The sequence below is a fragment of the Schistocerca americana genome, chromosome 7 (assembly GCF_021461395.2).
Source record: "Schistocerca americana isolate TAMUIC-IGC-003095 chromosome 7, iqSchAmer2.1, whole genome shotgun sequence".
Taxonomy (NCBI): Eukaryota; Metazoa; Arthropoda; class Insecta; order Orthoptera; family Acrididae; genus Schistocerca; species Schistocerca americana.
In genome coordinates, this window is record NC_060125.1 from 119246057 (window position 1) to 119390235 (window position 144179).

The 144179-nt window shown below is 42.6% G+C and overlaps 1 protein-coding gene and 1 non-coding gene across 2 annotated transcripts; both read right to left on the reverse strand.

Annotated features, from left to right (window-relative positions):
- Nucleotides 1–1189: 1189 nt before the first annotated feature.
- Nucleotides 1190–110467, reverse strand: LOC124621922 (UDP-glucosyltransferase 2-like). The gene is made up of 7 exons (XM_047147428.1): nucleotides 110370–110467; nucleotides 67414–67598; nucleotides 53445–53623; nucleotides 40556–41015; nucleotides 35341–35563; nucleotides 14859–15078; nucleotides 1190–2206 (listed from the first exon to the last, which is right to left on the reverse strand). The coding sequence occupies exons 2-7, from the start codon at nucleotides 67591–67593 to the stop codon at nucleotides 1924–1926; spliced, it is 1545 nt and encodes a 514-aa protein (XP_047003384.1). The 5' UTR covers nucleotides 67594–67598; nucleotides 110370–110467; the 3' UTR covers nucleotides 1190–1923.
- Nucleotides 54059–54132, reverse strand: Trnat-ugu. Its single transcript has one exon. It is a non-coding gene; the product is annotated as a tRNA-Thr (tRNA).
- Nucleotides 110468–144179: the final 33712 nt, after the last annotated feature.

Sequence of the window (144179 nt, forward strand, 5' to 3'; positions counted from 1 at the left end):
CTACATTTATTTCATGTTGCATTCTTCCCATCATATTTGCTTAACCTGCTTTTTACATTTCAGTCCGCTGTCTGCAGTTGAATCTATGACACAAAGACAAAATCATGCCACAGTAATGTTCTTACAGTCTCCTAACATAACAATGATAACAATCAAGTATTGATAATACAATATAAATGGATAGCTAAAAAGCTACTCACCAGGCACTGGCAGGGGAGCACACACACAAAATGACTTAACATTTACAAGCTTTCGGAGCCAGTGGCTCCTCCTTCTGGCAGAAGAGTTGAAGGGGAAGGAAGAGGAGTGAAGGAAAAGGACTGGATTCAGAAAAGTCACCCAGAACCCCTGGTCAGGGGAGACTTACTGGATGGGATGAAAAGGAATGTCTTTTCTTCCCATCCCATCTGGTAAGTCTCCCCTGTCCTGGAGTTCTGGGTGACTTTCCTGAACTGTACCCCCTTCCCTAAACCTCTCCACACTCCTTTTCCTTCACCCCTCTTCTTTCCTCTTCAACCTGAAGAAGCCATTGGCTCCAAAAGCTTGCAAAAGTTAAATTCTTTTGCGTGTGCATTTCCTTACCACTGCTTGGTAAGTAGAACTTTTATCTACCCGTTTATATTACATTCTCCAAAATAATTCCTGTTCTTTAATTACATGATGAAGTAAACAGACTCATCAACCATTTTCATAATTCTTAGAACTATCTCAGCTAAATATTCATACAATTATTATTATTAATAATGGTTTCTCTGGTTCCCAAACCTTTGCTGTATGGTACTCTAACTGTACAGAAAATATCTAATACACCTAGTCAGCTAATTTCTGTGAGCATTCAGTCCCATATTGGTTGTTATCCTCTTCTTTTTTCCTTTAATTCCTTGGATACAGTGAATTAATTATTGTCTGTTTCATCCACCACACTCCTAAACTCATAGCTTCCTTGTTTCCCATCTGTAAAACCAGATGCGTTTACTAGCTTTCTGAAAGATTTTAGAATCTTTTATTTGTACTGGGGCAATCTGTTAGAAGCTTCCTCTTACATAAAATCCCAACATTAATGTTTTTGGGATGTTTTATCAATCATGAGCCCACTCAATTTGTATGAATGTTACCAATGTTATTAGTAAAGACAAATGTGTATCTGTTTTCCAGCTTCCAGACTGTACATTCTGAATGCTCTAATTGGTTATGTTGGAAAAACATATCTTTATTGGCCCCAGTCCCACATCAAACTTAAGTCACACCTGGTCCCTCCTATGTTAGCTCAATAACTTTTCATTTGTTGTCAGAAGTGCACTGCAGTGGTCAATGGATTTCATTTTCACCTACAACAAGAGGTATACAGAACATTGTCTAGCTACATCCCAAGTCAAAATGGAAACTATTACAGTATCACAGGAACAACAAATATGCCAAAGATGACAATACAAATGTTGAACGATGTATATATATGTCCTGACTGTCTCCGTTATGAACTATACAAATGAGTAACAAAGACACTGCATAACAAGCAGCAAATTTAAATAATGGAGGTTATGCATATTAAACAGTTTTACCTACAACGGGGTCAGATTTACCACAAGCAGATTATGACAACACACATATGAAACATTGGAGATGTGAAGAGTATTACTGATTATTGATGGAAAAAATAAAAATGTGCTAGAGATCATCTGAAAAATCTATTTGATGAATGAGAACGTTATTTTTAATAGATGAATCTATAACTTATCAGTGCACATATTTGTAGACAGAATACAATGTTCTGTCACATGGATTTGTTTTCACTCACAAAATGTCATTTGTGAAACCATTCAGCATGAAGCTCAGCCTTAAATAATCCACACAGACGTAGCTCAACACCAATGTGCATGGAAATGCAATGCTTCCAGTGAAGGTCACATCATAACTGGAAACAAATTATTGTTTCTTTGTTTTTACATGTTTTTTACTTGTCAATGCCTTGATCAATTTTCGTGTTCCAAAATAAACAACTGCTACTGCAAATCCTACAACAAGCAACAAAAAGCCAATTACATCAAACAGTAGCAGTTGCCACCAGTACAAGTCAACAGCGGCACTGCGAAGGTGTGGAGCTCCATTGTGCCGTATAACGTACTCTAGCCACCAGACAGCTGTTTCCACAGAATGTTGTCGATGTTCACGGAATAGAATGGAGTACTGCTTCATGTTCTCATGGTACCTGTGAGAGAAAACCTTTTGTTAGAAGTCCCAAGACAATGTGAATGTTATTAGAAGCATTCCAAGCTATTGTGCAGTGTTACATCCAAGTATTATCTGCAGATAATGAAAATATTATTTCCTGTAACAGGACACTAAAGGCTCTATGTCACCAGGTAAAACCAATATGTACTTTACAAATGTCATGCAAGATGGTATTGTATACATTTTGCTTTCTCTCCTATTCTTCATGATCCATATGAACTTTAGCCAATATCATAGTAACTTCTTCAATTCTGTGTTGCATATTATGAGAGTGCAATATCATTGCTTCTTTCTGAAATGGATAATTATTCAGAGAGATTCATTTAATCTTAGCTGTAACAGCAACAGTATCATTTAAATTGTCTGTCATCCATTAAGTTTTAGGAACAATGCAGCAGTACTGCAACAACTTTCACCTAGAATAAGCATGTTGGGTTTGATGGCTCTTAATTAAATAATTTCCCTAACCATGATCATTAATTACTCACGACACACTACACTTATGGAATGTGATGTGTTGCAACCACTGCTGCTCAATTTCTATATTTGTGTGATATAGGAGAATTCTTTATAAAATATAAAAAAAGAGGGATTGAAGTAGAACATGTTTAATGGCATGCTCAACAACTGGATGGTCAGCTTTGCTCATGATAACAGTTTGGCAGTGGCTGTTTGTTCTGACGGACAATGAATTCATGATTATTCCCATATAAAATACTGTGCATATGTTCCTGTATTGAGATATAATACGACTGATTTCATGGGGTATCCCTGTCTCTTGATGGGGAAGGATGTGCCTCTGATGGTATAATGATCTTGTTGTTGCTTTTTGTGTGTGGAATAGGTCTTGCACCTGTATCTTTCACAAGGATTCAATGTGTGACACAGGTTTAGGCATAAGCGCAGTATGCAGTGGGGGGATGGACCAGAACAGATGGTCAAGTACTATTCTTGGAAAGGAGGGAAGGGTTTAGGGAAAGCTGTTTCTCATTCCGGGGAACATTGAAAGGTAGTCAACGTCATGGTGGAAGACTATGATATAAAATCCACTTGTTGGCCAACTGAGGCCGAGAACTATAAACAGAAGGTTGTGTCTGTTTGCATGGTGTGTCAGGCAAGGAATGAGTGAGCAAGAATAGCTGTCTCCGACAACTGGAGACCAACAGAGCACATGGACTGCATGAAGCTGTAATGTCAGATGTCGTGAAAAGTTATGAAAAGAAGACTTGCTGACTGCACTGAAATCAATGCCGACTCAAATCATTGCCATTTAGCTGATGATCATACTACAAAGACTAAGAAACTAAGTCAGTACTTACACAAAATACATATAAAATTAACAGCATGTAACTGAAGATATCCACATTCATAACATACAAAACGTCAAACAAAAGCTGAAGGTGTCAGTAGTTAATAGTGATTGTCTTGGATCACAATATCTAAGGACAAACCAATGCTGCATGAGATTTTGTTTGTTATGTTTAGTTATGGAAATCTTACAAACATACGCATAATATAAATACAGCAGTTTGAAACCCTAAGCAGTCCATTTTACCAATGTATTTATTAGCTAATTAAGTTATTAATTTCAGCTGTTAATAAAGATGCTTGTTTTTGAATATTGTGTAACCTATGTTAATTCTGAGAGCAGCATCAAAAGAGCTCAATAAGATGCAAAGTATAAATGGGCAATTTTTACTTATATACAGGGTATAAAGGTTTAAGTGATGAATATGTGTGAGCTAAATATGCATTTTTTATATTACTTATAACCCAGCAGACATAGAATGATACTGAAGTTGGCAAATAACGAATGAGGAAAAGTGTTAGCTATACATTAAAGATATTGTATGTTTGAATGGCGGGCCATTTTCTTGATATTTAGTGATTAATTTTAATCTTGGTACTTTGCAAGCATATATTAGGGGGAACAATAGGTCATTCGAGGACTGTCATAATTTGTTTCATGGTGAAATATTGTCGCAAATGAAGCTGAGTAGCACTGTAGTCTAGTGGTTACAATAGTAAACTGTTGCATGGAAGATCGTCAGTTCAAAACTCACCTGCACTGTACAATTTTAATTTCTATATTTGGTTTGACTACATTCTAGAAGTATCCACAAATGTCAAGAGTCATTGTACTGGAATGTCCTGTAGCTGTATATATACTGTATGTGTTCTGGCCGGAGGCAGTTCGCTCTGTGCTCTTGGTATGTGCAAGTGCTGAATAAACCATCATTACGTGACGTTAATGCTAGTCATTCATCTGATTGCACCTTCTTCTATGTGACATTATTCTGGTGGAGGCGATGCGTATTGGAACTTGTGATAGCGCACATTATCGATGACACAGTGGTTCCCATCATGCCACAACAGAGCAGCCATTTACATGGTGAGAAACCCGAGTTCGAGCCATATTCAACAGATTACAATCTACCAGCGACAGAAGAAGAAGAGGACGTTATGATGACAGCAACTGTGTGCCACCACAAGAGACATTCTTCCGGGTTCTCTGGTGAAGATGGCCAAGATCCAAACAAGTGGCTGAAGGTATATGAGCGTATAGCCAAATTTAACAAATGGGATGACACCGACTGTTTGGCTAACGTATTTTTCGACTTGGATGGCACTGCTAAGCAATGGCATGAGAACAACTAGGAGAAGTTCACAAGCTGGGACGACGAAGATGAACAAGAAGATGTCGGAGCAGGATGACATAGGTCACCATCACCACAAGCTAGCCGCTGGAGAGGATGCTCCCCAACATGCTGGTCAAGGTCTCCATCACCATTTCGAAGCTCCAGCCGATCACCTAGCCGCTGCAACCTCGAAAAGGGTGCGACCTTCCTTGGAGGTGAGGCCACCCAAGAGAAAAATCCTCCACCATTGATCACTACAAAAATGATAGGAAACTACATCGATATCCTAATGGATGGCCAATCAGCCCAAACTCTTGTGGCCTCTGGAGTATCATATTCACTCGTTTCAGAGAAGTACCATCGCCAGTTGCAGAAAACCATATTCTTCGACAACAAAACATCTCTACTGAAGGCGGCTAATGGGAAACATGTAAAACCTACAGGAAGATGTACCATTCATGTGAGAATAAGTGGCCATACACAGCCCTTAGAATTCATCATCTTACAAGAGTGTAGTCATGACATCATTTTTGGATCGGAGTTTTTGAAAGCTTCTCAAGCAATTATAGATTGTGTTCACTCGAAGATTATGCTAGATGAGATGAGATACTGTGGACATGAAGATATGCATCCGAGTGTGTGGAGACTGTGTGCTGGATGAAGTGATCATTCCTGCAGTCAGTGCTAGAAAGGCAGCTGTCACATGTCATGCCATGCATCAACCCATGGATTTTGTAGTGGAATGTAAGAGAAGCACACCACTGAAGAATAACTTGGTCATCCCAGCCTCTGTTGTCTCGTTTAAGAATGGATTCAGTGAGTTGTGGATAGTTAACTGTCATCGAGAAGCACAGATCCTTCCAAGATGCTTGTGCGTAGCAAACGCTGAGCCATTAATTGAAGAATAGCTGAGTGCCATAGAAACCTCCCATGCAGAGTCTGTGGGCGAAATTAGCACTGCCACTACAAGATCTCCTAGCTTGACTATCACCAGATCTCACTAAGGAACAACAGAAGAAGCTACTTGCCTTTCTTCAAGAGTTCCCTGAATGTAGGTAATGCCATGTGGTTTGTGTAAAGCACCAGCAACTTCTGAACAGATGGTGGATAATCTTTTACATCACCTGAAGTGGACGATGTGTCTTTGTTATTTAGATGACAGTTAAGTGTTCTCAGACACATTTGATGAACATATAAAACGACTGAGGGCCCCCTTAAGTGTCTCCAACAAGCCGAACTGAAACTTAATCCAAGAAAGTGTCTCTTTCGAGCAAAAGAAATCAAAATACTTGGACACATTGTGTCAAATGAAGGTGTGCAGCCAGACCCAGAAAGGTGAGACCTATAACAGAATTCCCTATTCCTAAAAGTATTAGACATGTGAGAAGCTTCCTCGGATTATGTTCTTATTACCGTCATTTTATCAAAGACTTTTGTATCAAAGCCAGGCCACTCCAAGAGTTGTTAAAAGCTCATGCTAAATTTGTCTGGGGTGATGCTCAACAAGATTCTTTCAATGTGCTGCAAAAAGCTCCTATGACTGACCCTGTACTTGATCTGTTTGATGAGAGAGCACCTACAGAACTACACACAGATGCCAGTGGGTATGTGATCAGTGCTGTTCTGGTGCAAATTTTGAATGGAAAAGAGAAGGTTATAGCCTATGTTTCTAAGACACTTACAAAAGCTCAGAGAAACTACTCAACTACAGAAAGAGAATGTACTGCTGTGATCTGGGCCATGTGCAAATTTCGACAGTATCTCTATGGAAGGCCATTCATAGATGTTACAGACCATCATTCACTTTCTTGGCTAACTGGTCTTACAGATCCAACAGCACAACTCACCAGGTGGGCGCTACGTCTTCAAGAGTAAGACATTACCATTGTGAACAAAGGTGGAAGAAAACACCAACATGCCAACTGTCTCTCAAGAAACCCTGTGCAAGACCATTAAGACTTTGATGAAGACAGTGGCTGTTTCCCTCCAGGATCTCTCTCCTGAGAAGAAGAAGGATGCCAAGATATCTGAAATTAAGCTTGCCTTAAATCGGTCAGAGGATGTTGCAAGCAAAACTTTGATCCGTTTGGAAAGAGGTGGCTACCAGTGATTCCTAAACACATGTGCTTAGATGTTCTACAGAAATTGCATGACACACCTGAGGCCAGACATTTAGGATTTATTAAGACCTATGATAGAATCCGCAAGAGATTTTTCTGGCCAGGTTTATTTAGGAGTGTCTGTCACTGCAGAGAGTGCCAGAGGAGAAAGGCAGTTCCTCAGAAACCACCTGGCCGACTCATACCAATTCCACCAGCTGAAACGCTTTTCCAGCATGTTGGAATTGGCCTTGTCGAATGACTTCCAATGTCTGCTAGTGGCAATAGATGGATTATAGTTTGCACTGATTATCTGACATGCTATACCATTACAAAAGCTGTGAAAACAGCCGAAGCATCTGAAGTAGCAAAAGTCATCGTGGAAGACATTGTATTAAAAGATGGTGCCCCAAGGTCGTTAATTACAGATCGAGGGAAAGTTTTTCAACTGAATCTTGTGACACACATAAGCTGTTGGTCCAACATTACTCATCACATGACGACTGCCTACCATCTGCAAACTAATGGGCTTACTGAACGCCTCAATAACACCTTGGCCAACATGCTATCAATGTTCATCAATGTTGAGCAGAGCAACTGGGATGAGGTGCCACCTTTCGTGATGTTTGCCTACAACACCGCCAAACAAGACACCACAGGATTTAAGCCAATTTTCCTGGTGCATGGGCGTGAGGTGACTACGGTGATGGACACTGTTTCCGTTACATCCTGATGACTACATTGGCCAGATGTTAACCAGAGCTGAGGAAGCTCGACCAGAGCTGAGGAAGCTCGGCAGTTATCTCGACTCCGTACGCTGCATGCTCAAGAAAACGATCGCTGAAGGTACGATGCGAGCCACCACCCAGTTGTCTACCAGCCTGGTGACCTCGTCTGGATCTTCACTCTTGTTAGGAAGGTTAGTCTATCTGAGAAGCTCCTCGGGCGCTACTTTGGAACTTATAAGGTTGTAAGACAGTTGTGTGATGTTACTTATGAAGTTGAAGATTTCGACCCCAATGCAAGACGATGAAAGATTAGATATACAGTCCACGTCCTTCGAATGAAGCCCTACAAGGATCCTGCCACCCAGGGTAAATTCGAAGCTCCAGTGACAGGCAAAAAGCAGAAAGGTGACAATGAGCATAGTGACAAAAGAAGTTCTAAGAAGATCACCGCCAGGCTGAGCATCGGGAGTCAGAGTATACAGGACCGATGACTCGATCCTGGACTAGGAGTACATTACACCGAGATGCTGTTCTCTGAAGCAAGGAGCAATGTCGCAGAAGAAGCTGAGTAGCAACGTGATCTAGTGGTTATGATACTGAACTGTTTTATGGAGGGTCCTGAGTTTAAAACTCACCTGGACTGTACAATTTTAATTTCTATATTCAGTTCGAGTACATTCTAGAAGTATCCACAATTGTCCAGAATCATTGTACTGGAATGTTCTGTAGCTGTATATATACTGTATGTGTTCTGGCCGGAAGCAGTTCACTCCACGCTCTTATATGTGCAAGTGCTGAATAAACTTCCGTTAAGTGAAGTTATGTTTCGTCAATCATCTAATTACACCTTCGTCTGACAATATGATTTGTGTCAGTTTGCGTAATGGGAGACAGCGGGTTGGTCAAACCAATTTCATACTTGAATGTTTTACAAAAAAGTCTCTTTGAACTTCACCTAGAAATTTAGGGACATTTGCTGTGATTTCAGTGACAGAATTTGGCCACCAGTGTATACACTCTGAGCAGTTATCAGGTCTTAGTGCTGTCTTTGGTGATCAACTGGCAAAGTTTCACTAGTGGACTGTGAGAAAGCTCAGTCTTTTGGAAGATCAGTTTGGGTTCTGGAGAAATGTAGGAGCAATTGAAGCAATATTTAAAAACTTTGAGGTTTCCTGGTGATATTGTAGTTCTGTCATAGTAAGTAAAGGGCTTGGAGGAGCAGTTCAACAGAATTGCTAATTCTCGAAAAGAGAGTATAAGGTGAACATTAACAAAAGTAAAACAAGAGTAATGATGTGTAGTCACATTAAATCAGATGATGCTTGGGGATCAGATTAGGAAATGAGATTATTAATGGCAGTAGATGAGTTTTACAATTTTAGAAGCAAATTAACTGATGACAGTCAAAGTAAAGAGGATATAGGAAGAGAAATTTGTCAACACTGAACATAAATGTAACTGTATATTTGGTGTCTGTAAGGAGGCTAACGAGCAGGGACACTACCAATAGTGTGTGACATAAGCTGACAATTTGGGTTTGACGGGAAGTATGCTAGGGTAGTCTGTGAGGTTATGGTGAACACCATGTCTGGGTAGCATAGTGGTCAGTGCATCTGCTTAGTAAGTAGGAGACCCTGGTCTGACACAAATTGGCAGCTTGCCCCATTGATATTAACTGATGACCACTAGTGGCTAATATCTTTAATTCTTTTGTGTTTAGATAAATTTAATTGTTAGGAAGCCTTTCCTGAAGTCATTTGTTTGGAGTTTAGCTTTTTACAGAACTGAAACAAGAACAAAAACAGTTCAGACAAGAAGAGAGAAGAAGCTTTTGAAATGATGTGTTACAGAATAATGCTATGGATCAGATGTGTACCACAGGTTGAATCGGGGAGGGAGGGGGATGGGGGAATGGAACAACATGACTAAAAGGTGGGGTGGATTGCATACATCCTGATTCATCAATGAATTGGTTATTTAGTAATGGAGGAGAGCATGGGTCATACAAACTGTCAAGAGAGACCAAGGCTTTAAGACAGTAAGCAGGTTCAAATGAATGTAGGTTACAATAGTTATGCAGAGATGAAGAAACTTGCATAGGACAGCATAGTCTGGAGAGCTGCATAAAACTAGTTTTCAGACAGAAGGAAACAACAGCATACAGTGTTCCACATGTATTAACTATTTCTCATTGAACCCCTGTGAGGTCACTATTTGTAAGTTTTAATTCTATGAATGCAAATAAATAATGGTTGATAATCTGTCCACATATTACTGTGTTGGTTACCATCACTGATTCTCCTGGACTATACCAACCACTAACACGTGGTGTACAAGCTACAGTAATTTAGGGTGAAACATTTGCCCATTCGGCCTTACATGACTACTAGTTGCTTTTATCTGCAGGAGATGTCTAAGTAACAGAGCAAGAGGGATAACCTTACAGATTTCAAATGGTATTGTGTTATAAGAGGATATATTGCTTTGAAGGTAGATGGGCAGCTGTGGAGGGCCAGAAAGGGGGGGGGGGGGGGGGGAATAGTAGTTGAAATTGGAGAGCGTGTGTGGATGTGGTACAGGAGATTAGTTTGTCATCTACATTTTATGAGTTAGTACTTGCCTATGATGGCCACAGGGTAACCTTCAGAATTCTTGGCAAGGGATCTCTTGTTACAAGAGTTGCGCTGTCCAAAGAGAGGCATCTTAGTATAGAAGGGATGGCATTTGTTGAAGTAGAGGTATTGTCAGTGGTTCTAGGTTTTGTAGGGATGGGGAAATTTTTGGGGAGCCAATTCCAAATAAGAAATTGTGGTCAGCATTCAGGAATGTGGCATGGCTAACAGAGCAGGTGTTAAAGCTGCGTGGGATTGTGAATCGTTTGTGTTGTCCCAGGGTCAACAAAATGAAGATACAGTCAATGAATCTAAAACAGACAAAGGATTTCTTGACTTTCAGAAGGCATTTGATACATTTTCACACAGTCTCTTACTAAACAAAACATGAGCTTACCAACCACTGGACTAGAATTATAACTGCATTCAGCACTACCTACTACATACAACTCTCCACAGTTACCTTAAATGGCATGAAATCAACATGCGTGAAACTGGCTTTGGGAATATGCCAAGGCAATGTTACAGGGCTGTTACATATACATAATTGTGTAGTAGATAACGCTGGGAGCTCTGTGATGATATTCTCAGATGATGCTGTTTTCTAAAGGAAGGTTGCAACACCAGAAGACATGCAGATGATAAACAATGAATGTAAATAAATTCAATATGCTGCATACAAATAGGTGAACAAGTCTTTTATAAATAGGTTACATTATTGGCAATAAATGACTAGCAACAGTAACAGCTATTGGAGCAATCTCAAGTGGAATGATTACATAAAACAAATTGTAGGAAAAACAAATGCCACAGTGAGATTTATTGGAAGAATCTTAAGAAAACATAATGATTCATGAAAGAAATAGGATTACAAAACACTTGTTGGTCAGATTGTCAAGCATTGCTCATCAGTCTGGGAACCTGAAAAAGTTGTTACTAGAAAATAAACAGAAGATCCACTTGTCATCATGGGATTATTTAATACATGTAAGAGTGTAATGGAAATGCTCATTCCACTTCAGTGCCAGACATTATAAGGTAGATGTCACGCATTATGGAGCAATTAATCATGGAAATGTGAAGAACGCACGTTTCAGGAAAATTTGGACAACATATTAATTACCCTCCCATAGGTTTCATGATGAAACAAATCAGAGAAACTGTAACTCATACAGATGTTTGCCAACAGCCATTAACAAATGGAACAGGGAAGGGGGCAAATAATAGTATTACTAAAAAAATTCCCCGTTTGCACACTGTAAGTGGCTTGGAAAGTACAAATATGTGAGCTTTTGGCCAAAAGGCCTTGTTCTGAATTAGACAACGTACACACACACATTCACACAAATACAACGTACACATGCATGATCACTGTCCCTGGCTGCCGAGGCCAGACTGCAAGCAACAGCACATGATGGGAGAAGCAATCTGAATTGTGCGGGCAGAGAAAGAGGCTGGTGCAGGGAGGGGGAGGAATAGAATGGTAGAGAGTTGGGGGATGGTTAAGTGCTGCTTGTGGGAGCATACAGGGACATGGTGGGTACAGCAACTAGATGCAGTCAGGAGGTTAGATGGGAAGGGGGGAGTGGGCAGGAAGGGAGTGGAAAAGTGGGTTTGTTGGTGGAATACTGCTGGAGTGGGAGTAAAGGGGATAGGTTTGTGAAGGACAGGGACTAACAAAGGTTAGGCAAGTGGGCCTACAGGAACATAGGATAAATTGCAGGGAGAGTTACAACCTGCACAGTACAGAAAAGTTGGTGTTGGTGGGAAGGATTCAGATGAAGCATGGTGTGAAGCAGGCACTAAAGTGCCTAATGTTGTGTTGGGTACCGTAACATGCACAGTAACTGGTTAGTCAAGCTGTCTCTTGGCCACAGTTTGTCAGTGGCCATTCATGTGGACAGGCACCTAGTTGGTTGTCATGCCCACATAGAGCACAACACAGAGGTTGCAGCTTAGATCATACATCACATGACAGCTTTTACATGTAGCCCCTATCTTTGCTGGGATGGGTGATGGTTGTAATTGGACTGGAGTATTTGGTGGGAAGACACAAGAAGACCTGTCCCATATATTCCCCCAACACCACTGCTCCAGTCTGGTCATTTAGCATCACCTATCCCATCAAAGGCAGGGCTACGTGTGGAAGCAGCCATGTGATCTACAAGCTAAACTGCAACCACTGTGCTGCATCCTACATGGGCAAGACATCTAAGAAGCTGTCTGTCAGCATGTAAGACCATATACGAATATATGCATATGAAGATGGCATCTGTTCTTGCGGACATGCCTGGGATCTCCCGCTTACATGGCAGATGCTCTATATGACTGAGCCAATGAGTGGACAGGGGATAGTGTGACTGCACACTCCCCGTGAGACCCACACTCCCAACTTATTGTCCACACACTACAGATGTAGTGCCCTTGCCTTCTATACTCGTTACTCACGGCAGTCAATCTACCAATTACTGTAAGAGTTTGAGCAATGTGAGTGCATACAAACTGAAGAATATCATTGGCCGGTACGCCTTATCTATACGAAGATTGTATCTGTTCTTTTGGACATGTCTGAAAGAACAGATACCATTCGTGATATTGCAGCTCTCGAAGAATGAAATTACAATGTAATTGCACAAACTTTTACAGGAATTGGTAGATTGACTGCCGCGAGTAACAAAACTAGTGGGCAAGGGCACTACATCTGTAGTGTGTGGATAGTAAGTTGGATTTGTGGGTCTCACATTGAGCTTGCCAGGGATAAGTCCCTGTAGTTGCACTATCCTCTGTGTCCTTGGTGGCTCAGTCGGACAGAGCATCTGCCATGTAAGTGGGAGATCCCGGGTTTGAGTCCAGATCAGGGCACACAGTTTCAACTGTCCCCATTGATATTTATCAACGCCTGCAAGCAGCTAATGGTCTCAATTTCACTGTGATTTTATTCACAAAAAACTGTGGCCAAGAGACAGCTGGACCACCCAGTTGCTGAGCATGTTGCCCAACACTATATTCTTCACCTCAGTGACTGCTTCACAGCTTGCACCATCTGGATCCTTCCTACCAACACCTCTTTTTCTGAGCTGTGTAGGTGGGAACCCTCCATGGAATATACCTACTCCCGTAACCCCCTGGCCTCAATCTTCATTAGACCATCTCCTTCACCAACTTATTCCATTTTCTGCTTCCATTCCAGCACCATGCAGCCTTCTATTCCATTAGCAGACCCACAGTCTTTTTCCCCTCCTCTGCTTCTCTCCTGTTCCACTACAGCCCACCATCTCTTCCTGTCTAACCTCTCAACTCTACCAAGCTACCCTCGCATGTCTCTATCATGTCCTTTTGTGTGTGTGTGTGTGTGTGTGTGTGTGTGTGTGCGCGCGCGCGCGCGCGCGCGCATACACGTGCACATGTGCATGCGTGGTTGTCTACTTTAGAAGAAGGCCTTTTGGCTGTAGGTTCATATGTTTGGCACTCTTTTTTTTTTGTGCCTGTCTGTGAGTCAACATTTCCACTATATGGTTAGTAGCAATTTATCCTTTTCATAACATTGCCATTATGCCATCCTGAACTTTCCACTGATTGGCATATGACAAAACCAATGAATGCGCTCAGATATTATTGTGCATATTCTCATTGAAGAAGTAGTTGTTTGTAAGAATACTGCTGGGGAACACGTATAAGAAATGAGACAGTGGGTTTGGAGTAGGCAGAACATTAAGAGAGGGAGTGCTAGATGGTGGCAAGGGCACTGATAGGATGGATATGATGAAGTGTTGAAGTATATAATGAAAAGCAGGTAGCCAGTGGTAATGGGGTAGGGAAATTGAAGAGATGGTGAAGGAAGACACTGATGTCCTCAATATTGTAATTTCAATTGCGAATAAGGGATTAAGAGAGTTGGTCAAAAAGAGAAGACCACAAATTGCTGACCTGAAACTAAATTAGTCTCCAAACTTATTTGGTGAAATTCACGTTACAATAATTCACTTTAACAGCTGAAGTGCCCTCAATGACTCATATTTGTAAATATCATTTGAGGGCTGTAATGATTTTTTTGTCAGTTGTTGAATTTTTTTCTACTTTAACTGAATTTATAGCACAGTCAAGATACAGCTGCCAGGCAGTCTGAAATTGTCTGCAGCTGACACATTCCCAAGTATTTTTATTTAAATTTAAATTAAAGGTAATGGAAAAAGTGTAAAACAGTTGATGATAGCTATGTGCATAATAGCTAAAATAAGCAACAACTTTAAAGTATCACTGTATGTAGGAAGCTTCAGAAGAAACCTTTGGAGGATAAGTGCTTACATATAGCATAAGAACACGGTCACAAAACAGTCCTCAAAAGCAGACACCCACTACTAAATTTTATTTTAAGCTCAGTTTCTTTTCTCCTACCCATGAGCCAAGTTTTGTTTTACAACAATCAGTATCAGTGTGAGTCTCTGCAGATGAAGCTTTAATGAACATTCTAAGATAATGAGTACAGTCTTGAATGGCTTTTATTTTATATCAAAAAAATATTGTTGTATTAGCAAACACAGAAGCACTTACTTAGGGTTGCCCAGTACAGTTTGGACAGACCGCAACACAGATTCTTTGGTGATGTCCTTGAGGCAGAGCCGGAGGCCTATACCAGAAAAGTCTATCTTCTCAGCGTTGTGTGTCTGGTCTGAGAAGAAGGGGATGGCGATGAGTGGGATGGCTCGGTATGCAGCCTCGTTTATGCTCTGCAGTCCACCTTGCATTATGTACAGCTTCACATTTGGGTGTGCTGCAAATGGTGATAAACTGAGATGCAACTCATTCCATTCTATAGTAAAACCTTTACATAAAAACTATTTGGATGTGTTTTGTATAGAAGACAAAGAGGTTTACTTTTAAAGTTAATTTTAACTATGCTTTACTAGTAACTAAAATTATGTCATAGACTTACAAATTCAGTTTTATTAAGTTTAAACTTCACATCTGGTTAATAATTGGTAGGTGGTCAGGGTACATCCACACAGACACACAAATTAAGCATACTCAGCCTGTAAATGATTCATTCTACAAAACTCTATAAAAAATTATACAAATGATATGCAAAAATTGCAGTTATCTAACTAATTAACTCCAATGGCATAGCTCAGCCTTGAGGTGCAATTGTTTATCTCAAGAATGGTTTTGTTTCTTGCATTGTACTTCAGTCTGCTCTAAAATAAATACACTCCTGGAAATTGAAATAAGAACACCGTGAATTCATTGTCCCAGGAAGGGGAAACTTTATTGACACATTCCTGGGGTCAGATACATCACATGATCACACTGACAGAACCACAGGCATATAGACACAGGCAACAGAGCATGCACAATGTCGGCACTAGTACAGTGTATATCCACCTTTCGCAGCAATGCAGGCTGCTATTCTCCCATGGAGACGATCGTAGAGATGCTGGATGTAGTCCTGTGGAACGGCTTGCCATGCCATTTCCACCTGGCGCCTCAGTTGGACCAGCGTTCGTGCTGGACGTGCAGACCGCGTGAGACGACGCTTCATCCAGTCCCAAACATGCTCAATGGGGGACAGATCCGGAGATCTTGCTGGCCAGGGTAGTTGACTTACACCTTCTAGAGCACGTTGGGTGGCACGGGATACATGCGGACGTGCATTGTCCTGTTGGAACAGCAAGTTCCCTTGCCGGTCTAGGAATGGTAGAACGATGGGTTCGATGACGGTTTGGATGTACCGTGCACTATTCAGTGTCCCCTCGACGATCACCAGTGGTGTACGGCCAGTGTAGGAGATCGCTCCCCACACCATGATGCCGGGTGTTGGCCCTGTGTGCCTCGGTCGTATGCAGTCCTGATTGTGGCGCTCACCTGCACGGCGCCAAACATGCATATGACCATCATTGGCACCAAGGCAGAAGCGACTCTCATCGCTGAAGACGACACGTCTCCATTCGTCCCTCCATTCACGCCTGTCGCGACACCACTGGAGGCGGGCTGCACGATGTTGGGGCGTGAGCGGAAGACGGCCTAACGGTGTGCGGGACCGTAGCCCAGCTTCATGGAGACGGTTGCGAATGGTCCTCGCCGATACCCCAGGAGCAACAGTGTCCCTAATTTGCTGGGAAGTGGCGGTGCGGTCCCCTACGGCACTGCGTAGGATCCCACGGTCTTGGCGTGCATCCGTGCGTCGCTGCGGTCCGGTCCCAGGTCGACGGGCACGTGCACCTTCCGCTGACCACTGGCGACAACATCGATGTACTGTGGAGACCTCACGCCCCACGTGTTGACCAATTCGGCGGTACGTCCACCCGGCCTCCCGCATGCCCACTACACGCCCTCGCTCAAAGTCCGTCAACTGCACATACGGTTCACGTCCACGCTGTCGCGGCATGCTACCAGTGTTAAAGACTGCGATGGAGCTCCGTATGCCACGGCAAACTGGCTGACACTGACGGCGGCGGTGCACAAATGCTGCGCAGCTAGCACCATTCGACGGCCAACACCGCGGTTCCTGGTGTGTCCGCTGTGCCGTGCGTGTGATCATTGCTTGTACAGCCCTCTCGCAGTGTCCGGAGCAAGTATGGTGGGTCTGACACACCGGTGTCAATGCGTTCTTTTTTCCATTTCCAGGAGTGTACATTATTCAGTATATTACTACTAACCATCAGTCGAACATCCATTCAGCTAAATGCCATGTGTGTTTAGTAATGACTTCAACAAAAGAGAAAAAATCCTGTAATGTTTGACCAAAGAACTATCAATACATATCTGTATTAGAACAATGTAATGTAATATATGGCCGGCCGGGGTGGCCAAGTGGTTCTAGGCACTACAGTCTGGAACCGCGCGACCGCTACGGTCGCAGGTTCGAATCCTGCCTCGGGCATGGATGTGTGTGATGTCTTTAGGTTAGTTAGGTTTAAGTAGTTCTAAGTTCTAGGGGACTAATGACCTTAGTAGTTAAGTCCCATAGTGCTCAGAGCCATTTGAACCTTTTTTTTTTTTTTTTTTTTTTTTTGTAATATATGTAGAGAATTTTATAATTCTTCCCACTCCACAACGTATCTGCTATGGTCAGTGTTTTGAAAGAAAAAACAGTCTTTGTTGCAGCCAAGACTATTTTCTTTTGAAATTTGTAGAGAATGTTATGAAATGTGTCAAACAGGTCTAACATTTACATCTTGCTGCAGGTTATACAAATGGAGTATTCCAAACAGTTTCATTGGCTCATACAAGATTCCATGCAAACTGTTATTGAGTATGCCTTGCTACTCACCTGTTTGGGATCCTCATATCAGCCTGAAGAAGGACATGGAACTGTATAACAAAAGCCTGAAGAAGGACATGGAACTGTATAACAAATGTTTTATGGGTTGCATCTGGCTAGCTTTGTGGATATGCTATGAAGATTATCAGGTAACTTAAACAAGAATTGGTGGATGAAAGACGAAGTTGTTCTAATTATGAAAATGCTCTTAGAAAATTGCAGACAACTAGTCTTTCACATTCCTTGTGACACAGTACAACTGCTTACACCATTAGTCTTGTGTAATTTTGGAAACATTACAGAATTAGTGGAAGAATGCAGAAAATAATTGTCATCTATTCTGTTTTGCATATTGGGTGGGCATCTGAAGTCTGCAATTTTTAATTGATCGATTGACTGAGGAGGTTATGGGACTAAACGGTAGGGCCACCAGTTTCATGATTCCAGAGTTACTTGCGGAAGAGAGAGGGCCTGCTAAAAGTGGATGGATCCAGTCAGAGGAGTCAAACTATAAAATGAGGAATTTAAAACACACACAAGAAGGAATAAAAGGGTAGACCAACTCTAAAAACTGGAAAAAAGGGATAAAACAGCAGTTTTTGTGTTGGCGAGTGGTCATGGATATCAGACAAAGAAAACATGAAGAGAGGCCCAACCACAACCACCCTTCCCCTGCTCCAAGAGTAAAGCAAAATCTGAAAATAAAAACTAGATCCATGGAGGAAACTGAGAACCAATTCATCTGCTAATATTATAGATAAGGAATCTGGAGGACTATACTTACTATGAAGAACCAAAAGAAGGGGACATTCCACCAATGCCTGTGATACTGTCAGTCTGGACTCACAACAACATTATGGGGGTATCTCATTACACAAGAAAAAACAGTGGGTGAGCCTGTTATGAACAATTCATAGATGGCATAAGACAGTGGACTCCTTCCGAGACAAGTGGAAGGATGAGTGTCAAATGTGGGCATAACCCTCTTAGCCTCTCCTCCCTTGTGGTCTTCTTCCGTTCCCGTGGGCCCACTGATTTCACTGAGTGGAAGACTGCATCAGGGGGTTGAGGGTTTACCAGCTCTCCCTTGAATTATACCCTCTCTAGTTGGGGACAGCAGTCAATATAACAGGGCATTGGCCATCCCACTGGAGTTGGCAACCCAATTATTTGAGCATGTGCCCAGCCAAGTGGCCCAGCTGAGGGTCTTGTAGAAGCCACAGCACACGCCTGCCTGGAGTGCAACTGCACTTTCGCTATGTGTCAGGCCTTGGTGTCCACTGCCGCCGACAACACCAGATGGCCCCAAATGCAGGGATCAACACAGACTCCAAACTGGCGAGATGAACTGAGGAGGACACCCTCTCTCTCTCACGTGGGTGGAGGCCAAACTGTTCCACAAGAGGGACACCCAGTTTGCTTCATCCACCAAGAGCTTCTTCGTACCTTTCCCGACAGGACACTCAATGCCATTAAGGGACAGAGATGTAAGCCTTCCCCCAGACAGCATATGCAGGAGTTTCTGTTCATCCTGAGGGAGAGGGAAAGGAGTGACCGGCATCCAGCCTGGTCACCTAGTGGGGTGGAGAGGTGCTACAGTGGGGAAGGAAGAGGGGGAGAGGAATCCAAGTTGTAGGTGGTACATGCTAGGGAGAAAGTTCTTCCCCAGATGGCTCACAATAAAAACAGAAAATTTTTAAGTGGACGTCAAACCCCAATTGGGGACCTGAACGCCAAAATGGATGAAAGAGAACAGGCAGGTGGAACAAAATTGCAAACAGTCCACAGAACCTGGAGGATAGCCATGTCCACATAAATCAGAGAGGAAGGAGGGGCAGTGGAGAAGGAGTGAGGATAGGGAGTGAGGGGCATGGTGAAGGAAATGCAGCCAGGGAAGGAAGAATGGGCAGCAATATCTCAGAGCTCCATGTGCACCAGGCACAAACTCACAAAAAAAAAACTGCAGGCCCCTTAGGGCGGTGCAATTTTTAGCGACACCTGGACACTCAATGTCTCATCTAGTAATGAATGTAATGTACACATCTGCATTCGATAGACACTTATGATAACAAGCATGTGAGGTGGCACAATGGTTAAGCAACTAGATGTATATTTGAGAGAAATTGAGCTAAATTTCCTGTCTGATGGTAAACATGTAGCTTTTCAATTTTTTCCCTATGCTCTATGTTTACAATGTTAAGTTAAGCCAAAAGTAAAGCTACAAATCCCTTAATCCAAAATAATTTCACAAATCTTTCAGTTTAGATATGTTAGAGGGCCTTAAGGAAAATCTCCTGAAAATTTCATCTATTATACATATAGTCTAGCATCTCTGAATACATTTTTACTGCATTATCTGAAGACCTGATCTATTCCTTGTCCAATAAAGCACAGGTGCTGAAGTTCATAATCCTATGCAGAGCCCCATCTTCTGCAAAACTACGCACTTTGTTATCCTGCCCTGACAACTTTTTGTTGTCTGTTTTATATCACATGGTTAACACATTCATTTGTCTTTTGAGTCTGGCTGTGAATGTATTTCTTTAGTAGATTAATATCTGCAAGGTTCAGAATATCAGTTTTATTTCATCCATTATGGCATGTGGCAAATGATGAGGGTGATTATATTGTTATTTAGTTACCTTGCCTCTACTATACTTGCACCAACTATCTGCTCCTTTTGGGGATAACTCATGTTGGAGATTCTCATTGCTTGAAGCTGTGTCAAAAGACTGTTCTGCTCATTAATTCTGTCTGATTGCTAGACCATAGAACTTCTGAGTAGGATGTACAACAGTGTCTACTAGCCTTGAGCAATCAAAGCCTTGTCCTAATGTTCACACTGTTCCCATAGGACATTAGTTTCTCTGAATGCCTTTGAGTCACCATCTCCAAGATAATTTATGTATGTAATGTTGTACAACTTTTCTGAGTGTTGTTAAATACTTACTACACCAGCAACTTCAATACCCCACTAGAACCATAATATTTTGCTATGCACTCTTCTTTACATTTAGTTTTCATTTTATCCTTGCATATGCAATCCTTGGAAAGTATTGCCATATCTGCTAGCTTGCCAGTGTCCACTTTGTATTTGTTATAGCACCATTCAGAGATGTATGGCCTGTATTCTGTCAGCTCACATAAAAAACTATGGATAAATCCCCATTATTATTTTCAACAACAGCTTCATCAACAGCAGCTTTCACATCTTCAACAGCAGAACCTATTCCAATGATGTGTTTGTAAAATTTTGAGGGTGATGCACAGGGAGTTTCATCACACTACATAACAGCACCTGCAGCCATCCTCTTACCTATAGATCATAATCCATAAATCAGTCTAATATTTACATCATATAGTTTACCTGCATCTGCAGTAATGCATGAGAAACTGAAAAAAAAAATAACACTGTGTTAGCAATAATTGCACATAAACTCCAATTCAAAAGCAAGTTCTACATGTGTGTTTGTTTTCAGTGAAGCACCACATTTTCCACATTGTTTGCAGCACACGTTGTTCTCCAAAACATCTGATGATAAAGACACATTAATTATCTCATACTCTGTAGTTCCAGCATTTAGTTTTTTATATTGTTCTTCAATTCCAGCTAGTTTTCATTCTGTAATGGCAGCAGCATCACTCAATATATCACTACCACTGTAGAATTCACATGCTATGGACATCCAATAAGAAAGCTGACAGTGAATCAGACAAATTCTGAGTGCTGTTTAGTTTCTCATACCAATGTTCAAAGTTTTTAAATACCTTCAGACTAGGTCTTGGCATGCTGAAGGGAAGAAAATTCAGTGACTTCACTAAATATGACTTTCACAACAAGCGCATGGATTTACACACAAAGGAAACAAATCAAATGGCACAAAACTGATTGTCAATAGTCTTGCAGTTTAGCCAACAGAAAAGATAAGTCTCTTGTGCTCAATTATATCTATGGTAAGGCAAGCTATGTCAGGCACGTCCTGTCTCTCATAAACATGGTGTGGGTCATCGTGTATCACAATGTTTAAGAAATAATTTAAAATACTTCTATGCATTCCATGTCAATATTTGATACATAGTTTTAAACATGAGACCCAAAATATTTGAAAAATGCATTTTCCCAAAAATCGATTTTACTCCCTTCAGGGAAATGGCAGGATTATAGCATCATGTGACAGCTGAAAGCTTTGCTGCATCCATGATACCCGTTCTTAGGTACAATTCCTTGTGAAATCCACTTCAGTCAGCAGGTTCTGTACATCAAGTCTCCCCACTGATTTTGCTGTAACTGCAGCACATGATATGCACCTTCTGCATTGCTTTACTTGTCCTTAGTTCTCTGTACACGTGAGTATGTCATGGAAGAAATGCTGCAATGCTGAAGGAAACTTTCCTTTTTTGCTTTTGATGTCTTCTGTCTTTGGAAATCTTGTGTATCTTCCTTCCCATATCCCTAAATCCTTTCACTTCTTCTAATGAACTTTTCCAAAATTCATCAAACTTCTGAGTGGTTTGATGTGGCCTGCTGTGAATTCATCTCATGCTAACCTTTTCATCCCATGGTAGTATTTGCACTGTATGTACTCAGTTACTTGTTGGCTGTATTCCAATGTCTTCCCCACAGTTTTTACCCTTGTCAGTTCCCTCTATGGAAGTTATTCTCTTGTGTCTTAACGTGTCACATTATCCCCTCCTTTTTTTCATGTCAGTGTTTGTCATGCATTCTTCATCCCATTGATTTTGCCGAGAACTACCTCATTTCTTACCAGTCCACCTAATTTTCCACATCCTTCAATGGTGTCACATATCAAATGCTTCAGTTCTCTTCTTTTCCAGTTTTCCCACAATCCATGATTTATTATCATACAGTTCTGTGCTCCAAACATGCAGTCTTAGAAATTTCTTCCTCATATTAAGACCAGTGTTTGGTACTAGACTTCTCTTTGACCAGGAACATCTTCTTTGCATTTGATAGACTGCTTTTATGTCCTCTTGCTTCGTTTGAATCATGTTATTTTGCTTCCAAGGTACCATGATTCCTTCATCTTCTTTCTGGTCTCCAGTTTTGACATTAAGTTTATCACTAATATCATTTCTATTACTCCTCATTACTTTTGTCTTTCTTCTGTTTGCCCTTAGTCCATAATCAGTACTGATTAGGTTGTTTGTTCCCCTCGACAGATCCTGTAATTCTTTACTTCACTGAGGACATCAATGTCATCACCAAATCTCAATGTTGAAATTCATTTATGCTAAACTTAAGTCCCGCTCTTGAAACGTTCTTTTATTTCAATCATTACTTCTTCGATGTGTAGATTGAACAGTAGGGGCAAAAGACTTCCTCCTTGTCTTACACTCTTTTTAATCAGAGTACTTTGTTATTGGTCTTTCTTTGTTCCCTCTTGACACTTGTACATATAGTATGTTACCTGTATTTAACTATAGCTTATATGTATTTTTCTCAGGATTTCCAACATCTTGCACAATTTTACATTGTCAAATACTTTTTTCAGGTCGAGAAATCCTATGAACATGTCTTGATTTTTCTTAAATCTTACTTCCATTATCTTTCAAAATGTCAAAACTGCCTCTCTGTTGTCTTTACCATTGCAATGTGTAGTGCATCGCCAACTGTATATCCCTCTGCCTCAGTTATTAGTTTTCTGTCATTTCATTCATTCACATACGGAGTGCAAGCTGTAATAAATCTACTCTTGTTCTCACAATCCCTATGGGAGCAATACAGAGAACAGTTGCAGTATATTCTACGAGTCATCATTTGAAATCAGTTTTTGAAACTTTGTAAGTAGGCTTTCTAGGGGTAGTTTTTGTCTATCTTCAAGAGTCTGGCACTTAAGGTTTTTAGCATCTCTGTGACACTCTCCTGTGGATCAACCAAAAGTGCGACCATTATTGTTGCCCTTCTCTGTTTATGTTCAATATCCTCTGTTAGTCCTACTTGGTGCAGGTTCCATACACATGAGAAACATTGTAGGGTGGGTTGCCTGAGTGATTTGTAAGCATTTTCCTTTGTAGACTGGGTATAGTATCCTATCAATAAACTAAAGTCTACCACGTACTTTACCCATGACAGCCTCTATGATCATCGCATTTGTTGTCACTCCGAAGTTTATACTCACATATTATGAGTTGACCAATTCCAACTGTGACTCATTGATGCTACAGTCATAGGAAACAACTTTTTTTTCTTTTTTTCTTTTCATTTTGTGAAGTGCAGTTCTACATGTCTGAAAATTCAAAGCAAGTTGTCAATCGTTGCACCATTTTGAAATTTAATCAAGCTCTGACTGACTAATTGACTGACTGACTGACTAACTAACTTCTAACAGATTCTGTTTTCTGCTCCAGTAATTAGTAATCTTATTTTTCACTATTTAGAAGTCAAAATTCTTCTATCAAGAAATTATTATACCGTAACACATTACCTTGCAAGAAACGGAAACTGAGCCAGATTGATATCAAGTCCATGCACCATATTATTTAACATTACAAAGCTGTTGTACCAGCCATCTTGAGTATGTTTTATGCAATTTCCCATGCTCAGTTAGACAAACCACAGATTGATTCCCAATTTATGGTTTAGAAATAAAATTTAATTTACAAAAGGAAAGTAAAAAATGGCTCCAAACTATGGGAATTAACATCTGAGGTCATCAGTCCTGAAACTAACATTCAGAATGATCTGATGCAGCCTGATAAATTTTTCAAAAAAGTGAAAGGAATGTCAATACAACCAAAAAGGCCCTTGTACTTGGCAGGAGTCATGGTAGAGGCATTTCACAATTACTACAAGAACCCCCAGGTAAAAACTATCAAGTTACTGGCTTAATCAAGCCAAATGCTGCTGGACTCAGTTATGTTACAAATGATATATGCTCCTTAGGGAAGGATCTTGATATACAAGACCATGTAATAATAATAATAATAATAATAATAATAATAATAATAATAGTAATAATAGGTGGTGCTGGGAATAGTTCAGGTCCCAACCACAAATAAAGAGTTGAAAGAGATATATCTAACATTGCTTGGAGAAAAACACACACCAATGTGAAGATAGTTTGACTCTTCCAGTGTTTTGATAGGCCAGATATGAAACATTCCATGAAATGTGTCAATGAGGAGCTCAGTGGAACTTTGTGGAAACCAGACCAGTCACACACTGAAATGAAACACGTAATACCGATAAGCCAGCATCATAACACTTACAATGGCTTGCATTTAAATAGAGCAGGGAGAAAGTTTACAGATATTATCACCAATAGTATTACAGACAAGGAAGACAGCATCCACCCAAATCAGATACTTTCTAACATTCACTGTGGATATTTTCTAGGATAAAAGAAAAGGAAAGACACAATGTAAAAGTGGTTCTAGATAATAATCTTGCAGATACTAAAGGTAGCAGCAAAGACTCTGATAATCATTATTGCTTAAAAATATTCCATTAGACCTCCCCCATGAACCATGGACCTTGCTGTTGGTGGGGAGCCTTGTGTGCCTCAGCGATACCAATAGCCATACCGTAAGTACAATTATGGGGAGAAACAAAACTGGCGTTCTACAGATTGGAGCATGGAATGTCAGATCCCTTAATCAGATAGGTAGGTTAGAAAATTTAAAAAGGTAAATGGATAGGTTAAAGTTAGATATAGTGGGAATCAGTGAAGTTCGGTGGCAGGAGGGACAAGACTTCTGGTCATGTGAATACAGGGTTATAAATACAAAATCAAATAGGGGTTATGCAGGAGTAGGTTTAAAAATGAATAAAAAAAATAGGAGCATGGGTAAGCTACTACGAACACAGTGGAATTATTGTAGTCAAGATAGTAATACAAGTTTATATGCAAAATAGCTCTGCAGATGACAAAGATTGAAGAAATGTATGTGAACGCAGATGAAAATTTAATAGTGATGGGGGACTGGAATTCAACAATAGGAAAAGGAAGAGAAGGAGAAGTAGGTGAATATGGAATGGGGGTAAGGAATGAAAAAGGAAGCTGCCCGGTAGAATTTTGCATCAAGCATGCCTTAATCATAGCTAACACTTGGTTTAAAAATCATTGAGGAAGGTTGTATACGTGGAAGAGACCTGGAGTCCATGCAAGGTTTCAGATAGATTCTATAATGGTAAGACAGAGATTTAGGAACAAGGTTTTAAATTGTAAGACATTTCCAGGGGCAGATTTGGACTATGACAACAATCTATTGGCTACAAACTGTAGATTAAAACTGAAGAAACTACAAAAAGGTGGGGCCTGGATAAATTGGAAGTGCCAGAGGTTGTAAAGAGTTTCGGAATGAGCATTAGGGAGCGTTTGACAAGAATGGGAGAAAGAAATACAGTAGAAGAAGAATGGGAAGCTTTGAAAGATGAAACATCGAAGGCAGCAGAAGATCAAGTAGGTAAAAAGACGATGGCTAGTAGAAATCCATGGGTAATGGAAGAGGTATTGAATTTAATTGATGATAAGAGAAAATATAAAAATGCAGCAAATGAAGCAGGCAAAAAGAAGTACGAACGTCTCAAAAATGAGATCGACAGGAAGAGCAAAATGGCTAGGCAGGGATGGCTAGAGGGCAAATGTAAGGATGTAGAGGCAAATATTACTAGGGTAAGTTAGACACTGCCTACAAGAAAATTAAAGACACCTTTGGAGAAAAGAGAACTGCCTGTATGAAAATCAAGAGCTCAGATGGAAAACCATTGCTAAGCAAAGAAGGGAAAGCAGAAAGGTGAGAGTGTATATAGAGTGTGTATACAAGGGCGATGTACTTGAGGGCAATATTACGGAAATGGAAGAGGACGTAGATGAAGATGAAATGGGAGATATGATACTGCATGAAGAATGAGGCAGAGCACTGAAAAACCTGTCAAAACAAGATCCAGGGAGTAGACAACATCCCATTAGAACTACTGATAGCCTTGGAAGAGTCAAACCGGATGAAACTCTACCATCTGGTGAGTAACATGTATGAGACAGGTGAAATAGCCTCAGACTTCAAGAAGAATATAATAATTTCAATCCTAAAGAAAGCAGATGTTGACAGGTGTGAAAATTACCGAAATATCAGTTTAATAAGTCACAGCTGCAAAATACTAACACGATTTCTTTACAGATGAATGGGAAAACTGGTAGAAGCTGACCTTGGGGAAGATCAGTTTGGATTCTATAGAAATGTTGGAACATGTGAGGCAATACTAAACCTACTTATCTTAGAAGATAGATTAAGGAAAGGAAAACCTATGTTTATAGTATTTGGAGTCTTAGAGAAAGCTTTTGACACTGTTGATGGGAATACTCTTTTTCAAATTCTGAAGGTGGCAGGGGTAAAATACAAGGAGCGGAAGGCTATTTACGATTTGTACAGAAACCAGATGGCAGTTATATGAGTCGAGGGGCATGAAAGGGAAGCAGTGGTTGGGAAGGGAGTGAGACAAAGTTGTAACCTATCCCTAATGTTATTCAATATGTATATTGAGCAAGGAATAAAGGAAACAAAAGAACAATTTGGAGTAGGGATTAAAATCCATGGAGAAGGCATAAAAAGTTTGAGGTTTGCCGATGACTTTGTAATTCTATCAGAGACAGTAATGGGCATGGAAGAACAGTTGAACGGAATGAGCAGTGTCTTTAATGGAGGATGTAAGATGAAAATCAACAAAATCAAAATGAAGACAATGGAATGTAGTCGCATTAAATCAGGTGATCCTGAGGGAATTAGATCAGGAAATGAGACATTTAAAGTAGTAGATGAGTTTTGCTATTTGGGGAGCAAAATAACTGATGATGATTAAAGTAGAGAGGATATAAAATGTGAGTTTTTGTATTTGGGGAGCAAAATAACTGATGATGATTAAAGTAGAGAGGATATAAAATGTGAGTTTTTGTATTTGGGGAGCAAAATAACTGATGATGGTCAAAGTAGAGAGGATATAAAATGTGAGTTTTGCTATTTGGGGAGCAAAATAACTGATGATGGTTAAAGTAGAGAGGATATAAAATGTACGCTGGCAATGGCAAGGAAAACATTTCTGAAGAAGAGAAATTTGTTAACATCGAGTATAGTTATGAGTGTCAGAAAGTATTTGTATGGAGTGTAACCATGTATGGAAGTGAAACCTGGTGATAAATAGTTTAGACAAGAAGAGAGCAGCAGCTTTTGAAATGTGGTGCTACAGAAGAATGCTGAAGATTAGATGGGTAGACCACATAACTAATGAGGAGGTACTGAACATAATTAGGGAGAAGAGGAGTTTGTGGCACAACTTGACTAGAAGAAGGATGTAGGTTGCAGTTGTTACTTGGAGATGAAGACGCTTGCACAGGATAGAGTAGTATGAGAGCTCCATCAAACCAGTCTCTGGACTGAAGACCACAGCAACATTCCATAGAGTATAAGAAATATGCTAAACAAAAAGGAAGAGCTGCTGCTTTCAATTCAAGATACAACAAGTTTAGATGAAACAAAGTTGACGTACTGTGCTTATCAGATCATCACCTAAAAGCTGTGAAATTGAGCAAATACACTTAGAAGATTATAAAATTCCATCTAAGTAGTGTAAGATGTGTGGAAATTTTTATTTACAACACTTAGGTCTCAGGTTGTAGATGTAAGTCAGTATTGCATTGAACAAGATTTTGAATGCTGTGCAGTCGAACTAGAATTAGAAAAGCAGTCCATCATAGTTATAACTATCTACAGAGCACCAGTAGATAACATTGCTTTGTTGCTCAGTCAGAAACTATCTTTATAAAACTTTACAAGAGCAACAGTAAAAATATTCCACGTGGTTATTTTAACATTGACTTTCTCTTAACAAATAGTAACCAGAGTCAAATACAAGCATTGATGTCTTGCTTGAACTTACACCCAAAGATCTCATTCCCAACAAGGGTAGATGATTGCAGCAAGAATATGATCGACATTGCTTTCCTGGACTCCACACAGTATTGTGATGTAAAAATACAGGCTGTAGTAAACAGCCTATTTGATTATGATGGTCAAATGGCAATCCTTAAACACAGCAACAGAAAACGGTTAATATACAAATCCAAATTGGGTATGTCAGAATAATAAATGACTCCACCAATATGTTTAGAAATAGTCTACAACAGCAACTATGGGAAGAAGTGTACCATGAAGAGAATAAGGACGAGAAATTTAACTCATTTTATACCTTTCCCCCAACACTTTGAGGCCAGCTTCCCCTGAAGACAAATAAAAACTAAATCAAATGTAAGTAGTTGAAAAAATTGATAACATCTGGGATTAGAATATCATGCGCCAGAAAAAGGAACTTTACCAAGGACAGAGGAATAGAACACAGAAAGCAGTGAAAATATATTAAAGAGATATTGCAAAATATTGAACTGTGTCGTCAGGAAGGGCAAGAAAACATGCATTATGCACAGCAAACTAACAGGTCAAATAACAAAACAAAAAGCAATCACAAAATTGGAAACAAAGAGGGATAAAATATCAGAAGAAGGGACACATGACAACAGTCTGAAACGGGCAGCCTCAGAATTCCTGTTTGACCTACATATAATTTTCCACACAGATTGTGTGCAATTCTATAAATTACACTCTGATTCTCAATCATTGTATGACTATAATCATCACTGAATGCTATTTCTTTAATTATTTTCAATTCATTTTCAAAATTTGGTTGATGAAGAGTCTCCACCAACTTTTTAGACCTCGCCACTGACACCAGTAACCAACAACATTTATTGGAGATGTACAGGAAAGTAACCTCAACAGACACAGTAATACCAGACAGTTCCCAGCATCCAATAACACATAAACATGCAGCATTCCACTCCATGGATGCCGTGCCTGCTATCTCTAGTCCAAACCAAAGCAGATTTTGAAAATGAGTTGAAAATAATTGAAGGAGTAGCACACAGTAATAGTTATGGTCCTACACTGACAGACAATATACTCTTCAAAAGGAAAAGACACAAGGATAACAGCTCTCCTGTATCCACCTTAGACAGCACAAAACCATACTGATAGCAAATGGGCCCCGATGCTATACGTGGGTAGAACTTCACAGGTCTTGCCCACAGGTCTTGACAGGTATCTAAAGTTCAGGAAATGTACTCCAGCATTTTACACTAGGCATACTGTTTCCCACCTTCTGTTCAATAGTAAATCTCAAATTCCTCCTTTAGAACAGAGTGGGATTTATAGATTCCCACAATCTGTGTGGAAAATTATATGTAGATTAATCAGGTAGGGCTATAACCACTAGACTGACTGGGCATGAAAGGAGTTGGAGACTGAGAAAGAAAGATACCATCTTTGCTGAGCATGCTCTGAATGAATGTCATTCATATGATGTGAAATTTGATGTCCTCCATAAATAAACTAAATGGAGAAAACTAACAGTACTTGAAATTCTGGCCATTAATAAACACTGATTACAGAATCCTGACCTAATCCTTAATAACCAAACACAGTTCCACTACTCAACCTTAATAAAGTAGCAGCCAGTTACTATCCCACTCAACATTAGCTAATAAGCATGTTATAAATGCTCCACACCCATATTCCATACAAGTCTTTCTTCCCCTCCCTTTTTTTGGTCGGTTCATCACATTCACAAATTTGTCCATAGTAGCCTGTGCCATTACTCATTTGTAGAACATTTCTTTTTTATACACTGACATAGTTTTAATGTATGAATATACTGTAATGTAAGATTTATTTGTTTATCGATATAGTCATAAAATGTCACATATCTTTGTACAGCATTCCTTTGCACAACTATGCATTATTGCTGAAATTTTGCGGACTATTTGTTCAATATTAAGTTACCTGACAGTGGCCTAAAAAGCAGAAAGCCAGTTCATAATGTACTAATACATATCACTGTGGAACATTAATATGGCATATTCAAGTTATTAATAATTTAATACAGTTTCAGACACCAAATAACAAGCTTCAAGCCTTTGAAATTGATATCCATGGACAGAAAATACATGAAACTTCACATATAAGATTTCTAGGAACAGAAATGGATAACAAATTAATATGGACTGAACATATTGATTACCTGCTCAAGAAACTAAGCTCAGCATTTGTTGCACTAATAGCTATTTTGCCCTGTGTTTACAGGAAAACAATAATTTTGTCACATTTTGTATATTTGCTCTCTCTGATCTCATATGGTATAATATTCTGGGGGAATTCTGCAAAAGTGGAAAAAGTTTTCAAAATACAAACATGAGCTGTGAGGCTGATAGATGGCATTTCAAATCAGGCACCTTGTAGACACCTATTCAAGACAGTTGGGATACTGACACTCACAAGTCAGTGTATCTACTCACTGATGGCATTTGTAAACAAGAACAAAGACTCCAGAATGAGAATGAAGTTTGGAAGGTAGGAGACGAGGTACTGGCAGAAGTAAAGCTGTGAGTACCGGGCGTGAGTCGTGCTTCGGTAGCTCAGTTGGTAGAGCACTTGCCCGCGAAAGGCAAAGGTCCCGAGTTCGAGTCTCAGTCGGGAACACAGTTTTAATCTGCCAGGAAGTTTCAAGAACAAAGATCTTTTCCGAACTAACTGTGATATTCACAATTGTAACAAAGGAGTTCTCCAGTCTCAAATAAGAATTTACAATGAGTTCCCACAGAACATAAAAAGAGGACATTGACAGTCCTCATGTATTCAAGAGAAACCTGGAACAGTTCCTCATAAACAACACTGTATACAATTTAAAATAATTTTTAGGCTTCAAGAATTATATATGATGGACTATATGTAATTAATAATATTGTTTATCTTGCATTTATATTTTTTGCAGTACTGTTTATTTTTCTTCATTTTTGACCATATAATATTGTATTCATTGACTTTTCCTACATTACAATACAATCTAATTTTGCACGACCAGATAAAAATCAATCAATCAATCATAACTCCTTCCCATGGTGTATGTGATGTTCGCAGCAATAGGATGGGTGTCATTCGAACTTAGACTTAAAATACAAATAATTCCTAAATCTTGGGTGGGGTTGCTCAGATAGTGGACCCTGTTACAGCGGGGCAAATGCTGTAGAAAAATACATCTCAATTATCATTGCCATCATCTCTGTTTTCCCTTTATCCAGCATCAGGCCAATTTGGGACATTTATGGTACTTCTCCAGTCACTCCTTTCTTTCCACGATTTTTATTCTATGTTTGTTTTGTTCCATTTCTTTTTCATATGTTGGTGTTGACTGAGTTGATTCATCATGCTCTAGATTCCCACCTTACCTTCAAACTTCATATTTCTCAATTTTTTCATTTAATATGTCCAGCTGTTCTTGTACATCCTTACTGTTAGTTCCACACAATATAATAATGCCAGCAAATAGCAACAACTTAATTTCCCTTCTTCTATAAGCTTATTTTATCTCTTCCTCAGTTTCAGCCATAATTTCTCAGCCATCTAATTTTCATAACCAATCAGTTCTTCCATCTTGGGGATGAACACAATTGATGCTTTGTTGTACATTGCTTGAAGAATTTCTGTTGCTTGTTTTCCACCCCCCTTTCTCTCCAAGGTTTCTCATATCTTTTCTCTGGGACACTATCATATGCCTTTACTAACTCAAGAGGTGTCATCATCAGATATTTCCCATGATATAAATGCCTTTTCATCAACAGTTTCATACTACATATAGGTTCTACTATTCTACATCACTTTCATTTTAGCTTCATTTATTGTTATCATATTCTGTGCTTCATGGACGGGTCATAATATTCAATTTTCAGTAAGAAAGGCTGTGTCATCCAAAGTGGTCTGATCCCCTCTCCAGAAATTTTATTTTACTCCCTACACTGTTTTTCAACATACTAGACAAACATCGATGGTCAAAAGTTGCAACTTATTCCATAATTGTTGTCTTTACATTGATACCGTAGGCAGTGAGGAAGGATATTAACCTGAAACAAGTGAATATTGTTCAGTGTTTTCTGACTTACATCTATTTTCTACATTACTGGCAGCATCAGCATGAAGAATCTATTTGTCCTGTACAAACTGTACACAGAGCAAATATTTTATCTACACCTGTCTGTCTTTCTGCTTTGCCTTTGCACAGAACAGAGTTCTGAAAACTCATACATTTATATTTTACTTCTGGTAACTTGTATATAGCTTTCCTGATATCATCAATTTTTACAAAGACCATTTGTTTGTCTACTACCTAAAATATGTCTGTCAATCACTCTGATTTCGATAATTTACATTTCCAAGAGCCTGACAATAAAAAGAGTAACATCCAGAATACATGGCCAGATGTCAGTGTAACTTGGCATACATACACACCACTGGCGTGAATGGAAATAATTAGAGCTGCAATTCTCTGTGGCTAGTAGAATGGTCACCAGAGTACGTTAGTATTGTTCATGTTTAATATTGTAGTTGGATATATAAGGGGTGTGAACAGTATCAGATGTTGAGTGGTCACTGTGGAGATTATGGAGATGCTGCATACTTCTTGAAATAGTATTATCAGCACCTGTAAGAGTTTGAAAGGATTCTCATTGTAAATCTACAATTGGCTGGCTGGTCAAGTCTCACAGTATCCAGATTCGTGCATCATTGGGATGTGACAGTGGATCAGTATAGAACTGCATGGGAATCTGAGGACAGGTGTACTCATCATCTAGGTTCCGATTGATCACCTTTGAGTACCATAAAGTAGGTCTGCCATCTGAGACCAAGTAATGGACTCCCTGCAACATTCTGCATCATCTCGCACCATTGATAAGACACTAGTACCAACAGGACTAGGCAATTGCCATCTGATTCATAGGCTGCAGTTGGTAATACAGCAATGGTCACATTTGTAGAGGTGCTGGCACTGGGAAGCATGGACTACTGATAGATGGTGTCATACTGTGTTCACGAGAGACTCATAGTTCTGCACTGCTATGGATGACCATCACTGGCAATTGAGGTGGTAAGCTGGGGAGATGTCCCATTCTTCCAGAGTTTTGGAGTGGCACACCAGGATTAACACCTGATTTTGCTGGTACTGACTGAGGGAACTCTGATGGCACAATGTTAAGTCACAGGTATCTTGCATCCTCATGTGTTACCTGTCATGTGACATTAGTGACATTATCATGGTCATTCACATGAGTGCTAAAAGGAATTAATTACACTTCGGTAACATGATAAATCAGTCTAATCTAAAGGCTATAAATTCAACTAAATACATAGGAATTACAATCACGAACAACTTAAATTTGAAGGAACGCATAGAAAGTGTTGCGGGAGAGGTCAGCCAAAGACTGCATTTTATTGGCAGGACACTTAGAAAATGTGACAGATCTATTAAGGAAACTGCCTACACTACACTTGTCCATTCTCTTTTAGAATTCTGCTGCATGGTATAGGATCCTTACCAGATACAATTAACTGAGTACATCGAAAAACTTCGAAGAAGGGCCAGATGTTTTGTATTATCACAAAATAGGGCAGAGAGTTCAAATAGTTTAAATGGATCTAAGCACCATGGGACTTAACATCTGAGGTCATCAGTCCCATAGACTTAGAACTACTGAAACCCAACTAACCTAAGGACATCACACAAATCCATGCCTGAGGCAGGATTCAAACCTGCGACCATAGCAGCAGCGCAGTTCCAGACTGAAGCACCTAGAACCACTCGGCCACAGTGGCGAGCAGGGCAGAGAGTGTCATTGAAATGATACATGATTTGGGGTGGATATCATTAAAACAAAGGCGTTTTTTGTTCAGACAGACTCTTCTCACGAAATTCCAACTTTCTCCTCCGAATGCAAAAATATTTTGTTGACACTGACCTACAATGGGAGAAATGATCAACATGATAAAATTAAGGGGAATCAGAGCTCGTACGGAAAAATATAGGTGTTCATTCTTTCTGCGCGGTATATGAGATTGGAATAACAGAGAATTTTGAAGGTGGTTCAATGAACCCCATCTGCCAGGCACTTAAATGTGACTTGCAGAGTATCCATGTATATGTTTTTTCAACTGGGCACTGGGCAATGCCTGTCCACACATGGCACATGTCTCTATGAACTGCCTGCATGATGCTGATGTATGCCCATGACCATTAAGATAACTCACATCAGTCGCTGATAGAACGTGTTTGGGATCAATTTTGATGTCACATCTGTCCCAGTGCCAGTATCCAAGATAACAAGGTATGTAAGTTGGTGGCCAGCTTATCTCAGGACAGGATGTAATGCTTTGTTACATTGTTTCCAAACAAATTATTGAATGGATCCAGGACAGATGGGATGCAAGTCCAGTCCAAGAAAGTGAGTAGATGCATTAGGTTTGACACTGAGCTCTTAATGGAGAGAAGGAGTTGCATATTACCAACTAGATACCACAATTCAGATTTTCACTGATCTCCATAAATCACTGGAGATAAATGCCACGGCTATTCCATCAACTACCTCTCAGTAGACTTTCCCTTGATCTTTGCCCATGTCTTGTAGCATTCCGTGTCTAACTATCTCTGTATTCACAGGAAGGTGAACTGTAAATTTCCTTTCTTTTAAATTTCAGACTGTTGTTCGTTGCTACTATGACGTTATTACGTGTTAATAATCCTTATCTGCCCCTAGAAATATCTCGGGAGCCCAATGTTTGATTTCTTAGTATCAAATTGTACTGAGCAATGAAGCATGTAAATTGTGGGGCCAAATAGGGAGGACAGGTGAGGCAGAAGAACTGTTGCTTTCAGGCTCTTACCTAAAATGTCCTGCTGGGGAAACCATTTTCCTACAAGCACATTATCTGGTTTCCAGGGAAGGCTTCCATTCTCCCATTTCCAAACAATGCGCTGTGGCAGCTCACGGAAGGCCTCCAGGAAGGCCTGCACTGTGTGCGGAGGCAATGTGCTGCTCCTGACATTGGTACCCAGGCTGAAGTAGATAGCACCATGCTTCGCACCATCCAGAAACTCTTGTAGATCCTGTAAACATACGAAATAAAAGTACGATATTAAATGATTCTGTCTTTGGACCACAGACTGTACTGTTAATGTCAGAACTATTTATAACTAAATGTCTTGCAGGAACCGTGTGATCTGGTGCTCAACACATTGACTGTCATGTGGCCGCCCCCACCAGTAGGAGAACTGCATTCCTGATGGCAGGTGCCTGGCCTGGCCTCGTTGTGCAGTATTCATCTCTAAGTATCCGGCAGTCAACATGTTAAGCAAGTGCCCCATTACTACTGCCTATAGGAACCACACATCAGATTTCAAGGGTTGGATCATGGAGAGAGAGTATTTCTGCACTTTCTGGTTATCAGTCACCCTCTGCTGAGGGGCTATCATTTTGTAACATGCAGCTATGAGGTTTTTAAGTTATAGCTTGCTCAATAAGGCAGCTCAGAAACTAAAATTAATTCGTAGTACTATAGGTACATATAATTTGTACATGTTAGGTTCAAACGTAAACAAGCACCTGCTCAGCACATCCAGGGACTTGTCATCACGTGCAGTGCACCTACACCAGATATTCTGACTGCTGTATCTTGCTATTAGTGCATGTGAGTGTGACAGTGCTGAGTGTAGTGTCGACATGCCCAATCATGTAGTAACCAAGCAGTATACAAAACTGATCCAAATAACACAAATATGGCTTTATTCATAAATCTCTGAACAATGATGGAAATAAGACCTATGTGATTCCACACAAAACAAGACAAAAGAATTGTACAGAAGGGGTAACATAAGTGATATGCAGAACTACTGATATGAGCGACACAAATTAAAGAATGTAGTTAGAGTGAGTCAGCACTGCTTCCTGCAGTCGCTAGTAGACGATGTGGTGAAGACCGTGCCGTGTGCACACTTCCTACAGGTGGCCTCTAGGGGCTGGCCCGTGCTGATACGGTTGGTGATCGATTTAAGTACACACGCATGGTGACACTACAGTCAGCGCTCTCACACTCACACGCACTAGTAGTGGGATGCAGCAGTGATGACACTGAAGTAAGCCTCACCTATGTAGCAGTTATTTTGTCATTATTCTAGCATGAGTGATACAATGAGATGCACTAAAGCACTGAAAGCATTCACTGTTTTTTGCCAATCATTGTGTTAAATGTTTTTGTTTCAAAATTCGTAGGAGAGTCACTATCTCTGTACCAACAGTTATGTTCATGTGGACTTCTAGTCCACATGTGCCATGTGAATGTGTGAAGCTGTTTTGTGTTGTGTAGTGAAACACAGATATTAAAAACTGTTAAAAGTGAGAAACAGGTTGTGCTTAAGGTCTATGAGATGTTCTTGAAAAAAAATCTGTCACTACCAATACAGTTTTGTGCTAAATGGCAACTAAAGCTATACTGCTCGCTAGATGTTAGTGGTTATTGTCCAGCTGACACGGTAAATTAATGCAGCAGCTGTAGGCTATACTGTGGATCACTTGTGTTCCAGTGGTGAAGGTGGCAGCATAGATGCATTTTAAATACTCCACAGCTGATGTGCCAGCTGTGATACAAACAGCGCAAACATACAGTAATAATTATATGTGAATGTAGTCAACGTCGCATGATTTAGATTCCATGGGAAGGAGACTCCAATGAGATAATGACAAACAAGGAGGAACACATAGCATAATGTTTACTTCTGTATTAAACTTACAATGAGCAGAATATAGTAATACCAACAACTCCCTGTGCAAATTATGATATCCACATTTTTTCACACTTCTCATGTACTGTACAGGAGGAGGAGGAGATTAGTGTTTAACGTCCCGTCGACAACGAGGTCATTAGAGACGGAGAGCAAGCTCGGGCGAGGGAAGGATGGGGAAAGAAATCGGCTGTGCCCTTTCAAATGAACCATCCCGGCATTTGCCTGAAGCGATTTAGGGAAATCACGGAAAACCTAAATCAGGATGGCCGGAGACGGGATTGAACCGTCGTCCTCCCGAATGCGAGTCCAGTGTGCTAACCACTGCGCCACCCCGCTCGGTGTACTGTACAGTTGACAGTTACCCATACCACTGGTTCTGGAAAATCCTTTTCCTTCTAGTGTACATTCTCTCACAAAGATGGTGTCTTGATTGCATCTACAACACTACTTCCTTTCACTAAAAGCAGTTACAGACTACAGCAGATTATAAGTCCTAGTTTTTAAGGCCTGTATATTGTAATCATCATACTATCTTTCAGCAACATACAGTTCATTTTAACTTTGGATCTGCTACATTTCTGTTTGTCTCCTGTAGTTATTGTATCTCACAGTTGCTGTGTTTATACAAGTCAGGCATTATATTTTCCTTGGTAAATGTTACACACTCATTATTAAGAGCTGTTACTACAAAAACTGAGTTAAAAGAACTAAAAATTGCATGCTTCCAAGAAAAATAACCAAAATATGGGGTTTGATGATTTGTGGCTTCACGAGCTGCAGCCAAAAGGTGGATCCTGAAACAAATTAACATGTGGGGGCCCAACCACTGAAGATATCAAACATACAACACAACCATTTATCTGCCAAATCAAAATAGCTCCAAACACATAAACTTTTCTGGCATGTTGCCAGTCTTAACCATGTCTCTGAACATATTAATTGTAGTCTTATCAAGAAGCAGTGCTCTCACAAAAGTTAAGTTGTGCCTTGAATAACATCATCTGGAAGCTTACTAGCAGCACCTGGCATAAGTGCCCTGGTGTCATCAGTACACCTGTTCTTTCTCTTCACAGCAATGTATCCAGCATCCACATGGAGAAATTATGCCACACAGTGTAGCACTAATCTGAATGAAGTGTAGCCCATTTTATCAGGATACCTGTGGCCAACTGTAGTCAGCAAAAAAAAAACCATGATGGGCAGAGTACATCAATACATGATGAAAGATAGTATAGAGATTGAAAAGAGGGACTAAAATGGCACAAGACAGGGAGTGCATGGTTATGAAGCCTCACTATGTAAGCTCAAATCAGAACAGCTTTCCTGTTGATATTAGAGCTTTGGCAAAATACGGCAATGAATCTGCATACAGCAAGTGAGAAACTTTCTGCAATGCCCAACATGTTCTGTATGACATGAAACATGCAGAATTGTCTAAGGGTGGAAGTGATGTGATGCAAGGAGAACCTGCAGCAGTGTGAAACAGCACTAGATAGGTCTGTATGACTGCATTAACTAAGGAGAAACAACATCCTCTTGTTTGTATGAACCTTATTATTATGAATGATTTGTTTAAATGAAGTGAAAAGTGGCTGACACAAATTCTGCAACGTTTACCTGCTCAACGTTCAAATTCTGCAAATTGTGCTCAGGACTAGGGTACAAACTACACAACTAGTAGCTGACCTATGCTCCTCTGTTGAACACACTTCCAACACATCAGCAAGCCATACTGTAGAAGTGTAACAGTGCTACAGTACTATTACATTTTTATCATGTAATTTTAAAAAAAGGTAAATCATTATCTTAAGTATCCTAATTGACAGAAGGATGATGAAAAAGTGTTTAAAGGAAAGGAAGTATATAATAATGAGCATCAAATGAAAATACTTTAATTCGGAAGATATTTTTAATTTAAGGATAACTTTATGCTTCGTGGGAAACACACTTAACATAGTCTAAAAACACATCCATTTCACAATTTTGACATTGTGCAGTTTTGTTTGGAATAAATACTTGTCTTTCTTTGGTTCTCTCATCAGTTTTCCAAAGTACAGAGGACATGTCTGTCCAAACACAAGGAAAGAAAAAGTAATTTTCCTCAGCAATATAATTTTCTATGGGTCAGAAAACTGTATGAGTAATGGATTTGTAGCATGATGCTCACTAGAACACAAAAAAACACCTCTTCATCTTCCAAGTAAGTTTGAGAATAATGAAGTCCTTCCCTATTTCACACTATTTTCTTTATTTTTTATTCTGTCTGTTACCAACTTCCTGTCTATCTCTTGTACTGAAGATGTGTCATGGGCATGATCCCCCATAGCCAGCCGGTGTGGCCGAGTGGTTCTAGGTGCTACAGTCTGGAACCACGTGACCACTATGGTTGATTGGGGAAGGAGACCAGACAGCATGGTCATCGGTCTCATCGGATTACGGAAGGATGGAGGAAGTCGGCTGTGCCCTTTCAGAGGAACCATCCCGGCATTTGCCTGGAGAGATTTAGGGAAATCACGGAAAACCTAAATCAGGATGGCCGGACGCGGGATTGAACCGTTGTCCTCCCGAATGCGAGTCCAGTGTCTAACCACTGCGCCACCTCGCTCGATTCCACTATGGTCACAGGTTCGAATCCTGCCTCGGGCCTGGATGTATGTGATGTCCTTAGGTTAGTTAGGTTTAAGTAGTTCTATGCTCTAGGGGACTGATGACCTCAGATGTTACATCCCATAGCTCAGATGTTACGTCACATAGCGCTCAGAGCCATTTCAACCATTTGACCTATTCCACATATTCCATACCACTTTTCAGTCACTTAGTTTCTCAACACTAGTTTAAGCACTAATATGCTTGTTTCTACCACGACCTAGAAGCTACTTGGCCATAAGGTGACACTGCTGGACATTCCTGTTTGGCAGGAAACTCTGTGTAAGCACTCTCCTATTGGAAGGTCAAGTTGTGAAATTTGAGTTGAAAGGTTAGTAGACCATTCCATAATTTTTTCTAAATTGTGAAGTTCGTATCTGCTCATGAAAAACTGTTAAGGCTGCAGAATTTTGGGATATGTGGTCAGTTTCATATCTTCTGTTTGTATTTTACATTTATTTTGATTGTGCAGTCTGTATATCTTTCTGTATAATTTTCAGTCTTTACTTTTTTACTTTGATGTTCTGGAGCTGAAGATAACAATAATGATAATAACAAAGGGTATACAGGGATGAAATATGCTTACAATATAAATAAATGCAAGTATGCACTGAAGTGTTCTAACAACAATCCAAAAATAAAGTTGAAACCACACAGGATAATGTGTGAGACCTGCGGTAGTGGCTTAGTGTCAGTCTCGACGTGCAGTCCCGTGAGCTCGATGACGTTGGGCAGGTTTGGCCTGGGGTAGTGGCTGCTAAAGTGGGCTGTGACGATAAGCAGGCTGAAATTGCGTTCTGTTTCAAAAACAGATGACGGCTCGGGCCCGAAGTACTGCCGCATGACGGCCTCGTGCTCTGGCAGGACAGTGTAGAACCAGTAGTGCATGAAGCGCAGGTAGTGGTACGTATTGTAGAGGCGCTGCCAGAATGTCATGCAGTCAGGCAGCCCGACAAACACGTCCGGCAGGTAGGCGGGGTTGGTGGGGTTGCCGATGGTGTAGTGGCTGGGCATCATGGCAGGCAGCGTAACGATCCCCACTAGTGGTGGACGGCCTGCTCTGTGCACCAGCCCGTAGTAGCACTGGAACGGCAGCCGCTCTGTCACCACCAAGTCGAACTTCTCATCCTTCCTGCAATGACAATAGACAGCCTGTAGTCCCAATACTCGTATGAAGGCTAGGAAAGAGACTGTCAACACTGTGTGACTAGTGGTTTATGATCTCCTCAGCCTGTTGTGTTGATACGCCCCCTCCAGGTGAAATCTTGGAGAGGGAATATCCACAGGCTGAAAAACAGATGTTAATTATGAATATACACTGAAGTACCAAGGAAACTGGTACAGGCATGCACATTCAAATACAGTGATACGTAAACAGGCAGAATATTGTGCTGCTGCCGACAACGCCTATATAAGGCAACAAGTGTGTGGCGCAGTTGTTAGATCAGTTGTTGCTGCTGCAACGGCAGGTTATCAAGATTTAAGTGAGTTTGAACATGGTGTTATAATTGGCACACTAGTAATGGCACACAGCATCTCCAATGTAGCAGTGAAGTGGGGAAATTTCTGTATGACCATTTCACGAGTGTACTGTGAACATCAGGAAACCGGTAAAGCATCAGATCTCTGACATTGTTGTGGCCGGAAAAAGATCCTGCAAGAACAGGAACAACGATGACTAAAGGGAATCGTTCAACGTGACAGAAGTTCAACCCATCCGCAAACTGCTGCAAATTTCAATGCTGGGTCATCAACAAGTGTCAGTGTGTCAACCAATGAAACATCATTGATATAGGCTTTCGGAGCCAGTGGCCCAATTGTGTAACCGTTGTTGGTTGGTTTGCGGAAGGAGACCAGACAGCGTGGTCATCGATCTCATCGGATTAGGGAAGGATGGGGAAGGAAGTCGGCCGTGCCCTTTCAGAGGAACCATCCCGGCATTTGCCTGGACTGATTTAGGGAAATCATGGAAAACCTAAATCAGGATGGCCGGACGCGGGATTGAACCGTCGTCCTTCCGAATGCGAGTCCAGTGTCTAACCACTGCGCCTCCTCGCTCGGTATTGTGTAACCATGATAACTGAATACCACAAAGCTTTCTGCCTTGGCTGGGCCCATCAACACTAACACTGGGCTGTTGACTCGAGACACGTTGCCTGGTCAGGCAAGTCTCATCTCAAGTTGTATTGAGCGCATGGAAGTGTACGGGTATGGAAACAACATCATGAATCTAGCATGTCAGCAGGAGACTGTTCAAGCTGGTGGAGGCTCTGTAATGGTGTGGGGCGTGTGCAGTTGGAGAGATATGCGACCCCTGGTAAGTCTAGATGTGACTTTAACAGGGGACACATACGTGAGCATCCTGTTGGTCATTCATGTCCATTATGCATTCTGATGGACTTGGGCAATTCCAGCAGGACAATGTGACACCCCATACGTCCAGAATTGTTACAGAGCAGCTCCAGGAACACTCTTCTGAGTTGAAACACTTCCGCTGGCCACCAAACTCCTCAGACACGAACCTTATTGAGCATATCTCGGATGCCTTGCTACATGCCGTTCAGAAGAGATCTCCACCCCCTCGAAATACTCTTACAGATTCATGGATAGCTCTGCAGGATTCATGGTGTCAGTTCCCTCCAGCACTACTTGAGACACTAGTCAACTCCAGGCTACATCGTGTTGCGGCACTTCTGCGTGCTCGTGGTGACCCTACACGGTATTACGCAGGTGTACCAGTTTTTTTGGCTCGTCAGTGTAGATACATCTACATTACTGAAACTTTAAACAAACAACATGTCTACAAATGAATTAAACAATGAAGGTATATTAAACACTCCTTCAGTCACACAATGGACTGGAGGAAATTACAAAAAATTAAATAATAAAGATTGTCAGGGCATATATGTGATGTCTGCTAATGTCCTCCCACGTTATTGCTGAACCAAGTCTATGATAATTAATAAGTGGTTCTCTGATGGTGTATTTCCGGAATTTCTGAAACTTGCAATGACCAGATTATGAAAATGGTGAGCCATGTGTGGTTGCAAGCTTCAGACCAATCTCAATAGCTCCAATCTTTGCTCAAGTCATTGACACTGGACCAAATCCCAAATTACTTTGAAATTAATAAACCCTTCTCACATACACAACATGGTTTCTGCAAAGGCAGATCTACAACAGTAGCAGCACTAGATCTGGTTACCAGGATGAAGCACAGTTCTGAAGAAAAAGAATCTTTAGCAGTGACGTTTTGTGACCTTGTGAACTGTTTGGCTGCATTCTCCAGATCCTTCTGAACAAACTCTGTCAGTATAGAGTTGAAGCCACCATTCTGGCAACCCTCAAATCTTACCTGTAAAAGAGGAAGCAGATTGTATGAGTCCAAGAGGAGCTCTATCATGTGAATGGAAACTAGAATACAGTCTATCACAGGGATCGGTAATGTGCCCTTCCTGTTCTTATTTTTTGTAAATGACTTGAGCTCTCATGGACAGTTCTTGCAAATTGCAGATGTCACAAATTTGTGCTCGAAAGGCATCAGCACTAGGAAGGATCAAGAAGAAGCAGATGTTTTGTTTGATGTGACAAAAGAATGATTTGTTATAAATAAAATGAAAATCAATGCAGAAAAAAATGCAAAAACTGGTATGTAGCCTCAGTGACAAAGGATAGCTTAACTGAGTAGAGGTTGTGAAACTTATGGGGTTTATGGTGGACAGCAGACTCATTTGGCAAGACCACAGTGCACATGTGTGTGACGAACTGTCATGAGTCCTGTACGTCCTGAGAAAACTGAAACATGTAATATACTGACTATGGCCTGTTACTACGGGGTTACACTACAGGTTGCAAGAAAGAAGATTACATAAAAAAACCAATAAGGATCATAAAATCAAGCAGCAGACAGGAGCACTGCAAGCCAGTACTCACAAAATTGGGAATAATGACTGTATTATTATGTATTTTTGTGCCTCCTTCACATTAAGAAAGGAATCCTTCAGTAAGAGGCATGACATACATGACCATAACACCCTCAACAAAGAGAGCATAAATGTTCTAACCTGTTGACTGTCCAAAAAAAGAGCTAGCTTTCTGAACATTGCCCTGAGAATGTTCAGATTACTACCCATGGATGTGCTGATCCTGCCACTGGAGAGGTTCAAGAACAAAATTTCAAGAGACTTAAGATTACATCCACTATATTCCATCCTGGAGTTTTTTTACTGTTAAGAAAGTGAATGGATTTACTTAAATTTCACCAAAACTATTGAATCTTTTAGAGGCTCAGTTGCCAGTAAGATTAAATGTCTATACTGTAAAATGCTTAATATCTTAATTTTTTATATTGCACATATTATTTGTATATAGAAAATTTTGTAATATCTGACACTGTCTATCCACCCATGGGTGGCTAATCACACAGACTTGGTAGTAAAGAAACAGTAGTTGTAGGTAGATTCAGGTGCATTCCATTTTGGAAATCATCCACGAATTCAGTATTCTGAGATCCACAGTGTCAACAGTGTGCTGTGATTATCAAATTTCAGGCATTACATATCAGCACGAATAACACAGCAGCTGACGGCCTTCACTTATCGACTGAGAGCAGCGGTGTTTGGATAGCTCTGTCAGTGCTAACAGCAAGAAACTTTCAGTGAAATAACCACAGAAATCAATGTGAGACAAACGGTGAATGTGTCTGTTTGGACAGTGCGGCAAAATTTGGCTTTTATGGGCTACGGTAGCAGATGACCAATGCATGTGCCTTTTCTAACAGCACTCTCTCTCTTAGGCTCGTGACCATATCAGTTGGACTCTAGACAACTGGAAAACCAAGGCCTCATCAGAGGAGTGACGATTTCAGTCAGTAAGAGCTAATGACAGGGTTTCAGTGTGCCGCAGATCCCACAAAGCCGTGGGCGCAAGTTATGAACAACACACTATGCAAGCACATGGTGGCTCCATAATGGTACGGGCTGTGTCTACATGGAATGGACTGGGTACTCTGGTCCAACTGGACCAACCATTGATCACAAGTGGTTACATTAGGCTACTTGGAAACCATTTGCAGCCATTCATCGACTTCTTGTTGCCAAACAAGGATGTCATGTCACCGGGCCACAATTGTTTGTGACTGGTTTAGAATATTCTGGACAATTTGAGCGAAAGATTTGGCGACCTAGACCATCCGACATGAACCCAATCGAACATTTATGGGAATAATCGAGAGGTCAGTACAGACAACACTTTCGCAATTATGGGCGGCTATAGAGGTAGCATGGCTGGATATTTCTGCAGGGGGCCTCCAACGACAGGGGACTTCCATCGACTTACTGAGTCCATGCCACATCGAGTTGCTGCACTGCACAGGACAAAAGGAAGTATGCCACGACTCTTGTCATCTCAGCGTACGTCTCACACAGCATAAACAGAACCATAGCACCTTCTCTTTAACCTCTGCATGTTTGAGCAGTGTTAGTTGCTTGTTGTGACGCTGTTATTGTTTGTGAGTAGGTGTGTACAGGGGTGGATAAACATACAGGAATATCAAAGACACAATACATGATCGCGCCTAATATGTTGTAGGAAAAGCAGCTTCGTCTTGGAATGCTGTGTTTTCAAGGGAATCTTGTAACAATCTCCCTGCAAAATAGTGCCAATTTTAGGTAAAGGCAATGGAGGTGAATAGCGATCGTGCACCCTTCTCTCCAGAGCAGACTACCAAGGCTCAATAATTTCACATCTTGTGACTGTGGTGGCTAGGGGAGACGCGACAGTTCATCCTGGTGCTAAAAAAACCAGTCCTGGACGATGCGAGCTGTGTGAACAGAGGCAGTGTCGTCTTGGAAAACAGCATCACCACTGTAGAGCGAACATCGTTTCATGGGAGTGACCTGATCAGCCCAAGTGGTCACATAACCCTTGGAATAATGAGACGTCGCAGAGTAGTCATGGGGCCCATGGAACATCAAGACATGGTCCCCCGAATCATCACCAAAGATCCCATCATGTTTCACTCTTGGGACATAAACTCGGCCAGAAGTTAGGAACAGTGCGCAACAAGACTCTTCTGACCTAATGGTTCCCTTCCACTGTTCCATAGTCCAGCGTTTAATGGATTCGACACCATGATTTTTTGTTACATTTGTTCGCATTACTGGTGTGCAGTTTTGGAATTCCAGTTCGCCCTGAAATCACCAGATTGTGGAGCTCCATTCGTGCTATTGTGCTGACACAGTTCGCGAGACATTTAGTTCTGCGGTGACTTTTGCAGCTGTCGTCATCTTGGCACAGTCCTCTTCAATGACCGTCTGTTGTGATCACTCAACACATGCTTTCTTGCGCGTTGTGACTTACAAGGGAAGACATTTTTTCGCTCTCGCCGTATGCTGTACTATCTTCGATATGGTGCCTCTTGAAGGGTTTTAAAACACTTCTGGCTAGCCGGCCGAGGAGGCCGAGCGGTTCTAGGCGCTACAGTCTGGAACTGGGCGACCGCTACGGACGCAGGTTCGACTCCTGCCTCGGGCATGGGTGTGTGTGATGTCTTTAGTTAGGTTTAAGTAGTTCTAAGTTCTAGGGGACTGATGACCTCAGAAGTTAAGTCCCATAGTGCTCAGGGCCATTTTTGAACTTCTGGTTACAGAAGCACCACCATACGAGCACCAACAGTTTGTCGTAGTTCAAAGTCACTTAGCTCTGACAACGCGGTTACAACTAGGCCTACGCTGGACACTGTTCTCAACACGACTGACCAGTGCAACTTGCTGAAGACGTTGCTCAAAGAACAGTTAGTGGCCAAATACAACAGCTCAAAGCGCAGGCTTGGCTAGCAACTCCTTTTATGTTCAAGCATGCATTTCTCGCATGGTTTCCGATTTTGTCCAACTCCTATACCCTGTATCATTTCGAAGGAAGTTATGCACACAACATGCTAAGTTGTGAAATGCATAAATGGTGTCCACCATGAATAACATATTTATCTCAAACTGACAGCCGTGCTTGTGAAGCTACGGGATCTCGCCAGTTCGTTTTTATTTTCGATTCAACGAGCCTGTATAAAATTTTGAATTGTTAGCAAGACATGCAAAAATATTCACTGTTCGGTCTATACAAAATCACAGTTCCTTGCAAAGATGGTGAAATTTACCTGTCTTCTTGTGTACTACTTTATCGAAGAGAGAGTAAGTAAAAGCAGCAGTTGGTTGCCTTCGACCAACTGCATGGCTCTAATAAATAAGGCATTGACTACAGTGAGTCGGCTGATATAATATAAATATTTCAAAATATTATTGACGATTTGTACATTCAGATAAAGGGGAGCAAAGCATTTCCTGGTTACGACTATTACAAGTTTTCAACGGCCACATTCCAGCAAACGCGACACTACTAGAACACGAACACAAATTACTTTAGGCCTAACAATGACATAGGTACCCTTGTATCATTTCTCTCCTGATTCGGTTTCGCAGCAAAACCTTCACAGAACTTCTGACTGCTTAATCTTTTCATGGTACTCCTTACGAGATGCGTACAGTATGTCAGGATATTTCTTCATCTCTTCAATAAACAGCTGCACATCCAAACAGGCTGCACTGCCGGCAGGCTGGCGGCAACTGTTGCACGGGTTGTGAACATGTGTGCGCGGCCCAATGCTCCTGTGGCTGCCACTTCGCGGCGATGGGTGTGGTCTCGCTTCCTACGGAGCAAGGAGCAACAGTGGTTGGCGAGCACAACTCTCCCGCCACGTTTTCGCGGGGAGATCGCAGCTTCACTGCCGCAGAGTGCGTGCCTCAGCACGGCTGCGAGCTCGCGATAACAATACACTCTTTTGCATCGAGCCTTTGTCTCAGCCTTTAAGCCGCCCTCACACAGGACGCGTTTCTTACCAAGTACGGCCAGCGTGGTTGGTACAGGCTTGGAAACGAGGTGGTACATCACGCGGAAAGTTCACCACCTACGAATCCGCGACCACAGACGCCAGCTGCAGTTGTCTGCTACATCTGGAGTGCGGACGTGCTTATATTGCTGTGCCACGGATAGTCGAAGATGAGCGACAAGATAAAATTGTGAACATTCTTTGGATTGAACAACAAACTGTTACGCATAATTAAAAATTTGCTTTGGCATTATTTCGGAGTCATACACCCTCGCCTAACTCACTTTACCTTTTTGAAATACAAGGGAAAGCGCCTCCGCTCGGCAGTGTTATTTTCATCACTATAAAACCGCGGTTCTTTTTCACTGCAAATATTAAAATGTATATTTATTCTTTGTTAACATGCTAGCCACGTTGTCCTGTCTGTGGCATATGTTGTACGGAATTGCATTTCGTTGGGACACCCTATTAGGCACGTTCACAAAACTGAATGAACTCGCTCCTGAACAGAATGCTCCCTTATTTGTACAGAGCATCGAATATTCCAGAACATGCTTGAATGAATTAAAATGAAGTCACCGAATTGTTTAGAAAACACGAACGTGAATAAAAAAATACTTGCAGGAAACATGACAGTATCGGCAACCTTAAGTTCGTAGCCCACGCTTCTATCCCCTACACTACAGATGCTAAATGTGACAAATCTCTGATATCACCATTTCCTGAAGTCTATAATCGCCGGTATGTCATTAACTCTGACAAGTAATTATCTTCTTAAGTCTTTATGTAGCATATATGCTACATCCTTTTTTTTAAGCTCAAGGAATAAACTGATCCCCCTGTGCCTGACTGTAGAACGTAGCTTTGATTTAATGCCATGTTTTCACTGCCTCATTTGTTTTCGATTCTGCATATTCCCAGTAGGTGGCAGCATCTGCTTCTTTTTTTTTTTTTTTTTTTTTTAAATGCTGTTTATCGGAGCGTCATCATGTCTTCGAGGGATAAAGGTAATTTCCGTTTGTTTTTAGAAATTTGAAATAGAATGTGTTTACAGCATGCTGTAATATGCTGATATACCCTGCACTATCGAATAAGTGATCGTTTATTTCATCACAACAACATAGCAATATATTTTTTCTCGGTGTAGTACTGAATCTATTTTCGGCAACAACATATACTTTCAGTCGAGTGGCAGTGTTTTTGTAATTTACAGGAGTTCAATATTCAGTTTCACATATTTCAGTACTTTTTAACGTAAATATCGTGAACACGTTCTAAAATATTGGCGAATCATACCGTTTTTTAAGATTTGGTATTATAATCTTATTTTGTCCCAGAACTACGCATCAGTCACCAATATAAACTTTTCATTCATAAAATCTAAGCTCAGAACTGAGGAGATTATAACAAATAGTACTACAAACGACACATTTATGACAAATCAATGCGCCATACAATCTACAGAGGTACCATACAAATTATAACAGGAAAAGCACCAAATATGGAAAGCCATCAATATGTCGTTTCGTAGGCCTACCACTTTGTTGTAACAAAGCGACCATCAATGTGTCGGTGTTTTGAAACACCATATATTAACAGAACGTGAATGATATAAAATCCATCAAATATGGGCTTTAACTGCGGGCAACATGATCCGATATAATGCCTCAAATAATAGGTTCTGCTTGCGACGTGCAAAGCGATCTTGCATATCACTAGCCACGTTCCTTTCCACGAAACAATAATTCGACGTGTCTGATTTGCCTTTCTCGCTTGGGAATGATCCGAAACGTGGAACTCCATGTTGTGACGTTACAAAACTCGACCAGCTCCAAACAGCTCCACACCCAAGTTCGGTTTCACGTCGCGTGTTGAGACGGATTTTAGGACTGAAACGCTTGCATAAGAAAAAGTAACTCTATTTACACATTTAGGCAACGGCCTTGCCGCACTGGATACAGCGGTTGACGTGAGATCACCGAAGTTAAGCGCTGTCGGGCGTGGTCGGCACTTGGATGGGTGACTATCCAGTCGCCATACGCTGTTGCCATTTTTCGGGGTGCACTCAGCCTCGTGATGCCAATTGACGAGCTACTCGGCCGAATAGTAGCGGCTCCGGTCCAAGAAAACCATCATAACGTCCGGGAGAGCGGTGTGCTGACCACACACCCCTCCTATCTGCATACTCAACTGAGGATGATACGGCGGTCGGATGGTCTCGATGGGCCACTTGTGACCTGAAGACGGAGTGCTTCTTTTTTATTATATATATATTTGGTTACAGAATATAAAGCATACCTATCCGAATTATCACGTAATAGGGGAGAGAGTGTGGCAGATACGATACGCGAGTTGGGATGGAAGTCATTAAAGCAAAGACGTTTTTCGTCGCCGCGAGATCTATTTACGAAATTTCAGTCACCAACTTTCTCTTCCGAATGCGAAAATATTTTGTTGAGCCCAACCTACATAGGCAGGAATGATCATCAAAATAAAATATGAGAAATCAGAGCTCGAACAGAAACGTTTAGGTGTTCGTTTTTCCCGCGCGCTGTTCGGGAGTGGAATGATAGAGAGATAGTATGATTGTGGTTCGATGAAATCTCTGCCAAGTACTTAAATGTGAATTGCAGAGTAATCATGTAGATGTAGATGATAGTGCATTTAAATCGAATAGGAGCGTGGGATGGGTGCGACCTAGATACTAGCGCGCGGTCACAGCAGTACCGACAATCAACAGATTCCGCCGACTAACATCGGCCGGAGACGGACTTAAGACGACGGTCGGTGGACCTCAACTCTCGTTGTTTTCTCCGGTCGAATCACGTTCCCACAGGCAAAACATGGACTGTGGGAGACTTGCAAGTTTAGTACATGAAACAAAGAGTCTGTGCATCCTGAGGATCAGAAATATCATTAGCAAGGATACATTTCGGAGTCTACTTTAGCCACAGCAATATTTTTGACGCTGATGTCCGCAAAAATTAAAAAAAAAGAGCGGTACTTGCGATATATGAAGACAAAATACTGGCTGACACGAAATAATACATTTCTTTAATTTCGCCGAATCATTTATGAAATGTAATTCAATATTTTTGGAACAGAGCTGTTTCCTTTAAATGACGCGTTTCGAAAGTTTAAGCCTCCATCATCAGGTGGACTTACATGTGTTAGTATGACATATATGTAAATTGTCACATTTTGAAAACTTTGACACTCTCTCCAGAGGTGGCAGACTCCTTCCTCTATCGAAACACGTCACATTTAAACTGTCATGTCTTGCAAATTTTGTTTACAAAACATTACAGCTTACAGGTGGTGTGTTACTATAGAGAAAGGAGACTGTGACCACTGGAGAGGGGACCACAAGTTACCCCAAAATCGTAACACAACACAACACACACACACACACACACACAAGCGCGCGTGTCATACTAACACATGCAAATCCACCTGATGGTGGAGGTTTAAACCTTCAAAACGTGTTGTGGATATAAACAAACAGTGACTAGTAGCAGTAAGCTTGTTGTATCATCCGAGTTTTATTTCCATTACATTGCAAGCTGTAACATTATTTCCTTACTATGAAATATGTTTTAACGATAATTACAATTATTCGATAACTATTAACTGATTGCATCAGTGGTGCAAATACCCGGAACAGGTACACGTTGTGGCGAAGCCATAACGCCTGGACTACGGAGCAAAGGAAGAAAGTCATTTGACTGGATTAATCTTGTTGCACATTGCTACCAACTTGTGGCCGAGTTTACGTCGCAAGAGTGAGACATGACGGGGGTTCGGTAATGAATTCGGATGCCATATCGAAGGGTTGCTATCAAGATCGTGACCATTTTGGCTTTCAGGTTCATCCCGTGATATAATGTGTGTTCCCAGTGTTGATGCTATATTCCAAAATGACACGGCCCTTGTTCACGAATCTCGCACAGTCCAGTGGGTACGTAAATGTCCCTGTGAATGGTGTTCCATGCAGGAAGATACGATGCACAGTGGTTCAGATGTCCTTATTTGTGTCTTTCGTGGTTTCTGTAAGTCAGCTAAACAGAACGCAGCGATGGTTGCTCTGAAAGCACACGGCTGATTTCGTTTGCGAGCCTGTGCTCTCTCTCTAAGGAACTCGTTGTCGACGGGGCAGTAAATTACAACCGCTATCATTTGCTGATAAATGATATTTCAAAATAAGAGTGGAAAACAGTAACTTGGATCCGAAAAGGGATATGGAAGCTATTAGAGAATAGTCACCTGGATAGTCCTGAGGCAAAGAAACTTCTGTGGCCTAGTTGAAGAAACCACCACAACATTCAGCGAAAGTGACTTGCGGGACTCTAGGGACATGTGAATGAGAACAGTTAATTTTTTAACAATAAGCCTAGCTTTTCGTTCATTACCCGGTACAGTACATAATTTTGTTGCAGACGTGCAATAACAGACTTATTAAGACTTTACATTACACAATTTCTGTAGTTTTTCCAGTGTGACTGATAGAAGATACATTTTCGTGTGTGTGACTGGGTTGATAACTCCATTTTTATGGGGAACATTTCGACGAGTGGCCGAGTCGTTTATGTCATCGGTTGCGAAAGAATGGTTTCCAGTGTGCTTGATGGCTGGACTGTAACCTCTCTGCAACTTACAAAACAAAAGATTTAGAGCTTCTTATTTAGCAGCATATGCTCTGTGCGCCATTAAAGTACCATTAATATGGCTTAATACAAAAAAAAGAAACGTTACTGAATAGATCGTAGAACCTAACCTTGAAACCATAAGCAATGTACAAAAATCTTCCAGTCGTGGTGGACGAGACATAACTTTCCTCCCAGAGTTACCTGCCATTTTACCACATTTATGGTATCGTGGTCACCGAACTAGTGTAATCGTTCTGAAAACAGCGGGTAGTTCTCTGTTGCTTCAAAAGAGACTCCTCGTCGACAATCCGTCAGGAGCGATGGTAAAAGTGATTTAATTAACACATACTCAATAATATGGTCAACAGCGGATTACAGTGAATAACTTGACTTAAAAACAGCCTTGTCCTTGAGCTTCACTTCTGAGGCAGACGATTATTATTACTAACGGCCAAGATGTAGATACCATACAAAAGGTTTGGTTCCAGCGAACCAAAGAACCGCAGGAAGAATAAACCATGCTATCACTGAACTTAGATGGTTACGTCAAGAAACAGACATTATAATAATTCGTTGTTGACACTTTTTATTTGAACATCTCATGGTTAATGACATGACCTTTTATTGTGTAGACGAGGTACTGTGCGATGACTGAAGAGCTAGGTATGGAGCCGTGATGGGTGGAACATACGAAGGATAATTTCGTTATTTGTGTGTTAACAATATTGTTATTTTGATTAGGTGAAATATACGTTATGGTATCTCCGAAAATCTATACGATAAACATACACTCAAGAAATAATGTTTGAAAAAGAATTATATTCCGTCACCATGGATCAGTATTGACTTCTTCTTTTCTGTTTTCACTGTCACAATTACAAGAACATTTAACAATGAAACCGGTTACATTGCCTTACCGGTATGTTCTCATGGCTGTGTCAATAACAGAAGAAAATAGCGCAAGAAGTACCCTGCAAGCATATAATTACTGCCAACGGCATTGCCGCCTGACAAGTGTGTTAGCTCTTCTTACTTGAGCCACTCCTTCATCTGCGGGAGGTTGAACTGGAGATGACACATGGTGATGCCCTCCTCGTGATAAGCTTCGGCCAGCAGCATCGGCCACGTGTCCGCCATCGTGGATATGTTGAAGTCCTCAACGAACTTGTAAGACTCGCGCGTGCTGACGGTCGAGTAGTTTGCATGATTTGTCTGTAACACCAATAAAAAATTTAAATCTTGCGCTAAATGAGTACCATAAAAGAAAGCAGAGCTTGAAACAACACCAACGGAGCAGTCAGATTATATGCGAGTCACCCAGAAAGTAATGCAACACATGTTTTCTTCAACAATTATTTATTGAACACAATGGAACGTACACACAAAAAAGTCTGGTGTTTCTTCTACACTCCCACTCTTTCCACGTAATCTCCTTCCTGTACTATGCCGTTCCTCCAAGGAGACACACGGACTTGTTATGTCCTATCGTTACCAACCCTTGTTCTGGCCACAAAGTCATTTCTTCACTGTGAGAGTCACGTCTTTCTCATTCTCAAAATGTCTTCAATGAGTGAAATTATAATGAAATGAACGCCCTTACCTGCTTACAGGCGTTGACATACGTCAATGGGGATAGATGAAAATGTATGCCCCGACCGGGACTCGAACCCGGGATCTCCTGCTTACATGGCAGACGCTCTATCCATCTAAGCCACCGAGGACACAGAGGACAGCGCGACTGCAGGGATTTATCTCTGGCACGCCTCCCGCGAAACCCACATTCTCAACGTATTGTCCCGCACTACATTCGTAGTGCCCCTGCCCATTATACTCATTACTCGCGAAGCGTTGCCAATTCCCGTAAGAGTTCGGGCACTGTTTGTGCATTCGCACAAAAGAAGAAGATGGTCAAGTGGCCGGTGAGCCATAACTATATTTACACTGAGATGGTATCTGTTCTTTCGGACATGTCCGAAAGAACAGATACCATCTTAGTATATATAACTTCAATGAGCGACATTTTTTAGTGGCCCAAACAAATGGAAGTCTGACGGGCTGTAGAGTGTTTAGGGATGTATTCCGGAGTCCTGGCTGGCTGAGCTTAAGAATTACTGGGCTGTCTCTTGGCATTACGAATGAGCACATCTGCAAGCTGCATCTTGTCTGATGTGCCAGCGGTGTAGGGCATTCTCAGGCGCTGCAAATCTTGGAAGTCTGCGAACAACTTTCTCGTAGTGGTCTCACCCTCCTTTCCCAGCGACTATGCCCACTTCTGTCGACTGCAAATGCTCCATAAATTGCACACAAACGTCTGCGTAGGTTCCCAACAGTTTCTTTTTCCGCAATGAGAAATTCAGTGTTGATACACTGCTTGTAACATACGTCACCATTTTGAAACACTGCTCTCGGAGGGAATGGAAAATTGCGCCCTCCGTAAACTCACGCATACCTGAAGTTTGACATTCGTGCCACTGTTGTTGGCTGACAAAAAATGTGGTGCGTTACTTTCTGGACGACCCTCGTAACGATGAAGCACTGATTTCAATCTTCATAGTTAATGGCAGTGATAAGATGTTGTATCATCTAACATACGGTTCAGCAACGAACTGTTGTTATGGTCATCAGTCCGGGAGACTGGTTTGCTTCAACTCTCCATTCTACTCTATCCGGTGCTAGCCTCTTCATGTCCGAATAACTACTTCAGGCTATATCTTTCTGAATCTGCTTACTGTATTCATCTTCTGGTCTCCCACTACGATTTTTGCCTCCGCGCTTTCCTCCGATACTAAATTGCTGATCCTCTGATGTCTCAGAATGTATCCTATCAACAGATCACTTTTCGTCAAGCTGTGCTACAAATTTCTTGTCTCGCCAATTCTATTCACTACTTCCTAAATAGTTACGTGATCAACCCACATTACCTTCAGCATTCTTCTGTAGCTCCACATTTCGAAAGCTTCTAGTCTCTTCTTGTCTAAACTGTTTATCGTCCATGTTTCCCTTCCATACACGGCTGCACTCCAGACAAGTACTTTCAGGAAAGACATCCTAACGCCTAACTTTGCATTCGATGTTAATAAATTTCTCTTCTTCAGAAATACTTTTCATTCCATTGCCAGTCTACATTGCATATCAGTTACTTTGTTGTCCAAACAGCAAATCTCATCTACTGATTTAAGTGTATCGTTCCCTAATCTGATTCCTTTTACTCGACTACATTCTATTATCTTTGTTTTGCTTTTGCTGATGTTCATCTTACATCCTCTTTTCAAGACACTGTCCATTCAGTTCAAATGCTCTTCCAAGTCCTTTAGCAACTAACTATAATTACTTACTTTAGGTAAACAGAGACGTTAGCACTTTCGACCTTCACAGATTAATTCTCTGATGACAGAACATGTTTTACACATATTTTATGGTCAGTCAGAGGGTCGAAGCAGAGAGGATATAAAATGTAGACTGGCAATGGCAAGGAAAGCGTTTCTGAAGAAGAGAAATTTGTTAACATCGAGTATAGATTTAAGTGTCAGGAAGTCGTTTCTGAAAGTATTCGTATGAAGTGTAGCCATGTATCGAAGTGAAACATGGACGATAAATAGTTTGGACAGGAAGAGAATAGAAGCTTTCGAAATGTGGTGCTACAGAAGAATGCTGAAGATTAGATGGGTAGATCACATAACTAATGAGGAGGTATTGAATAGAATTGAATTGGGGAGAAGAGGAGTTTGTGGCACAACTTGACAAGAATAAAGGATCGGTTGGTAGGACATGTTCTGAGGCATCAAGGGATCACCAATTTAGTATTGGAGGGTAGCGTGGAGGGTAAAAATCGTAGAGGGAGACCAAGGGATGAATACACTAAGCAGATTCAGAAGGATAGAGTAGCATGGAGAGCTGCATCAAACCAGTCTCAAGACTGAAGGCCACAACAACAACATTATGGTCAGTTATTTGAAGTGAGATCCTAATTCATATCCAAATTTAGTGATTGGCCTTTGAGTTACAAAAATTAACGGATGTGTGTGCCTGTAATTAAGAGGGTTATTAACTGAAAAGTTACCACGCTAAGGAGCAAAGCGCCATTTCTGGATAAATTTCGTATTCTACTTTGCTACGTGGTATGTGAACAGGGCTTTTACGTACTAAAAAAGCTATCTCAATTATGGCTGATGTAGGTGTTACGATGCCCAGAAGATCGCATCTTCTTGCTCCTTCCGTTTTGTAGCCTGTCAGTTGTATGTCATCGCTGGCTGTACAATGCACAGTAAAAACATTATGAACAATTCAGCACAGGTAGTACCAGAACAACTGGCAACTCTTAAAGAAAGCGTGAGCAAAAGTGACGAAGAATTTTGTTCCTGATGATGTAATGAGCACCTTAGCAACAGTTCGCGATAAGCAACCATTTAAAGTTGTTCAGGCGAAATGTGGTTATTTTACGGAGTTTCAGTAAGCAGCTGACATGATCATTAACAAAACTAAGTTAAAATAAGTTCTGTGTCTTGGATCAAATTCATGCGCCTCTGGTAATTCCATGCTGGTCGCGATTCGACACAAAACGCCGGTCGATTTGGGAGGCCTGCCTCTTTCATGACGCCAATTGAAATGGGAGACATTCGAGGACCCGTATCTGTGGTCCTGATCTTTCGCCATGTAATTATCACGCCGTCGGTTCCTTAAACGTGGCATTGAAAGGTCGACGACTACTGTCGGACGAGGATGTGGCAGTTGCGGACTACTTCACGCAGGAAGACTCGGTGTTTTACAAAACGGGTATCTTCAACCTGATACGTCGGTGGGATTATTGCCTCAATGCTCACGGCGATTTTGCCTGATTGGCATATCGATTCTGGACTCTACGGCCTTCGAACGGAACTTTTGGACCATCGCTTATACAACCAGTGGAAAGAGTACCACAATAATATGATTACATCTTTAGCTCGGCACGCCATATTGAACATAGGGGAACGAGTAAAACCATTGGCAACGCTATTAACTGCTCCATCAGGAGTTAGGCGTCTGAAACGACCGCAAACGACACCTTCCAAGTGTCCTACGTTTTGTGACGAAGAGTTAAGTTTGCAAACGCATGAAGGAATTAGGAAGGGAATGTGTAAGCAGTCTACCTCTAAGGTATACTCTTAATTCGATAAGTGTTAACGAGTTCAACTGTCGTCACTGCGGGAGTCCTCAGACAAGTCAGTGGCTGAAGTAGCAACCCAAAGTTTTGGATGGAAGACCTGCCGAATGCGCATGTGAAGGAAATGGCCCAAAATGACGGCCAACCGAGAACTGTTCGACCATTCAATAGGAGAAGAGGAGGGTTATAGTTTCATGTCTTGTTGACAATGATGTATTGGAGAAGGAACAAATTCTCGGCGTCACACACAATAGGGAGCAAGTCGGATATGTCATTTTCAGCGGAACCATCCCAAGTGATTTAGGTAAACCAAGGAAAAACTAAATCTGGATGTCCAGATGGGGATTTGAATTCTGCTCCTCTGAACTGTTTGACCATCAGTATCACGTGCAGTCACACATTGCTACTGGTACAGAGCCACAGGGTGACCCGAGGATGTCGAAGCAGTGTGATGCAACAGATTCTCGTTGCAGTACAAGGGATGTAAGCCAGATACAACTTGGATTGGCGTGTTCGGGTGATATGACAAGGAATGATGTATGACTGAGGCCTGTTAGCTTTAGTCACTAATGGAATTCGCTGAAGAATACGAAGACACTTAATTTTCCCAATATTCGAACCTGATGATCTAGTGATAAAGCCCTAGAGACCGCCACACGGCAAGGCCAGTGTCTAGTGTGGCGCAACTAACTTACGGTCTGACGCCATGAAGGGCGCACAAAACACGGGACTATCTCATGCTTTCGCCTGACGTTACGCAAATAGTTCTCAACTGCATATTCATCTGCCAACTGCAGACGTTAAGATGACTCCCAGCTGCTCTCAGGCAGTGTTGTGTTGTCATATCTGCCGTTTTCCCGGGAAATTTCCCACTTTCTAAACAATGCCTTGCTCTACTATAAAAAATCAAATAAAATGCCAAACATGCTGTTTTTTTATCACATTCGTGTCTATTCCTTGAAGTCATTTTCATTTTGGCGAATGTTGGTACGACTCTTGATTAACTCTTTGTTTCTGAAGATATTACTTCAGTTTTTGATATCCCTTATGTGAATTCCTCACCCCAGAGACTTTTCTCGTATCAGCTCCAACTGTTAGAGTCAAGCTGCTCCAAGTTTATTCCTTGCATGGATGTTGTTTAAAAGATGGTAACGTGTGTCACTTAGTGGTGGTGGTGGTGGTTAGTGTTTAACGTCCCGTCGACAACGAGGTCATTAGAGACGGAGCGGAAGCTCGGGTTAGGGAAGGATTGGGAAGGAAATCGGCCGTGCCCTTTCAAAGGAACCATCCCGGCACTTGCCTGAAACGATTTTATGGAAATCACGGAAAACTTAAATCAGGATGGCTGGAGACGGGATTGAACCGTCGTCCTCTCGAATGCGAGTCCAGTGTGCTAACTACTGCGCCACCTCGCTCGGTGTGTCACTTAGTGTCAACTGTCTTGAGTTATTGGAATAGTATGAGTGAATGGTTTGGAAACGTAAATAATGTAATCTATTACTGTGGTGCATACTTCTAACAATTACTGACTTCTTGCGTTTCAATTTAAGATGTCTGAGTTCGCTGTTAGTTCCGCATGATGTACTCCTAGTCCTACTAGTACGCAAAGGTTTAAAATAGCCTGTGTTACTCGCAAATTTGTTTGGTGCTTGCCAAGTATTGTCCGCTCTTCAGAAAGAGTATCTTCTCCAACTGGTCTAATGAAGATGAAAGAGCAGAGATAAGTTATCTACCAAAAAGTTATGTGGGCTATTCCGTATTCAAAGAGCGCTGAAAAATTTCAAGTGTTTGCCCTTTGAAATTAGGAAGTCACAGTTAATGATTGAAGCTGACGGGACTCGAACCCGGGTCTCCTTGCTTATTAGGGAGAAATGCTGACAATTCCACCATCGCAGCACTATGATCAACATGGTTGCACGGACTACCTAAGTGGAGTGCCCTTCCCGACAGAAACTTCAGTTCGAATCTTCAGCTTATTTTTCCCGTAAATCGTCACTATCGCTAGGGCTCTCCGGCATTGGATTAGCACCCTAGTGTTGGACGTAATGGGAACGTCCTGTACTTCGTGAGATCGTATAGATCTTAAAGTTAAATTTTCCCCGTGACATTTTAGCAACGAGGCCCGGGTACGATACCCGGCCGTGGCACAAATTGTAATTCATTTCTTCGGCTTCAATCATTATCGTAGGTAAACACGAGACTTAAATGTCTCGGAGAAAATTATAACACCAATGATAAAGAGACATAACTGTGCTGTGTATGCTGACAGATAGGAACAATAAACATAGTTTTCAATCTTCGGCGGGAAAATCTGATGAGGCATGTAAATGGTGGAACTTAACTGTTAATACTGATGTTTAATTATATGAATAATTAAATAGTGACTGTCAAAATAATTTCGATAAGTTATGTCTCAAAGTAAAACAACGAAAATCATGCACAATGGCACGAGGGCACTTATAACGCCGAGTCATTACATCGTATTGCTTTTGTGTGAACTTATATTATATTGTATGAATAATAATAATAAACAATAATCGCATAGGAGAGGTACGCAGACATTGTTTGTGAAATCATTGCAGCAGTTATTTCCTAACTTAGTGAGATTTTTGAACATATATTTATCGATGAATAGTTGTGGAGTATTAACACGAAGAACAGGGTGTCTTGTACCTACTGCTATCTCTTGCTTTTTCGAGTTTCTGTCCTGATTTAGAGACTGTTGCATCTGACAACACTGCCAACGCCGCAGCATCTGACGAGCATTGTAGCGAGCGTGCATCAGGAATCAAGACACCGTCGCCGTCAGCAGAGCCCGACTGGAAATTCCGCTGGATGAGTTAGTTACCGTTCGCTGGAGGCAGGAATGGACCAGTGTTGATAGTGAACTTAAACAACATTGTGGCGCAGCACCATCATACTAAAGTTAAGTATCTGCGAAGAAATCTGGTATAATAAACTCAGTTGTCACAATGCAGGTTTTCGTAAAAATCCCTGTATTTTGGCTCCGTATATTTCGTCATGTCCAATAGATGATTTTTCTTCTCATGAATTTGCAGTGCTCCACAGTAGAGCAACCGAAAACCAGAAGGCAACGAAAATATTTTTGCTTCACGTTCATAACCATGTTTCACAATAATTCGTCCCACAGACGAAGCACGTTGTGATTATGGTACACGCTTATGCATCGAGCATCGTCATTACATAACTTCAACCAGAGCACAGTAGTAATTTTCAAAGTTGGTGCCGTTTGGAAAACCAACTCAGTGGATCCTCTGCCCTTGAAATCTTCCATAATCATCTCCTAAATGGACAGTTTTGAAGCTTCGACAACGGCCTAAGCAATGACATGCTTCCATTCCAAAGGAACCAAAGCTTTTGACACTTTCTTTCCGTTCTCGATCATTGCAAAGTTGCTGTCACGTGGTAGGAAACTATGACTCGAACATAAAAACTTTTGATGTATTTCTGCAAAGTACTTACAGCTGGCCAGATAGAAATAACGTGCTAAAACTTTCTATTTATCGTCCGGCCCGACACAGTGGTCAGACCATACCACCAATTTGCGTTCCGTACCTTCTTCAAACATCACAAATTTAAGCAGACAGGAAACTATTTTAGCTGAACCCCTCCTTGCGGCGAATCCATATCATAAATTTATTGTGTTGCTTCCACTACCAACGTCACGATCCGTGAAATTATACGACGACAACTGTCTCCGGCAGAATACCTGTTGAACGTCAACACATACAACTCGTATATTGTTGTTCCTTTAAGTCACGTCCTTATCGTTTTTTGACACTTTGTATGTCTGGTCTGCTTTTGCGTGACTCTCAAGTTCGATGTCGTGCATTTATATTTCGACTGAAGCTGCGATCACAAAAAAAGCAGAGTACAGACATTCATTTGAGGGTGTAATCCTGCTGTAATGGCTCGTGTGCTTCGGGAAACTCGAAATGTGTTCCCGGGTCAGAGCCCTGTCGCCATTTGATATGGTATGTGGACTACTGAAATATTTTCCTCGACCTTCATTAGGAGTGGTCATTCCATCCTTTAGTTTACGCTGAAGACTCTGTAGTCGTGTTGGGTGATGCAGTATATGCAATCAATGGTTTCTGACATGCTCTTATTTTGACTGGACACAATATTTGAAAGTAGCTTGCTTCCGTGAAATATCGTCTGTCTTGTCACCTTTCTTCTAGCTGGCACGCCTATTTCCATGGAGTTTATTAAGTAAATGGACTACTCGTCGTTCGTCAAGGCATGATTTCTTCATACAGCTTTTAACTTAATTTCCAGGCTTATGTCCTTGCATCCTCCTTTCGAACATATTTCTGCAATGCAGACATGATCCTGAATCATGCAGTCAATATTCAGCAGTGCGCAAGGTGTGTATTCTGGTTTTTCGTCGATGATAACGACAGAACTTCAGTTAATTTTATTTATGTTACGTATTTTTACTCTAATGTTTTCTGAAGATGCACATAACGCGCGTCGTTAGAGCCATGAGCTGTACAGGGCACATAGGCCGCTATTCGGGACTCATACGCTATAGACACACGCCTTTTTAGAAAACGGAATCATATTCCACTCATCTGCGTTGGAGGCTGCTTTGTAGGAATTAGCTTTCCATTTCGTGATTTATGATCCAATCCAGCATAACGAAGACTTTTCCTCTTAATATCCTGTCAATTTACCTTTTCCGCGCATTATTTGCACGTCTCAAACTACTTGCGGTAAGCGTCACCTTGCTACATTCCACCATTCTTGTAACATACAGCATTGTTCGCGCAGAGGCGCGAAAACTGCGTCTCTCTCCTCCCTGTCTGTGCTTCGTTCATCGTAAAGAATAAACCTGACGTGAACAAACACAAACGTTATGATTGGTCAGCAGCCGTAGCTCTCGTACACTGGCGCAGTTCCGCTCTCGGGAGTAGGTCAAACTTTTGTATGAGATATCTTATTACTATGTCACTGTAAATGTAACTTTTAAGACGTTCTGATGTATTAACAGCCATCAACGTTTTTCTTAATCATTCTTTAGCTAAGTGATTTGTATTTCAAAAATTATATACACTCACAGTCTCTGTAAATGCTACTTGTCCTCTGATTGTTTCGCTGTTCGTACGTACCGTGAAAATGAATCACACTGCTTCCTGCTTCGTAGTGAAACAGGTGCGCGGAACACCGTTACTGGCGAGAAACGGATTACACAGATCAGCTTTGACGTTTTTCGAGAAACTTGTTTTTATTGCAAATACCACATTGTTAATCATCGATTGTTAAAGGCTGATGAAGTTAAGTGAAACATTACACAAGTTTTTCAGAGAAAAATGAAAAATCAAACACTCATTGTTTGAATGTGCCCATTGTTGTGTAGGGCAGATACAATTTTCACGACGTCGAGCACACTGAACAAACGCTGGATTTTTACAGTTGTCACATTAGCACTGCAATCTGCACGCAACAAAATTCAGATGGTTCAAATGGCTCTGAGCACTATGGAACTTAACATCTGTGGTCATCAGTCCCCTAGAACTTAGAACTACTTAAACCTAACTAACCTAAGGACATCACACAACACCCAGCCAGCACGAGACAGAGAAAATCCCTTACCCCGCCGGGAATCGAACCCGGGAACCCGGGCGTGGGAAGCGAGAACGCTACCGCACGACCACGAGATGCGGGCGCGCAACAAAATTGATCTGGAGCCAAGTTAAGGGTTTTGTCGAGAGAAATAAGACATTTAAGCTGCCAAACGTACTGTAACTAATGCATGAAGCCTTGTGACGCGTCACTGCCTAAGTGCCTACCAATAGCAAAATACGGAACAGCACGTCATAAAAGAGGAGGAAGAAACGCGGTTTTCTTGGTGGTTTGGGATTCTGTTGCTGATCGCCTCAGGAAATTTCATCACTCATGTTTTTAAGTATAATACTATGTTAGCTAAGATCGAGAGCATGTGATTTTTTCCGTCCGAGCGCCTGAGAACCGTATCACCTGAGGTTTACTATATGTTATTCTCTTTCGCTTAAAAATTATATTACATTCAAAGCTATATTGTTCTCTGCTCGTCTCTTTTACATCTTTACTGCAACTATTCACATCACTGCACAGTAGTTGTATCACTCGCCTGTCCAGTGCTCCCAATAGTTAAATGTGCCGGTAAAGCTGTTGCCACGTATTATCATTGAGCACAGCGTACATTATCAAATGGTTCAAATGGCTCTGAGCACTATGGGACTCAACTGCTGAGGTCATTAGTCCCCTAGAACTTAGAACTAGTTAAACCTAACTAACCTAAGGACATCACAAACATCCATGCCCGAGGCAGGATTCGAACCTGCGACCGTAGCGGTCTTGCGGTTCCAGACTGCAGCGCCTTTAACCGCACGGCCACTTCGGCCGGCGTACATTATCGAACATGACTATTACACGAGACAGCTTGGCAACGAAACCCAATGACGTTCCAGTAAACACGGAAAAGTACATAGGGTAATGTTTACATGAGGTTTATTCTCGTGATGCACGGAGTATAGTGCTGCCCTCGGACGGTGAACAGGTCAACTGTTACAGCAGGTGATGCAGACTGCCAGATAGAATATAACTCCACGCGATTATACAAAATGTCAAAATGTGCCATACATTGTTATTCGTGTGCACGATTCAATTATTGTTAAGTGTCACTAATTTGTTTGTTGCCTGTGCAAACTTAGTTGTTCCGGTGACGACTACATTTAGTTGTTTGCTGTCTATCAAACCATTTCAGTAACATCACAGCAACAACCTTCTGTGGTATGGGGTTCTCTACCTGCCGCCTACGTGGGGCGCCAAGCGTCTTGGGTGAATACCACACCTGGAAACAGAAAAGTCGCAGAATCGAAACCGGTTAGACCATGGAAATTTCAGCATACCTATCGTTCACCTCTCAGTGGTCTGAAGATTCGCCAGGAAAGACAGGGGGTTCTGATTCCAGGTTAACTTGCAGATCCCACTTGCCTGATAGTGCTACTGTGTGACGAAAGTCGCCTACTTGGCTTCCAGTTGAAAGAACCGCACCAGACACATTAGCTTAGCCACACGAAGTTATCACTGTTCGCATCGTTGTTACTATCATTGTTATAATCATCACTGTTGTTATTATATTCGCCACTAAAGATGTTTCGTTTCTCAAAGTACGTTAGTTAGTTTCTGAAAGTTCCCCATTGCAGCAGATGGTAATGTGCCCGGAAATATGCTGATGGACTACATATGTGAAAACATAAGCAACGATGTTCATGCACGTACGATCCACAATACCCACATGCACACACGAAGTCAGCGTGGCGTTTCGCTGACGGGATTTTGAATTATCATGCCGTGAAATGATTTTCTCGTTTTTAAAGATTCGGACACCCATAAATTTGTCGATAATGGATGAGATTAGCTGCACGCAAGAAACCAGAGACGATGACAGATACTTACTTGGTGCTCGTAACAAACAGTCTGCTACGACATCAAGCATTCGCAAACCCTACATGTGCTGCCGCAAAGAATTCAGAATAGAATTCGTCATTTCCCGTTTTAAGTGTCGCACTCTACATATTTCCTAATTAGACTGAGAACTATTTCAAGTTTGTCAATGATTACGTATGCAGCAAAGCATGATATCATGTGGAGGATCATGATTACATCCGCTAGGAAGGGATTGGGCAATCAGAGAATAGGTAAATATGCGATGAGGAAATAAGGCACGTGCACCGAATTACATTTGTCAGCCTTGAGTATACTTTCTCAGACCTACGGTGATAAATGATTCACAAATATACGTGACACTGATGAGCCAAAACATTATGTCTACCTGCTTAATAGCTTGTTTGTCCGTCCTTGGAACGAAATACGTCACTGAATCTGCGTATCAGGAATCCGACAGTTTGCTGGTATGTTTGTCGAAGTATATGGCATTAGACGTCTACGCATAGGTCACGTAATTCGCGTAAATAAAGGGCCGGTCATTTAATTGCGCGTGGGTGGTGCCAGATAGCGAAACAGGTGGGGTCCATAGGATTCACATCAGGTGAGTTTGGTCGCAGAGACATTAACGTGAGTTCACTATAGTGATAGTGAAACAACTGGAGCACGGTTCCGGCTCCGATACACGGACAATTATACTGCTGACAGATGGCACGATAGATGACATCGCATCAAGCATGAAGAGATGCAGGTGGTTCGCAGCTGTCAACGTGGCTTCGATTGCTACCACAGGCCCCATGCAAGGGCAGGAGAATGTCGCCCACAGCGTAATACTGCTCCCACCAGCTTTCGTCCGTGGCGTGCTACACGTTTCGGCCCATCGTTCACCTCGATGACGGAGTTTGTGGAGACGACCATCGACCTAGTGTAATAAAAATGTGACTACCCGAAGACTAGACACTTTTCCATTGATCGACGGCGAATCCCGATGGTCCCGTGGACACTGCAGTCGTAACCGACGATGTTGGGTTAACGTGTGAACACGTTAGGGTGGTCTACTGCGGAGCTCCATGTTCTGCATGAACGGTGTGCTCCGTAACACTTGTGCGCACGCCAACATTGCGCTCTTTCAGCAGAAATTCCACAGATCACCATCTGTCTTATTTTACAGAGCAGGCAAGCCTCCGAACCCCACGCTCTGTGAAGAGTTGTGAACGTCCAACCGTTTAGCGCCTAGTGGTAGTTTCACTGTCCTACCTCTTTTCGTAGATGCTTGAGGCAGTAACGCTTTAACACTCGACCAGCTTCTTCGTTTTTCAGATATTCGTTCACAGGGGTCTGCGTAATAATGATTTAGCCTTTGTTAAAGTCGTTCTTCTCCATGGTTTCCCCACTTGTAGCCCATGTCTTCGCTAGGGTTGTCCCCCGTCCGTGTCTGCTCCGCCTACATACTTTTGTTACCACGTCACGTGCCCGTAACACCACCAGGGGACATTAAACGTCGCGGTGGGCAGTTGTCATTATGATCTGGCTCCATAGTACATGTGTATCACAATATTAGTACAGAGTGACACATACCAGCAGTGCAAATGTGTGATTTATTTACTACATCATGTAAGCATATTTTGAAACGTGGGTCAAGCGTCAGTTATGAGTATTCGAATGCTTCCCAAGCATTGAGCATATAACATAGTATATTAATTATTATTACGTTCAGTCACATATCAATACACGCTAATATTCTAAAAGAGGTGTAGGATTGTTTTCAGGTTTTGTTGTGCCATGACATACAGAAGTTCAACTATTTTTGAATCGACGGCAGTATCAGTGGCATTTATGTAAGGGAAACAATGTTTGGTATGTGATCGGCAGTTGGCTTTCGTTAGTAAACAAAGCTCTGTGAGATCGTTAAGCGCCACCGGTAATTATGAACGTTATACCACGATATGCGTGTTGGAGAGTCTTACACATTTACTGCTTGCATTATATTATTGACTGTGTCTAATGATATATTAATAATAAGGTATGTCATACTAAATATAAATATAGACGGATTTCTGTTACATACATATTTCAACTAGTATGTGTAATAATGCGATGTAACAATTTGTGTTTCCCTTGTTTTATAGATCCTGGTAATGGGATCATGTCGTCCCGAAACATGTTGCGTTGGATACAACACACATATGCACAACTAGTGCGTCTTAATGTGTACTTATAACTTCGAATACTTTCTTTAGGTTTTTTCTGTGAATCTGTGGCGGCTCCTCTGAAGCTACTGTTGACTCGTCTCGTCAGTGTGACAACCACATAAAATATAAGATTGAAGGCTTTTTAAACAACAGTACAAGCTGAGTAAGTGGATGAAGTACCGGCAGACTTTCACGTCCGACGATACCAAAGGTCTTACCTCGAGAAGATCAGCAGATATGTGGGTGACGTGGTGGCCCCTGCGCAGCAGAGACTCTATTATCTTATTTATTGGGAAGGCGTGACTTATTGACGGCGAAGTTTGTATGAAGAGGATTCGCGACGAAAGAGTCCCATGCACAGCGAACAGAAGCCCGAGAACGAAGACAGTGGCTTTCATCTTGCCTGCAAAAAAGAACAGAAAGTGTAACATGCATTCGCCTGTTCCTTTCAACAGATACCCTCTTCAGTGCCTGCAGCCTCATTTATTACTTTTGCCAAAGGACCGCCATGATTGTATCTTTATTTCCGAATTTCTAGTACACATTATATCCTACTTATTGCTGAACATTGAACGTCACAGACGTTTTGCATGTGAAAGCTGTCACTCATTGACTACTAATTGCTAAATAGTACAGGTTACTAAAAGATCTATATCTCACTTAATATGGCAGCACTCTTCTGCAAAATCCTGGGTTTTTGTTGAGCTCCAGGCGCAACGTAATCGCTGGCCAGCACAGAAAAACAGTCCATTTCAGCGAAGTGTTCTAGCTCCGCTTCTCTTCTACACCAACGACCAACCGCTGACTCCAAATACAAGAAGCATCCTCCATTCTTCAGAAGATCTAGCCTTGCTGCACAAAACAACAGCTTGGACGACCTAAGAACCCTATCAGTGTACCGTAATTGGAACGACGTAGGACCAGGAGCTGCTAAGGTACATGCCTGTGCATTCCAACTACGGAACACAGCCGCTCGCTTCAACTTCTACGTCCGCATCTCGTGGTCGTGCGGTAGCATTCTCGCTTCCCACGCCCGGGTTCCCGGGTTCGATTCCCGGCGGGGTCAGGGATTTTCTCTGCCTCGTGATGGCTGGGTGTTGTGTGCTGTCCTTAGGTTAGTTAGGTTTAAGTAGTTCTAAGTTCTAGGGGACTTACGACCACAGCAGTTGAGTTCCATAGTGCTCAGAGCCATTTTCAACTTCTACACCAATGACCAACGACCGCATATAATATGGTCTGGAACTCAATTACGCCATTGTGATACTGGAAACTAAGGATAACGCTTGACAGAACTCTTCGAAATACCACTGCAAGAACTACAAAACGAAAATCTAGAATCGAAACGTCTGATTCCTAAGCTGGCACGGTGAAAATGGAGCTCACATTCCCCCCCCCCCCCCCCCCCAAAAAAAAAAAAAAAAAAAAAAACTTTGCGCTTTCAAGGGCACTGTGTTTTTCCTCTGCCAAATGTGTCTCTCCGGTATAGCACAGATCATCGTGTACCAGAAGAATGAGTACAGCGCTCAATGAAACATGCAGGCCAGTTACAGGTTACCTCAAACCGACTCCAACAGACAAACTTTATCACCTTGGTGGAACAGCGTTGCCATCACTTGGTAAGAATAGACTCTAAGCACCCACCTGTGGCATTACGGTTCACGTCAACGGCTGAGGTTGAGGAAGATTATCTAACAATCTTAGCGGGCCTCCCGAGAAGGCGAAGCTAGAACTGTGGAGGAAGATGAGTGAATACATCAACACCACAGATGGACGACATCAGCCGAGCAAGTTACCCTTGGACACAGTGAAAGCTGTATGGTATGGAGGTCGCTAATAAGATGACGATCCAGAATGGAATGATGATAGGACAAAATGTACAATGGAGCTTTAATTTTTATGACACTTGCTGTGAATGTGGGCGAGCGAACTGCACATGGTTCCATACCTTTTGTGCTTAACATCTTGCAAAGAGGATGGTACTACTCATGGCATCTCGACTGCCTTGGAGGTGACGAAGTTCTGAGTATGTACGATACGAAGATACTGTATTTTCCTAGTCTAATTTTTCTGTTTCTGGTTTGTTTGTCTGTCAGTGTATTTGTATATTTCTGACCCGCGAACAAATAATTAATATTATATACATTTTTACGCACGATATTTCAACGACTTCCAGCGATACTACCGGATATTGAAAAACAGCAAATAGATAGAAGTCCTCAACGAATGCGCTGAGAAAGCTCCTGAAGAAACTGAGTTCATTTGCACTAAATTTAACTTTCAGAAACTGAACACGAAGTTCGGAAAACTCAAAAAAAAAAAAAAAAAAAAAAAAAAAAAAAAAGGATCAAATGGCTCTGAGCACTATGGGACTTAACATCTGAGGTCATCAGTCCCCTAGAACTTAGAACTACTTAAATCTAACTAACCTAAGGACATCACACACATCCATGCCCGAGGCAGGATTCGAACCTGCGACCGTAGCGATCGCGCGGTACCAGACTGACGCGCCTAGAACCGCTCGGCCACATCGGCCGGCTCGGGAAACTCCAGCGGGGCTCGAAAAGGAAGCACACATAGTTAGATCACAGATACTCAACAGAGCGTAAGGGGGAACACACACGTCTACAACAAGAAGTACGGTCCGCACATACATAGGTTAGACACTACACTACCGTGATCAAACCTGAAGTTCTGTACGCAAGTGAAACTTTCATTCACAACACTACAGGCAATTTGGAAAACATCCTGAAGGTAGAACAAAGGACTTTGAGGGCAAATCTTTTCCCCGCAAAAGACAAAATTATCAAACATGTCAGCAGACATCAGAAATCCTAGTCTAAATACTACGGACATGTTCATACACACAAAAGTATGACATAGGAAAAACAAAGAACATGCCATGCATTCAACATTTCGAAGACGACCTCGATGGATGTGGAATTAATAGAAAAAAAAACTTTCGAGACAAAATGTAAACTGTAGAACGTGATTCAAAAGCTACATAGGAAATATATATAAAAGGCAATGCACTAACAGAGTGACTCACTCACTGATTCATCATCGCCTAGCCCAAACCGCTAAAGATAGAAAATTGAAATTTGGAGACGGTGTGGATCTTACACTGCAGATATAGTTTATTTGTTCAAAATTCCACTCCAGAAATGGGTAAAATAGGGTTTTTGAAAATGTGTCCCTATTAAGGCAATTTTGAAGTTAGAACTACGAAAATTGGTTTCTCAGGCAGAAATAAAAAATGCGTGTTTTAGCACTTCTGGAAATCCAACCACTAAAGCAGTAAAATAATGGGTGAAACTTTTAGTGGAAATAATTCATTACCAAAGGCCTACTAAAGCATTTTGAAAGGTACATCTATTTAAACTGGTATTTGACTTATCGATTAGAAATAAAGAAACAGGTGTTACGATGTTTTTGAAAATTCAGCCCCCTAAGGGAGTTAAATATGGGATGAAAAACTGTATGAATTTTTTTCATAATGAAAACATTTTGAAAGCTATATTTATGAAAACTTCTATTTGGATTCTCTGTTAGTAATAGAAAAAATTGTGTTGCACCGTTTTTGGGAAAACAACTACTAAGAGGGTGAAATAGGGGATGAAAGTTATTAGGAAAATATTTCGTTCTATCAAAACAATACAAGCACTAAATATATGAAAATTGCTATTTCACTTCTCGGTTAGATGTAAAGAAATATGTGTTAGGGGACGAAAGTTCCTACAGAAATATCACCACAAGAACGTAAAAGGGGCGATTAACAAAAAACTTCCACTCCAACTACCAGAATCGCTTTGTGGTCGGAAGTCCGTTCGGAAAAGACCATCCTTCTGCGGCCTTAATTAGCGTGTAACGTTTAGAAGGCAGTGCAATTTATGAACAAAATTAAAATTTGATTAAAGAAAAAGAATAAAATCTGTGCAGATCATACGGACTAAGTGAACGAAGCAGCCGTCACTAAGCTAGTATGTAATATACCTAAAACTGTAATTTGTGATACAAATACATGGTGTTACGCAGGTTAAAATGTGTTAAAGTCATACGTTGGGGTCACTTTCTCAATTTCACAACAGAAAAAAAAACCGTTTGCACACCAACAGCGAACTACCTTCACCGACTTGTTTGTGCAGTTGGGGATGTAGCTGTTGGGACAACATTTTATAAGATCCTGGTAAATTCTTGCATTGGCCTAACAGGTCATTCAGTCATGTGCTAAAGTGTACGTCTATCAGCTCAAGTCTGAGGTAATGAGGAGGTACTTAAGCAGCTACTAGAGAGAATGGTCTGACAACGTCTTCAATGTGGAAAGTCTTGAAATCTCTTTCAGAACGTATGACGAAACTTTTCAAGTACTGAAACGAAGATGGACACGTCTGGTCGAGAAATGAGTGAACTGAGTTATGAGAATTGTTCCATATGGTGAACTTGAAGCTGAGTTTCACACAGAATTAACTTTCGTTTTACAGAATCAATTTTGTCTGCCATATCTTTTAGCGAATCATTCTCCCCTTGCATTAAAAGATTTGATGAAATCAAACAATTGGTGATGTCGACCATAAAATATTTTGTCACTTTTGTATTTTACCTTGAGTTTTTCCCCTAATCACATCGTCTTCATGCCTGGTGCTGTAACGATGTTCCAGTGACTCTTTTTCCAGCTCATTTCTGCACCATAGAAGCATAAGAAGTGGCAAAAACAAAGGGTTTCGTCGCCTTGTATTCTTTTTTGGCTTTGGGATAGGTGGTCCACATCGGCACTTTTATTTCCTGTATTTTGTGTTCCTCAGCAGAAACAAGGCAGTATTGGCTCCAGATTGGGTGATTCCTAGAGCAGTTGATGCAGATTGCTGGAGATCAGCAGCCCGTCACAGTGTCGTTGGCTGCGTTTCTGCAGTTACCACAGGTCGCTTCACTGCCGCAACTCTTGGTTGTATGGCCAAAACGTTGACATTTATAGCACTGGATAGGGTTTGGTACGTAAGGCCTAATTTAAAGCCGAAGCCTGGCATAACATGTTCAGGCAGTGTTGGACAACTGAGTGTGACAATGAAAGTGGCAGCTTCTGCATTATGCCTTCACGTTCGTTGCTCCACATCCACTATCCCCTTGGATGCCCATTCTTGTTTCAGCTCAACTACGTCCAAGTCCATGATATCACAGTTCCTGAGCACATTTTTGCTTGAGCTGAGAGAAGTGTGGATCTCAACAACGATATTATGTTCACGTTTGTGTGATTTTCTTATCAAATTCAACCTGCTTTGACTAGTCAGTTTCGACCAACAAGAAACCCTATGTAAACGTTTGATAGGTGCCAGCAAGTCCTTCCAAGCCTTTATGGATATAGAAGGGGGACACTTTTTCAGACCTGCACTCCTTCCTCTTAATTATCAGAAACACATCTTGATTTACCACTCCTTTAATTCTGTTACTAAATCTGACTGACTGTGATAATTAGGTGAGGTACCCTCCTTAAATCGTTTGGATGATTGGGTGTGAGTACTCCTAAGCCATACTCCAATCATGCTGAGAGGAAAAGAAGATTTCGAGGGTTCCATCTTGGTCTCATGAGCAACGTGGAAAATGAGGGTCCACTCATACAGATCCCCATATGCCTGAGTAACCCTTATACAACTGAGGTGCAGCAGAAGTTGCCCACTAACGACTGGTCCACCTCAACAGCCTTGTACCTCATAGATGCGCAGCGCACCTTGAGGGTGAGTGGTTTTTTTATAGTGGTTTTTTTCCGTCCTCGCGATCCGGGCAATCGAGCCAAGATCCCCTTTCCCTATGACACACAATGTTTCACCTCAGCGCCGCATGGCGGTCCTTAAATCAGGGCCAGAGCTTACAGTGACAGAGTACTGGTGACACATCCCAGTCCCCAGCTCAGGAACCCCACGGTCAAGCCTGCAGCAAGTAAAGAATTTGGGTCCCTGAGGGGTTCTATTAGGGACAGATCTGGGGATGTTGATGGCCACAGGAATACCTTAACATCTTGCAGACAGTTCGTAGAGACATGTGCCAAGTGAGAACGAGCATTTTCCTGTTGAGAAAAGATAGTGCACATGAGAGGTAACACACGAACGCAGAAAGTCGTACGTGATGGCTCCCCACATCATGACAGTTGGAGTACTAGCGCTGCGGCTCTAAAAAACAGTGAAATGTCGCCGCCATACTCGCTGACGATAGACAATCAGGGAGGCGCAGAACCGCGATTCATCGCTGAACACAATGCGACCTCACTCTTCAGGAGTCCGCGCTTTCCAGTCATGGGACGGCTATAAGAGAAGTTCTCTGTGCTGTGACGCTAACGTCAGCCTACTGATGGGATGGTAATTCCCTGTTCTGGTTGTTCCCAGTCTCTGACCAATGGTATTTACTCTCGGCAGGCGCAGGTGTTGAGGGGCTATGATAGGTTTGGTACACAAATCGGTGATCACCGCCTGTGGTGGCCACACGCTGTCGTCTGTAATCCTGACGACGAACACGTCTGCCCTCACATCCCATGGAGTCGGGCCACTGTGACATCCGAACTCCCTACAAATCTGGATATTGCTCGTTTCGACAAAATGGAGACCCACAAAGAGGGCCATTTCAAATTCTCCCTGTGCTGATAACGCTGTCTCACACGAGGATGCGGCAACTACGTGTCCTTCACAGTGATCACTCAACACCTGGCACTCTTCACACCCCTTATTTAACCTACTAGTCTTGGTCATAACATGAAACGCGAACAACAATAATGCGGTCTTGTGGCTGTTCTACTCTTCACAGAAATCGCAACTCATAATCATTAAATAATCTCGCCAGTCGCGTGCACCCCTCGAAGTTACAAAGACATCCAGCCATGTCTTCTGGTTGCTTCGCGATTTTGTCGGACCGCGTACCTCTATGACGTACCTCTATGACGTTTTGTAAATTAGGTCACCTGGAAAATTAAAAACAAAGAAAAAAACTGCAGTACCTCGCAAACAAGGCTCATCACGGCCGACTACATCCAATCGTCCGTTCTAAATGGTTCAAATGGCTAGAACTACTTAAACCTAACTAACCTAAGAACATCACACACATCCATGCCCGAGGCAGGATTCGAAACTGCGACCGTAGCGGTCGCGCGGTTCCAGACTGAAGCGGCTTGAACCGCTCGGCCAATCCGGCCGGCTCAATCGTCCGTGACAGTAACTATCTGATATGAAAGTCACTCAGTGTCAAGACCGTCATCATGCCACACCCACTATGTCGCCGTGTACGGATGACGATGCGCTTTAATGGTGTAGTTTCGGTTTACAGGCGAGTTACAGACTTCATTTTTATGCTCGATGTTTCGACGGCGCTGCAGTCGTCTTCTCGATGTGCTGCGAGTTGTACTCTTGTGTGTACTCGTTGCCAGGACTACAACCAGACTGCGAAAAATTGTTGACTGGAAACGGGGTAGCAACGAAAGAGTGAAATGTCGGAATGTAAGTAAGTAGAAAAGAAATGTCTCAAATAGCTTTATTGGAAAGAATGCAAATTATGAGAGCTCCACATCATTTGTAAAGTCTGACAGAAGAAGTATTTGAATAGTATTATAAGTTTAAAAGCTTTTTGTTTTTATAAAAAAGGAGCCAATCGGACCAGACCGACTGTCGTGTCACCCATTAGCCAATGGCGTCCTGTGGAGGTCTTATGGAGGGGACGGGAACGACACATCGCCTCCCGGACGTTGTTAGGTTAGCAGACATGGTGCCACTACTGTTCGGTTAAGTAGCTCCTGACTTTGCGTCGCAGGGTGAGAATACTCCAACCAGGAAAACATCCCTGGCGGTAAGGGAAATCAAATCCGGGTCCTCCGCATGGCCAATCAGACACATTGACGAATTGGCTGCGGAGGCGCACTTAGAAGTAAAGAAAACATATCAACGAAAATTTTAGTAAAGATGTAAGCGTCATTGGTCATTTCTAAGGAACCACGGAATGGCCACAGCTTCACCTCATTTGTTTCTGAGCAGTAACTAAGAATGCAGTATTGACGTCACTAACCCAGCGAGATGTAAAATCCCTGCATTTTACTTCGAAAAAGTCGACCTTTGCAGATAGATTCTTTCTTTTTTTTCAGCACACTATTTGTTGGTCAGTAGAAGGTACTGAATATTTCCTAGGAGGGAAGGTCGTGCAGATTAAACGTGAAAATTACACGATATTTTTTATTTCATTATGCTGCACAATATACAGTTAAATTACGATGATTACAACTTACATCAGGTTGTGGTGGTTCTTTTTGAGCAACTGCCAATCGTTTGTCACATACGGCTTTCCTTGAATTCTTAGTTCAATAGTCTTCTATATATTTCTAATCTTGCCTTTTCTTTCGATCATAAAGCGCTGCACACAAAAGATTCACGAAAGCAAATAAAATGTGTTACTGCTTTTTGCTTTTAGCAAAGCGAACGAGAAGCACTACGTACCGTGTTTACCACTGCAGCCGACTCTCTCTGTACATTCAGCGCTCCTCCTGTCGCGAACAAAGGACCGTTACACACTGATAAATCTAACGGAGTACTAGTACTTGCCACCTGTCTCAAGCTATTACCGACGGTACAACCAGTTTAGGCCCTTTCAGCGTTTCCAGTCCTCAACTGTTGGTGTGACGTCACGGTTTGTGGCCGAGTTCGACTCCCGGCGCCCCCTACGCCCATCGAAGTTCATTTGTTTTTCAGAGCCGGAACTGGTATTCCGTGAAACGCAAATTCCCTTACCACTTTCCAGCTCTAACGGATGCGATGGCCGGCGAAATCTCAATGAACTGAGTGTCGAATCCCATGCCTGGTTTAAAATGAAACCACTGGCTCAGTTAATCAAGTTCTGAAACATCCTTCATTCGATAGAGTCCGTAATTCCGTTGTCCCAGAAACGTGACGTCGGCATCACAGTAGTGTTCTCATGGGATTTCGTTCCATTATTATATTCGAGGCAGTGCTGGCAAGAACAGATTTGCTTGGTTGTTTCAATCGAATATGTCGCTCATGTTCCTTGCACCTCTTCCCCCCTACTCTAATAATCTGTCCCACGTAAGTCATGCAATATCGGCGTGAAATAAGGTACACATCCAGCTTTCTGAGATGTAGATTGCCTTTAAAATTAAAAAGTTGATTATTACCTTTACTGGCGGAAAATTCGCATCAAGTGCGTTTTGCACCCGTCTACGAAGATAGAAACTTCTGGAAAAATGTACGAACAGGAGAGACAGTACTGACCCTACGACTTGGGTCTATAAAGTATGTAGAGATACAGAAGGTTTTCGACAGTGTTGACTGGAATACTCTCTTTGAAATTCTAAGCTACAACAGATGAAATATTGCGAGCGAAAGGTTCCCTACGAGTTGCACAGAAACCAGAGAGCTTCGTAAGAGTAAAGGGATATGGAAGTCAAGCAGTGGTTGAGGATGGAGTATGAGAAACTTGTGGCTTATCCCAGATGCATTCAATCCGTACATGAACCAAGGAGCAATTTAAAAAGGGAATTAAAGTTCAAGGACATGAAATAGAAACTTTGAGGCTTACCGAGGACACTGGAATTCCGTCAGAAAAGGCTTGGAAGACAATTTGATCGACGGATAGTCTTAAAAGAGGTTAAAAGATGAAAATCAATAAAAGTGAAACACGGTACTGGGATGTGGTCAGATTAAATCAGGCGATGCTCCTGGAAATTAGATTAGAAACAAGACACTTAAAGTAGTAGCTTAGTTTTGCTATTTGGACAGCAAAGTAACGAATAATGGTTTAAGTACAGAGGATATGAAATGTAACCTGGCTGTGCCAAGAAAAACGTTTCCAAAAAAGAGAAATTTGGTTAACAGCAAACACAAATTGAAGACAAAAAAAGAAGCTTTTCAAATGTGGTTGTGTGGTTCAGGAGAAGATTAGATGTGTAGATCGAAAGACTACCGAGGAACAAGTGAACAGAACTGGTGAAAAAAGAAATTTATTGTACAACCAGACTAAAAGAAGGGAGACATTCAGAATATACTTCAAGAGACATTACGAAGTGGAGGGGGAAAGGTAAAACTTATACAGGGAGACCAAGAGATGAGGACAATAATCAGATTCAGAAGGATGTAGGCTGCAGCAAAGCTTCATCAAAAATGTCTTCGGACTGAACACCACGTCAACGACAAATTCAACTACACGAACTGAACCATACATAAGATAATGTTGTCTTTAGTCGGAAGAATGGTTTGATGCAGGTCTCGATGCTATTCTATACTGTGCAAGCCTCTTCATCTTCGAATAACTACTGCAACCTACACAAAAGTTTTCTGGGTATGGTACCGCGTCATAATGTATAAAACTACTGTTGCTTGGGAAGAACCAACGCCCTTCTTCTGGGTCTAGACCTAGAAGAAGGCCGCTGTGGTCTCCCTCTACGATTTTTACTACACCTCACCTCCCCACCCACACGTCCCTCCACTACTGAATTTGTGGCACTTTGACGTCTCAGAATGCATCCTAAAAATCGATTCCTTCTTCTTATCAGGCTATACCACAAATTCCAGTTATATTACTCCCCAGTTTTATTCAGTACCTCATTAGTTACATAATCTACTCATCTAACCTTCAGCATTCTACTGATGGTTCAAATGGCTCTGAGCACTGTGGAACTTAACATCTTAGGTCATCAGTCCCCTAGAACTTAGAACTACTTAAACCTAACTAACCTAAGGACATCACACACATCCATGCCCGAGGCAGGATTCGAACCTGTGACCGTAGCGGTCGCGCGGTTCCAGACTGAAGCGCCTAGAACCGCTTGGCCACACCGGCCGGCGCATTCTTTTGTACCAACATATCTGAAAGGCTTCTTTTCTCTTCGTGTCTAAACTGTTTATTGTTTATGTTTCACTTCCACACATGGCTACACGACATACAAATACTTTCAGAAAAGACTGCTTAACACTTAAATCTATATTCGATGATAACAAATTTCTCTTCTTCAGAAACACTTTTCTTGCCATTGCGCGTATACATTTTACATCTTCTCTGATTAGGCTATAGTCAGTTACCGCCACGGTCGCAGGTTCGAATCCTGCCTCGGGCATGGATGTGTGTGATATCCTTAGATTAGTTAGGTTTAAGTAGTTCTAAGTTCTAGGGGACTGATGACCTCAGGTGTTAAGACCCATATTGCTCAGAGCCATTTGAACTATTTATAGTCAATTATTTTGCTGCCCAAATAACAAACCTGATCTATTCCTTTAAGTTTCTCGTTTTCTGATCTAATTCCCTCTGCATCAAGTGATTTAATTCGGCTAAATTTCATTATTCTTGTTTTGCTTTTCTTATATCCTCCTATATATAAGACTTCGTGTAGTCCGTTGAGCTGCTCTTCCATGTTCTTTGCTGTCTCTGGTAGAATTATAAGGTCGTCGGCAAACCTCAACGGTTTTATTTTTTCTCCCGGAACTTTAATTCCTACTCCAAATTTTTCTTTGGTTTCCTTTACTTCTCACTCAATGTACAGACTGAACAACACTGGGAACAGACTATAACCGTGTCTCAATCCATTCGGAACCACTACTTTTCTTTCATCCCCTTCGACTCTTATTAGTGATCTCTTATTTCAGTACAAGTTGTAAATAGCATTTTGCTTCCTATATTTTAGCTGTGCAACATTCAGAACGCCGGCCGCGGTGGTCTAGCGGTTCTAGGCGCTCAGTCCGGAACCGCGCGACTGCTACGATCACAGGTTCGAATCCTGCCTCGGGCATGGATGTGTGTGATGTCCTTAGGTTAGTTAGGTTTAAGTAGTTCTATGTTCTAGGGGACTGATGACCACAGATGTTAAGTCCCATAGCGCTCAGAGCCATTTGAAAAACATTCAGAACTTCAAAGAGTGTGCTCCAGTCAACATTATCAAAAGCTATTATCCATTGCTCTTATGTTGAAAGTAAACGAGTAAGTGGTAGCTTTCGATGTAGGTGCTGCTACATGAAGTATTTGCTTAGGTTTTCTATGTGTTTTCCTGAGCTATCTCTTTCAACTGAACGGATTCTGATGATTAAGCTAATTACAGGGTACACAGAAGCGTTTAAAGAGCCATTCTTCCCGCGCTTCATAAATGAATTCAACGGAACAAACCACACATCAAAAAAAGATTTGCATTAGAAAATTGGAATAGAGAGCGAGATAAACATCGTTTGCGGCCTTTCTGTTGCTCATGAAAACCACACGTTGCATCTTTACCACCATACAGCGAGACCTTCAGAGGTGTTGGTCCAGACCGGTGTACACACCGGTACCTCTAATACCCTGTAGCACGTCCTCTTGCATTGCTGCATGCCTGTGTTCTTCGTGGCATACTATGCACAAGTTCATCAAGGCACTGTTGGTCCAGATTGTCCCACTCCTCAACGGCGATTTGGCGTAGATCCCTCAGAGTGGTTGGTGGGTCACGTCGTCCATAAACAGCCCTTTTCAAGGTATCCCTGGCATGTTCAATAGGGTTCATGTCTGGAGAACATGCGGGCCACTCTAGTCGAGCGATGTAGTTATCCTGAAGGAAGTCATTCACGAGATGTGCACGATGGGGGCGCGAATTGTCATCCATGAAGACCAATGCCTCGCCAATGTGCTGCCGATATGGTTGCACTATCGGTCGGAGGATGGCATTCACGTATCGCACAGCCGTTATGGCGCCTTGTACAACCATCAGAGGCGTACGTCGGCCCCACATAATGCCACCCCAAAACAACAGGGAACCTCCACCTTGCTGCACTCGCTGGACAGTGTTGCCTCCAAACACGTCTTGGACGATTGTCTGGTTGAAGGCTTATGCGACACTCATCGGTGTAGAGAACTTGATGCCAATCCTGAACGGTCCAGTGGGCATGTTGTTGGGCCCAACTGTACCCCGCTGCATGGTGTCGTGATTGCAAAGATGGGCCTCGCTGTGGACGTCGGGAGTGAAGTTTAGCATCATGCAGCCTATTCCGCACAGTTTGAGTAGTAACACGTGGTCCTGTGGCTGGACGAACAGCACTGTGGCGTTGCTGTCGGGTTCCTCTGAGCCATAATCCTGAGGTAGCGGTCATCCACTGCAGTAGTAGCCCTTGGGCGGCCTGAACGAGGCATGTCGTCGACAATTCCTGTCTCTGTGTATCTCCTCCATGTCCGGACAACATTGCTTTGGTTCACTCCGAGACGCCTGGAGACTTCCCTTGTTGGGAGCCCCTCATTGCAAAAAAAATAACAATGCGGACGCGATCGAACCGCGGTATTGACCGTCTAGGCATAGTTGAACTACAGACAACACCAACCTTGTACCTCCTTCCTGGTGGAATGACTGGTCGGATCCCCTCCGTCTAATAGGCGCTGCTCGTGCATGGTTGTTTACGTCTTTGGGCGGTTTTAGTGACATCTCTGAACAGTCAAAGGGACTGTGTCTGTGACGCAATATCCACCGTCAACGTCTATCTTCAGGAGTTCTGGGAACCGGAGAAGTTAAACTTTTTTTTTGATGTGTGTATTTTCAGAGCTAGTTCTCATGTTAGATTTTGGTTAGTAGCCAAAGATGAGGTACTAAGTCGAACGCCTTCGCCTTAGACAATCCAGGAAAATGCAGTATCTGTTCACCGGCATCCATTGCTGGGAATATGCCGTGGATGAATAAATCAAGCTGAGGTACATCTGAGTTCCTTTTCTTCTCAATCTATGATGATTGTTGACTGTTTCCCTCCAGCAACGTAATAATTTTTCAGCTTAGAACGCGGTCTACGCCGGCTCGGTCGTCTCTGAGCCGGCCGCCACGGGTAAACAGAGGCGACCTTCCGCCGCTGGGACCTGAGCCAGGCAGAGCCGGTCCCGCGACCACTGCGCCGTGCAGGCCGCGCCCACCCAGCAGGTGGAGTGCTGCTGCGGCCGGTGCTCAGGCGGCCCTGCACCAGCACCTCCGTCCCGTCACCTACTGCCCAGTCTCACAGCGTTCTGCCCTATTCTCGCAAGGTTTGCTTTGTGAATTCATATCTTTTCATAGCCAGCTCTTTTATGCTTTGGTGAGCGATGTACACTACTGGCCATTAAAATTGCTACACCAAGAAGAAATGCAGATGATAAACGTGTATTCATTGGACAAATACCCAAATACATTGTACTAGAACTGAACGTGATTACACTTTCATGCAATTTGGGTGCATAGATCCTGAGAAATCAGTACCCAGAACCACCACCTCTGGCCGTAATAACGGCCTTGATACGCCTGGCCATTGAGTCAAACAGAGCTTGGATGGTGTGTACAGGTACAGCTGCCCATGCAGCTTCAACACGATACCACAGTTCATCAGGAGAAGTGACTGGCGTATTGTGAAGAGCCAGTTGCTCGGCCACCACAGACCAGACGTTTTTAATTGGTGAGAGATCTGGAGAGTGTGCTGGCCAGGGCAGCAGTCGAACATTTTCTGTATCCAGAAAGGCCCGTACAGGACCTGCAACATGCGGTCGTGCATTATCCTGCTGAAATGTAGGGTTTCGCAGGGATCGAATGAAGGGTAGAACCACGGGTCGTAGCACATCTGAAATGTAACGTCCACTGTTTAAAGTGCCGTCAATGCGGACAAGAGGTGACCGAGACGTGTAACCAATGGCACCCCACACCATCACACCGGTTGATACGCCAGTAAGGCGATGACGAATACCCGCTTCGTGTGTGCGTTCACCGCGATGTCGCCAAGCAAGGATGCGACCCTTATGATGCTGTAAACAGAACCTGGATTCATCCAAAATAATGACGTTTTGCCATTCGTGCACCCAGGTTCGCCGTTGAGTACACCAACGCAGGCGGTCCTGTCTGTGATGCAGCGTCATGGGTAACCACAGCCATGGTCTCCGAGCTCATAGTCCGTGCTGCTGCAAATGTCGTCGAACTGTTCGTGCAGATGGTTGTACTGGCGGAAGTAAAGCTGTGAGGACGGGCGTGAGTCGTGCTCGGGTAGCTCAGTTGGTAGAGCACTTGTCCGCGACAGGCAAAGGTCCCGAGTTCGAGTCTCGGTCCGGCACACAGTTTTAATCTGCCAGGAAGTTTCACACCAGCGCACACTCCGTTGCAGAGTGAAAATCTCATTCTGGCAGATGATTGTTGTCTTGCAAACGTCCACATCTGTTGACTCAGGGATCGAGACGTGGCTGCACGATCCCTTACTGCACGATCCGTTATAGCCATGCGGATGCCTGTCATCTCAACTGCTAGTGATACGAGGTCGTTGGGATCCAGCACGGCGTTCCGTATTACCCTCCTGAACCCACCGATTCCGTATTCTGCTAACAGTCATTGGATCACGACCAACGCGAGCAGCAGTGTCACGATACGATAAACCGCAATCGGGATAGGCTACAATCCGACATTTATGAAAGTTGGAAACGTGATAGTACGCATTTCTCCTCCTTACACGAGACAGCACAACAACGTTTCACCAGGCAACGCCGGTCAACTGCTGTTTGTGTATGGGAAATGGGTTGGAAATTTCCCTCGTGTCAGCACGTTGTAGGTGTCGCCACCGGCAGCAACCTTGTGTGAATGCTCTGAAAAGCTAATCATTTGCATATCACAGCATCTTCTTCCTATCGGTTAAATTTTGCGTCTGTAGCATGTCATTTTCGTAGTGTAGCAATTTTAATGGCCAGTAGTCTATATCTTGATGCGTAAGTTCCCGCTGTAGAATCATGGAACATATTCTGACTTCAAACATAACGACGTATCTTCAACAGAATGACCTCGTTCTAGCCAACCGGCGCGCTTTTCGAAAACATTCGTCAGGTGAAAGGCAACTTTTGCTTTTCTCACATTACGTCCTGACAGTCATGGGTCGACGCTGTGAAGTAGATGCAGTACTTCTAGATGCCCTAAATGCATGCGACGCAGTATACTACACCTACGCTTAGAAACGAAAGCACGATCATATGTTGTGTCAAGCGATATTTTTGTGACTGGATTGTCGTAGGGAGTATAAGGCATGTTATCATGGACGGAGAGTCGTCGACAGATATAGAAGTAACGTCAGGTGTGTCCCAGGGGAGTTTGTTGGGATCGATGCTGTTCACGTTAGATCTTAATAACCTTGCAGAGAATATTAATAGTAACCTTACAGATAATACTCATCTACAACGTCTAAAAAATCTACACAAACGACCCAAGGAGATCGGTAAGATTTCAAACTGATGCAAATATTGTCACCTTGCATCAAATGTTTAGGAATTTTATATTGCTGACTTCACAAAATGGAAAAAAAAAAACGTAGCATCGTATGACTACAATTTTCAGTGAGCTATAGTTCGAACCGGCCGACTCATACACATAGGGGAGAGCCTACTATATTGTACCGTCTGCAAGTTTACAACACTAATATAAAATTCGTGCCTCTAGTGCTAGTCGACGTTTAGTGAGGCCAGCGAGAACTAGGTGATTTTGGAGCTATACTGTCAGCTAAGAGGTGTGTGTGTTGAGGAGCAGAATGCCTGAAGACAACGATGACTTCGTTCCAGATTTAATTTTATTCTTTGTGGATGTACCCAAGTGACAAGGTAATTGGTTTGTTTTCTTTATGGACGAAGAGATAATCTAGGTTTGCCGCGCGTTGTAGCCGCGCGATCTACGGCGCCTTGTCACGGTCCGCACGGCTCTCCCCGTCGGGGGTTCGAGTCCTCCCTCGGGCCTGTGTGTGTGTGTGTCGTCCTTAGCGTAAGTTAGTTTAAGATTAGGTAGTGTGTAAGCTTACGGACCGATGACCTCAGCAGTTTCGTCCCATAAGATCTTACCACAAATTTCCAAATAATCTAGGTTTACCGACGCTCATGAACATGTATTAGTTGTGGTTTGTTTATATAAAAGTGGTAAAGAGAAAAATTCGACGTTGCTTATAACGTACCACTATACGTTTAAAGTATAGTATGGACACAATTTATGAAACTTACCCGTATTGTTGGCATTAAATGCGTTTACCATTTTTTGTGCAACAAAGGTTTTTAATTTTTTTTAATTATATTACAGTACGACAACTGAAAGGTGTTAGGGAAAGTGGGGCACAGATGAATTGCATTTAGTTCTAACAGTACTGGGTGGTTATAATTAAACTTTCCTTACTTAACACGTTACGACACGGATACTAATTACCGTACGAATACCAAATATGGACCATTAATGTCTAAACTGTAGAGTGCATGATTCCATGCGTCACAACGCCACCGTCCAGTTCCAATTATGGCCACCAGGTGCTGTGTTCAATCATCGTGATTCATAATCTCACACACCTGACCAGTCGCAGTGCTATTGCTGAAGTGTCAACATGAGCTTGGAAGAAAGGAGGAGGGCATCGTTTGTGAAGCTCTTATTATAAAAAGAACAGTAATGCTGCTGCTGCACTTCGAGAATATCGTCGGCTGAAAGGTCCTCTTTCTCCACCTGCTGTGTGGAGCATGATGATGACGTCCGAGTCAGCTGGAGAACTGAGAGTCGCTCCGGGAAGAAGCCGACGACCGTTGCACCACTACTCGTTGATGAAATCAATGTTGCTGTGGCAGACAACGCTGCGTGCAATTCCCAATCGTCAGACAGTGCGCGTTCTGTATCACGACAGTTGGACATGCCATGCTCCACTGTATGGAAGGTGCTTCGAACCATTCTCAAATGGTCGTATAGCAGCTTGCACCACAGTACTCACAACGATGTGTTGACTTCGCTCTCCACTTTCTCGCGAGGACTGAAGGTGGCGAAGGCTGGCCCTGCACCATTCTATGGGCAGATGAAGCTCATTATTGTCTGACAGGTGAGGTGAATACACAGAATTGCTGAGTGTGGGGATCTTCACCTCCAGTCGCTGTGCAAGAAGTTCCTCTGTATGGTGAACGTGTCGTTGTATGGTGTGGCTTCATGGCTACGTTCATCATTGGCCCATATTTTTTTTGAATACGTCGGCACTCAAGGACCAAAGAAGTGCAGTGTGACTGGCTAGCGTTACTGCAGTATGCTAACCCCAGCATATCCGCCCTACAGGAGAGAGACGCATTGAACTCAACGGTGTTCATGCAAGATGGGGCCCCTCCGCAGATCGCTCGTGAAGTTAACACGCTTCTCCGAAACGCATTTGGAAACGATTGAATTATCAGCCGATCGTTTCCAAATGCTTGGCCGGCACGATCACTTGATCTCACTCCCTGTGTTTTCTGGTGGTGAGGCTACCTAAACAGGGGAACATTCACACATGTGCTGATCTGAGCGCAACATATCAAGAGAGGTAGCCAGCATACCTACTGGTATGCTTCGTTCTGCTGTGCATAATCCAATCTTGCACTTTCAGATTCTTCTGGACACTGATGGGCGCCATATTGAGCCCCATTAATAGCAGTAACGGTACCGGTATGTAATAGTATGATTAACTTAGCATCACATTAAAAGTGTTTCAATTGTATTGATTCTGCATTATTTCTCTTCCCAATGTCCTTGACATTAATGCCACCAAGTTTGGTGCACGAACGGTGCCGGCCGGAGTGGCCGTGCGGTTCTAGGCGCTACAGTCTGGAGCCGAGCGACCGCTACGGTCGCAGGTTCGAATCCTGCCTCGGGCATGGATGTGTGTGATGTCCTTAGGTTAGTTAGGTTTAATTAGTTCTAAGTTCTACGCGACTGATGACCTCAGAAGTTAAGTCGCATAGCGCTCAGAGACATTTGAACCATTTTTGAACCACGAACGGTAATTTGCTTCCTTCTTATAACGTGTTTAATTATAACCACCCATTATACCTAAACAGGGACCACAGATTAAATTAATGTGGACGTGTATAAAATGTGCCTCAGCCAAAAATTAAGATGCTTGCTGAAAATAAAAACAAAAATTCAAACCGAGATAAAAAAAAAAATTTTGGCCGCAGGAAAGTATTTCCATCGAAGTTGGATATGAAATGGAAGAGCATTTTCTTATATTTGAAGAGGTGATGCTCCTCTAATATGTCGGACGCATGAAAAATTACATTTGACGTTGCCGAACGAGAGAGACTGCCCGTAATTTCAACGGAGAAGAAACCCTGTCGGCAAAAAATGGGATGAAGATGTCCATCTCAGAAATAATGCCGAATCCAAGGAAAATGATGAAAGCTTCTAGGCTTGGCCAAGGAGACTGTGAGTTGACGAGCAGCAGATGCAGAAAAAAGCTAGCCAAGCAAAGGAGAAGAAATCTAGGTCCACATTTCCACCTGCGAAAATCAAGTGTTTTGGAAATTTCACAGAAACTCATTCGTAAAACGGACATGTGGTACAGAGAATTCTGCAAAGAATATCGATTATATGCAAGAAATGAACAAATGAAGGAAATGGATGTGGATTCAACCAAAGTGTCTTGCCAACGGTCTCGGAGGAGCGGACAGAGGTTCAGGGCATATCTTGGCCGATGGGTGGGAAACAGCCCCTAAAGGCAGAAGAATCAGCAATGAACAACGGTGTGAGGATGGAGAAGGCAATGGAAACTACTGCTTAAAGACACACAACGTGTATCCACAGGACATGTGGCCTGTAATTGAGAAAGTGTACTGATGATCTCTCCATTGGCGAAAGATGCCCGAATAGTTCCTCATTTGGAACTCCAGGAGGGGGCTTCACAGGAGCGAGGGGTCCATGAGAAAAAGATTGAATAACCAGCGAAAGGATGACGTTCTACGAGTCGGGGCGCGGATATAAGGATTTCGAATCAGATGAGTACAGGGTAATATTAACAGCGACAGAAAATGGTATAACGGGAGTAGGATTCGTTAAGAGCAGGAAGGTAGGGCAGAGAGTAAGTTACTGTGAACAGTTCACTGACTGGGTGGTTCTTATCAGAATCGACAGAGAACCACCGCAGACGTCACAAGCCCAATATGAAGAGATATCCATTAGTCAGGAAGAATCAATACGCAAAGAAGTTGGGATACGGAAGTACTAAGGGATGACGGGATATGCTTGAAATTCTCTAAACCTGCAGATAGAGCAATAAGAAATAGCTCAGCAGACAGTACAGTTGAAGAGGAATGGACGTCTCTAAAGAGGACAATCACAAAAGTTGGAGAGAAAAACGCAGTTACAAAGAAGGTAACTGCGAAGAAACAATGGGTAAAAGAAGAAATACTTCAATTGATCGATGAAAGAAGAAAGTACAAAAATGTTCAGGGAAGTTCAGGAATACAGAAATACAAGTCACTGAGAAATGAAAGAAAAGCGAAGTGCAGGGAAGCTAAGACAAAATGACTACATGAAACATGAGAAAAAATTGAAAAAGAAATGATTGCCGAAAGAATTGACTCAGCATATAGAAAAGTCAAAAAACCTTCAGCGAAATTAAAAGCAAAGGTGGTAAAATTAAGAGTGCAACGGAAACTCCCATTATAAATGCAGAGGAGAGAGCAGTTAGGTGGAAAGACAGCACTGAAGGCCTCTATGCGGGGAGGATTCGTGTAATGTGATAGAAGAAGAAACAGCAGTCAATATAGAGGAGATAGGGGGTCCATTATTAGGATCAGAATTCAAAAGAGCTTTGGAAGTTTTAAGATCAAATAAGGCAGAAGGGAAGACAACGTTCCATCAAAATTTCTAAAATCATTGGGGGAAGTGGCAACAAAACGACTATTCACGTTGGTGTGTAGAATGTATGACTCTGGCGACATACCATCTGACTTTCGGAAAAGCATCATCCACACAATTCCGAAGACGGCAAGAGCTGACGAGTCGAATGAACAGTCTAATGAGTACAGAATATGAAATGAGAGTAAATAGAAGAAATGCGAAAGCAATGAGAAGTAGAAGAAATGAGAACAGCGAGAAACTTAGCAGCAGAGGGCAAAAACTGAAGAGAAAGGCAGCGTGTTCATTTTTCTCAGAATTTCCATTCTCTAAATCGAATACCAAGGGCAACACCCTGCAGATGAGGAAGGCATTGTTTAAATACTCCCTCAACTTACTGTTTAGGCCACAATAAGGAAGTCTCAAAAGTGGTACAATTTAGCCAATTCTTCTCCACCTGGATGTAACAATTAATAGAGTATGAAACGGAACGACCACAAATTCTTCTCCACCTGAATGTGACAATTAATAGAGTATGAAACGGAACGACCACATAGTGTTAGTCGTATGTAAATCAGGTGGCACATTTCGGTTCACTGATAATATGTAGGAAAACGCTATCACTCTACATAGGACATCGACTACGAAACACTTTTACGACCTGCACTAAATAGGACTAACAGAAGATATTGACCGTATACAAAGGAGGGCAGCACGAATGGCCACAGGTTTATTTTACTCACAGTAGGGTGCCACAAAGATGCTCAACTGGAAGAAGCTTGAAGATAAATGCAAACAGGCTCGTGAAAGCTTAGTTACGTATCGTTTTGTGGTCGAAGCTCTTTTCTTGGCCGTGTTTATTTCGTGACACGAGTTAAGGAATTGTGGTTCTACCCTGAGCAAACACATTTTTTCTTGTTTTACGACCCGCACATGTTGAGCGGAAATTTCTCCGTCTTCAGTGACTTCTATTTATTATCTTATTATTACATACTGCTGTTCACAAGTCTGTTTGCTAGTTGCGGCACGGCTACAATTATTGCCTTCCAGTGTGTGTGGTTTTTTTTTTTTTTTTTTTTTTTTTTTGTAGATCTCGCGTTTTTGTCTTTTAACATGGTGTTTGAGTGGAAACCAGACAAACGGTGTGCATTAGGACGCTTCACGAAAACATCTCCCAGAAGCACGAAAAAGCGACATCTACAAAACATGTCACACAGGAAGGCAATAACTGTAACTGTGCTGATAATACACTGCGCCCTCCATCGGCAATGCTGGAATTCAATATGGTGTTGGCCCACCTTAGCCTTGACGACAGCTTCCACTCTTGCAGACATACGTTCAACTTCCTTTCCTGGGAATGGCAGCCCATTCTTCACGATGTGCTGCACTGAGGAGAGGTATCGATGTCGTTCGGTGACGCCTGCCACGAAGTACTCTGTGCAGGCCAGTCCATTACACGAATGTTACTGTCGTGTACTCCGCCACAGGCCGTGCATTATGAACAGGTTCAAAATGGTTCCAATGGCTCTGACCACTATGGGACTTAACTTCTAAGGTTATCAGTCCCCTAGAAGTTAGAACTACTTAAACCTAACCAACCTAAGGACAGCACACACATCCATGCCCGAGGCAGGATTCGAACCTGCGACGTAGCGGTCGCCCGGTTCCAGACTGTAGCGCCTAGAACCGATCGGCCACCCCGGCCGGCATTATGAACAGGTGCTCAATTGTGGCGAAAGATTCATTCGCCATCCCCGAATTGCTCTTTAACAGTGGGAATCAAGAAGATGCATAAAACATCAATGTAGGCCTGTGCTGTGATAGTGCCACGCAAAATAAAAAGGGGTCCAAGCCCCCTCCATGAAAAACACGACCACACCTTTAACACCGCTGCCTCCGAATTTTACTGTTGGTGCTACACACGCTGGCAGATGACGTTCACTGGGCATTCGCATTACCCACACCCTGCCACCGGATCACATAGTGTACCGTGATCCGTCACTCCACACAAAGTTTTTCCACTGTTCAATCGTCCTTGTTTACGCTCCTTACTCCATGAGAGGCTTCGTTTGGCATTTACCGGCGTGATGTATGGCTTATGAGCAGACACTCGACCATGAAATCCAAGTTTTCTCACGTTTTGCCTAACTGTCATAGTACTTGTAGTAGATATTGATGCAGCTTGGAATTCCCGTGTGATGGTCTGGATAGATGTCTGCCTATTACATATTACGACCCTTTTCAACTGCCAGCGGTGTCTGTCAGTCAACAGACGAGACCCCCTGTACGCTTTGGTTCTGTACGTGTCCCTTCACGTTTCCACTTCACTATCACATAGGAAAGAGTGGACCTAGGGATATTCAGGAGTGTGGAAATATCGCGTACAGACGTATGACACAACTGCCACCCAATCACCTGACCACATTCGAAGTCCGAGAGTTCCGCTGGACGCCCCATTCCGCTCTCTCACGATGTCCAATGACTACTGAGAGCGCTGATACGGAGTACCTGGCAGTAGGTGGCAGCACAATGCACCAAATATGTCCGGATACTTTTGATCACATAGTGTACCAAGCAGACTTGTAAACACTAGTGTATAATAATAAGATAATATACACTCCTGGAAATTGAAATAAGAACACAGTGAATTCATTGTCCCAGGAAGGGGAAAGTTTATTGACACATTCCTGGGGTCAGATACATCACATGATCACACTGACAGAACCACAGGCACATAGACACAGGCAACAGAGCATGCACAATGTCGGCACTAGTACAGTGTATATCCACCTTTCGCTGCAATGCAGGCTGCTATTCTCCCATGGAGACGATCGTAGAGATGCTGGATGTAGTCCTGTGGAACGGCTTGCCATGCCATTTCCACCTGGCGCCTCAGTTACACCTTCTAGAGAACGTTGGGTGGCACGGGATACATGCGGACGTGCATTGACCTGTTGGAGCAGCAAGTTCCCTTGCCGGTCTAGGAATGGTAGAACGATGGGTTCGATGACGGTTTGGATGTACCGTGCACTATTCAGTGTCCCCTCGACGATCACCAGTGGTGTACGGCCAGTGTAGGAGATCGCTCCCCACACCATGATGCCGGGTGTTGGCCCTGTGTGCCTCGGTCGAATGCAGTCCTGATTGTGGCGCTCACCTGCACGGCGCCAAACACGCATACGACCATCATTGGCACCAAGGCAGAAGTGACTCTCATCGCTGAAGACGACACGTCTCCATTCGTCCCTCCATTCACGCCTGTCGCGACACCACTGGAGGCGGGCTGCACGATGTTGGGGCGTGAGCGGAAGACGGCCTAACGGTGTGCGGGACCGTAGCCCAGCTTCATGGAGACGGTTGCGAATGGTCCTCTCCGATACACCAGGAGCAACAGTGTCCCTAATTTGCTGGGAAGTGGCGGTGCGGTCCCCTACGGCACTGCGTAGGATCCTACGGTCTTGGCGTGCATCCGTGCGTCGCTGCGGTCCGGTCCCAGGTCGACGGGCACGTGCACCTTCCGCCGACCACTGGCGACAACATCGATGTACTGTGGAGACCTCACGCCGCACGTGTTGAGCAATTCGGCGGTACGTCCACCCGGCCTCCCGCATGCCCACTATACGCCCTCGCTCAAAGTCCGTCAACTGCACATACGGTTCACGTCCACGCTGTCGCGGCATGCTACCAGTGTTAAAGACTGCGATGGAGCTCCGTATGCCACGGCAAACTGGCTGACACTGACGGCGGCGGTGCACAAATGCTGCGCAGCTAGCGCCATTCGACGGCCAACACCGCAGTTCCTGGTGTGTCCGCTGTGCCGTGCGTGTGATCATTGCTTGTACAGCCCTCTCGCAGTGTCCGGAGCAAGTATGGTGGGTCTGACACACCGGTGTTAATGTGTTCTTTTTTCCATTTCCAGGAGTGTATAAAAGCTGCTGAAGATAGAGAAACTTCTTCTTCGAAACAAGTGTGGGTAGTAAAACATGAAAAATTGTGTTTGCCTAAGGCAGAAGAACATTACCTTATTATCTATTTACAAAGTTTCAAGACCAAGCTTTTAGTGAGAAACCTAGGACCATACTGCAGCCCCATACGTACCGCTCCAGTAGGGGTCGCGAAGACAAGGTTACAGTAATTATAGTGGGCCCTGGGGCGTCCATCCAGTCAGTCTCCATACGCGAATGGGACAGAAAGAAGCGCTAACAGCTGGTGCAATGGGGGAGAAATACACAAACGTGAATTTCAATGAAGTGTTCAAAGAAACATCAACTTTGTTGAGAAACTCATTAATTAGTCACCGCAGCGTGAAACATCTCCACACAATACGGTATTAGTGGCTCGTTCCCCTACCACAACTCGCTCTGATGATAATTCATACGGCTGCGGCATGAGAGCGGGGCAGATCGTACCGGGTGAATCGCAAGCGATGCTGTGTTAAATGAACGGCCGCAGGTTTGTCGATATCACTCGACACTTTCTACATTATCCGTATTTAATAACCACGTATGCGAACCTGTTTTTCCAGGAAAGGACCTTTAAAACGTTGCGGAAAGCTTGTGCAGCCTATCAAAAATAACAAAAAACAGACGCTGTTTTTCGCCTCGTTTTACAAATTTTAGTATGGTTCCTGCAGAACCTAGGATTCGGGTTTTAAGCCCACTTTCAAGTACATTACTGATTCAGTAATTTTTATTTTTTACAACTGTGTTTGTTTGGCTAGTTTACAATGTTTCACCAATAACTTACAGTTGATTCTATTAATTTGATGCTGTTGTTGTAGTCTTCAGTCCAAGGACTGGTTTGATGCAGCTCTCCGTGCTACTCTATCCTGTGCAAGCCTGTTCATCTCCGAGTAACTACTGCAACCTACATCCTTCTGAATCTGTTTAGTGTATTCATATCTTGGTCTCCATCTACGATTTTTACCATCCACGCTTCCCTCCAATACTAAACTTTCTTTTGGTCAGGTTGTACCACATATTTCTGTTCTCCACAATTCTATTCAGTACCTCCTCATTAGTTACGTGATCTACCCTTCTAATCATCAGCAGTCTTCTGTAGCACCACATTTCAAAAACTTCTTGCCTAAACTCTTTGTCGTCCAAGTTTCACTTCCATACATGACTGCACTCCATACATATATTTTCAGGAAGGACTTCCTGACACTTAATCTATATTCGATGTTAACAAATTTCTCTTCTTCAGGAACGCTTTTCTTGTCATTGCCCGTCTTCATTTTGTATCCTCCCTGCTTCCATTATCATCAGTTATTTTGCTTCCCAAATAACAAAACTCAATCACTATTCCAAGTGTAATTTGCTAAACTCAATCCCTCAGAATCACCTGAGTTAATTTGAATACATTCTATTACCCTTGTTTTGCTTTTGTTGGTGTTCATCATTTATCCTCCTTTCAAGACACTGTCCATTCCGTTGAACTGCTCTTCCAGGTCCTTCGCTGCCACTGACAGAATTACAATGTCATCGGCAAACCTCAAATTTTTTATTTCTTCTCCTTCGAATTTAATTTCTACTCCAAAAGTTTTATTTTGTTTCCTTTACTGCTATCTCATATACAGATTGAATAACATCAGGGATAGGCTACAACACTGTCTCACTCCCTTCTCTACCACTGCTTCCCTTTCGTGTCCCTCGACTCTTATATCTGCCATCTGCTTTCTGTACAAATTGTAGATAGCCTTCCGCTCCCTGTATTTGACCCCTGCTACCTTCAGAATTTGAAAGAGAGTATTCCAGTCAACATTGTCAAAAGCTTTCTCTAAGTCAATGCTAGAAGCGTAGGTTTTCCTGTCCTTAACCTGTCTTCTATGAGAAGTCCTGCGGTCAGTGTTGCCTCTCGTTTTCTCACATTTCTTCCGAATCCAAACTGATCTTCCCTGAGGTCGGCTTCTACGAGTTTTTCCATTCTTCTGTAATGGATTCGTGTTTGCTGCCGTGACTTATTAAACTGATATTCGATAATTTTTACACCTGTTCCAAGAGATTTCGAGCTTTCAGCCTGTCGTCGTAAACTTCATTGCATGATATTTCGGCTGGACAACTGCCAGCCATCCTCAAGTGGCCCGGAAGAGGACTGACGAAGACTTTTTTTTCCTTTATTGTTATTTTAAAACCTTGAGCAAAAGTTAGGCTGGCAGCGGCCTATCTACGCCGCTCTTCGCCCGTAGAAAAGCGGAGAACAGATAACATGTAGACAGATATACGTAAAAAGTGAATATGAAAAAAACAGGCGACACACATAATGATAATAACGAAGACGTTCGAACTGACGACACTGAATTGCATAAGCAAGTGCAACCGAACGCGAAGGCACAATGAGTACACTGTCGAACGATGGAGGACACTGAAGAGACACAAGTGCACTGGAACGGAGAAACACTGCACAGAAAACATTGACGAGGATCTTAGACGCACTGCACACATTATTGAACGAAAAAAGGGGGGTGTCACAGGGAATAGGGGAGGGTAAGAGGGAGGTGGGGAGGACTCCAGTGGGAGAGAAAAAGTGAGGGGGAGGGGAGAGGGGTGAGCTGGGTATCGAAGCCTGGGGGGGGGGGGGGAGGAGAGGGAGAGAGGTGGGGGAAGGAAGTTACGAGGGAGAGAAGGGAAAGAGGGAGCCCTGGAGGAAAAACTCATGAGGAGGAAGGGGAGCATGAAATCTGGTAGGAAGGGTAGATGGAGGGGACGAGGGCATCATCCGGGAGGGGGAGTTGGCGGAAGCCATCTTGGGCAAGGGTATGGGTGGTGGTAAGATGCAGAGTGGGTGGGATGCAGGAGTACAGGCGCGGTAGCGGATTGGCTTGGGAAAGGACGGGAGAGACAAGTGGGTGAGGGGGATCAAGTTTACGGGAGGTGTAAAGGATCCGTATCCGTTCAAGGAAGAGGAAGAGGTGTGGAAAGGAATTAAGTGGTGGAGGAGTCACGTGGGGGATGGGAGGCGGATGCGATAGACGAGGCACGAAGACGTTCTCAGCTCCGTCTTATATAGTGCGCTGATCGTACTGCCGCGCATGCGTTGAAGTCGCGGAGGCAGAAGAACCGCAAGACTCAGCCGCCGTCGGTATATTCTTCAAGTTGACATCACCCATCCCAAACCATGAGTGTACTGAAAACCCTTGTGCACAAGACATATACGGTGTCGGATGCAGAGAATTTGCCTAAGGAACTTGCACATTTAAGGACGGTGTTCAGAGACAACTGATAGTCGACCCGGAAAGTTAACAGGGCCTTCTCAACTAGAACCAGGAACCGGGAAGTGGATAAAGAAAGACGTGAACGCGCCAGCCAAGTCCCTAGCTTTCTTCCCTTCGTTGTAAATATCTCCTTCAAAATAGCGAGGATTCTGAATAATTTTCTTGTGAAAGTGGTTTTTCGCCCACCTTCTAAGATTTCGTATTTGCTAGGATCGGTGAACGATGATTTGTTACTGCGGAAGGCAGGAATTTACAAAATACCGTGTCAATGTGGTATAGCCTATATAGGACAGACAACGCGTACAGTGGAAGAGCGTTGTACGGAACATCAACGTTGCACTCGCCTACTTCAACCCAGTAAGTCTGCAGTTGCGGAACATTGTATTTCCAACGAACATTCAATGGAGTACGACAAAACTTCGATTTTAGCCACTGCAACAACTTTTTGGATCTCCATTATCAAAGAATCCGTTGAAATATTCATCGTGGAAAATCTAGTGAACTGTGACAGTGGTTACCAACTGAATAACGCTTGGAATCCCGACATTTCTGAAATTTGTTCGAGACGAAGACGCCGGAAGACTTCGATAGCTGCTGCCACCGGCAATACCGACGGCAGCTGAGTCTTGCAGTTCCACCAGTGAGGGTGCTGCCGCTGGGCGGTGTGGTCCTTCTGTCTCCGCGACTTCAATGCTTGCGCGGCATTACCATCAGCGTATTATATAAGACGGAGCGGAAAACGTCTCAGTTAGTCCCAAGCCCTTATCATCTGCCGACGCCATATTCGCATTCGGCTCCCACAGGTGACGGTCCCTTGGACTCCTACTGCGAAGTACTTGGGCGTTATCCTGGACCAGCGCCTCACCTGGCGCCCCCATATCGACGATGTGCGTCGTAAGGCGACAGGGCGGCTATGCCTGCTTTACCCTCTCATCAATCCAACCTCTTCACTCCCTACACAGCTTGCTGTCAGATTGTACACCTCCCTTGTTCGCCCGATCCTTGAATACGCAGCGGTGGTGTGGAGCAATGCTGCCCCGACCCACCTCCGCCGACTCCAAACTGTCCAGAACCGGGCTCTCTGGCGTGCCCTCCGCCTCACCTTCAACTTCCCTACCCAAAAACTCCCCATCCAGGTCGAAGTGCCGCTCCTTCAATCCCGCATCCTCTCCGCTGCCACTTCCTTTTAAAACTCGCCACTCTCCCAATCCCTTAATCCTTTCCCTGGGCACCCGTGTCCCCCATCTGGCCACCACTCGATGGCCCGACCTTCTCTTCCGCCTCCCATGACTCCCCACTCGCTAGCCATTTCATGCCAACTTTTCGTTCTTTCTTATATCATTGATCCATCTTACCACTACGTCATGACATTCTAACCCCCCCCACACACACACACACGCCCCCCCCCCCGCCCCCACCAACATTGGCCTAATGCAGACAAGCCCTTCCTCTTTCACATCTCCACCTGTCACTCTCAGACTTCTTTCTCTTCCACCCACCGCCACGAAGATGAGCAGGCCAGGGTAATGGCATTTCGTTTTCAGTTAACTCCTACTGTCCCTCCTCCTCTCCTTTACTCTGTCATTTATTATTTGTAATCTTCCAGCTAGCCAATGGGCCGTTCTTTTTCCACAAACTCCTACTGTCCCTTCTACTGTCCTGTCAGCTTTCATTTTTAAATAACACGCCGGCCAGTCAATCGGGCCGTTCGTTTTCCTGCTTCTTCTGCTATCCCTCTGACTATTCTTTAATCCCCTTAAAAAAAAAAATAAAAAACAGCACGAAAGCCAAGTAAAAACCATAACCACCATGTCATCTCCCCACCACCACACCATGCAAGAAGGAGAAGCGCCCAAGAGGCGCTAAGACTTCGCCCCCAGCAGAGGGCCCAACCCTCCGTCACGTGCGTCTACGTCTGCGTCGTATTCGTCAGTCCTCGTCCGGCTCACCTGAAGAAGACTGGCAGTTGTCCAGCCGAAATATCGCGCAATGAAGATTAAGACGACTGTCTGCAAGCCCGAAATCTCTTGAACAGTTGATTCGCCGGGAAAATTTCAAATTTTACAATTTTTACACCTGTTGACACCAGCTTTCTTTGGAATTGGGATTATTAGGCCTATATTCTTCTTGAAGTCTGAAAGTATTTCGTCTGTCACATATATCTTGCTCACCAGATGGAAGAGTTTTGTCACGGCTGGCTCTCCCTAGGCTATCAGCAGCTCTAATGGAATGTTGTCTAGTCCCGGGGTCTTTTTTCGACTTAAGCATTGTGGTGCTTTGTCAGATGCTTCCCGCAGTATCATATCTCCCATTTCATCTTCATCTACGTCCTATTCCACTTCCATGATATTGCCCTCAAGTACATCGTCCTTGTATAGACCCTCTATATACTCCTTCCAACTTTCTGCTTTCCTTTCTTCGCTTAGGGCGGGTTTTCCATCTGAGCTCTTGATATTCATACAGCTGCTTCTCTTTTCTCGATAGATCTCTTTAACTTTCCTGTAGGCAGTACCTATCTATCCCAGTATCTATCTAACCCCTAGTGATGTATGCTTCTACATCCTTACATTTGGCCTGTAGCCATTCCTGTGCTTAGCCATTTTGCACTTCCCGCCAATGATATCAAACAATTATTATTATTATTAGCATAAGGAGCCATCGGCCCTAGCAAATTCCAGAATTTATTCCTTGTATGACCATCCCTCTCCGTGTTACCTCACAATCTATAAAGAGCGCACAATGATATACATTTTTATGAGTTCCTATGGAAAAGAAGGTCTTTCAGTTCTGTTCCTAACTTATCTGGTCAATTTAGTTTCAGCATATGAACAAGAGTTTATTATTCGAACGTACCTGAAAAACTTGCCTCTGATCATGTAGATCCATCATTTCATTACTGTGGAGAATCACTATTAGAAACATAGTTTTGTGGGTCTTGTCCGTTTCTGAGGTTGCGTCATCTTATTACGATGTAAATTCTAATTCCGCCGTTGCTCTTATTCCAATAACGTTTGTCTCCCACTTTCTGAACAAATATACTTTCTCTGGAAAACTTTATTTTCACAATTTTTTACAAATAATTCCAGTTAACTGGTGCACCAAATAAACAGCGGATGAATTTTAAAAAATGTTCCCAGCAGACCACAATTGACTCAGATTGCACGTTGTTTTTGTTCTTTCGTCCACATTCGTAACAGAGCCTTTGTTAACAAACGTTTCCCTTCTGTACATTAACAAGCGACACATATTCTGGGACTCACAAATTAAATAAATCCACTATTGTTTCCTAACAATGCTGCGTTCGTTCAACGACTCCAAAACAAAATTTTTTCGGACCGGTTTTTACTACAATTGTCAGTTTTACTCATTATTTAGCTTGTATTTAACAGTCGTAAAACTACCAAAAATACAAAAGCAACAACTGATACTTCAAAAGTTGTGAGCATTACTCTTCTAACATTCTTGAAAACCATCTCAATATCGTAGGGGAACGACCTCATTCTTCAAAGTAAATGGGTGGCTGAATGATCTGTTTGCATATCATTATGTTGAACTGTGGGACAGTATTCGCAATGAGTGGTATTAAATTAGCCGTCTGCAGATATTCAGATTCTTCTTTTGTGCTTTTTCTGGTTAATTCTATTTTCATTATTTCAAGATAATTCCCAGCCCCTATAGGAATAAAAAAGTTTCGCATTCGATAGGTTCCGTAATCGCGTTGCTTCATACACAGTTTCGCTGGAATTGTTGCGGCGTCAAGGGTACAAGCTCCGCACTTCGTACACAGTGCAGGCAACCTAACACATGCTCCAGATTTTTGGTTCTACAGAAGCAGAACTGACACAGACGTTAAGATCGCTTCGCAGTTTTGTGCCATCTGCAAGTTATGTCTACTATACTTGCGTTTTGTAAACGGTTACAAGTAAGCGTCATCTTTGAAGATGATCGTCTCCACAACACACATCCACGACCTCACATGTTACTTGTATGTGTAACTTTCGCCACTGCAGGCGATCGGTACAAGGAGTCGGCGCCTTAAGAGTTGTCAACACTGGAAGACATGCATCTGTGTGTCTCTCTCTCTCTCTCTCTCTCTCTCTCTCTCTCCCTGACGTCCTTCCACGTCCCAACAACCGTGCTGCTTTCCCTAAGCACCTCGCACTTCCTCCAGGCAGTCCACCAAGACAGAGAGCAATACCGGGCCATCGATTCTGGTTTTGTCAATGTAGCAGATCCATCTTGCGAAATAAAAGTAAACTTACGTATTCTTGGTAATTCTCCATGAGGTTTGTAACGTTATGGCTTTTCAAAATACCTTATATATATAGTTATTACATTAGGAATTTGAGGGGGGGGGGGGAGGCGGGGAAGAGAGCACAATGAAAATTACGTCTGACAGTTGGGCTCCCAATCCTGAGAGGTTGAGAAGCGTTGGTCTGTATTAGTGCGGTTTGGCATTATTAGCAAATTAGATGCAACTATGCTGTAGCGAGGAATTTAGGAGTCAAGCAGCAGTAACATAAGTTATAAAAAAATTCAATTGTTCTCAAACTATTGCTGGAAAACTATTGGTTAAATATAGTTCATTATTTCATGTTGTAAATCACACATCACAGACTGATATTGGTCATATTTATTATGATAATTCAAAGTTTAGTAACTCATTGCCCGTTGTTCGAACAATTAAGAATGCGAATTGAGGCTTGTAATCTGAGCGAAGCAAAAATTGGTAGTCTGAAATCGTCGTCATATTTCAAAATGAGACTCAGGACTATCTGTAGAAGTATTTCGAAATTTTGTGTATTCATGGACAAGAAATTTCTGAATTCCAAACGAGATCGTATCCTTGTCTTTGTGATCCTTAAAAGGCCTAAATCTCTCTTTGCCAATGGCTATTCTTGCCAACCGTCTGTATAATTTGAAAGGGTCAAAACAAATAATAACATTCGGCGTACCATACAGAGGATCGTGACAGCATCTATGGTTGACTCAAGGAAAGCAGAAAGCCTAAAGTTATGTCATTTGCTGCGCTGCTCCAAAACTTTCTTTATATAAACGAAGTAAAGCTGCATCCCATGCTGCGTTTTAATCTGTACGTAAGTTATTGAAAAGCAGAAATTTTTGACTCGATGGCCGGCCGATGTGGCCGTGCGGTTCTAGGCGCTTCAGTCTGGAACCGCGCGACCGCTACGCGCGCAGGTTCGAATCCTGCCTCGGGCATGGATATGTGTGATATCCTTAGTTAGGTTTAAGTAGTTCTAAGTTCTAGGAGACTGATGACCTCAGATGTTAAGTCCCATAGTGCTCAGAGCCATTTGAACCATTTTTTTGACTTGATTGTTTCTTCGCTAGGCAGTTATTCTAAAAGACTACAGTCAGTTGGATCACTTATGCGACTTGCGTGGCTCTCTAACCAGTCATCCAAACGGCAAAATAGTAAATTTAGTGTAACGTGGAACCCGAGCCCAGTTTCGTTTCTGGCAATCTCCATATCATTGAAAGGTGAATGCTAGGTTAAAAGGCAGAGTGACAAAAAATTGACCGCACCGGGGTTTGATCCCACATTCTTTTAGTTCCTGGCCAAACGATTTACCACTTTTTTTCCCCCAACAGTAATTTATGAAGTCGTCTATATGTACAGTTAACTCACACTCAAATAACATAGTTTACGCGTTTTAAAAAAATAATTAATTAGAAAAAGTGTAAAAAATCTGCATAGTCATGGAAACAGGAAACACATTTTACGAAAAGTCGTCTCTGCCACAGTCAGCTTCAGGCAGGTGGAGTCGAGATGGGGCAGGGGTCGAGTCCCGAGGACTGGCCACGATTACGCCCCCCTATCCCCCCCCCCCCCCCGCCTTCCACTGAGCTCCTCCCCCAAATAGCACTTTATTTAATTACAAAAATACACACTAATAGCACAAAACACCTCAATACCTTAAGGCTTGGAAACTTGAACGAATCTACATTTGCAGCCCACATTTCAAAAGAAAACCAGTCAGTAAAAATCATAGAGAGCAACACGAAAAAATTTAGCAGAAAAAGAAACCACCAAGAATCTCCCCCTAATAACATCCCTAACGACCTGGCTAACACTAGTTTCCTGAAAAACTTGGAGAAAGTACTTTCCATACTCGAATATACACTACTGGCCATTAAAATTGCTACACCAAGAAGAAATGCAGATGATAAACGGGTATTCACTGGACAAATATATTATACTAGAACTGACATGTGATTACATTTTCACGCAATTTGTGTGCATAGATCCTGAGAAATCAGTACCCAGAACAACCACCTCCGGCCGTAATAACGGCTTTGCTACGCCTGGGCATTGAGTCAAACAGAGCTTGGATGGCGTGTACAGGTACAGCTGTCCATGCAGCTTCAACACGGTACCACAGTTCATCAAGTGTAGTGACTGGCGTATTGTGACGAGCCAGTTGCTCGGCCACCATTGAGCAGAGATTTTCAATTGGTGAGAGATCTGGAGAATGTGCTGGCCAGGGCAACAGTCGAACATTTTCTGTATCCAGAAAGGCCCGTACAGGACATGCAACATGCGGTCGTGCATTATCGTGCTGAAATGGAGGGTTTCGCAGGGATCGAATGAAGGGTAGAACCACGGGTCGTAACACATCTGAAATGTAACGTCCACTGTTCAAAGTGCCGTCAATGCGAACAAGAGGTGACCGAGACATGCAACCAATGGCACCCCATACTATCACGCCGGGTTCCAATGTGCGTTCACCGCGGGCACCGAAGTTCGTCGTTGAGTACACCATCGCAGGCGCTCCTGTCTGTGATGCAGCGTCAAGGGTAACCGCAGCGAAGGTCTCCGAGCTGATAGTCCATGCTGCTGCAAACATCGTCTAACTGTTCGTGCAGATGGTTGTTGTCTTACGAACGTCCCCATCTATTGACTCAGGGATCGAGACCTGGCTGCACGATCCGTTACAGCCGTGCGGATAATATGTCTGTCATCTCGACTGCTAGTGATACGAGGCCCTTGGGACCCAGCACGGCGTTCCGTATTACCCTCCTGAACTTTACGATTCCATATTCTGCTAACAGTCATTGGATCTCGACCAACGCGAGCAGTAATTTCGCGATACGATAAACCGCAATCGCGATTGGCTACGATCCGACCTTTATCAAAGTTGGAAACGTGATGGTACGCATTTATCCTCCTTACACGAGGCATCACAACAAGGTTTCACCAGGCAACGCCGGTCAACTGCTGTTTGTGTATGAGAAATCGATTGGAAACTTTCGTCATGTCAGCACGTTGTAGGTGTCGCCACAGGCGCCAACCTTGTGTGAATGCTCTGAAAAAGCTAATCATTTGCATATCACAGCATCTGCTTCCTGTCAGTTAAATTTCGTTTCTGTAGCACGTCATCTTCGTGGTGTAGCAATTTTAATGGCCAGTAGTGTAAATAATGTTTGTACCCCTATCTGGAGATCCAATAACTACCCTTATAATATTGTGTGTACATACGATAGTCAGTATTATTTATGGCACTAAATCCTAATAAATTTCAATGTATTTTCATCTTCCATGTTCAAATAGTACGTAAGGATTTCACACACTGCTGCCAACATTTGTATCTCTATGGTTATACAAAATAAGACTGTAATGCTATAATTCGCTAAATACCATTTATTTATCGTTTCTGTCTGGAATTAATATCCTCGATTAAATATAAAATACTCTTTAAATTTAACAAAGTAATTTACGCTTCCTTTCCCAAAAAATGCCATATCTTTGTATCACCGGACTGCTGCATCTTTGACACTCATGTACTTTGTAAACTCTGCATCTCTCTTCTTGTCCTGTAAATCAAAACATGTTGCGCACATTGAAAATTCATTCCCATTTATCCTTCCTCCGAATTATCCCCTCTTTTGGAGGAAACGCTTCCATAACGACCTTCACAAATCCTCCTTAACAGCCGAAGTCTCCATGCCGATTCCCACAACATCCTCAACAGTGTCAAAGAAGTTTAACATGGCTACACAGACGAAGAAATCGAAAGTGAACTCAACTTGCAACCAGGAATCAATGTGTGCAAGCAATACTCATCCGAAGTATTAATGGACCTCGCTTCTTAGTAATCACCCGACGTCCTCGAAAAATTCATTACACATGGGACCTTGACTTACCGCTGGAAGCATCCTGTAGAAGCGTCTCGATCCGGTAAACAAGCATACAGAAGTCAACGAACACCTGACAGAGAATTGTAAACACCCACCTACCCGTCCTCACTGCAAGCAAAAGCCACCTACACAAACAATGCCCAAACCTCAACTCCCAACTACCCGCTACACACCTGCAACCAACCTCACCCTACGTCCCCCCCAGAAATCCAGATCTAAACCTTTTCCCCAAAACCTGAACGCACCGTCCTCATACGCACAATTGGTACACCACTCCATAAAAATGACTCCCTCCGTTCTGCACCCACCATTGGAGATATAATCCGTTTCGTACGTTTACCCTGGAAAACTTGTATCCCTCTGAACTCACAACCTACAACAAATAGCCCTCACCATTCTGCACCATCCTCTATCTGAATACCTACGTCATATATTCCCAAAATCAAGCCCATTTCATTTTTGGTCGTCTCGAAACACTGGTCTAAAAGTACTCCTCAAACACCGGCTTTTGACATATAACTGACTTCATAAAATAACACACTGATGTTAAACTGATTTATACACTAAGCTTTTGATGTTTTTTTTGTAGACGAAAACAATTCTTATAGCACAGATCGAGACACATGATTTTATTTGGAATGAGGAGAAGCTTTCAGAAGCAGCAATCTTTATACGATGGTATGCGGTTTTCGCCAGAGGACAGAATATTCATGACCAAAGTGTGTTGCTTGAGGAAAGAAGTCAACAGTAGTTGAAACTGCCGCTTCCGCAAAGGAATACGATTATCTAAGTCTGGATACGGATACTTTAAGAACGCCAGCAAATTCATGACCCTCCTTCAAAAGTTGCGGTTTTTGTTCCTAAGTGAAAAACATTATTTATGTTATTCAGGGGCCAAGCAGGCCAAGAACATGTTAAGAAATTCTGATCACTCAATTCAGGCTGGTCAAAAAGTTCTACTACCTATGTGAAGTATTTTCAGTAAGTGTTACTCTGCAATTTGCAGATATTTACTAACAATCATTCTTAGCATCGTGAGTCATCAGACACACGCTGGCAACTCGCTGCTCGCCTGCGTGGCCCCAGAACTGATTTTTTTTTTATACATTGAGGTCGTTTTTTACCAACCGTAGTTTTTTAAACTTGTAACTGAAGGCCCCCGTACACGATCAGGCTTAACAAACCTGTACACGGTCCAACAAGTTTGTCCATTTAACATACTGTTCGTGTATGTTGTAATTTCCCACTAGTGGGAACGGTTACAAAAGCTTATAAAGCATATCGAACGTTGATTCTGACACTGCGTTTAAAGAAGAAGAAGAAAACACGGCGCAGGTCCAACGAATGGTTTACGATGAGGGGGTAATATACACATGAAAACCCGTTAAAGGAAATGTCACACTTGAAACCTGATGATTAGATAGACTTTTTTCGAACGCCCAGTGAAACATTTAATAACTTGTTTAGAGTTACTGCGCCATCACACTGAAAAAGAAGGCACACATATGCGAAAATTTATTCTCTACTACTTGGTCCTCAATTGACAGTTTATGGAAGTATCACAATTTGGGAATATATAGCTCACATTATCCGTTGAAGAATCGGAAATCTTCGGCTTGTTTCAATTTAATTGCACTCTCGTTTGTATGTTGTGCTTGGACTATTGATTTTCTTCTCAACCTCAATCTGCGTATTATACGGTTGGAAACGATGCGACACCTCGATAATTCTGATAATTCTCAGTGCTATATTGTAGTTTCCATAGTTGTAAAAGCTCGAGACACACTGAAACTATTTTTCACTAAACATATGGGGCTATAAAACAACATAAACAACATCCTACAGTTATTAAATTTTCCGTCAATCAATGTTTCTCTCAAACACGGTCTATGTTTGACAAACTCGTCAAACAACACTGTACACATTCAAATATTTGGCAGACATACCAAAGATTGACCAACTGTCTGATCATGTACGGGGACCTAAGGAGTCCGAATGATTGTTATTCAAGCCCTGTATTCTTCAGAGGAGTGAAAACATGGACAGTAAGGCAACAATGAAAAAGATTCAGGCATTTGAAATGCGGCTGTATCGATGAGCGTATTGTACACAAAAAATTACCAAAGAAGATGTTCTCAGGCGAATCGGTAAGGATAGAAACAATATTTTTAAACTGATAATGGAAGAAAAAGCTGGAAGGAAAGAATGAACATCATGGCTATTCAATTTGAGACAGTGGTTTGCGTACACTTCCGTACAATTTTTAGACCCGCAAGATCAAAAACAGTACTAGCCAGAACGATAGCCAACCTCCGAAGAGAGACGACACTCTGGGAGAAAGAAGAAGACTGATGCCGTTCTTCAAGTATTACATTATTGAGAAATTAATTCTTCCGAACAGTGTTACGATTCAGGGTACCGAGTTACGTTGTCCAGTCAAGTTTTTGTCGTTACGTAGAGAGGTCGCAGGGTCATGAATCCAACAGCCAATAAATAAATAAATAAGAATGAAACGTCTTTTATGGTTCCACACCGATACTGTACATTAACAATCAAAAATGGTATGCAGCAATAACAGAGTATTTCAGAGCAGATCATGAGGGTACAATATGATTAGAGAAATGCGAAGTATTTTAGAAACTTAGACACAAATGTCTGTTCCCTCACCTCCTTAAGCATGAAACACACACGGCTCATCCACTAAGACGTATACTGTCTGTTCCTGGAAACGTGCAAAGGGCTGCAAAAGCCAAGTACGAAATAGTTTCTCAGGGTACGATCACTTGCCTCTACTGATTTTACTTCAGTCTACGTTAGTACCGCTGTTATCGTTTAGCGCTTGACTTGAGTGGCACGCTGAAATTCAGCGTACAGTATGGAAATTCCACGTTCTATTTTGGTTAGCAAGCTCTACCACAAACATGTCATACACTCGTTTATAAATTGAGGAATAAGTTACTTGTTCGTTTCCGTTGCATCGAATAGCAGCCATATTACCACATATCGCACGCTATTCATCACATCGCATGAGAATTCCACGCGATAAGAGATCAATCGCGTGACCTGATATTTTACACACTTGCGACCTCCGGACGCATCGCACGGCCTGTAGACGGGTCGCTGCGATGTGCCCTTCGTGTGTGGCCCCCTTATGACACTGGCCTTACATTCTGATGGAGCAGGGTTCAAATCCCTGCCCGACTGCGGAGAATTAACTTCTCCTTATTTTCCCTAATTCAATTATGACGATTGCCAGGAAGATTCCTTTGAGACGGTGCAGACGATTTCTTCCCAATCTTGAGATTCGTCATTGATGACTTTGTCGTCGCTGTGACCTTAAAGCCTAATCTTTCTTCTTTCGTTTAGGCTGTTAGTAAAGACAGCGGCCTCAAATTGACCGACTGTCCGCGGTAATACGAATGTATACGAAGAGAACATTAACAAAACTGAAAAAATGCAGGGACGGATTCCTGACTGAAAACGGAGTAAGAAAGGTCCTACGAGCAGGTGTTCAAAACTGCATCGTTGCCGCGGTAGTAGACGCCGACGAATGCAAGTTGCTCTCACCACGTGCCCTGTGTTTCTTTTGCGTTGCAGGCTGTGTGACTGACACAGAGCACTGTAGCAGGGGAATGGTCCGGTGTTAATGTCGGGAACAAGCCGATACGGTGTTTGTGTACGGCCAAGCAGATGGAAACGGTCGAGAAGCAGCACGGCTATATCAAAAAAGTACCCTCACAGACACCAACCACATCACAGAACATTTAAAGCCCTTTTTGGGCATTCGTGTGATCACAGAACCTTTCAGATCGACGAACGTGCAGCCAGGTGGCGGAAAGTGCGTATACCAGATTTGGAGGACCGGTTTCTAGAGGACGATTTGTTGCCATTGGGGTTGGCCGAGCGGTTCTAGGCGCTTCAGTCTGGAACCGCGTGACTGCACCGGTCGCAGGTTCGAATCCTGCCTCGGGCATGGATGTGTGTGTCGTCCTTAGGTTAGTTAGCTTTAAGTAGTTCTAACTTCTAGGGGACTGATGACGTCAGATGTAAAGTCCCATAGTGCTCAGAGCCATATGAACAATTTTGTGTCCAGAAGGGACGGTGTGCGTGCAATGGCAACAAAATCAAATGGTTCATACGGCTCTGAGCACTCTGGGACTTAACTTCTGAGGTCATCAGTCCCCTGGGACTATCCTAAGGACATCACACACATCCATGCCCGAGGCAGGATTCGAACCTGCGACCGTAGCGGCCGCGCGGTTCCAGACTGAAGCGCCTAGAACCGCTCGGCCACAGCGGCCGGCTAAAGCGCCCCTCTTGCCACGCCGTGGATAAACGCTACGCTATCATGTCGTGCCGCATTGGATGCACCTACGTTCATTAGGTCTCGTTGGAAAGTGATATTTTCTAGTGCTGAAGTGTTCTGCAGTAATCACGTATTGGACTAGTGTTCTGTGTTGTCGTCGCATTAATAAAAACAGTGCAACATCTGAACACGCCGGCCGGAGTGGCCGAGCGGTTCTAGGCGCTACAGTATGAAACCGCGCGACCGCTACGGTCGCAGGTTCGAATCCTGCATCGGGCATGGATGTGTGTGATGTTCTTAGGCTAGTTAGGTTTAAGTAGTTTTAAGTTCCAGGGGACTGATGACCTCAGAAGTTAAGTCCCAGAGTGCACAGAGTCATTTGAACCATCTGAACACGAGATTCGCAATAAAAGTGGTCGTACAAGAACACGTTCAAAGGGTGTGAAGATAATGTTGTTCTGCATAATATTCCTCCGAATTCGACAATAGTAGCCCGCATCTCGTGGTCGTGCGGTAGCGTTCTCGCTTCCCACGCCCGGGTTCCCGGGTTCGATTCCCGGCGGGGTCAGGGATTTTCTCTACCTCGTGATGGCTGGGTGTTGTGTGCTGTCCTTAGGTTAGTTAGGTTTAGGTAGTTCTAAGTTCTAGGGGACTTATGACCACAGCAGTTGAGTCCCATAGTGCTCAGAGCCATTTGAACCATTTCGACAATAGTAATGGACAATGTGCCATACCACTCCGTCGTGATGGATAAAGCTTCAATAATACTTGGAGGAAAGTGAATGTTTTGCTCTGGGTACAAAGAAATGTTCCATTGGAAAAAGGTAAACACGTGTAAGACTGAGGTAACAGAACTTTTGTACAAGCCAAAAACTCCACGCTGCCACAGATGTGTATATCCCCACACCTATTATTAAAGAAACAAACCCAATTCAATTATTCACTTCTTTTAGATGAGATCACAACCCCAGCATAGAAGCAAAACTTAGGACCCCTGTCCACCGTAGTTAAAAAAAATCTTAGCTGATGCATAACTTTAGTTCGGTCATTGTAGTATAATAGGTGAATGTGTAATGATGGATGCAATTTGTTAAAGAATGATTTAAGCGTACATAAACTATGGATCGATACCTAAGAAGTAGAGATTATCTTTGCCTTGTTATCATGTTTATCTATGTATTATCATCTTTGGGAATCAGTAAAGTACTTAAAAAGGGGCTTATAACCAGAAAGATGGGTTGTGCAATAACATTAATAATAATAAGTGAAAGATGGCTAAAAACAGTGTATGTTTAGTTAATTATATATGGAAGTTTCGCATATCACTAATATGGCAAAATACTCTCATCTTTGCGTGGTATCATTTGGCAAAAGTTTGTTTCGGTATCTCTGACCGTTTATGAGATCGGAGGGGTTTATTAATATTTTATTCTGGTTTTTTCACCGACGTGAGTGTTCGTGACAGAGCTCTATACATACATTCCATTTTCACGACACTGGAGACAGATAGCGGTATCGTGTTAAGTTTAAAGAATAATTCAATATGTTATCTAAATTTCATACGCAGCTACATGTGATCTAACACGCACTAAAGGAAAGTTCATGGCTACCCATATTTGTCACAAAAAACTCTAGTTTCCTAACATCGAAATATCACAATAACTATGACCATTAAGGTAATGATAGGCAGTTCATCACGAAGCTCACGAATGAAGCTGTGAGGTGTGCGAGAATCAGAGTTTATTCACGAATAGTTTCCTTAATCGTTTGAGAAAGATTGCAGATAGGCCGGCTTGGCGGTCACGCCGTGAAGTTAACTGGCAACTACGCCACCCACCAGCCGCTGCGTACTGGACTGCCAAAAGTCGCTACTAATTTTGAACGCGCTTTACAACGAGACTATTCCTTCTACGTGCAACCCACTCACGTAGATGAAGAACCTATGAACTGGTATTTTGTAAGTGTATTTTTACCGATTAATTTGTCGTAACTTTTCACTTAAGGAGAAACTGTTACAAGCAATGTCTCACCGCCCATTTCTCTCGCATAGCGTTCATACGAATGATAGGCCGGCCGCTGTGGCCGAGCGGTTCTAGGCGCTTCAGTCTGGAACCGCGCTGCTGCTACGGTCGCAGGTTCGAATCCTGCCTCGGGAATGGATGTGTGTGATGTCCTTAGGTTAGTTAGGTTCAAGTCTAGGGGACTGATGACCTCAGATGTTAGGTCCCATAGTGCTTAGAGCCTTACGGTCTTACGGATGAAACGATAACAACATGCCATTGTTGAGATATTGTCAGTATCGCATTGTCGCACGATGCGAATGACAATGGATTATGTTGTTGACATCGGAACACATTAGACCTCAGCTCCTATGTTAATGATGTAGTTAACAATATTATCCATCTTTTAGATGTGAATGCTTATTGCAGTGTAATAGCACCTCGGATAATATTTATTCTGATAAACATGATAAAGGAATTTGTTTAACTCCGAATATGTTCTTACCGAGGTTTCTAAGGAATGGAAACCTCTGAGAAAAAGTTTTTAGAAATTCTTTTAGGAGCACTAATTTTCACCATGACAGCACCGCTCATTCTACCTTTTAGTAATAAATCGTTAATTTTCCCGCCGACTGTTAATATTGCCTCCATAATTCTTAACTAGTCCTGAGATATGTTTACAAAGAAGTACAATATAGAAACACACTGCAGTTGTTAATCCTACCAGAAGTACTTTAGAATTTCGGTTACGCACTAATGCTACCGAAGGCTACAGAAAGCATCCTACAAATGCATTCGGCTAGAAATGACAACAAAACCCAGAGAAAATAGAAACAGAGAGGAATGCAAAGATGGCGTGGAACGGCACACTGAGCTTGTGTGGCAGTAGCAACATCTTGGCAAAACGTAAAGTCCCGCATATAACGTACCTGTGTGAGTAAAGTGGTGCAAGCAAGCGACCGGGTCTGCTGTCGGCGAGCGTCGCCAACTGGCATTAGCGGTTCACGCACTCGTGACCTGGCGCCGTGTGACGTGCCTTTCTCCCTCCAACGGCTTCCCCCACCATGCGCACCCACGCCGTATCTCGCGCTCCGACAGAGCACCGTTCAAATTGTACGAGTAAATACAAGTGGTACGCAAACGAGATGCATTGTCTCTCCAGGAGGAATGTGTAACTAGTGACAGAGGACGTCATGGTCGATGCTAAACAAGAAGCAGCGAGAAAGATCATGTGCAGTCATTAATTTCCATCGGCATAAATTGTTTTCATTTGTACATTTGGCATTTAGTAAATCATATAGCCACCATTAAGCAAAAGCGTATATACTGTTGAGCCCCTATTACAGGATGCGCCTAAACCGTATATCTGTGCACCAACGCCCCAAGCGTGCATATCTGTAACTACTGGCTGTTTCACGTAGACCTATTACACCATTCACGCGGGATATACTTGGCGCACATGCGCAGTAGACGGTAACAGCGAGCGAAGCGCAGATAGAACTGTCTGATCGCTTGTAGAGTGGTTTGTTCCACTGCTCGAAACACAAGGGGGACTGTGTGACATATTGGAACGTCATTCGTTCAAATTATTTATGTGACCTCAAGGTTCATATTTAATAAGAAATTTGTTTTTTTTTAGTCATTGTTTATTAAGTAATTGTTATTTTCTTATGTACGTTACTACTGTTCTGAATTACAGATTCAAAGTTAGTTTTATAGCGGGTTGCCATACGCCACGGATTTCACGGACAGTCCGCGATTTTAGGGTAAATGAAAACGTCCGGGCCGAAAAGGCAAATGTCCGCGATATTTGCTGGATTTGAAGTCAACTTCCGGTAATTTCAAAAATTGCTGCCAAAGAAGCATCAATATGTTATCTCTTTGCCTTCACATTATATAAAATCCAAACAGAACAGAACATGAGTTCTCAGTGGACAGAAGAAAGTAATAGGTTAACAGTAAAATCGGTTAATGCAATGATGCAAATACAGAACAACATGAAAAATGTAAGTTGCAGTGAATTTCATAAACTAATTGAGAACCAGATTAAGTTCCTATCATCTATTCAAGGTTCTGAGAAATACGATTGGTATAAGAAAAGCTCAAATGATGACAATAGAACTTCGTGTACTGAATAATGTAATGCATATTCTTATTTTTTGTAATAAATGCTTTCTTAATGAAGCAGTCCTTCCTAAACTCTGGATCATTAATTAAATGCACATTTCCCTTAGCTTATGGGCATGAGCACTCCTTATTGCTCTTATTTCCTTCGATCGGCTACGGTGACCGTAAGTTTTGTCCTGTTTTTGGATTCCGAGATTATGGCAACCCTAGTTTTATATCATGACACTTGGTTACAAAAGTATATGTATTTATACAGCATTTTGCACATCGAGGACCCACTTGTTTTTGGAGCTATTGCCCGGAAGTGACAGTAAATCTTCAGATTAGTGCAGAACGACGACGAAAACGAAAAGGCTGAGTTTGTCGAGTTCGGCCTTGGCTGAAAAGAAGGGACGAATGGAGGCGATTATATTCACTGCTTATGAAAGAACTGAGGCGTGAAGATGCGCAAGAATTTAGAAACTTCGTCAGGATGGATATGATCTGTTTCGAGAAGCTGCTGTTTATGATAGAAGATGGAAGTGACAAGTGTGATACAGTAATGAGGGAGGCTGTCTCACATTCTTGAAAGTAATAATTAAATCATATGTTTTTACGTTTTGTGATCATATCAGCCCAGATCAAGAACAAAATACCGACAAAAGCCCTGTTAAGTTGCAGGCTGGTTATAACATTACGTTTCCTGGCGACTTTCTCCCTTATCACTGCCAATTTCTCTTTTCTGGCATGCTGAAGTAAGGCAAGAGATGCAATCAAATCAAACACGGACTTTCGTAAGTAAGGCATTACGATACAATCGAAAATCACGGTGTAACGTTCTATGCATATTATGCAGAAAGAAAATATTGCCGACGTACCTTATTATGATACAACCGGTCATACATGCACCTTTCGTCGCTATATGCCTGAATGAATACGCTTAACGCCTCTTTGCAGTATTTCATTTCTAGAATATGAAGCAATCGGTGGAAAAAATGCTTTCACAAACAGCTAGTATAGAAGAGTCTACTGGCAAAAAAATTATTTTTAGATTTATGAAACTTACTTACTGAAAAAATGCGGAAAAATCCCCGCACGAAAACGTGAAATTAGCCACTAGCCCCCTAACAAAAAAATGGTTCAAATGGCTCTGAGCACTACGGGACTCAACTGCTGTGGTCATAAGTCCCCTAGAACTTATAACTACTTAAACCCACCCAACCGGACTGCGCGCCTAGAACCGCGAGACCACCGCGGCCGGCAGCCCCCTAACAATAAGGAAACAAGCAGAAAGCACTGCAGTAATCCCCTTCTACGCATGCGCGAGTTATCGCTGCCTAGTCCGCATGCACGGATTGACGGCAGTTTAGAACTGCTTTCTGTTTTGGCGCGTGGATAATGTGTCCGCTAATTTTCGTAGTTTCACCCTTTCTGCCGTTAGATAGCTGTCGCCCTAGACCAGTACCTTTAGCGGAGGATCGTCGTGTAATACCAACTTTATAATATGGAATGTACATGAAATATATACATAAATGTTTTGTCTGACTCGAATCTCACAGTTCCAGCGTTTACATCACATAGTGGGAAATCTTGGATTCTGCTCTAGCGTTCCATCGCGCAGCAATCTGTGGACTTAACGCTGGTACTATATCTGCAGCAAGTCTTTGTTTTATTAATACTACCGTGAACTTTAGTAATAAACATACTTGTGAAACACGACTGTAACGTCTTCTAGGGTGCTGGTCACATGTAAAAGTAGAAGTTTATTTGTAGTTAGAAGGTCAAATTACGATTTAGTCATTTTCTGGAAATTTCACTCTCTTCGCGAGCTGGTGACGTCTTTTGGTATTATCACAAGCAAACACATACAATCGCGATGCTGACTGCTGAGAAAGCTTGCTACCGTCCGACAGCTGGAGCGACACTAAACGCACTTAGCGGCAACAAAGGATGCCGTCCATTAATTAATGACAGATGCGCCGTCACAATTATGTGTGCTTTTGATTCTTTTTCTTTGTGGTTTACGAAATGAGATATTTTTGCGCCTCAAGCTTTAGTAAAATTTCAAGGTACAAGAGTGTTCATAAAATATATATGTTAACACAGCAATACTTCTTGAACGAAGTAACATAAACTGATAGCACCTCACCTGGCAAGGACGTGGGGTGCAAACACTATATATTTCACGCGTAACAAGAGTATTCACCCCCTATTAGATCTAGCAGATACCTACGGCCCTCGCCTTGTCAGGGCTCCCTTCCCCTCCAATCCTCTCCACCCACTTTGTTCGGAACAGTGTCTCTCTTCACTCTTCCCCAATCCCTCCTGCGAACATCCACCCACACAAACTCCCTTCAACGCACTACCTTCAAAAGCCACTTTCTCCTGATACCCTAATTCCTGGCGGCCTACATCCACTCATCTCCCTCATCTATGTATCTATTTTAATCAGTCAACACATCGGCCTTCTGTTTACCTTATGTAGCTGTTCATCTTTTCTACAGATTCATGTGCAACATTTATTTCCATTCATCTGTGTTAATAATTTAATTAATCACCAAATCAATCTTTTATTTTATATTTTAACCTATGCAACTGACGATCTGTCTTTTTATCGTAACATAACACCGTCCGAATAGGCCTCGAGGCCAACGGTACCGACAGTCGCCGTGTCACCTCAGGCTTCAACGGATGCGGATATGGACGGGAATGTGATCAGCACACCGCCTTCTACATCTACATCCATACTCCGCAAGCCACCAGACGGTGTGTGGCGAAGGGTGCTTTGAGTACCTCTATCTTTTCTACCTTCTATTCCAGTCTCGTATTGTTCGTGGAAAGAAAGATTGTCGGTATGCCTCTATGCGGACTCTAATCTCTCTGATTTTATCCTCATTGTCTCTTCGCGAGATGTACGTAGGAGGGAGCAATATACTGCTTGACTCCTCGGTGAAGGTATGTTCTCGAAACTTTAACAAAAGCCCGTACCGAGCTACTGAGCGTCTCTCTTGCAGAGTCTTCCACTGGAGTTCATGTATCATCTCCGTAAAGCTTTCACGATTACTAAATGATCATGTAACGAAGCGCGCTGCTCTCCGTTGGATCTTCTCTACATCTTCTATCAAACCTATTTGGTACGGATCCCACACTGCTGAGCAGTATTCAAGCAGTGGGCGAACAAGCGTACTGTAACCTACTTCCTTTGTTTTCGGATTGCATTTCCTTAGGATTCTTCCAATGAATCTCAGTCTGGCATCTGCTTTACCGACGATCAACTTTATATGATCATTCCATTTTAAATCACTCCTAATGCGTACTCCCAGATAATTTACGGAATTAACTGCTTCCAGTTGCTGACCTGCTATATTGTAGCTAAATGATAAAGGATCCTTCTTTCTATGTATTCGCAGCACATTACACTTGTTGTCTACATTGAGATTCAGTTGCCATTCCCTGCACCATGCGTCAATTCCATGCAGATCCTCCTGTATTTCAGTACAATTTTCCATTGTTACAACCTCTCGATATACCACAGCATCATCCGCAAAAAGCCTCAGTGAACTTCCGATGTCATGCACAAGGTCATTTATGTATAATGTGAATAGCAACGGTCCTACGACGCTCCCCTGCGGCACACCTGAAATCACTCTTACTTCGGAAGACTTCTCTCCATTGGGAATCTCCTTCTCGGCGGTTGTCAGTTTTCGTGACCGGTGCCGCTACTTCTCAATCAAGGAGCTCCTCAATTGGCCTTACAGGGGCCACTTGCCAACAGCATTCGTCAGCCCGGAAGGTGACCCATCCGAGGTCCGACAGTGCCTAACTTCCGTGATCTCGGCGGGAGCCCGTGTTACCACTGCGTCAAGGCAGTTGGTCGTTTTGTAGTACAAAACGTTTGTTTTTGTCAACCGCCATGTCCAGCTTTTATATTATGACTCTTTTTTAAATTTTATTCTCGTGTGGTTGAAGAGCGATAAATTGTATCCTCTGACAGCTCACCGCCTGCCCATATGGGGCGGAGGGGGCGGGGAGATGAAATAACAGCTACAGAAACAGTCTGTACACTCACTTCGACATGTAAAAGGCATCGACACACCATTAGAGGTTTTGTTCTGCTTTATAGTCATTAGATCACCTGTGACAAGAAATATTACTTTCACCGTCCTATTCTCTGTGGTATGAGGTTCTTCCAATTGAAGGTATGCTACAAATTTTGCTATAATGTATACTTTAAATAAATGTACTTATAATCGTAGCGGTTCACAGTCATTGGATGAGGACCTTCTCTGTGAGGTAAGAACGAAGCCAACAACAGAAATAAAGTAAGTACCTAATAAATCAGCAGCTCTAATGAGCTAGCTTCATATATATATATATATATATATATATATATATATATATATATATATATATATATATATATATATACGAGGGCGGTTCAGAAAGTAACCTCCGATTGGTCACAGTGCGGGTTGTGGGGGGAGTAGCGACGCCATCTGTGCGTTCACGCACTCAACAGGTCAGTCGGCATCAAGCCGTGGTCGAGTGAACGTCGTACCTGCGCTAGTTTAGTTTTTGTGGCAGTTTGAAATGTGTGCTGCAATAGAAAACCCCGCGAAATGTGAAGTGCGTGCTGTCATAAGGTTTTTTTACAGCCAAAGGATATTCTGCAGCAGCTATTCATCGTGAGCTTTGTGCCGTGTACGGACCAAGAGTTATGAGTGAAGGAGTTGTCCGTGAATGGGTACGTTTATTTAAAAGTGGACGAGAAAACGTTCGTGATGAAGAGAGGAGTGGTAGACCATCATTGGTGACTGACGAACTCGTTCAGACAGCTGATGCAAAAGTTCGTGAAAATCGACGTTTCTCAATGTCGGAGTTGTCTACTGGTTTTACACAGATTTCTCTCTTGTACGAGATAGTGACAGCAAGATTGGGTTACCGTAAGTTCCGTGCACGATGGGTGCCCAAAATTCTTACCGACCACCACAAAACTCAAAGAATGGCCTCTGCATTAGACTTTCTGTCACGTTATGAGGACGAAGGAGAACCATTGTTAAACAGAATCGTGACTGGTGACGAAACCTGGATTAAGTACGTGAACCCTGAGACAAAAGAACAATCAAAGATGTGGGCCCATTCAAATTCGCCTACCAAACCAAGAAAAGCCTCGCAAGATTTTTCTGCCAGAAAACTGATGGCAACGGTGTTTTGGGATGCCAAAGGGGTGTTGTTGGTTGAATTCATGGAACGTGGTACGACCATTAATCAAGACGTGTACTGTGAAACAATAAAAAAGTTACGACGGGCTATGCAGAACAAACGCCGTGGTATGCTGACTTCCGGTATCGTTTTTTTGCACGATAACGCCCGTCCTCACTCTGCTCGCAGAACAACGGCCCTTCTTGAGTCCTTCAAGTGGGACGTTATCAACCATCCACCTTACAGCCCAGACCTGGCGCCAAGTGATTATCACCTCTTCATGCATTTGAAGAAATGGCTCGGGTCACAGCGGTTTGATGACGACGAAGAGCTCAAAGATGCGGTCACAGGCTGGCTCCAGGCACAAGCGGGTGATTTTTATGCAGAAGGAATTTCAAAGCTTGTGAAGAGATACGATAAGTGCCTCAATCGGTATGGAGACTATGTAGAAAAATAGTGCAAAGATGTAGTTGTAAGATGTATATATTAAAATATTTTTATTTAACTTGGTGTATTTTTTTAAATCAACCGGAGGTTACTTTCTGAACGGCCCTCGTATATATATATATATATATATATATATATATATATATATATATATATATATATATATATCTTTTTTTTTTAATACCGAGATCTAACGTTTTTAAAATAAATGAGCTTGTCTTTTTTCATTTTGTTTCTGTGACACTTCTTGCTTTCTGTTTGTATTAGGCTAAGCGCAAATTGAGACGCGTATAGCACGTGAGACGCGACACGACGCTGCAGCGCGACGCGCACGTCCCGCACGTGTCGCGCGGGTCTTACGCATATTGAGACGCGTACGCGTATTTGCACGCGCCGGTTGACGACGCTCTGCGCTGACAGAAACGTAGCGCTCGCAGAATTTCTCAAGCGATTTTACAGAAACTACTCAATAAAAATATTTCATTTTTACCTTGCTTGTATCGTTATATGTCACCTTCGTGGCGAAGTACCCATCGTCTCGCTAATGGCCATACTTATTGTGGTATCCACATTTTAGTAAGAAACTACGCAGAATTCGGAAAGTTTGCAATGAAAAATAGGGGGCGCAATGATTTTGCGTTTGGTGCGTATTACACCGTATGTTGCTGCGTATGAAATTTAGCCAACATGTTGAATTTTTGTTTAGACTGGGAGGAGAGATCTATCTGCCTCCGATCTCGAGAAAATGGATCCTATGCAGCGCGCTCACTTCCGATCTCACGTCTGCGAGAATGAAATACTCGAACATCTCTCATATCTCCTAAACGATCGAGACATCGGAACTAAAGTTTGGCGGATGATAGCACGCAAGGAGGAGAGTATTTTGTCAATTCGTAAACACACGGAACTTTCTAATCTATGGCGATATATCAGTACTTATACTTCCCTTTTTATTGTTTTCACTCTAGTGAAGCAGTGAAACTGGTAAACAGTGTGAAAATTGAGGTTTCCTCCCCCCATGAACCATCGACCTTGCCGTTCGTGGGGAGGCTTGCGTGCCTCAGCGATACAGACGGCCGTACCGTAGGTGCAACCACAACGGAGGGGTATCTGTAGAGAGGCCAGACAAACGTGTGGTTCCTGAAGAGGGGCAGCAGCCTTTTCAGTTGTTGCAGGGGCAACAGTCTGGATGATTGACTGATCTGGCCTTGTAACACTAATCAAAACGGTCTTGCTGTGCTGGTACTGCAAACGGCTGAAAGCAAGGGGAAACTACAGCCGTAATTTTTCCCGAGGGTATGCAGCTTTACTGTATGGTTAAATGATGATGGCGTCCTCTTGGGTAAAATATTCCGGAGGTAAAATAGTCCTCCATTCGGATCTCCGGGCCGGGACTACTCAGGAGGACGTCGTTATCAAGATAAAGAAAACTGCCGTTCTACGGATCGGAGCGTGGAATGTCAGATCCCTTAATCGGGCAGGTAGGTTAGAAAATTTAAAAAGGGAAATGGATAGGTTAAAGTTAGATATAGTGGGAATTAGTGAAGTTCGGTGGCACGAGGAAAAAGACTTTTGGTCAGGTGAATACAGGGTTATAAATACAAAATCAAATGCAGGAGTAGGTTTAATAATGAATAAAAAATAGGAGTGCGGGTAAGCTACTACAAACAGCGTAGTGAACGCATTATTGTGGCCAAGGTAGACACAAAGCCCATGCCTACTATAGTAGTACAAGTTTATATGCCAACTATCTCTACAGATAATGAAGAAATAGATGAAATGTAGGATGAGATAAAAGAAATTATTCAGGTAGTGAAGGGAGACGAAAATTTAAAAGTCATGGGTGACTGGAATTCAAGAGTAGGAAAAGGGAGAGAAGGAAACATATTAGGTGAATATGAATTGAGGGTAAGAAATGAAAGATAAAGCCGTCTGGTAGAATTTTGCACAGAGCATAACTTAATCATTGCAAACACTTGGTTCAAGAATCATAAAAGAAGTTTGTACACATGGAAGAATACTGGAAATACTAGATGGTGTCAGATAGATTATGTAATGGTAAGACAGAGATTTAGGAACCAGGTATTAAACTGTAAGACATTTCCATGGGCAGATGTGGACTCTCACCTATTGGTTATGAGCTGTAGATTAAAACTGAAGAAAATGCAAAAAGGTGGAAATTTAAGGAGATGGGATCTGGACAAACTGATTAAACCAGAGGTTGTACAGAGTTTCAGGGAGAGCATAAGGGAACAATTGTCACAAATGGGGGAAAGAAATACAGTAGAAGAAGAATGGGTAGCTCTGCGGGATGAAGTAGTGAACGCAGCAGAGGATCAAGTAGGTAAAAAGACGAGGGCTAGTAGAAATCCTTGAGTAACAGAAGAAATATTGAATTGATGAAAGGACAAAATATAAAAATGCACTAAATGAAGCAGGCGAAAAGGAATACAAACGTCTCAAAAATGCGATCGGCAGGAAGTGCAAAATGGCTAAGCAGGGATGGATAGAGGACAAATGTAAGGATGTAGAGGCTTATCTCACTAGGGGCAAGATAGATACTGCCTACAGAAAAATTAAAGAGACCTTTGGAGAAAAGAGAGCCACTTGTATGAATATCAAGAGCTCAGATGGAAACCCAGTTCTAAGCAAAGAAGGGAAAGCAGAGAGGTGGAAGGAGTTTGTAGAGGGTCTATACAAGGGCGATGTACTTCAGGACAATATTATGGAAATGGAAGAGGATGTAGATGAAGATGAAATGGGAAATACGATACTACGTGGACAGTTTGACGGAGCACTGAAAGACCTGAGTCGAAACAAGCCCCCGGGAGTAGACAACATTCCATTAGAACTACTGACGGCCTTGGGAGAGCCAGTCCTGACAATACTCTACCATCTGGTGAGCAAGATGTGTTAGATAGGCGAAATACTCTCAGACTTCAAGAAGAATATAATAATTCCAATCCCAAAGGAAGCAGGTGTTGACAGATGTGAAAATTACCGAACTATCTGTTTAATAAGTCATGGTTGCAAAATACTAACGCGTATTCTTTAGAGACGAATTGAAAAGCTGGTAGAAGCCAACCTCGGGGAAGATCAGTTTGGATTCCGTAGAAATGTTGGAACACGTGAGGCAATACTGACCTTACGACTTTTCTTAGAAGAAAGATTAAGGAAAGGCAAACCTACGTTTCTAGCATTTGTAGAGTTAGAGAGAGCTTTTGACAATGTTGACTGGAATACTCTCTTTCAAACTCTAAAGGTGGCAGAGGTAAAATACAGGGAGCGAAAGGCTATTTACAATTTGTACAGAAACCAGATGGCAGTTATAAGAGTCGAGGAGCACGAAAGGGAAGCAGTGGTTGGGAAGAGAGTGAGGCAGGGTTGTAGCCTATCCCCGATGTTATTCAATCTGCATATTGAGGAAGCAGTAAAGGAAACAAAAAAAAAAAAAAATCGGAGTAGGTATTAAAATCCATGGAAAAGAAAAAAAGTTTGAGGTTCGCCGATAACATTGAATTTCTGTCAGAGACAGCAAAGGACTTGGAAGAGCAGTTGAACGGAATAGACAGTGTCTTGAAAGGAGGATATAAGATGAACATCAACAAAAGCAAAACGAGGATAATGGAATGTAGTCGAATTAAGTCGGGTGACGCTGAGGGAATTACATTAGGAAATGAGACACTTAAAGTAGTAAAGGAGTTTTGCTATTTGGGGAGAAAAATAACTGATGATGGTCGAAGTAGAGAGGATATAAAATGTAGACTGGCAATGGGAAGGAAAGCGTTTCTGAAGAAGAGAAATTTGTTAACATCGAGTATCGATTTAAGGGTCAGGAAGTCGTTTCTGAAAGTATATGTATGGAGTGTAGCCATGTATGGAAGTGAAACATGGACGATAAATAGTTTGGACAAGAAGAGAATAGAAGCTTTCGAAATGTGGTGCTTCAGACGAATGCTGAAGATTAGATGGGTAGATCACATAACTAATGAGGAGGTATTGAATAGGATTGGGGAGAATAGAAGTTTGTGGCACAACTTGACTAGCAGAAGGGATCGGTTGGTAGGAGATGATCTGAGGCATCAAGGGATCACCAATTTAGCATTGGAGGGTAACGTGGAGGGTAAAAATCGTAGAGGGAGACCAAGAGATGAATACACTAACCAGATTCAGAAGGATGTAGGTTGTAGTAAGTACTGGGAGATGAAGAAGCTTGCACAGGATAGAGTAGCATGGAGAGCTGCATCAAACCAGTCTCAGGACTGAAGACCACACCAACAACAGCAGCAGCCCAGTGACTGTAATTTTTGAAGAGTTATCGAAGCTTTAGAAACAAGAGTTTCCTGCTATGGAAATAAACATGAAATTTCTTCTGTTATGCTACCGCAAACCGACACTATGGGGTTTCCGTAAGCTATTGATCTCTGTGATTGCCAATTACTTGTTGGATGAGGCATTCTGTTTCAGAATCCTGTCGTAATAGCACCATTAGATGCGTTTGTGCAAATTACACTGTGTTTTGACAAAGGAAGTACAATTAAACCTGTCAACAAGAGAAATGTGGCCGTTACTCATAAATGGTGATGCTTATTCGAATCAGAAATGGTTAACAACTCACACAAAAATAAATTGCCAATTATGTCGGAGCTTTGGTTGAATCCCCATAACGCATCGTATTTTTAGCACTGAGCGACTGGAATGGAAAGTTACCGGAGGATTTTATTCCTTCTCTTGATCTGGGCAGTATAAAAATAATGACGAGCGTTCCTTCAGGCGGAATGGCAGGCACATATCAGATGTTGGTTACTGACCTAAGGCTTGCCAAACTGACACTGTGTGATCGCGAATAAAATTAATGTTATTGAGAAAAATAAACAATAGATCTGTCGCACAACACAATGGTTTGCGTGTTGTCAGCAGCGGAGGATAGCGCGCGCGACAAGAATGCCGAAGTCAAGTCATGAAAGTAGATCTGCTTTTCTCAGCAGTACATTTCAACAAATTAAATGCATCTAATCACCACATTCTTTTAGGATATTCCTACTTTTGTAATAATACCGACCATTTTCTTATTTGTGTAGAGTGGTGTATAATTATTTTATTAATGCTGATAATGTGCATGCAACAACTGAAATGCTTTTTCTCATCATGGCGAGCGAATGAAAACATTGTTATTTGTAACTGGTTTTCGAGTGTTTCTAGCTTACAGTGGAAACGTGATGTCCACACGTACATAGTATAATGCCTCTTATTACATCCATATCCAAGTAACGGTAGTGCAAGTTATGTACTTCACGTCTTGGACGCTTTTTACCAGAAGCACAAAGGGGACATATCTGTTGAAATTATACCCTTTGCAACAGATCGTAGAGATACGTCAGCATAACAGGCAGCAAGTAGATAACTTTGTTTTACGTTCCTGCCTTGCTTCTACATCACGTGATTTTTTAAAATATTCCTTACTTCCATATTCACTACCCTCACGATGAATCGTCTGTGCCTTGTTACGATCTGAAAAAGTTATGGAGGCAGAAGATATATTACCAGTGGCTAATGGCTCACCAGTTACTTAACTGTGCATTGCTCTTGACAAAAGAAGAAACAAAAAAAAGGAGCTGTACAGAAATTTGTAGCTCAAAACTGTTATGTACTAACTAAAATAGATGGAGCGCTTAAACGACGAAAAGAGGAACACTACTCAGTGATGATAAAATTCAGGATACCATGAGGCTGTGTTTTTCGGAGGCAATACTTCCAATGCCCATATGCGCCATGCCGAAGTGAGCAGTGAGCACATGGCAGGACTGTCTTCCCGCTCCGCGCCTCACCCCTCCCGCAACGCTCGCGAGAAACTGTGCCGCAACCACAACGCCACGCGACCCGGCGGAGGCGCGTGTCGCGTCCCAGTCGCGTCGCTTCCCAATTTGCGCGGTCCCATCTGAACCAGTGAAATTACAAAAACGCGCGCTGCCCTGCGCCGCGCCACGCGCGCTATACGCGTATCAATTTGCACCTATATGATAGGCACTTTCCGTGTCACTTAATAATCTTACACTGGTTGACTCGATTTTCCAAAGCACGAATAATATTGTTGAATCTTACTATTTTCGATTCGAAAATGATGTGTATGGAGGGTTTTGACGTTTGTGGCTCTGATATATATTGCTTAAATTCCGTGCCAAACAGTAAGGTCATCGGTCCCATCAGATTAGGGAAGGATGGGGACGGAAGTCGGCCGTGCCATTTCAAAGGAACCATCCAAGCATTTGCCTGAAACGATTTAGGGAAATCACGGAAAACCTAAATCAGGATGGCCAGACGCGAGTATGAGCCGTAGTCCTCCCGAATCCGAGTCCAGTGTGCTAACCACTGCGCCACCTCGTTCGGTACTTGTTATTTCTCCTGGACAACCATCTAAACCGTTCATTAAGGTATCAACGTCCATTGATGATACGTCAGGAAGGTAACAAGTTGCATATCCAGGTATCTGTCAGCTTTTGGAGTTTACTTCTTCCGCTAGTCTCGATAGGACGGGTAGGATGCGTGCATGCTGCGTGCAGACGCAGGAGCTACCTGGCCGCAGCTCGCGAACAGCTGAATGTGGTTTTGACTACGCGTCACCCGCCTTCACACTGCTGCCCGAGGGTGTAGCGGAGGCGGAAAAAATGGCTCTGAGCACTATGGGACTGAACATCTATGGTCATCAGTCCCCTAGAACTTAGTACTTAAACCTAACTAACCTAAGGACAGCACACAACACCCAGTCATCACGAGGCAGAGAAAATCCCTGACCCCGCCGGGAATCGAACCCGGGAACCCGGGCGCGGGAAGCGAGCACGCTACCGCACGACCACAAGCTGCGGAGGCGGTAAACATGGCGCGTCCCGCAGTGGCCAAATCCCAAAAATCTGGCCGAAAGTCGAAAAATGAAGTTCAAGTTCCGCTAGTTTCTAGTCGTGGGTTACGTTGGGTAAGCATTCGAAGGTAGAAATCCGGTCGCCAGAGCCCCGTAGCCTCTCTACACCTGCTACTGTAGGACAGTTGAAAGGAAACCCTTCAGCAAGCTAGACGCGGCACGCAGTGAGCAAATATTTCAGCGCTACATTCAATAGGACGCCAAATCTCTAAAAATCAACCGGTTTCAGTTCTTAAGGATGGAATCAACACCCGCGAGTAAGTACAAAATCAATGTCTAACATAAAATTAAAAATAATAGTCCATGCGATAACAATAAATGAATCATTTATGCATAAATGAACGGAAATTTACAAGGGAAAATTTTAAACGAGGAGAGAGAAAATTTATAAGTTCTACCGAGTTCAGCGATTTGACCGATCGCACGTTGTAGATGTAGCTATTATTGAACGAAAAAAGTTAAAACTTACTGCATCTACCTGCAACTGTGTCATTGGTACGAGTTCTTGCAACGTAAAACATAGTTTGCTGAATTTCGTACATCAGTGAAGCGGAATGTTGCTCTTTTTCTTGACTTTATCTGCGGTGTTCATTGAATTTCGAGTTCTATGGTACGTAATTCACTTTTATGAATATACTCTCCTCCTTTTCAGAAATCAATAGGTTAAATATGGAATTATCCACCTATATGGATATTATAATTTCCAATTTCAGAATCTGTCGCTGATAATATTGAAAGGTCATTTGATTGAGAAAGTGATTGAAGTGTATGCGGTGATCGAAAATTTCATGTCTGCGAAATTGCAAACTCCCCTTCGCTCTATCAGTAAATGTAAAACCTGTCCTCCGCAAGTTGTTCCACGACTTGCATAAGAAGTGGCAGTAAGAATCGAGAAATGAAGGCAAATTCTGCAGAAATATTCTGAATGGTTGAGCGTGTTTGTTTCTTTAGAAGAAACTAAACAACCTTCGAAAAATACCATAAGATGGGTCAGCCTTCTTCAGAATTTTCAGCGTCAAGAAACAGTGCGGGAGAACTAACGTGTGCCACTCAAATGTACATGCGATCATTTGGGAAATCAGATGCTGCAAAAATTGTCCGTGATGTGGGGTTGGGGAGCCCATCTAAGGCCAAGAAGTATGTCCATAGATACGATTCGAGTAACGACTTTATCTGCTGATGCTGCTCTGTCGCTCATAGTAGAACTAAACTCATCGAAATAGCAATATCAGGGGCTTCGTAATAGAAGCAAAGAGAACAGCTGTGATTTATTTTCGCCGTATACATTGCCATATCAAGCTAAATGCTATCCGCCTAAGCCAGATATTTCTGTTACTGAATGTAGTGCTGAGGTAAAATTGCTGGTTTTGCTGAATCCACAACTGATAGGATATTATTAACAAAAATGGATATTATCAAAAGTTTGTCTGCTGAAAATGTTCGCAACTTGTATTTAATTTGTAAGTGGGGCTGCGATGGCATTTCTGGCCAAAGTACGTATAAAGAAAAGTTCACCAATGATGATGGAAGCAAGTCATATGCTAACATTTTTTTAAACCTCAATCGTTCCAAGGAAGAAGCGCAAGGATAGTTGTAATGAAAAATCCAAGGGTGTCATCTCGTTTTTGCAGACCAATTAGAATCCAATTTTTTCACGAGAGTCCTGAAGCTACTCATGAGCAAATGGAATAATATGAAGAGAAAAATCTTGTCTCTTTCGAAAAGATAGAAATGAAAAAGAATTAAGAGTTTCTTTCCGACCTGTCTCACCATGATAGACGGTAAAGTTTATAATGATATCACGCATAAAATGTCTACTCAACGATGCTATTTATGCAATGGAGGTTCAAAAGAATTTAACAGTATCGATGCAATTTTAGAAAAGAAAGATCATCTACGGTTCGGATTGTCGACTTTGCATGTGTGGATAAGGTTTTTCGAATGCTGTTTGCATGTAGTATATGAGCCTGGAATTAAAAACTGGCAGGCGCGTAGTGATAAACAAAAGGAACAAGTGACGATCCGAAAAACCAATATACAGATGGGTTTCCGTATCGAATTAGATCTGTTAGTCGATCACCCTAAGCCTGGTTTCGCTAGTTCGAATGATGGGAATACCGCTCGAAGATTTTTCGAAAACTCACGCATTTCTGCTGTTATAACAGGGATAGTTGAGGACTTGATTAAGCGTTTCCATGTGATACTGCAAACAATCTCGAGTGGCCATGAAATCGATTTCATAAAATTTCAATATTATGCCTTACAGACAGCTCGCTACTTTGTGCAATTATATCCATGGTTCTTCATGCCACCAGCGGTACATAAGGTATTGATTCGTAACGCAGAAGTGATAAACTCATCTGTTTTGCCGATAGGGCAGATGTCTGAAGACGCCAAAGACTCTACTAATAAATACATAAAAAAAGTTTCGTAAAAAAAAAATGGTTCAAATGGCTCTGAGCACTATGGGACTTAACTTCTGAGGTCATCAGTCCCCTAGAACTTAGAGCTACTTAACCCTAACTAACCTAAGGACATCACACACATCCATGCCCGAGGGAGGATTCGAACCTGCGAGCGTAGCAGTCGCGCGGTTCCGGACTGAAGCGCCTAGAACCGCTCGGCCACCACGGCCGGCTAAGTTTCGTGAAGATTTTGCAAGAAAGTTTTCTCGAGCCAAAACAATGGAAAGCATTTTTTGCGCTTATTATTACTATGTGATCCACTTATTTCACGTTCGTTCGAATTGCCCCGAAAAAACTCGAAGTCGTTGCTCTCAGAAGCAGTTTCATTGTTAGTTGCGCCACGTATATCAGTAAGTACAGTAAGCTCCAGCGATTTAAAAGTTGAATCAACTCGCTGTGAATCAACTTATTCTTCGGATGACGATCTGTCTACTTTGAATCAACAGACTGCATGTTTTATTGTATTATACAACATATGGATATATTTTGTATTTTCTCTAGAAAAGTGATTAATGTAAAATCCGAAATTTTGTTTTTATTTCAAATTTTGACTTCGGATTCATAATCAGCGACCCCAAAAACCTCCGAGTGCTGACTTTGAGCCAAAATATAACGTTTTCGACTTTTGGCCAGGTTTGTGGGATTTGGCCCCACTGCACGTCGTACTGGAAACTAGAGATGGGTCGTTCGCGAACTAACGGGTGTAAAGGAACAGTTTATCAAGATGAACGGAACGAGCGATGAACGAATTCTAAGGAACGGTCTTTCATAGTTCTCATCGGTCGCGGCTTTCTACTCACAGTTTCCGGGAACGGGAAACGTCAGTCTCGTTCCCGAAACGGCTCTTCGGCCGCTCTCGTTCCAGCCTCGGTCCCGTTCGCATTTGATTCGGTCTCGCTCGGCCGAACTCGTCCTTCTTCGCGTGACCACTCGTGGCAGTTCCACTGCCGACTGCTCATAGTTAGTTCAGTATAGAGTTGTTCGTTTCGTTCGCTGAGCACGCCAATTCTATATCTGTTTCATACCTTTTTTGAACTCTGAACTTCTGTTTCTTTTCGTATTCTACTTAGCGTCCATGAGCGGTATTTAAAATGTATCTTATAATTACGTAAATTACATAAAATTATGTGGTATGTAATACATACATCTTTTCAGGTAACAAAACGGCAGATCATCTTACTTCACTATTTCGATAAACACCAGAATAAATACTTGTAAAAAGGCAAGATTTTTTTTATTACACATGCAAAGGAAGCCGGCACGGCACCCGCGAGTGGCTATTTCCCGTCTTTTTTTTTAATCCAAGGTAAAAGAGCATGTTCATTGTTATGGATGGCAGACGGCCATACAACCGAATGACTTCTACACTATTGTATCGGTGGTACAGCGTGGCGCACGAAAAATCGGCCCCGAGTACTAGACTGCTCATTGTCGCCTACCAATTGTCATCTGTTGTTTCGAAGTTGTTGTTTGCATTAGCTTATTTGTTGTTTCTTCACTGCCTAATTATTACATGTTTATCAATTCTGCTCGTAGCGGTCAGCAAATGCTGCGTAATTGCGGGGCCGTCTTTTCATGCGCCACCTCATATTATTTCACTGCGATCAGCCACATAACGCTACAGTTGGCTAAACGAGAGGTTTTGTAGAATCACAAAAATTACAACTCTGTGAGAATTCTGTTATGAATAAAAACTCTGTACTCAAGGGGGGAGGCAAGTGCCCCCTCTTGGCGCCTTCCATCTTCAGTCACCTATGCCACTAATTTTCAATTTTTCTTAAGAACGGTATACTGGGCACAAATGAATGGTGAACGAGAAAAAAATGAACGGTCCCCAAAGAGGAGCGATCACTAATGAACTAGTTCCCAAGGATGAACGAGTTTGCCCATCTCTACTGCACACCTCAGTTGTCGCCTCCTTCGCCCACGGGCTCTTCTGCGATTCGCCTCCTAATGTACCCGACGCAGCAGATCCGCCCTCACAGTGACGGGGTGTAAAGTGTTCGCGTCACTCGAAGCTGAGGGCCAAATGGAAGCTGGCGCCTATTGTCCTGTGGGTCCGAGCAGGCAGACGTGTGTTCAGGGGTTTACTAGCTATCGGAAGTTCAAATTAGTCGTATTAGACGTGTAACCAATGGCACCCCATACCATCACGCCGGGTGATACGCCAGTGTGGCGATGACGAATACACGCTTCCAATGTGCGTTCACCGCGATGTCGCCAAACACGGATGCAACCATCATGATGCTGTAAACAGAACCTGGATTCATCCGATAAAATGACTTTTGCCATTCGTGCACCATCGCAGGCGCTCCTGCCTGTGATGCAGCGTCAAGGTTAACCGCAGCCATGGTCTCCGAGCTGATAGTGCATGCTGCTGCAAACGTCGTCGAACTGTTCGTGCAGATGGTTGTTGTCTTGTAAACGTCCCCATCTGTTGACTCAGGGATCGAGACGTGGCTCCACGATCCGTTACAGCCATGCGGATAAGATGCCTGTCATCTTGACTGCTAGTGATACGAGGCCGTTGGGATCCAGCACGGCGTTCCGTATTACCATCCTGAACCCACCGATTCCATATTCTGCCAACAGTCATTGAATCTCGACCAACGCGAGCAGCAATGTTGCGATACGATAAACCGCAATCGCGATAGGTTACGATCCGACCTTTATCAAAGTCGGATACGTGATGGTACGCATTTCTCCTCCTTACACGAGGTATCACAACAACGTTTCACCAAGCAACGCCGGTCAACTGCTGTTTGTGTATGAGAAATCGGTTGGAAACTTTCCTCATGTCAGCCACGCGGGATTAGCCGAGCGGTCTCGGGCGCAGCAGTCATGGACTGTGCGGCTGGTCCCGGCAGAGGTTCGAGTCCTCCCTCGGGCATGGGTGTGTGTGTTTGTCCTTAGGATACTTTAGGTTAAGTAGTGTGTAAGCTTAGGGACTGATGACCTTAGCAGTTAAGTCCCATAAGATTTCACACACATTTGAACATTTTTCATGTCAGCAAGTCATAGGTGTCGCCACCGGCGCCAGTCTTGTGTGAATGCTCCGAAAAACTAATCATTTGCATATCGCAGCATCTTCTTCCTGTTGGTTAAATTTCGTGCGTAGCGGAGGGTACCCTATACAGCTATTTGGCATTTCCTTTCCTGTTCCATTCGCAAATAGAGGGACGGAAAAAACGACTATCTATATGCCTCCGTATGAGGCCTACCCCCTCCCCCCATGAACCATGGACCTTGCCCTTGGCGAGGAGGCTAGCGTGCCTCAGCGATACAGATAGCCATACCGTAGGTGCAACCACAATGGAGGGGTATCTGTTGAGAGGCCAGACAAACGTGTGGTTCCTGAAGAGAGACAGCAGCCTTTTCAGTAGTTGCGGGGGCAACAATCTCAATGATTGACTGAGCTGGCCTTGTAACACTAACCAAAACGGCCTTGCTGTGCCGGTACTGCGAACGGCTGAAAGCAAGGGGAGACTACACCCGTAATTTTTCTCGAGGGTATGCAGTTTTACTGTATGGTTAAACGATGATGGCGTCCTCATGGATAAAATATTCCGGAAGTAAAATAGTCCCCCACTCGGATCTCCGGACGGGGACAACTCAGGAGAACGTCGTTATCAGGTGAAAGAAAAGTGGCGTTCTACGGATCGGAGCGTGGAATGTCAGATCCCTTAATCGGGCAGGTAGGTTAGAAAATTTTAAAAGGGAAATGGATAGATTAAAGTTAGATATAGTGGGAATTAGTGAAGTTCGGTGGTAGGAGGAACAGGACTTCTGGTCAAGTGACTACAGGGTAATAAATCAAGTAGGGGAATCCAGGAATAGGTTTAATAATGAATAAAAAAGAATAGGAGCGCGGGTAAGCCACTACGAACAGCATAGTGAACACATTATTCTAGCCAAGATAGACAAAACCCCTAGCACAGAAGTAAAAGTATATATGCCTACTAGCTCCGCAGATGACGAAGAGATTAAAGATATGTATGATGAGATACAAGAAATTATTCAGAGAGTGAAAGCAGACGAAAATTTAATAGTCATGGCGGACTGGAATTCGATTGTTGGAAAGGCAAGGGAAGGAAAAGCAGTAGGTGAATATGGAATGGGGGTAAGGAATGAAACAGGAAGCCGCCTGGTAGAATTTCGCACAGAGCATAACTTAATCATAGCTAACATTTGGTTAATAATCTTGAAAGAAGATTGTATACGTGGAAGTGGCCTGGAGACATTGGAAGGTATCAGATAGATTATATAATGGCAAGACAGAGATTTAGGAACCAGATTTTAAATTTAAGACATTTCCTGGGGCAGATGTGGACTCTGACCACAATCTATTGGTTATGAACTGAAGATTAAAACTGAAGAAACTGCAAAAAGGTGGGAAATTAAAAAGAGGGGACCTGGATAAACTGAAAGAACCAGAGGTTGCAGAGAGTTTCAGAGAGAGCATTAGGGAACGTTTGACAAGAACGGGGGAAAGAAATACAGTAGAAGAAGAATGTGTAGGTTAGAGAGAAGAAATAGTGAAGGCAGCAGTGGATCAACTAGGTAAAAAGACGATGGTAGTAGACACAAAAGAGATATTGAATTTAATCGATAAAAGGAGAAAATATAAAAATGAAGTAAATGAAGCAGGCAAAACGGAATAAAAACGTCTCGAAAATGAGATCGACAGGAAGTGCAAAATGGCTAAGCAGGGATGGCCAGAGGATAAATGTAAGGATGTAGATGCACATGTCAATAGTGTAAGGTAGATACTACCTACAGGAATATTAAATAGACCTTTTGAGAAAAGAGAACCACTTGTATGAATATCAAGAGTTCAACTGGAAACCATTACTAAGGAAAGAAGAGAAAGCAGAAAAGTGGAAGGAGGGCATAGATGGTCCATACATGGACGATGTACTTGAGGGCAATGTTATGGAGATGGAATAGGACGTAGATGAAGATGAAATGGGAGATACGATACTGCGTGAAGAGTCTGACAGAGCACTGAAAGACCTAAGTCGAAACAAGGCCCCGGGAGTAAACAACATTCCATTAGAACTACTGACAGCCTTGGGAGAGCCAGCCATGACAAATCTCTACCATTTGGTGAGCAAGATGTATGAGACAGGCGAAATGCCATCAGACTTGAAGAAGAATATAATAATTCCAATCCTAAAGAAAGAAGATGTTGACAGATGTGTAAATAACCGAGTTACGAGTTTAATAAGTCACGGCTGCAAAATACAAACACGAATTATTTACAGACGAATGGAAAAACTGGTACAAGCCGACCTCGCCGAAGATGTTTGGATTCCGTAAACATGTTGGAACACGTGAGGCAATACTGACCCTACGACTTATCTTAGAAGATAGATTAAGGAAAGGGAAACTTACGTTTCTGACATTTGTAGACGTAGAGAAAGCTTTTGACAATGTTGACTGGAATACTCTCCTTAAAATTCTGAAGGTGGCAGGGGTGAAAGGCTACTTACGATTTATGCAGAAACCAAAAGGCAGTTATAAGAGATAATAGTCGAGGGGCATGAAAGGGAAGCAGTGGTTGGGAAAGGAGTGAGACAGGGCTGTAGCCTATCCCGGAAACAAAACTTACGCTTGCCAGTAATTAATTGAATGTCCGTTCTCAATGCAGTGTTCTGCTACTACAGACTTTCTGGGCTGCGGAAAGCGGATATGGCGCTCGTGTTGTTTGCAATGATCTTCAACAGTGCGGATTGTTTGACCAATTTAGGTTTTCCAGCACCAGCTTGGTACACCCCGCTTTATTGAGATGTAGATCGTCTTTGACCGACCATAATAGGGCTCGTATTTCGGCTGGAGTGCGGAACACTGAAGTTATTTTGATTTTTCGCGGTAGTCTGCCAAGTTTGGATGGTACATTGCCAGCAAACGGTATGAGATCGGTCTTCTTATTTTCTTCTACTTCCGGGTTTTCGTCTTGCGTGGCGTACTTGGAGTTCTTACGTTGTAGGACCGTCCGAATCTGTCGGCTGGTGTATCGATTTCCGCGGAAGACTGACTCCAGGTGTTGCAGTTCAGTTTTCAGACTTTGTTAACCTGAAATGGTATGTGTCCGGTGTACGACGGTGTTCAGCACGCTATTTGTTTGCGAGGGCCGGTGGCAGCTGAAGGCGTGGAGATATAAATGTGTACGAGTTGTCTTGCGGTAAACACTGGGGACAAGCGAACCGTCGGGTCTACGCTGAACTAGAGCATCGAGGATCGGAAGTTTGCAATCTTTTTCTGTTTACGTGGTAGCTTTGACATTTTTAAAGAGCTCCTGTACTGTAAGAATGAACATTCAATGAGCAAAATGAAGGTCTTGGCCCAAACGAACAAATTCTGGGACTCCATTTTTAAAGAAACTATTGAAACACGTGTGACGGATAGTTTGAGAAACAGGATCACGGATTTCCAACTAAGTAAGACATGGGTGACAGTACTTAGCTCAGTTAAAGAAAATAGTAACGTCCGCACGCGAGATGCGACGCAACCGGAGGCAGGCAACTGAGGCTCTCCCACCTCCCTCTCCCATCACCGCCGCTGTCTCTGCTGCGCGGAGCCTGCGAGACTAGAACTCTGTACCCGCTGGTGTATATATCGGGGGCGCACCGCATCTCGCACAGGGGGTACCAGTGTCACTGGCTGATCCAGAGTTGCCTCAGTGGCCGCACCTTCCACATGAGGACACACGACGGCATGTCCGGAGTAAGATGAATACAAGCAGGGGTACCACAGGGCAGTGTACTCGGCCCATTCCTCTACATCTTCTTCTTCTTCTTCTTCTTGCGTTACGGCCTCTGTAGGACCACGGGTAGCACCTTCGTGGACTGCATTCTCCTCTTCTTCTCCCAGAACCTCTTCATTCTTTCTCTTCTCCTCTCCCGCTCTTCTTCCGAGATCTTCAGTTTCCGTTTCTCCTGGCGGCTCCACTGGTGACATTCTAATCTTTTCCTGCATTCTTCTCTGTCATTTATCTCCGGCATATTTGTCGATGTATATTTGTTCCTCCAGTTTTCCTTTCCTTCGACCTTGATCCCCAATTCCAACCAGTCTTTCCGAAGTTCTACAATCCACTTGGTTCCTGTCTTTCCCCTTGTCCTCCCTGTTGTTTGCCACACTCTCTTCGTCATTCTGTCCATACTCATCCTAACTACATGCCCAGCAAACCTTGCCCTTTTGAGTCTGATTTCCCCGGATATTGATCTCATGTTCCGGTACAATTCTTCCATAGGTCTTCGCATCCACCTCTCTCCGCCTCTTTTGCGACTTAGTATTTTTCTCAGTATTTTCCTCTCTTATTTCTCTATTTGCTCTGCCGCATTTCTTCCTAGTGTCATCGTCTCAGCAGCATATAATACTGCATTCCTCACTGTTGCCTTGTAGTGGCTTATCTTTGCCTCTGTGGATATATTCTTTTTATTGTACACCTCTCTCGTCATGCAGAAGGCTGACCTCATCTTCTTTACCCTCTCTGTTATTCCCTCCTTGCTCCTGTTCCTTCCTGTTATAAATTCTGCCAGGTATTTAAATTTGTCCACCATTTGCAGTGCCTTCCAGTGTTTCCCAGTTTGTAGTGGTGTTTAATGTCTTTTTCTTGTTATAGGCGATCCTCAGTCCCACCTTTCTGGCTACCTTACTTAAGTTGTCGAGTTGTGTCTTTGCGTCTTCTTCCGTCTCACTTACTATTGCTATGTCATCTGCAAAGGCTAGCCAGTCCACTTGAGCCCTGTTGTCCTTTTTGTCCCCCACATGAGTCTTTGGTATTCCCATTTCCTCGTTTATTGCTCTCCACTACCTGATCACTTCGTCCAGTGCTGTATTGAACAACAATGGTGGCAATCCATCTCCCTGTTTAACACCAGTCTTGATCTCAAATTCTTCTGACAGTGCTCCTCTGAATCTCACCCTTGCTTTTGTGTCTGTTAGAATTTCTTTTATGAGTTCTTGTGTAGTTCCATCAGGTCCTCTGTTCTTCAGGATCCCAACAGGAGTCTGTCTGTCGATGGAGTCATATGCCCTTGTGAAGTCCACGAAGGTTATTACTGTCTTTTTGTTTTTAAGGCCCTATGTTCTGTCAGTTGCTTCAGGATAAATATCTGTTCTACACAACCTCTTCCCTTCCTGAATCCCGCTTGGTAGTCGCCAACTGTACTTTCTACCTGTTCTTCTACTCTCTTGAGCAATAGTTTTGACAGCACCTTGTATCCGACCTCTAGTAGCGATATTCCTCTGTAGTTGTTTGCATCTCTCTTGTCCCCCTTGTTGTGTATTGGTACTATAATTGCATTCTTCCATCCTTCTGGCAACTTCTTTGTTCTCCAAATCTGGTGAATTATGTTGGTGATGTGGTCTATTGCTTTGTTGCCTCCCCACTTTATCATCTCGGCTGCTATACCATCTTCTCCAGTTGCCTTGTTATTCTTCAGATCGCTTATGGCATGTGCGACTTCATCCCTGGTTGGAGGGCGTGTCTCTCTCTCTTCTGTGTCAGTCCCCAGTTCCAGCTCTTCTTCATTCCTCTACATCATGTACACTATGGACCTCCCAACAGTGAACATAGTTCTCCCTAAATGCAGACGATACTGCCGTGTACTCGAAGAGCAGAAGCACCAATCGCCTACAAGAGCGACTACGCTGAACGACCGTAACAAATGTGACACCATACTAAAATGGGCAAAGAAATGGCTCCTAACCCAAATGAGACCCAGGCCATAGCCATATGCCGTCGAAGACTACCAACCGGATACCGACCAGTAACGATCAGAGGCACACTGGTACCGTGGACAAAACCACGAATACCTTGGATGAACCCTGCACAAAAGTCTCACATGGAAACCCCGCATCGAGGCAGTCCGTCCTAGAGCACTGGGTACGTTCGAGTAACTCTACCCGATCCTGAGCCCGACATCGTCCATACGCCCACGACTGGGGATCGTGCTGTACCACACACTGGTAAGAGCAGTCCTCGAGTACGCCGCGGTCGTGTGAGGAAATGCAGCTGATACCCACACCAGGCCACTACTAAGGAAGCAAAGGCGTACCCTCAGACGTGCACTACACCTGCCACTAGACTTTCCGACAGCCGAACAGCATCACCTCGCAGAAGTTCAACCACTACAGGAGACAATCCTCCAGTTAGCGCGCGTATTCTGGGAGAAAACACAGAACTCACAGAACACCCTAATACGAAAACTATGACGCAGGATACTCAGCAGACTGGTCAGCACAAGGTGATCAGTCCTGCTGAGGAACTCAGAAAGACCGCACCTCTAATTTAGTCAGTTGGGTAGCAAATAAGTCAGTTAAACAAAACGAATATTTAGTTTAGTATTCTCTTTTACAGTTCTCGTAAACATACTGTATCGCATATGACACGCATTATCATTCTGAAGTTGTAAATAGATACCTATATAGTGAATAAGCCAGTATAACAAACCCTTGTCGACATTGTAAGCCTCGGCAAATCTGACAAATAATGCTGATGTCACCATCTAGATTAAGTATCTAACGGGTTATAGAACGCCTAACAATTACAGCTAAGACACTCACACCACCGAATCGTCAAAACACGGCCCTGTTGCGCTAACTCAGGTCGTTCTGTTTCTACATGGGTTACAGAAGGTGGGATATGGGTTTCTCCGACTCCTGCTCAGTTCCGACTTAAATTGGAACGATCACATGCGCAAAGCTGCAGTTGCAGCATGCGTAGGGACTGACTGAAACCACGTTGGAATTTTACTGTAGCAGACAGCTTCGAGAAAGGTGTATCGAGATATGAGAGTACCAGAAATACGATTCACTTGTAGCTGTGATCCAACACAGGTATGTGGTTGAATGGAGAGACCTGAGCGGGCCGGTGTGGCCGAGCAGTTCTAGGCGCTTCAGTCTGGAACCGTGCGACCGCTACGGTCGCAGGTTCGAATCCTGCCTCGGGCACGGATGTGTGTGACGTCCTTAGGTTAGTTAGGTTTAAGTAGTTCTAAGTTCTTGGGAATAGTGCTCAGAGCAATTTTGGAGACTTGATTCCGAATCATAGACATCATTTCTAGCAGATAGCGTAACACTAGAGATCTGAAAAGCTAGTGTACATTTCTTATGACCTCCGTCAGCACACCATCTACTACTGTTTGTGATCTTTCTCAATCAGTCATCGCCTATAATTTAGTGGATATAGCACAGAACCTCTGACATGCTATCGAGACAGAATATGTTACACATACTGGAGAAATATCTAGCGGCGTGAGGGAGTTGCAGTTAGCGGTTTCATACCACGTTCCTTAGCCGAAACACTTTCAAAATTGAGCGATTTTATGACGAGGTTGAATCGTGAGTTACGTGTAACCTGACTGCTGGTATGATAATATACGCTCCCCCAATCACCATCTCGGTATTTGTACGGAAAAACCACGTCATTCGTAGGTAATGCCATACCTCGATTTATAAAGCCAGTATAGCTTTTAACATGGATACTTGTGTGCACCTGTAGAACCAAGACCGCTTGTGACAGTAACATACAGTAGTTGTTGCGAACGGGTCTTTTAACACTCGGCCGATTACGCCTCTCTTGTTAAGACACAGTGGTAGCACTCGCAAGAAAAACTTATGAGACATGCCCACCCATCGTTGATTTTCTCTCAGTATTATTTTGTATCGTGTGGATTCATTTATTGGTGAAGTGTTGTACTCAGTAGTAGTAGGGGATGCGTGATAGGTTCACCTGGAGCATCAGGCCATGTGTTCCCACATGTGAAAAGGAAATGAATATGTCCATTCGTAAGGAAGTATGGATTTGTCGTCGAGCACTGTGATAACAAAGGGAAGAGTATGTCAAGTCATAAGAATGGTACTGATATTCCTATTTCCAGAACCACAGCCATCAACAGGGTGTATTTCCGATACTTCTCTCATTGTCGAATGTCACTCAACTGAGACTGTAATCATAACATTTAGCTGTAAGTGCAGGGATAAAATATATATGTGACCGATTTCTTGGGGTCATGATCCTACCTGTGGGTGCTTGGCGGGCATTGCTACAGACCTGTGTGGGGATGATTCACGTTTCCCGTTAACAGTAGAATCCCTCCAAATGGAGAGACCTGTTGGATCATAAGAATGTAGACATCTTAACCGGGTTGTTCTCTAGACAACCAAATAGCGACCTAGTATGTGTTCGATAGCTTTCGTGATCGCACGGAAATTTGACAAGATTCAATAAGGACTTTTGTTTGCGCTTGGCCATTATTCCCCCCCATGTAAATTGGTCGATTTACCATTTCTTCACATTTCCCATCTTTATTTAGTTGAGAGAAGAGCGATTGTGATGTGTGTGTCTAGCAGGTGGAGGACACATTTGCGGGTCTCTAGATATGAGGAACAACTTAGTTGCTTTGTAAATTATATGGTTGATTTGGAATCTGTTACATCACCGACATCGTAATTCGCGAGTGGAAATATCTATTTCCTCTATTTGTTTCGAGTTCTCGTGTAAAGGTATTCGCAGGTGGGATACGTTTCTAGTTACTCAATGGTATAGAGCACGCTCCACCTAACTTAAGTTTGGGGTTTGTTGAGAAATAATTCCCAGTCTGCATCTTCAGAATTATGTTGCGTGAGCAATCAGTAGGATAATGTCGTGTGCAAACCATGCGAAAATATATTTGTTCTTGTAATCCCAAAGTCTGAAAATGGGTGTAGAAAAAATCAAGCAGGGTAGCAGGTCCGGATCAGAAACAGTAACGCGTTTGTGTCGAGGGGGAACGAGCTCGAATTTGTAGAACAGATCTGAGAGTGACTTCAGCCCACTGAGGGCGCTCTGGTCACCCGTCGTGAGTGGATTACCACTGACTTCGCAGGGAAATATGTAGTGCCGCGAGTATAACTATGGTGCTGTCTGTCTTCGCAGTATATGAATGGATGATGTAAAAGGGGTGATTTTTGTATGGCATACGATACAAATTGTATGTTTACTACATCGACACAGTACACAGTGATATATTGCTGGGTTGGATATGGGTTTCACGCCCTAATATTCAAGCTCCTCAGTGGTAGAGCAGTGTAATTGAGTAAGAGTCTTTCTGTAATTGACGATGTTTAGGGCACATTGCGAGGTTTAGTTGTCAGTGCAATATGGCTATCAGTATAAAATAGTTTTTTGCCTCTGAAAGTCGTTCCTGGAGAAAGAAAAAGAAAAGGTGGATGGTGCTTCCACACTGACAGTATAACACTACCGTCCGCTACTGCTATACCATAACCTCAAAGTTGGAGGCAGGTCATGGAATAAAAGTATCTTGTTAAAGTAATTATGGTATAAAGAAACAGACCAGTGTTACCCTGTGAGAGGAATTTTGTTATATTGACCGTGTTGTACCCAACGGAGGTGGCTTATCGGAAGTGAAAGTGAGAATTACGTAAATATTCAAACAGTAACAAATAATATTTTACCTAACTACACTGTTTAAAGAATAAAGAAAACGGTCGCCAGCCTAATTAGGCAAGAGAATGATTAACATTCTTGTTTAGGAAATTAGGTATGAGTAACTTTAACGGACAAACACAACCTATATTTTACCACACGTGAGTGCAATGAACTCTATCACCTGCATATGTTCACGGTAAGATTGGAAGCTGACAGCGGAACAAACTATTTGTATAAATAGAACAGATAACAATACACACTATCACTTTCAGGGCTTATTCAAATTGAATGGTCTTAATAAAATTACTACTGTAGGATCATAGATTGGGCATAGGTTCAGTATTACTTGTCACACATTTTCCTAGCCGACATAAAATTGTAAATTTAGTTCACTGCAAAATTATGAGCTGATCACAGGTTAAGTCTCTCTTACCTAAATACTTTGCTATTTAGAGTGAAAGTTAAATGGAATCCACTAACAGATTACTTTTCATTGTTTCCCTTTATAAATAAAGAAGTTAATGTTTTCATAGATAGCTGTCTTTCTATTAATCGTTATGCAGTATGAGCACAATAGACAAACTGTGGATCCTGTTACAACATTAATATGCACTTTTATTGCACAAAAGAAACAAGTACTTAGCAAGCAAGAGTATATAACTTTCCACTATTGCAGTTTTCCACTTTTACTACAGTGAGACACAATGTTGACAAATTTGCAAGAAACTGATTCACCTTTTAAATTTTACTGCAGGCAGCAATATGATCATTAACTAAGCAAAACTTTAGATGCCTCAGATTTAAGAACTTTTAATCTTTAAAAGAAATAGCAAATTGTCTTTCTTACCACAGTTTTCTACTTTCAAGTAAATGGTTAAATAGGTGACTTTGAAACTCCACAAAACTTTAAATAGGACTGTTTCTATCAATGGGAGGCTTTCACAAAACTACATTTACTACCTCCCACAATTTCACTAAATCCACAGTAAATCTGAATACTCCATTCTTACCAAAGATCAAACAACATTATTTAATTAACTATTTGGCTTTGAGGCTTTCATTTTTTCCACAAACTAGGATACTCGGTAATCACTTTATTTCAAACGGAGAGGAACCTGAGAGGTGTTATGATAAGGAAAAAAAATCAGAGTTGTTACATTAATTCAGTTATAAACTACCTTATATATGAGCACACTAAAACATCCAATAAACTGATCCTTCACTGTACATTATTATAGTGTTCCGTTACAGTGATTGCGCAATGTGGTGGCGATTGCATGTTAGTAGGTTGATTTGCAGGTATAATTGCTGGACTCTGTCATTTCTTGGTGGCGATGATAATTCCAGAATATTTCCAGCTCTTCATCCATCCATCCGAGTCATTGGAAAGAGCCAGGAAAAGCCTCTCTAGGAACCAGCACAATATACAACTTTTACATGGGCAGTTCACAGTTTAGTAGCTCGTCCCCGACTGACTCTTGTTCCACCTTTTCTACCTATGCCAACAACAATTTGCACGCGCTACACAGTTCTGTTTAAGAACCCTAAGTGAGGGTCAGCAGTTTACATAACAGCAAACAAACATTTTGAATAAAACAGAACATTTGCACATATTAGTATTTCTACAAAAAAAAATTATTTAAACAAAATTCCAAATATATACAGTAAGTTTTGTCCCCCTCCAACTGGGTCAAAGAATTTACATGACAGACACAGTACATTGCATAGAACCAAATCAAATAAAACAAAAGGCAAAATAAATCAGTAGAGTATTAGAGGTACGGTGTTACAACGGCATCAGTAATTTGGTGGGTAAATTCGGTGAGAGCCAATCATAATCCCCCTTTCATTCACAAGACGTCCTTTGTGCTGGGAGATAGGCAAGACTTTCAGAGGCAAAAAACTATTTTATACTGATTACCATATTGGACCGACAACTAAACCTCGCAATGTGCCCTAAATATCGTCAATTACAGAAAGACTCTTACTCAATTACACTGCTCTACCACTGAGGAGCTTGAATATTAGGGCGTGAAACCCATATCCAACCCAGCAATATATCCCTGTGTACTGTGTCGATGTAGTAAACATACAATTTGTATCGTACGCCATACAAAAATCACCCCTTTTACATCATCCATTCATATACTGCGAAGACAGACAGCACCTTAGTTATACTCGCAGCACTAGATATTTCCCTGCGAAGTCAGTGGTAATCATAGAGGGGAGAACGTTTGGGTATGTTGAAAGCAGGAAGGGTAACACGTGATGGACAGTGTGCCATGTTAGGAGCTCGAGGAAGAGCGAATTCGCATTTTTCCTTCTTGTTATATCGTTAGTGATGATGATTACAGTACACCAACCTGCATTGGTAATGTCTCTCTAATCATTACATCTGCAGGTGCGGTATTCATTAACACAACACCTGTCCTTCATCACACTTCTTTGAGAGAATCTTGGCTGGATACAGCACCTCCCAGAACGCGCTGATTGTAAGACTTTGTCAGACAATTTCCTATGACTGAGGTGAATAGAGACATATAGCCGGTGTGAATGTAGGCACACCATAATTTTTTCAGGTGCTGTACAGATATGAAAGTTACTCACTGTTTGTGTAAAATGTGTATATTCAAAATATCCACGGGTGTGCTGCCGGTCTATAGTGTCCAACGGGCACAATATTTCGGCGATCATACACGTCGCCATCATCAGGTGAACTGACGGACAGAGCTCCTGTGAACGTGCCGGCACGGAGATCCGTACGCTATGGCTGCTCAGAGGGAACTGGGTTCTGTCGCGGCGGCGGCCGATTTAAATACCCTCCGCCCGCGGCGCGCTCCCTCCGCCGTCCGCGCCCCGCGCCACGGTCGCACGGTGGCGGAGGGAGCGAGCCGCGGGCGGAGGGTACTTAAATCGGCCGCCGCCGCGACAGAACCCAGTTCCCTCTGAGCAGCCATAGCGTACGGATCTCCGTGCCGGCACGTTCACAGGAGCTCAGTCCGTCAGTTCACCTGATGATGGCGACATGTATGATCGCCGAAATATTGTGCCCGTTGGACACTATAGACCGGCAGCACACCCGTGAATATTTTGACATCAAATACGCCGGGAGAAACTCAAGAATCACAATGTGTATATTGTTGTTGTTGTTGTGGTCTTCAGTCCTGAGACTGGTTTGAAGCAGCTCTCCATGCTACTCTATCCTGTGCAAGCTGCTTCATCTCCCCGTACCTACCGCAACCTACATCCTTATGAATCTGCTTAGTGTATTCATCTCTTCGTCTCCCTCTAAGATTTTTACCCTCCACGCTGCCCTACAATACTAAATTGGTGATCCCTTGATGCCTCAGAACATGTCCTACCAACCGATCCCTTCTTCTAGTCAAGTTGTGCCACAAACTTCTATTCTCCCCAATCCTATTCAATACTTCCCCATTAGTTATGTGATCTACCCATCTAATCTTCAGCATTCTTCTGTAGCACCACATTTCAAAAGCTTCTATTCTCTTCTTGTCCAACCTATTTATCGTCCATGTTTCACTTCCATACATGGCTACGCTCCATACAAATACTTTCAAAAATGACTTCCTGACACTTAAATCTATACTCGATGTTAACAAATTTCTCTTCTTCAGAAATGCTTTCCTTGCCATTGCCAGTCTACATTTTATATCCTCTCTACTTCGACCGTCATCAGTTATTTTTCTCCCCAAATAGCAAAACTCCTTTACTACTTTAAGTGTCTCATTTCCTAATCTAATTCCCTCAGCATTACCCGACGTAATTCGCCTACATTCCATTATCCTCGTTTTGCTTTTGTTGATGTTCATCTTATATCCTCCTTTCAGGACACTATCCATTCCGTTCAACTGCTCTTGCAAGTCCTTTGCTGTCTCTGACAGAATTACAATGTCATCGGCAAACCTCAAAGTTTTTATTTCTTCTCCATTGATTTTAATACCTACTCCGAATTTTTCTTTTGTCTCCTTCACTGCTTGCTCAATATACAGATTGAATAACATCGGGGAGAGGCTACAACCCTGTCTCAGTCCATTCTTAGCGACTGCTTCCCTTTCATTTTCCTCGACTCTTATAACTGCCATCTGGTTTCTGTACAAATTGTAAATAGCCTTTCGCTCCCTGTATTTTACCCCTGCCACCTTCAGAATTTGAAAGAGAGTATTCCAATCAACTTTGTCAAAGGCTTTCTCTAAGTCTACAAATGCTAGAAACGTAGGTTTGCCCTTCCTTAATCTAGCTTCTAAGATAAGTTGTAGGGTCAGCAATGTGTATGTATTGCATAGTAAAGTTACTGTGGCTTATGTTGTGGGAAGACCAGAGAAGATGAGTGTGTGTCCTATCGTGAGTGACGTATAGATTCAGCACAACGATAACTGCGAGGGTATGAGAGAGATTTTTTACTTAGAAAATTATGTGCACTATAGATACTGAGATTCGTTCGAGAACCACAGTCGTCAAGAGGAGACATTACCTGTACATAAATTGGTCTCAGATTGTAACAGCAATTGTAATATTTAATTGTAATTACACTGGTAAATATGTTCCTAGCTTCCAATATTCTTGTGAGTCTTGTATGTATTTGATGATCCGTAGACAACTTTTGCGGGTTTAACAGTCAGTGCAATTTGGCTATCTGTGCAAAATAATTTTACTGTTGAAAGTCTCGTCTGCAGAAAACAACTGTGAACGATGCTGCCATGGACCCGCACTGCAGCTATGCGTCATCACGCCAGGAACAGTAAACTTTCACATGCCGTCGGCGATGGATTGAGAGTTATGTCTAGTGTTGGCTTGCGTCCAGCGTGAAGGCACTCTGCAAATAGATCTTCGTTCCCATCCAGTTGTGTCAGCAACAGTGCTTAGGTGAACACATATTTTGGGAGGAATTTCTCAGGTACCAAGTATAAAAGGGATGTCGCCGCCTCATGCTTGAGGGATTCAAATGGGAACCTGTGCGTGGCTTGGCAGCTGGTGACTGCACCACTTTGCAGGGGCTGTCGGTGCATCTTGACTTCTCAGAGTGTGTGAGGTCCAGTGGACAGAGGGCAGCATTATTTTGCGAGCAGATCTGCAGCCTGTGCTAAGCGCTAATTGGACAGTTTACAAGTACTGAGCGTGTCTACACATCAGTGTTCTGCAATATTTA

Coding starts and splice junctions, on each gene's coding strand:
- LOC124621922 (XM_047147428.1), bottom strand. CDS start 67,593: ATGAAAGCCACTGTCTTCGTTCTCGGGCTTCTGTTCGCTGTGCATGGG. Junction 41,016..53,444: donor CAGATGAAGGAGTGGCTCAA/GTAAGAAGAGCT, acceptor TTGTCATTGCAG/GAAGGATGAGAAGTTCGACT. Junction 2,207..14,858: donor ACTGTACTGGGCAACCCTAA/GTAAGTGCTTCT, acceptor TTTCTCTCACAG/GTACCATGAGAACATGAAGC.